Source organism: Carcharodon carcharias, chromosome 8 (genome assembly GCF_017639515.1).
Source record: "Carcharodon carcharias isolate sCarCar2 chromosome 8, sCarCar2.pri, whole genome shotgun sequence".
Classification (NCBI taxonomy): domain Eukaryota; kingdom Metazoa; phylum Chordata; class Chondrichthyes; order Lamniformes; family Lamnidae; genus Carcharodon; species Carcharodon carcharias.
In genome coordinates this window covers 64,000,390-64,111,469 of record NC_054474.1, presented here as the reverse complement: position 1 = coordinate 64,111,469, position 111,080 = coordinate 64,000,390, and the positions used below count along the sequence as shown (strand labels likewise).

The following is a 111,080-nucleotide window of genomic DNA, read 5'->3' as shown; positions in this document are numbered from 1 at the left end:
GTATCTTACTCCAGGTAAGACTTTAAGTTATTGCTGCAGTGAAATATTTGGAATTATCACCATAGACGTGAAAGGTGTAAATAGTACTGAGCGGTTTTCTGCCCAACAGCACAGTTATATAGTTTTATAGTATTATACAGCACCTCCCCCAATAGCAATGGCCTCAGCAGAGCAGGAGGAAAGGGTGTAAGGGTGTAATGGGTGCACAAAGGGCAAAGGCAATCAGAGCTTGTAAAATCTATAATCTACACAATGGACCAATTGTAATTGAGTCAGCCATCTGGGGTTGGCAGAGGACCGGGATGCTATGACTGAAATGTGCCATGAAATGAAATAATGAAGGACTGTGACTTAGATGAAAAATATATTAATTTCACTCAGTTGGGCTGTTTAATTGTATATGGGGCAGACCTTCCAAGGAGGTTCTTCCAATCATCCACTGCAATTATGGCGATAGACGTTTACACACTAGTGCCCTGTGCCCCACCCTGTACTTTATTATCAACATCATTAGCTACATTTGTGTAGTATGCTTAATTGTATTGGTACACAGCATAAACATTGACATGGACCTGTTAGGCCAAATGGCCTATTTCTGTGCTGTACATTCTCGAAATATTACATGCTGATTAGAAAAACCACATCCTGCCAGTAAACGCTAAAAAAAATCATGTTCTTTTTCAGTTCATGTCAAAGATCTAATTTCCCATCATTCTGTTTTTATTCAGTTTTCTTTTAACAAATAATCAAAAGTTTTAAGACCAATCTTTTAGGGTGGAATTGTCCCAAATTTGCATAAGGTAAGGTAGTGGGCAGGCAAAATGACGCTTCACTTGTCAACGACAATGGCGGGTTTTCACATCGTATCGTCCCAAACCTGCCATATTACTTATGCATTCCCTTGAAACAAGCTGTTTCCATGGTGGACGGGCTCCCAATCACCCACCATCACTCCACCGCTGTACCACGGTGGCCACCATGTTTAAAAGGCAGCTGCCAGCACACTGCTCATGGCAACCAGCTAACCACCGCTGCCCGGGAGATGTGGCCAGCAAAGGAAAATGGTCTGCAGCCCCCCGCTTCGCTGACAGGTCCCTCAAGCGACTGCTAAGTGCCGCGGAGGCCCACGGGGGTGTCCTGTACCCCGCTCTGGCCACAGGATGGGCAGCAACATGACCAATCCAGTTTGGGAGGCAGTGGCAGTGGTGATCAGTGCCAATGCCCCTCAGAAGAGGACAGCCACCCAGTGCCACAAGAGAATGAATGATCTCCTCCGTTCCACCAGGGTAAGTCACTCTTTTCATCACTCTCAGCTCACACACTCACAAACCCAACCACAGGGATCTCACTCACTGCCAATGCATTCACTCTTTCCCACACAATGTCATTGTCCTCATCCTGTCCATGGGACCACTCACCACCTACACAGGCCAGGCATTCTCATCATCTGGGCGAAGAAGGTGTCCTGCTTACACTTTCTCCATTTCTATCCATGCAGGACAAGCTGGCACACAATGCGATGGAGAGATCACAGACCGGTGGCAGACTTCCCAAAATCAAGTTCCTCATGGACTTTCTAAACAGAGCCAACCAGCTTGCTGCCCACGATCTGAACTGGTCCTATGCTGACGGATGTCGGCACTGCTGTACCAAGTGAGGATCCAACAGTGCACCATTTATGCGACAACCATGCTGTGAGTGATGTGTCCTGTATCACAGGCCACTGCTATGCACTAATTATCTCCCCTTGCTTCCACAGGCACGTCTGCCAAACAGCCAATGGAATCCATGACCCAGAGCTTTCAATCAAGCTCCAAAGAAACCTCTGAAGAGGAATCTGAAGGCACCCTCCCTGAAGTCCCATCACAGCACTCACCCACACCCTCCACCTGCACAGAGATACACACCTCGGTTGGACCTAGCTTTAGAGTAGCCTCGGGATCACAATCTGGTGAGCATATCACTCTGTCTGATCCACAGCAGGCTGCAGCAGGGAATTCCTAGGTGTCTGGTACTTGGAGGACTGATGGAAGCCAGAAAATTGCTGAGTCCTAGTCAGATAATGAGCCTCTGGACTCGGTCACATCACAGTTGCTGAAGCTGCAAAGGCAAGCTCGGGAACATCAGGAAGGAATGTCCGCTGCACTCCTCGGATTGCAAGGCACGATGGAGAAGACCAATCGTCTTTAGGCTGAGGTGATAGCACCAGCATGCCAATGCACTGAGGTCAACACCGATAGGATGGCTGCCGCCATGGAGACCTTGGTCCGGGACATCACTCCTGCACTGCTGGGCAGCTCAACTCCATCGCTGATGCCATAGTTGGATCCAACAGTGTGTACATGAGAGGGATACCAGGCAGCTTGATCTCACTCCGGCTACCCGTGCTCCTCAAGGAGTCAATCAGCCTGTGTCCCCCAGGCACCCATAGGGTGGAGGATCAGCAGGTGCACACTCCAGGCCCATCCATCCAGGTGACTCAGTGTCTGGCCAATCCAACTCCCTTCTTCCTGTGAACTCAGTAGCTCCAGTTTCAGAGGCCAAGGAGAGTGCCACTACCACACAGCAGGACCCTGAAAGCAGGCCAGGGCCCTCCAAGTCTCGGCCCTCCAGAGGATGCCTACAAAAGTCATCACAGACAGGGTGTCACAGTCAGCAGACTTCCCCACCTCTGCTCTGGATGTCTGGGGAGCAACAAGACTTAATGGCAAGGTTAGGAAAGTTAAGGAGAATTAGTTGCACAGTCTGCACACAGGTGTTAATCAGTTGAACATACTGTTCACTATTGTCAATAAACTCCCAAGAATGTCACCCTGCCTGTGGCTCCTTGTTCTGATGAGCAGTGTTCTTGCCACTCAGATGTGAAACCTTTCTGCACAAGATAAAGGGCAGGTGTCTCAGTCCAGGGCCTCTTCCCTGTGCTTTGTGCAGCCTTCAGGCCAAAGTGATGATCCAGCCTCACACTCCATGGAAACATTACTAATGCCTGCACTTCAGCAATGCTGGTCATTGCTGCCAGAATGTAGTGGGCAGGCGCCACAGAGTTCTCTCATTCTCTCGATGCGCTCTCAGCACCTTTAAGAAGGGGCTGTCCCCATATCTTCAGCATCTGTGATCACTGATGCTGTGCTCCAGCTCCTGAAGGTCTCAAGTGCTGAAGGCAGGTACAGCATCAGATCTTCTAAAGTTTCATGGCTGTGTCTCTATGATGTGACCCTGATCACAGAGCGCAAGTGAGCTGTCCTCAGCCAGACAGGAGTCAGACATTCTCAGCAGCAATTTGAAGATCTATGGAGTGCCCTCACTGCATGTCGTCATCATCCTGCTGCAATTGAGCAACTATTAGGGCTTCCACTGCACCTTCAAGACAGGACCATTCTCACAGAGGCTATGTATGCTGCCATAAGCCAGACTGGAGTCAAACGTTCACAGATGCAATGTGAGGATCTATTGGGGTCTCCTCACTGCATGTCGTCATTATCCTTCACAAATCTGGCAGCTATGAGGGCCTCCCAAGCACACCTGCCTCATCTAGCCAGTGCAAAAGCTTCATCCCCATCATAGTCACTCCGAGTACCTCCTCAGCCTCATCCCCATCAGCACTGTCCTCATCAGAGGAGACGTGCAGCTCCTCCATGTCCTCCTCAACTAGCTCATTTCCCCATTGGAGCACCAGGTTGTAAAGGGCACAGCAGACGACAATGATGATGGGTGACACCCTCCGTGGAGTGTATTGCAGGGCTTCAGCAGACCGGTCCAGGCACTGGAACCACATCTTCAGCATCCCGATGGTCTGCTCCACCGAGTTGTAAGCTTCAGCATGAGCTTCATTATAGCATCGCTCTGCTGCAGTCTGAGGCTGCCGCACAGGTGTCATCAGCCACGGCCTCTGCAGTAGCCCTTGTCCCCGAGGAGCCATCCCTGCAGCTTCTGGGACCTTGGAAGACTCCAGGAATCTGTGACCGACTGAGGATGTGGTCATCATGCACAGTCGCTGGAAACCGTGCGCACACCTGCAGGATGCGTTTCTGCTGGTCGCATACCAGCTGCACATTCAGTGAGTGGAAGCCCTTGCGGTTGATGTAATCCACCATGTGTACCAATGGAGACCTGAGCACCACATGAGTGCAGTCAATCACACACTGCACCTGTGGGAATCCCAACATCTGGAAGAATCCAATGGCCCTTGCATCCTGGCTGCCCTGGTCCTGGGTGAAATGCACAAAGTTGTGTGCCAAAGAGAAGATGGCATCCATGACCTCATGGATGCAGTTGTGGGTGGAGGATTGTGAAACCCCACAGAGGTCACCTGTGGGAGTCCTTAAAGGAGCCACTGGCATAGAAATTGAGCACCATGGTCACTTTCACAGCCACTGGCAGTGGATGCCCTCCATGTGCCCTTGGTGCCAAGTCCTGCAGTAAGTGGGAGATGTAAGCGAACAGGTCTCTAGACATGCGCAATTGTCGTCGACACTGGTTCTCAGTGATCTGCAGGAATGACAGGTGGTGTCTATAGACACTAGGTGTCGCTAGGCGCCAACCAGCCACGGCTCGCTGTCACTCCTGAGCAGTGTATGCAGGAGCTCCTACTGTCCTTTCTTCATGAGATTGCTGCTCCTGCCTTTACACGGTCAGGAGCTTCAGTCACTCTCTCCTCCATCTGCTTCTCTCTCTATCAGGCATACAGCTAGGTCACCAGGCTCCATGTCCCTAATGTGGTCCTCCTGTGGCATGAAAGAGAGAGAGAGACGTGGTTAGTTTGGGTTTAAGTAGCACCTTTCCAGGTCTTGTGTGATGGCCCTTTAATGCTTCCTGGAGAGTGCTGGTCGCCCTTCAGGTGGCCAGAGATGAGTGCGCTGCATGGCTGCCCTGTCAACCTGTGACATGGGGGACACTGGTCCAAACCAGGATGCTGAGATTGCAAGGGGCTGTGAGCGCCTGCAGCAGTGACTGCTTCATGGCCAGCGTTGGTGAGGAGATTGTACAATGTGTGCAGTCCAACTGCTCCATGATCCAATAAAGTGGTGGCGGACTCGTAGTCTGTGCTAGGGTGGGGTAAGGTCTGGTGCACTTGGTGGCATATTGGTACCTCGCATTGCTTGTGTGGGCTGGCAGTCTAGGAGCCCAGCCCCAATCATATCACTGTGGCTGTGCCTGAAATGTCTCAGTTGCAGAGGGATGGTCAGTTTATACAGGTGTCCCTATTGCGTGGCCACTTTCCTCGCCTATCCTGCTGCCCACCTTGATTTCTTGTGCATGGGATCCAATGCCAGGGCAACAGATGCCCCTGGACACTCCCACCCCCTACAATAGTTGTCTCTGAGGCAGGGCGGCATTCACCCTGGCCCACCCATGTCCCTGAAGCCTGAAAAGCAACAGGCGACCCTGGCGAGCTATGCAGAATGATGCTGCTTACTCACCTCAGTTCCAAGTTCCTCCAAAGTGAAGGCCACCAAGTGCACGTCGCCTGTGTGCTGTTGTGAAACATGTTGACGTGCTTTCCTGCCAATGTGGACGGTGGGGTGGGTAGGGGTCCAAGAGCCTGGCGGGATGGCCTTTTAATGATATACTGACGTATTACAATGAGCTCCCCAGTGACCGTTGGCTGGAAACGGTGGGCTGAGCAGACGACTGCTGTGACCTGCCTTCCTGCTGTCATGAAACCAATCACGCCATATTGCCTGCGCTCACCACCTATCAAGCCTGCTTCCCGCGGGCACGGAAAATTCCTCCCTTAGTCTCCCTTAAAATAGATACTAAAAGTCCATACTGAAAAGTCCAAACTCCTTTACAGTATTTCTTGCATAATTAATTTATTGCTGACGGTGTACCTTGGTTGCAAGCAAATGCTATAAGTTACACTTTCCAGCTCCCCCATTTACTTTCCCACCTAGCGCAGCTTTCCATAAGATGCCAATTAGGAAATGGAGGCACATTTTTGCATATTCATGTGTTGTAATAATCATTAAAACCCTTCATTTCAGTCTGGTAGCTCTATTAGTCATTTTTAGATAGCTGATAATCATATCCTGCCAGATATTTAGTGGGCTGCAAGCGGAGCCACTGAATCTGGCAGTAATTTACAAGGTTCACACAAAGATGTAAGTCTGCTGTATTTGCCACTATGGCTGCAAACAGGTATTGGAAAAACATTTTTATGCACAAGTACCAGCATAGAGCACATCAGATATTGGAAATAACTTCAACACGCAAGCAGTAAACTGGCAGAGCAGTTTTTAAATTATAACCCACCCAACTGTCAAAAAATCAGCTGAGTTCTATTATAGATACCAGTTTAATCACCCATGATTGAGCCTATTCTTGAGACTGGTATTGTAGGAATCCTTTCCAAAACTAGTTACACAGCATACCGTGGAACCAGTCATTTTATCTGGTAATCTGTTTCTGTACAATAGCCTTCAATGTGTGTGAGGAACATGGGAAAAGGAGTCAGCCAATTAACTCCATGAGTGTGTGCCACCATTCATTTAACTCATGGCTGATCTGTATCTTATCTTCATTTACACATCTTGGTTCCATATCTCTTAACATTCTTACCTGACAAAAATTCCATATTCCAGAATTCCAGATTTCCACTATCCTTTGTGTTGAGAAATGACACCTGACATTATTCCAGAATCGTCTAACTCCAATTTTAAACTTATGACCCCTTGTTCTGTATTCCCACACGAGAGCAAATAGTTTCTCTCTAGCTACTCTATCAAATCCTTCAGTTATCTTAAACACTTCAGTTAGCTCAACCCTTATTCTTCCATTCACATGGGAACACAAGTCTACTCAATGCCACAAAGGGGAGTGAAGAATATGGGCGAAGCGACATTTGACAGGAAGACCTCTTATGGGATTAGGTCTAACATTCAAACTCTGTTGATTTGATAGCCCACGTTTTAATAAGCTTGGTTTGGATTTGGAGGATGAATGAAGTGGAGTGATTACACTCTTTCCCACCTCATGTGCATAACTACTTCTTCTGGAAACATAACCTCCCTGCCACTATCATGGAAGCACAAGGAAATCTTGTAGTGAGAGGGTAGAGACTGAATATAGTGTTCCCCTCCTCTTTTTTCTCTGCTCTGTTTCGAGGAATTCAGCATTCCTAGGGCAAAAAAAAGGAAAATTGGCTCCATAGTTTATTAATTTGCTAACAATTCATTTAATTATAATATTATTTTCCTACAGTTCTAAAATACTTTAGATTTTCATATCACATCTATAAGTTTTAGCTAATTGAAATGAAGTTGAAAGCTTTTGAAATGATAACCTACCCTGTACTATGTTGTTCTGATGCATTTCTAATTCTTATAAAGATAATGGTAATTTTTCACTATTAATTGTTTTAAGTGTTAAATAACTTTGACCCATTAGGATTTCATATTTATATTCTAATGAAAACTTTTCAAAATGTATACTTCATAATTTAGAGTAACTTTATCAAAGATCTAAAAACATTGAATAATGTTCTACTCATTGTGGTAATTTAAAACTTAATACATGAATTGACAGATTAAGGTACGTTCAGATTTGATGCTTAATTTTGTTTCCTTCTGCAATAATAAATAAAGTTTAGACTTAATAACATAACAGTTGTGGACTATTTATTGATGTCTATTCTGTTACAGGGTGAGGTGAATTGAATTATTATTACTGTTCCCCTTTTCAATTTCTAATTAGTTTGTTTCCAATAGTATCTTTTCCCTTGTTGAAACAGGCTGTGGTGTGTTTCCCAAACCCCGGTTTATGAGGTCCAATGTTAAAAACAACTCCACAACAAATTCTTTAAGGTGAAACAAATCCAGGATTTATTAACACATTCAAAACCCGAGGAATGAATGGCGACACATGAGCACATGAAAATACGAATTAGGAACAGGAATAGGCCCCTTGAGCATGCTACACCATTCAATAAGAACATGGCTGATCAAATTTTAGCCTCAACTTCACATTCCTGCCTACTCCTGATAACCTTTCACCCCCTTGCTTATCAAGAATCTATCTACATCTGCCTTAAAGATATTCAAAGACTCTGCCTCAACCACATTTTGAGGAAGAGAATTCCAATGTCTCACAGCCCTCTGAGAGAAAAGTTTTTCTCTGTCTTAAATGGGTGACTCCTTATTTTTAAACAGTGGCCCATAGTTCTAGATTCTCCCACATCCTTTCCACAGCCACCTTGTCAAGTCCCCTCAGGATCTTATATATTTCAATCAAGTTGCCTCTTAGTCTTCTAAATTCCAGCGGATACAAGTCTAGCCTGTCCAGCCTTTCCTCATAAGACAACTTACCCATTCCAGGTATTAACCTAGTGAACCATTTCTGAAATGCTTCCAATTACATCCTTCCTTAAACAAGGAGACCAATATTATTCACAATACACCAGATGTAGTCTCACCAATGCCCCGTATAACTGAAGCATAACCTCCCTTCTCTTGTATTCAATTACCCTTGAAATAAATGATAACATTCTATTATCTATGCTAATTAATTGCTGCACCTGCATACTGGCCTTTTGTGATTGAAGACATGACTCAAAAACTGTATGATTAGAGCAATTCAAAGAACTCAAGCCTTGGTCATGTGACAAGGTGATTTCAGGTTGAGCCATGCAGGACTCTTTTTAAACCCTATTGTATTTTGAGCAGATAATTGTGGCACCATTAACACAATGTTGGAGATGAGGAGTCATAATAGCTCTGCCTTTGTCCAAAGCTGGGTGATGCAGACGTCTTGACAACTCATCCTTTGTGTTGGCTTGGCTGAAATGTCCACACAATGTAAGGGGTGTCACATTCCATCAAGTTGATAAGTTAGCCTTTGCCCATTTTTAAAAACAGAATTTAACCAACAGAGTATGGAAGGGAAACAATTTTTTAAGATTCTTTTTCTTCATGCCTTTTTGACTGATAATTAGCTTAAAATCATTTTGCGGATTGTCACCTTCTTTGGGAAGGTAACACTGAGCTGTGCCATAGCTATTAAAGATTCTCATGGACAAAGCTTATCTTTGTCATCGGCATCATCAGTCCCTCAAAATAAAGGTAACATCAGCCGGGCTTCAAGCTTTGTGTCTCCTCAGATGAGTTAGCAAGCCAATCCTTTAACCACAGGTCTTTGTACAAGAGAACAAGGGTTGCCCTGAGGTACAGAGGTTCTCAAGCCAGGCTTCTGTTCTCACTCCTTCCACTTCTGTCACTTCTCTGCAACAGAGTTTATGTGGTCAGTTTTGGACTGTGTTGCAGCTTGTTGGATGAGGCAATGCCACATGGCAAGTATTACGGACAGGAGGGGTATTAATTTAAACAGTCTGGTTTCTCTTCTCATTACCCATTCGTAAACAGAAAGGTGTTTTTTTTTTACTTTTCATTTCCCCTTTCCCTAGCCCTTGAGTTTTGAAGTTATCCAATCATCTATTAATAATAACAAAGACAAACTTGAGATAAAATAAAATAAGATGGGTAGTTTATTTTACACACACACACAAAACACAGGAAGGGGTTTCACAACATCGGCTCTTTTTACACTCATACAATAAAAGAAGTATAAGGGAAAGAAACGGATACAGGACAACACCATGATAAAAATAAATATTATAGTGCTACGTGAGTCCAGATTCTAGAATTGTAAGTCCAGTGGGTGTATTCCTTCAGAGGTTAGCAGGCTGAAACTATTGCAGAAGCAAGGGCTTCCATAATGGGAGAAGGCCTGTAGAGATGAATTAATCTTGAAGGCACAGATACAGAAATTCCAATATTCCAGTAGTTCACAGTATAGATGAGGGCCAAGCACTTCATCTGGAGACAGCTCCTTCTGCTGTGACTTGTTAGATGATAAAATGGTAGATTGCTTGTGTTCAGTTCCACACAGAATTATTGCAGGCCCTAGCAGCTTGGGGCAGGTCATGTGACATACTCCCCCTTCTTCTCCTGGGTGTTGGACAAAGGATATACTTTCCCAGGTCTGGAATCTTGAGGTGTTTAGTAGATGAGTCAGGGACCCTATTGTCCTTTGCAGACATATCGACTCCATTGGCCGGAGCTCTGCCTAAGAAAGGTAATGGGGGTTAGTGCATTTCGTTGGAATTTGATTGTCAGCAATTACAGAGGGCATTAGCACCTCTCATTAAAGATAACAAGGTCCCTGCTAGTTTCTGAAGGTTAAAAATTCCTCTGGTATGAGTCATGACTATTCAGGGTAAGTCAGGTTGACGTAGATATATATTTTCCTTCCTGTCTTCTGGCTGGGACACAAGGTTTGCACGAATGTCAATTTGTCCCATTTTCAATGAGGCTTCAGAGTGCCTTTAAGATGTTATTTCAGTCTTCCTTAAGATTGGATGCCATCCTTTAGTTGTGAAAAGAGGATCTGCTTCGGAAGCCTATTATTTGGCATGCTGAGCATGAGCTCATCATAGTCTTTTCAATAACACTATTTTAAAAGAGTTTAAAAGTATATTTTTACTCTGGTGTTGTACCCCACACCCGTAGCCAGGACTTGTAGTGTTCTTCAACACCAATCTCACTGCAAACTGTTGGGTCAGCTAATTTAAATATCCATTGGTAATTCAGTAGCATTAGTCCTACGTAAATGAAAAAAGTGCATTGTGTGGCTTAGAATTAGGAGCACAGTCTTCAGATCGAAACAATTGAAGGCTGCAGCAGAAGGTTGGCAGAGCAGCAGGTACGTATGAAAATATTTAGCACAGTGAGTTGCCTGTCAGAGTGCTGGAATGGATGGCTCACGTGTGATTTCAAGCACTTCCAGACACCATGGGAAGCAGTATCAATTTGAGTGCCATTTATTAATGAAAATGGTTATGTATATCATGGTTTATTGTGCACTTCAACTGATGATTAAGACTTGCACCATCATGTAGGGACAATAAAGTCTGATGCACTATGGAGGTAACCATCACTTTTGGAGCGAATATTAAATAGGCAGTTACAGATTAGTCACCTTCTAAATGCATTGCCAGTTTTCTGTTTGCACTGTCGGACACTTCAATCAATGCCATCTATTACCCACTGGACTTTGGAGCAGCAAATTATCTTGGCTGACTCTCTCCTATTTCCTCTTTGATGAAGTGCATTTTTCTCATGCAGAGCTCCTCATTAAGCTCTTCAAGGGTTCTGCACAACCTGCAAATTCTTCAGCAAACAAAGGAATGTGCATTGGGAATTCCATACCTAGGCCTTGGAATTTCTTATTGTGGGTCTGGATAGATATGTCCTGATGGTCTCACAGTTACTCAGACACTCAGATACAAGTCCAGATTTATTTATATGAAAATCTCCAGAACTTTTCCCAAGATCCAGTTATCTACAGACAAAGTGCCTTTCCAAATGCATCTTGGAATCATTCATTGTTTCCATTGTCACTACCCTTGTGTAAAAAAAAGTTCTTCCTTACATCCTCCCTGTATCTCTTGCACAAAATCTTAAATCTGTGTTCCCTAGTCCTTGTACCATCAACTAATGGGAACTGCTTTTCTTTGCCTACCTTATCTAAAGCTGTCATAATCTTATACAAATCTCTCCCTAATTCCCTTTGCTCCAAGAAGAACAGCTGTTCCAACCTTACTCTTGTGGCTAAATTCCCTCGTCCTTGGAACCATTCTGGTAAATCTCCACTGCACCCTCTCAATTACCTTCACATACTTCCTAAAGTGTGGTGACTATCCATCTGGTTCACCTAAGGTCCTTTAGGGAAGGAAATCTGCTGACCTTACCTGGTCTGGCCTACATGTGACTCCAGAACCACAGCAATGTGGTTGACTATTAAAAGGCCCTCTAAGCAAGGGCAATTGGGGATGGGCAATAAATGCTGGCCCAGCCAGCGATGCCCACATCCCATGAATGAATAGGATAAAAAAAACTAGAACTGAACACAATACTCTAGTTGTGGCCTAATCAGAGCTTTATAAAGATCCAGCTTAACTTCCCTGCTTTTGTACTCAAAGCCTCTATTTATGAAGACCAAGATTTCATATGCTTTGCTAACTACTCTCCCAGCCTATCCTACCACCTTCAAAGGCCTATGTACATGAGTACTTAGGTTCCCCTTTAGAACTGTGCTATTAAGTCTATATTGCCTGCCCCTGTCATTTCTGCCAAAATGCATCACCTCATACTTGACTGCATTATACTTCACCTGCCCATTCTGTTGGCTGTTGTCATCGATTGATATCATCGAGCAGAATTTTCCATTCTGGAGACTAAGTGCAATGGCAGGTGGGGAATTCAATGTGATTCCCACTGAGCAGCGGCTCGAATTAACCCAGGCGATCTTCTGTTTTTCAGCTTATTAATTATGCATTAGCGAGGGTATTGTCATAACTCATGGTGGGATGGACAGGGATTCATCTGCCCTGCCATTACCTTCTGGGGTCAAAGGTCATGGTGCCATATTTAAATGGCACTCATACAGGCATTCACTCACTGCAGGCCAGTGGGCTGTTTCATTCTGTTTCTCAATGATGCCCAAAAGAACCAAACCCTACGTGCCACAGTTCAATGAGGCCTCCCTGGGGATTCTCCTCCAAGCTACGCAGGAAAGGTGATGGGTCCTCTTTCCTTGAGATGGGAGCAGGAAGTCTTCCCATCTGACCATGCTGGCTTGGGAGGAGGCCTTCAGGGATGTCAGTGCATATAGTCAACAGAAATGGACCGCCCTGCAGTGCAGGAAAAGAATGAATGATCTGATGCACTCCACGAGGGTAAGTAGAACTTCTTCTCACTTCAAGCTCACACTCTCATAAGGGCATCAGTCAGCCTAAGGGTTACAATCCACAGGGATTTCACACACTATCAGCAGATTGGGCATCAGCACTAAATGTCTACCAGCCACTTTAAGATCATCATCTCATGTAAGATCCTGCGTAAATGATGTCTTAATCCCTTACTGGAGAATGCTTAGCACATACAACAGACATGCATGCTTCTGAACTGCTCCTTCATCCATAGTGCTCACAGTCAATCCATCTGTCTTTATACAGCACAAGATTGCCCATAACAGAAGGGAGAGAGTAAAGACTGCAGGGGCACCCAATAGTTGAGAACACTCTTCACTGATGAGGAACAGACAGAAGAGCTCGCTGGAAAGGATAGAAATCATTTTTGCGCAGAAGACAAGATTGACCTCCCTCAACAAGCCAGTGAGGGTCCATCCAGTATACATTAGGCACATCCAGACAATGAGTGCGAGCGACCTATAATGCTGGACCCTGTCTAGTCAATCACTAATTATCACTTCTCCATATTCCAGCCACCTGCAAGAAAAAATTTAGGCCATCATCAAGCAAGCACCTCAGCCCCAGTCCCCAGACCAGATCAGATGAGGATGCTGCACACCTCACTGATGAAGACCCTCCACCAGCGCAGATACACGCACCTCAGTGGGACCTAGTTCTAGAATAGGCTTGGGTTCACAATCTGGTGATCACCTCACCAACATGGGTCCACAGCAGGCGGAGGCAGTGACAGCCAAGGTCTCTGACACTCAGAGGATGGCTGGAGACCAGATCCCTACTGAGTCTGAGTCCGATGATGAGGCTATGGAATCAGCCCTGAGAGAAATATTGCACATGCAGAGACGGGCAGGGGAACATCAGGCTCTAGTCTTAGATGCGTTCCAGCAGTGGCTCGGTGAGAGGAGGACAGGGCATCTCAACCTCCCTCCAGGTGCCCTTCTCCTCAAGGAGTAAGAAGGGGTGCCCTCAGGCACCCAAAAGGAGGAGATACACCAACCAGACACCCCAGGGGCATCCACCCAGGACACGCCAAGGGTTTCTTGCCCCTCCAAATCCCTTCTGCCTGTGATCCCGATATAGTAATTATGGTTTTATTTAGTGTGCAGTATATTTTTAAGAGTAATACTTGTTAGGAAAGATCACATGATCTAGAGTAACTAATAGGAGAGTAGCACAGGTTATCTCCGCAGTCAATGGAGAGATAGAGTTGGAGTTGAAAGCATGCATGTAGTTGCTGCTGAGTATGTAGTAAATAAACTTAATGTTTTCACTTAATATGTTGTCTGCAGTTCAACTCTATTACAAATAGTTAACTCAGCTACCCCACAACAAACTGGTGATTAGGATAAAACAGGATTGAACAGAAGAAACCAAGTTAGAAAGAAGTCAGCACTGTATACCTCACCCAGTGATTGTAAGTAGCAAGCTTCGTTAGATTTGAAGAAGTTATCTTCTCTCAAAATGTCACAGTTTGGGAGAATTGATCCTTTTGAACCAGCCACAGATGATTGGTCTCAATACACAGAACGCCTCATGTTCTTTTTTCAAGTGAACGAGATTACAGGGGAAGAGAAGAGGCAAGCAATCCTCATGAGTACCTGTGGGAGTAAAACCTATGGTTTTATTTGAAGTTTGACAGCACTCAGTACCCCAGGTTTGAAGAATTTAGATGAATTGGTGGATCTTGTTAAGGGTCACTTTCAACCCAAACTTTCATCACAATGCAGAGGTTCAGGTTTAATTCATGAAATAAAGCCCCAGATGAGACAATTGCATGCTACATGGCAAATTTGAAGCAGCTAACGGAACATTGTAAGTTCGGTATGACTGAATGACATGCCAGAGATTGTTTAGTGTGTGGTGTAAAAGAAAACACTATTCAGAAAAGATTATTGTCCGAAGTGCATCTGGATTTCAAGAAGGCACTAGAGATAGCGCTGGCCTTGGAAAGTGCAGTAAGAGATTCACAAGCAATACAGGTGCACAAAATGGCACCATCCTCCACTTCAGGTAGGAAAACTTAGCCAAAAGTGGCACGAAAAAGTGAGATTCTGCTGAGAAGCAGGAAACAGCCCCTGCTAGCCGAAGAATAAAGTAAAATAACTTAGCAGCAAAATCAAAGAATAATTTTATTAGAGGTGGAAGCAATCAGCCTTTTAGCGATTGACAATTAAAAAAAATTGAATGCTACTATTGTCATAAAAATGGACATATGATGAGGCAGTCAGGGAAAGACTCAACAGGCTTGTAAACAAAAGAAGAAACCCAATGAAATCTACAATGTAGAAGAGCCTGAAATAACAAATTCTGACATTTATTTATTGTTCAAGCTGAAAGTTAGAAAGACAGAGCCAATATTTGTAACAGTGAAAGTAAATGGCAAACCTATTAAAATGGAAGTAGACACGGGACCTTCCACTACTGTAACAGGGGAGCATACCTTCAGATATTTGAATTATGGTGAACATCAATTAAGCTTAGAACAAACAGCTTCAAAGCTAAAAACACATAGAGATGAAGACATTCAAGTAAAAGGCATAAGCGTGGTAACTGTCCATTATGAAAGCCAATCGACAAAGCTACTAGTGTTGGTATTGAGAGGCAGAGGACCAGGCCTTCTAGGGTGAAATTAGCTAAGGGAAATCAACCTTGACTGGCCACTGAGATTCTCAAAGGAAGCTGGAAGCATGCCTGCTTTGAAAAAGGAGTGTAAAAGGACTCAACAACCTGAAAAAATGCAGCCTGCCTTATGCCAAAGCCTGGAAGAACAGCAGAAGAAACTCAGAGACCCTGCTTGATGACAGAGTTCAAGAGCAGGTGAGCAACATTCGCATGGGGAAAAAAAACTTGTTAAAAGACCTTCACACACTACAAGATTGCCTCAGGTCAAAGTTGGTACCTCTGGAAAATTATGAAGAGAAACAGAAAGAATTCAGCCCTCCTCTGAACAAACTGAGAATTAGTTGGCAGAGAAGACACAACAATGCTCAATTTTCCAAGAAGCAGACAGATAATGAAATTTTGGGAAACTCAGTCACTGATCTCAGACAAGTTGAACTTGTCTGGCCAATAGTGAAGTCAAAAAGAAGGTTGAGATTAAAGTCTTCACCAGAAAGAAGAAGGCAGGTAGAAAGAAGATACAGAAATACTAATAGGGCTTTAATTCTGGCAGCAAACGAATATTCTTTCCATCAATTCGCAAACGCCAATGCCCTTAGTAGTTTGCCCTTACAAGAAAATGGTGAGCACGTCCTAGTTCCACAGGAGCTTGTTTTACTATTAAATTTCTTAGATTCCATGCCCGTATGTGTTTGACAGATCAGAGACTGAACAAGTCGGGACCCAATCCTATCTCAAGTATGAGAACAAGTGCTACATGGTTGGTCACAGGAGCCTGTGTCTGACAAAATGAAACTGTACTTCAACAGAAGACATGAAATAACTATCCAGGATGGCATCCTATTGTGGGATGCATGAGTGATAGTTGATCCAAAGGGAAGAGAGCCACTTTCAATTGATCTACATAGTGCCCTTCCAGGAATTTCCCAAATGAAGGCCGTAGTATGCAGCTATCTATCACAACCAGGAATGGATGGCAAAATAGAGAGTTTAGTAAAGCACTATGTGCAATGTCAGCAACTGCAAAAGTTGCCAGTGACAGCTCCATTACACCCATGGGAGTGACCAGGTAGACCCTGGGTGCGGTTACACTTTGACAACGTTGGACCTTTCCTGGGAACAATGTTTCTGCTCATTGTCGATGCCCTTTGAAAATGGCTGGACATATATGAGGTGAAGTCGCCAATGTTGGGCGCTACAATTGAGAAACTACAACAAAGTTTTGCCATTACAGCCTACCAGGAGTAGTCATTTCAGATAATGGCACAGCATTTACGAGTGCTGAGTTTCAACAGTTTGTCAGCCTCAATGGTATCACTCATGTGAAAACTGCACCGTACCACCCTTCCTCAAATGGACTGGCCGACAGGGTGGTTCAAATGTTCAAGACAGGCATGGAAAAGCTAACTGGCCATTCCTTGGCAACCAAACTAGCATGCTTTCTTTTCATTATTGGACCACACAACAACAGGTGCTGCCACTTCTGCACGGTTATTGTTGAAACTCCTTCTCAGGATGAGATTGAGCTTAATAATGCCAAATTTAGAGTGGAAAGTGGAAAGGAGTCAGGGAATCCAACAAACCATGGCATAGTCGTGAGAGGAAATTTACCGTGAGAGAGCCAGTATATGTGAAAAACGTCAGGAAAGGACCAAAATGTTTACCGGGTGAAATAAGTGCAGTGAGTGGACCTCTATCTTACCATGTGGAGCTGGAAGGCCAGATCATCCGTAAACATGTGGACCATTTAAGGAAGAGAGAAACATGTCTTCAAGATTTGGTTCCACCAGTGATCATGACCTGGTCTGCATTTCCTGTTGAGGATACTCAACCCAGGACTGACACGTCTGATGTTCCTGTAAGAGTTAAGGATACAGAACCGCAAGTTCCCACTGAAGCACCTGATGTTCAGGCAACTCTGGAAAAGGAGATTCCTGACAAAAAATCTGAAGTTGTGGAGCTGCAACGGTCCACACATACTAAGAAACCACCTGAGAGACTGAACTTGTAAATTCCTAACCCAGTCTAAATATTATGTTGTCTTGAAAAATATGTACATGTAAATACAATATGTATAGCAGAGTTAAAGGGGGAGGAATGTAGTAATAATGGTTTCATTTAGTGTGTAGTGTACCTTTCAGAATAATACTTGTTAGGAGAGATCACATGATCTGTAGTAACCAATAGGAGAGTAGAACGGGCTACTTCCACAGTCAGAGTAGAGATAGAGTTGGAGTTGAAAGCATACATGGGGCTGAATTTTCTGGTTGGTAGGGGGCGCAGAGTGGGAGTGGGTGCAGGTGGGCACGGTCCGCGCCACCATCTTACACGGGTGGGCCAATTAAGGCCCATCCAGCATAATGTTTGACTCCTGAGGATAGCAGGAGTGGGCGGGCGGTGGCAGGAGTGCACTGTCCGCTGTGTCCAATGGTGACCCGGCGACCTGTTTATATGAAGCGTTGGCAGCCTTTGCAATGCTGCTCACAATGTCAAATGGAAGGCCACAGCAGAGGGCTTCTGGTGACTAGGCCAGTCCAGAGGGTAGGCCAGCGGAGCAGGCCAGGATGGAAGATAGAGTAAGGGGACAGGCCAGGCCAGAGGGTAGGGCGGGGGACTAGTGTGCCTCTTGTTTCTCAGATGACTGACTTGCTGCCCTCCTCGAGGGCAGCATGGTGGGAGGTACTGGTTCCACAAGACAGGAGGAGGAGGACCCCCACATGACCAAACGTGCCTGGGAGGAGGTGGCGGAGGTGGTGAGCTCCCACGACATGGTGCGGCGCACCTGGACCCAGTGTTGCAAGCGCTTCAACGACTTGTTGTGCTGAGGAAGGGTGAGTACCATGTCGGCATTGGTCATTTAACCCAGCAGGTCGGCTTACCCCCCTGCTGCTCCCCCCACTCCTCCTCCCCCGCCCCAAGTCTGAATGTAGTGAATGCAATGAATCATCGGTGGCATTTGTCCTTTGCTGGGTGGGCCAGCAGATATTGCCCATGCCGAGGTCACCCTAAGAGGGTGATGAGGAGATGTGTTTTGCCCCCACAGCATGCGGTACACTGAAACCCACATGACTGGTTTGGGGGCAACCTGGAGGAGCTGCACCTAGGCGCAGTGCTGGAACTCCAGGACATGTCAATGTCAGGGTGATGACATGCTGGGAGGGGAGCTTCAAGGTGGCGTGGCAATGAACCATCTGCTACTCTCTGTGCTCCACGTGCTTGCGCCTCCTTGCTATGGAAGGATATACCATGTGGTGCCTAATGTGATGTAGGCAGCATGTGTTCAAGGTGGGGGGCGTGGGTGGTGGAGAACAGGCCTAGCAGCTTTGTGTGAGTGTTCAGCAGCAGCGGGGTGAGGAGGCACTGGAGCCCTGATATCTCCCACTCTGGTTGGGGTGGGCCGTGCGCGGAGAGAGTCCATGTGGAATTTGCACTAATCAATGTTTGTCTCTCATTTTCAGGAGAAGAATGCTCATAATGCAGCAGAGCATGCGAGGATTGACAGCAGCCAGGCGCAGGTCGCCATTCTTAGCCTGTTCGAGCAGGAGGCCCTGGATCTGGAGAGGCACCATGTGCCAAGGTCCACTGGTGTCGATGAGGCTGGGGTGCCATGGCCAGGTATTTATGCCCAATAGCAAGGTCAGCATTGTTCTCCCAACAGCCATGGCACTGCTGAATGTTAATTGATTTAATTTTGGAACATGGCTTGACCATTGGTTATGGAAGGATGAGCGCATAATGATCCGGGGGGACAGGGGTGCACTTTGTCATTGTCTCCACATTAACTGATCCACTGTCCTTGTTCTTCCTTTCAGCATCAGCAGAGCAAGGTTGGGAGCAGCAGAGGCCCCCACTCACACCTGAGGCACCTGAAGTCTCACCAGCATCACACCATCACTACAAGGCAGGCACCAGTGCAGATACTAGCACCTCAGTGGGAATTCGAACATCGGCTAGTGTCCCAGGGCACAGTGGCGCAGGCACTTCACATTCTCTGGAGAAGCTGGCAGAGACAGAGAGTGCTCATGGCACCAGCAGTTGGAGGACTGCAGGGGACCAGACCACATGCTCAGTCGGTGCCTGATGATGTGCCTGTGGAGTCGTCCACAACACAGCAGGTGCAGGAAGCGCAGGGTATGCGGGAGCATCTGGTGGAGATACATGAGGCTATGTTTGGCTTAGTCTCCGTGGTGGAGAAGTCTATGAGGACAATCGCCGAAGCAATGAGCTACATATCCGAGCACCATGTGTCCTCCACGGAGGGAACGGCGGCTCTCATGGAGAGGCTCCTCCAGGAGACCAATCAGGGCTTCCTGGGGATGCGCTCTGACCAGCAAGCCCTCACATCAGCATTGACCTCAGCTGGTCAGTGCCAGTGTGGGAGATGGTGTGGGCATCAAGTTTCTCAGCTCGTTGCCCATCCATCCACGATGAGCAGGGAGGTCAGAAGCGACCTCACGTCGGTGCAGCAGCTGCCTGTCGTCTCTGCGGGCACCTCTCAGGGCGCTCCAGATGAGGGCAGCAGCTCCTCCACCCCTCTCTCAGTGACTGTAGCATCAAGTGAGGCTGCGACGACTGAGGAGATGCCAGCTGTGGAACTTGCAGCTCCCTCCCAGGTGGGGCCAGCACATGCTCCACAGGCCAGAGGACAACCGCCAAGGTCATCTAGGCCAACAGGACAGCAGAGTCAGCAGGCTGTCTCAGATGCCACTCCCAGCGATGGGGCAACACCAAGACGTAGCACCCGGAAACGAAAACATACGGCACCTTAGGCCCACCACGGGTTTATCACTGGTGCTTTTGTGTTGGCTCGAGATGAGGTCCTCACGATTTGTTTTGATTTGTAACACTATCATCTTTTTTTTGGAATAAGTTGGTTTGCTTGACATATTAAATTCAGATGTGTCACCATGGCTGAGGGTGCTTCTTTTCTTCTGCATGTGTATAGTTTCCAAAAATGTAATGAGTGCTTTGATGGACATTCAGCTTTATTAACAAGGACCTTAGTTAATGTTCCTATCCAGGCAGATTTTGCACTTAGGTATCGAGTATGGAGCCTACAGCCCAGGCTTGTCCTGGAGGTCCATATGTGATGTGATAGCTGAAGGTGCATTGGACTAAAGACTCCCGGGTGTCCCTGCCTCCCTGGACTGTGCCCGGGTCAGTGTCTACCCTTTCAGCATTTCCCTGTGAGTGGTCATCCTCAGACTCACTGCTGGACTCATCGTGTGCAGACGCAGCCACTGCGTCAACATCTTCATCGTCCGGTGCAAGATTGTGCAGAGCGCAGCATGCAACTACTAGCACTGAGGCACAATCTGGCGGGTAGTGGAGTGCGCCCCCTGAGCGGTCCAGGCATCGGAAGTGCATCTTGAGAAGACCAATGGCTTTGTCCATCACAGCCCTTATGGAGGCGTGGCTCCTATTGTACCGCTGCTCAGCTTCTGATATTGGATGGCGGAGAGGTGTCATGAGCCACCTTCTGAGGGGATAGCCCTTGTCACCCAGCAGCCACCCATCCAGCCGGGCTGGAGCACTGAAGAGCCCCGGCACTTGGGAGTGTCTGAGGGTGTAGGTGTTGTGGGAGTTGCCTGGGTACCTTGCGCAGACTTGCAGAATCAGCATCCTGTGATCACACACTATCTGCACGTTCATGGAGTGGAAGCCCTTCCTGTTGATGAAGGCACCGGGCTCACCTGTTGGTGCCTTGATGGCCACATGTGTGCAGTCTATAGCACCCTGGACACGGGGGAAGCTAGCAATGGTCACGAAGCCTCTGGTTCGCTGTGCTTGACTTGCCTGGTCCCAATGGAAGTGGATGAAGGTCAATGCATGCCTGAACAGAGCATCTGTAACCTGCTTGACACAAGTGTGCACAGCTGATTGGGAGACACCGCAAAGATCACCCACTGACCCCTGGAAGGAGCCAGAGGGCAGCTGTGACCTTCAGAACCACTGGCATGGGGTGTCCACCCTCACAGTTAGTGGAGATCTCAGGCCCTATCATCTGACAGATATAGTTGACTGTTTCCCTTGACAGTTGGAGCCTCCTTCGGTACTGCACCTCAGACATATTGAGGTAGCTGCTTCGCTGCCTGTATACCCTGGCGGCAGGATAGTGATGTCTTCTGCGGCCCCTTCTATCTTGGACTGCCTCTTGGTCCTGCACCCCTTGTGCCTGCACCTGTCCTCCCTAAGGTGGCTCCCCTGGAGGCTGAACGTGCACTCCTGGCCTCCTCCCCCTTCTAATCTTCACTTCCTCCTCAGAGGAGCTGCTTGCACTGGACAGTTCAGCTCCCATTCCCAGGCTAAGGGAAGGTTTCCTGAAACCTGCAGGCCCAGCAAAGATTCCTCACTGCAGAGTGCTGAGCTGAAGGTTAAGAATCCAGAAAAAGCAGCTGGTATGTGTTTTGAAGTATTGCAGATCACATTGGCAAATTTCAAAAACTTTCAAAAATAAATATTTGACAGAGCACACTCGTGACCCCAGTGAGCCCTCTTATCCCGCCCGTGGATGAGGTTAATACAAATGCGCCCATGCGCTAACCCAAAGATCGCACGGGCACTGAAAAATCAGCATCGATTGGTGAGTCAAGGGCCTTAAGCGGCCCATTAATTAATGGCGGGCAAACATCAGACATCATTGTGCGCCCGCCCAGTGAAATATTGCGATGGCACGTGGTGACGTCGGGATGCTCACTTGATGTCACCCCATGTCACTTTACGTGCGCATGTGTGGGGCCCGCCCCCGCACACCAACGGGAAAATTCTGCCCATGTAGTTGCTGCTGAGTATACTTTAAGAAGTTGTCTGCAGTTCAACTCTATTACAAATAAGCAACACGACCACCTTATAACACCCAACAACTCCAGCAGATCAGGCCAAGGAGGGTGCACCTGCCCCAGAGCAGGAGGCCCTTAGCAGGCTGGAACCCTCCAGTCCTTGGGCTACCAGAGGACACCCGCCAAAGTCAACTCAGACTACGGGGCATAGCAGTCAGCAGGCTGTCTCCACTGCTGCTGCACATTTTGGGGCTGCACCTAGAGGTAGTGGTAGGCTTAGAAAAATTAAGAAGTTTTGAATGCACAATGGTGGCACAGGTGTTCAATCAATTTATATATTCCTTACTATTGTAAATATATTTTGTATTTATCCACCTCCAAGCCTCAGGCATTGAATGGCTAATCATTGTGATGCAAGGTCCTGCATTCATTCAAGGGCCCAATATGTAACCCCCTCAATTAGCTGCTATCTGGATCCTCAGTTGAATTAACTCTCAATCTCACCACAGGGATTAGCCTTTAGTTCCACATCTACAACGTTAACAAAGGTACATCATATATGAAAACGCTGGCTGGAGAATACACGTGACCCTTGGATCTCAGGCAGACTTTATTTGGCCTCAGGAGAATTGCTCATCAAGGTTAGTGAGCAGCTGCTACACTGAAGTCTGTAGTTTGTGGATGTAACAAGTATTGTGAATGTCAGAATCTTTTCTCCCAAGTGTATTTTGCAATGATGTTTGTTTTATGACAGTGAGATATTGGGAAAAGTAGTATACGCTATCAAGCGGTATAACCTTTAACCTCTCCCTGCAGTGTGTTATCATCTCTGCATTTAGGGCTGAACGTTATTCCTTTATTAGTTCCCACTCTCCCCATGCATGATGCTGAGCAATGGAAGTTGGTTTCACTTGGTGACATTTGAAATATCTGATTAACGGGAATGAGGCGTATGCTGTCATAGGTGTGTTCTCCTCCTGATCAAGCGGTCAACTTATCTATTAGGATCTTACTTGGCTCCTGAATGGCTGCTTTTGTAATGGCACAACTCGATAGGGAATTCGTTGCATAACTGTGCATTCATTGACTTGGTCTTTGTGGAATGTACATTGTTGGAGATTGTAATGCTATGAAAGCAATTTTTTGGCACATCTCCCGAGTGCTCGGCAGGATCTCTGAGGGATTTTTTTCTAGCTTGTTTTTCAAATTGCATCATTCTTCATTGAATGTAAAAATGGCGCTGCTGACTTTTGTATGGTGAGGCGAGGTTCCAGCCTCTCCTTTTAACCCCCCAATTTCCTTCCATCCTCCTCCCAACTCACTTCCTCTAATTCCCCTTGCTCCGATCACTATCCAGCCTCCTCCTGTTACCCTTGACCCCATCATTGTCCATACGGATATTCCTGTTCTCCCCTCTTGAACCCTTTAACGTTGATGTCCCCTGCCATATGTTGACCTGGCCCCTCCTCTTCTCGAGGCCACATGTATCTATACTCTCAGGGAAACCCCATGAGACTTTTCAGCTACCGACTTACAAGGCAGAACTTTATGTCCTATGGGCGGGCATGCGCCTGACCCGATCAGGAGTAAAATAGTGCGCGATGACATTGGGCGAGTGTCCTGATGTCAGTTCGCACTCACGTAATATCTCGGTCAGCGGACGCGCACGGGAGTGGGCAGCACGCCCACCGACAATTAAGAGGTCAGTTAAGACCATTAAGCTAGCAATTGATTTGTATTTTTCCCTGCCTGTCCAACCTAATGGTTGGCGACTGGGTAAATAGCCCAAGCGGCCTTTGCATTCTTTAGGAAACCTCATCCACGGGCCGGATGAGGCTTCCAATGGTAGTAAAAAGAAACATTTTAAACACCATTTTTAATATGTCCCTATCCATGTGACTGAGTCACATGTGGAAACATGTTTCCCTTATTTTTAAAATCTTTATTTTTATTGTAAAATTCTTCAGTTCCCTGAGGCAGTTCTGTGCCTTCAGGGGGCTTTCAGTGAGCGCACCCCTGCACATGTGCAGGCTTCAGTGCTCACGATCCTCCTGCCCCCACCTAGCAGCGCTGAGGTTCTCAGCATGTGTTTCACACGGGCTGACCAGCCAGCCTGAAATCGCGGTCGGGGCCCGATCGCTGGCTGAGGTCCATTTCATGGCCACTCCCGGGCTCACCTGCCGCGCCCACCCGATGAAGAGAAAATCCTGCCCGTAGGATCCAGATGCCTCCCCTGAATGTGACTCTCACAATACCCTGACTCGAACCCACAGGACCAAATACCTTATGTGAATAACACACCCTTGACACCATACTGTGCATGAGCATCACTGCCCAGAGAGCCCTTCCACTGCCCAACACCAGGGCCAAGACATGCCATGCAGAGTCCCCTAACATGGCCCATACAGCTCCAGAGCAGTCAATGACTCTTCCTTGGACAGTCTTATAACTCATGCCCCAGGACAGTCTTTCACTACTCCACTCTGCTCCTTGACCACCCCCTTGTCCTGCCTCTGTCTCCCTCCTCCCCTCTCATTTCCACCCCCAGTCCTGCCTCTATATCCCCACTCTGCCCGTCGTGTTCTCCCCAAGTCCTGCCTCTGTCTCCCCCTCCCCTCTCATGTTCCCCTTCCCAATCCTGCCTCCATCTCACCCCTCCCCTCTTGTGTTACCCCCAGTCCTGATTCAGTCTCCTCCCACCCCTCCCCAGTTCTGCCTGCATTTCCCTCCTCCCCACGGGCCATGCTGCCCCTGCCCAGCCTTGGCATACCTGGTGATTCAGGCACCCGATATCGCATGGCAACACTCCTAAAGGTAGTTGAAAGCAATGTCAATTGACCTCAAGTTGTGGATGAACTGCAACTGCCAGGTGCACACCACTCACATACAGTCAAGGAACAGACCATTCTAACTATCCACTGGCAAGGCATTTAATTTGGAGAGGGAATGTAATTCTGGTGACTGTTGGTGAGAGCTGTGCCGGATACCATTTTGGTGTTGGCATTAGCACACACAGCGAGTGGTTGCCCAAAGTAAGTAGCGTAAGCAGAATGCAAAACTGATTTTTGTTTTTATTATTCATCCATGGGATGTGGCGAGGCCAGCATTTATTGCCCATCCCCAGTTGCCCTTGAGAAGCTGGTGGTGAACTGCCTTCTTGAACCACTCCAATTCATGTGGTGTAGGTACACCCACAGTACTTTTGAGGAATTTGACCCAGCGGCAGTGAAGGAACTGATTTGACACAAGTGTTGCTCTTTTACTGTTGATTAAAGGAGGTCACTGAGTTCCATCTGAGGCACCACTCCAGTGTGCAATCAACACAGATATGGTCATGAAGGTCAGGCTATCCATGAAATGTGAGGGCAGACCATTGGCATGCTGAAACCATGCCTGTGCTGCCCAGACTGGGATTATCTTGCTCACTTTTAGACAGTTGCCGTCAATAACATCACTAACAATGTGCGCTTCTCTGATTGGCAGGTTGGTAAAATTCATGGTTACAGGATCACCAGTGAAACAAAAGATGATTGAGAAGAGGTATGATATATGAAGTAATAGGAAGTACAGAGGGAGTTGACATGGGCAGGCCGGAAGCTTGGGAGGTTTTAAGAAGCATATTAAAGGAAGGGAGAGAGAGAGATAAACAGGTCTATGGAGGAAATTCCAGAGATTAGGGCCTGGACAACACGACTATCATTAGGGGAGTGTTGCAAATCAGGGATGCACAAGTTGGAGGACTGGAGGAAGTTACAGAGACAGGAAGAGCGCAAGGTCATGGATGGATTTCAAACAAGAATGAGAATTTTAAAGTTGAAACGTTGTTGAGCCAATGTAAATCAGTGAAGAGAGAGGTAATTTGTGAACAGAAGTTAATGTAAGTTAGGACCCAGGCAGCAGAGCTTTACATAAGTTCAAGTTAACTTCACTAAGTATTCAAATTAACTCCCCTTGTACAACTAGAGGGCTGACAAGAAATTCCTGTCCCCAACACTGCCAGAAATGCGTGTGGGGCACCAAGTGAGAGGCAATCTATTGTTAAAAAAAATTCTGCCTCATTTTCAAATCAGTGATAGTTAATGCTAAGTGGACTTAACCTCTAGACAAAGAATGAATATCATAGTGGCATCTTCTCTACAAGATTAGGGTTCTGATGCATGGATGCATCGAATAATTGAAGATTTACTTTACAATGAGTGCTAAGCGCACAAGTCTTACATACCCAGCACCAGCACTCCTGGGCTTCAACACAAAATTTGCTCCCCACTCCCCAAAATGAAAACATTACCTCCAGATAAAGGAACTACCATAATTACTTAGGCCAAAGAAGATAATGAGCCATTAGATACATATTTGGAAAATCTATATTATATATATAAAACTCATGGTAGGCCATAAAATTAAAAAGAATGCACGTGTGAGACGACTGCTGTAGTGCTCGCTTTATATCCTCCATTTTGTCGGCTACACAGGGATGCATGAAACCTGACTAATGGGCTGTGCTGGCCTCTAGTGGTGATTTTTAAAATACATACAAGTGAGCTGCTTTTAAAATAGTCACAGTGACTGTGTACAGCGAGTATTATCTAGTTGGAGGAAGTGAGATATGATTGCTTGATACGTTTCATTCACAAACGCCAAGTGAGAATGATAGTAACATAAACCTTAAAACAAAATAGATTCTTACCAATAAGAAGAGCAGACTCACCACCATCTTCTCAAGGGCAATTAGTGATGGACAATAAATGCTGGACTTACCCTCACATCACAAGAACAAATAAAGAAACAAAGGCAACATTTTGGCAATTGCTTTTGAGGAGTGGGAGCAACTCAATCAATATGAGGAATAAGCCTCGCAAATTATTCACAGTGGACATTATGAGAAGATTAACAGTACATCTCCAGTCCAGGTAGCTAAGCAGATAACTTGGTTAAATCGGCTACAGTCTAGAATTTTCCAGCAGCAGTTGCAGTTCAAAATATTGTCAGTCACATGCTACAGCACATAACCACTAGCAGAGTTTTATTAAATTAACAAGTTACAGGAGAGACATTAGGAAGCATCTTGTAAAAACTGCACAGGTGATACACTTTCCTGAACACTGGAGCTAATAATTCATAAAGCCTGACCCTGGAGTAACAATCCATGCGTGCAAGCAGTTGAAAAGAAATGTTTATATCTAATAAATGCCCTGCAGCTGCATGAGAAATAAAACAGCTGAGATTTTTTTTTTATTGGACATTAGTCTTTGTGATTCCGCATTGCCTGCTATTATCTTACTAATTATACAGATTTTGTAGTGAAGCTGTCTCTTCGCTTTCTCATAAACAAAACGTCCAGGTACTCTTCATCTAGTGAATCTTCCATCACATAAGGCATTTCACCTCCTTCCTCTTCAAACTCTGCTTTAATGAGAAAAGGTTCAACGTTGAAGCAGTTGTATAAATATTTTTTTCCAATACAAGGTGAAGCTTAACAATGCAACAGGAAAAACTTTGCAGTTATGTTCAGTATTTTTTTTTGAAAAAGAGAGAGCTCTGCCTAGTTTGTCTGCACTGTAGTTACCCCTATCAAATTCTACAATGGAGGTCAAGACATTCAACTTTAGGTACTTTAGAATGCACCAAACCTGATATCTTGCAATCTGCCGGCTTTCTCTTTCTTTTCAAATCAAATATGAGGAAAACTTGCTCATCTAAGAAAAAGTAATAATTTGTGGAACAAGGAAAGTGGTTGAGCAAAGGCTTCCACAGGCCAGGTGAAAACTATTCTATGCATTTAGAAAAGTCCAGTAAATTGCATGACCAATAAAAGACTTCATTGTGTAAAACAAAAAAATCATTACATTCCCTACCATGAGACTTCAATTTGAAAATATTAGGGATTTTCTTTATTTATACTTGCATACTTTGAAATTTAACAAAAAACTAGGAAATTTAAAAGCTAACATGGGAAGTTATAAACACTTATGAAGGAGTATCATCAGCTGTTAGTGGAACCATGCATTTACAGCAAAATGTGAAGAAGACAAAATTAAAAGGATTGAGCTGCTAGAAGTGGAAAAGAGAGTTTAACTTTTATGTTTATAGCTCAAAAAGTTGTTCAAATATGCACTAAAAAAAACGAATGAATACAATAAATGGGGAACTTAGCTCATGGTTCAATTGAACATAGAACCAAAGAGGAAAAATCTAATTTGAATTTATTTATTCTGCTTCCTGTAACAAGCAGACAAGAGAATGGTTCTGGACAAAGTGGTCCATGGGGAAAAAAGGGTTGGGCTTAAATTTTCCCAGCCATGTGGCGGCGGGCTTGGAGGCAAAGGGGGTGGTGCCAGGAAAATAGATGGGAGCCATGTCGGCACAGCCTCCCTGAAGCATTCTTGCCCCTGGGGAAGTTTCCTGGGACAGTCTTGGAAATGGATCGTCTGCCTGCTGAACAGAGGCAGTCAGCAAATTTGTCTATTTGAGGCCACAATTAGGAGTGATTTAGAGGGCTTGCGGACAATTTGTCAGCGGCGGTGCAGCACCTGTGCCACGTACAGAGGATGCCATCTCCTTGGAGGTAGCCTCTCCATGGCAGGCTGGGCAGCCATTGGAGTCGGAGGCTCCATTTCCACAAGGAGACAGAGGGAGGCGTGTGGGGGAAGTGGTTGTGGATTTAGGATAATGTAAACTGGCAGCAAAAGGCGCACCTGCAAGTCCAAAGGTTGCCACTAGCGGGGTTGCCCCTCCGATTAGAGGGGCCTGCCTGATTGGCCCCTATGAACTTTTAATTTAAATTTGCGCTTCTGAGGTGCTTCCATTTTGAGGCCCCCTTCACCGTCCTAACTCCATTAGCAGTGTCCACCTCTCCCGCTGAGGTTGCCGAAGCTGTAGAACTGCCGGCCCTCTGATTGAGCTGGCAGCATCTGGGGCCCACCTGCCATTCTTATTAGGACAGCAAGCGCAGAAGGTGATCAATTAAGAGGCAACCTCCAAGAAACTAGCTCGGCTGGCCTGGCTTCTGGCAAATGTGGGCTCGGGACCCCCAAGGTCGGGGTCCCGAAGCCTACGGGGAAGTCCTGCCCACTGGTTCAGGCCTGACGGAACAAATGGCCTGTGTCTGTGTAGTAAAAGCTAATAATTCCATCACAAAATATTGGATTGTTTAATGGGGTGGAATAAAGGTTAACTGTGGAATTGCTTGAAGGAAAACATCAATGCAAATATCACAGAGTGATTTTCATGACTGTGTATGTGAGATCAGTCTAGCCTAATTTGACACAATATCACAGTCTGAATCATCAACAACACTGATCTTAAGTCATAGCACAATGTAATAATATTTCTGTTTGAATCTATAGTATTAAATATATAATATCACTGTAAAATCAATGATTATATATTGATTAGAATGTATCGCCAATGATTTTTGAAGCATTTGAGACAAAAAGAGCTAAATCATAAGATAGCTTTGATGAGAAAAGGTATTTGGGCCATCTTAGTTCAAAATGCAGAAACAGTGTGTAGTCCCTCTATTCGCACAGCCAATTGCTTCTTAACCAAATCCAAGGTTTTTATAGCCATGAACTTGCTCGGAACTCCACACTACTCTTTGCGTGAAGAACTTCCTGACAGTGACATACATTTGCCTTTTGTTAAGTTCAGCTTGCCTGATGGCTGCAATTTAACTTTAGGTAGAGTTTGCACAAGAATGATTTCTGTACTTTTACTATTTTAAAATCTCCCTAACGTCGCCTGTTGGTCACTTCTTTCCAGGACTAAGCACTCAGGTTTTTCTGACCCTGTGAAAACACTGAAGGATATTGGGTTTTACAACAATCCGACAGTCTCACAGACATTTGCCCCAACACCGCTAAGGTACCGCAGCAACATGGGCCTGAATCTTACGTTTGCTGGGCGCGCGCGATCAGCAGGCCCAGAAGCGGATGCAAAATGCGTTTCCACCTGCGATCGGCTCCGGAACGTAATTTCATGCTGGTTGGGCAATTAATGCCGAGTCAGCATGAAACGTGCGCTGAGAAAGCCTCAGTGCTGCCGAGGGGGGCAGGAAGAGGCAGGAGTTGACAAAAGTGAGGGTGCTGGTGGGCGTTTCTAGCGACCTCCCTGAAGGCAGACAGCTGCTGCGGAGCTGCCTCAGGAAGCTGCAGACCTGTTCAGGTTAAATGACAAGAAAAAACTGCACCAAACTGTGTCTATGTAGCACATTCAAGCACCTGACAGCAGAACTCAAAAACATTAGTCCTCAGATATCAGGTTTTACTATATTTCACCCCGGATATTTCATCCCGCCCTGGAATGAGGCTTCAGTGAAAATGTAAGGGCCACCTGGCCAATTGGCCCGTCCGCCAACCATAAAAGTGGACGGGCCATGTAAAATCGATCTCAATTGCTTCCTTAACAGGCTTAGTTACCCATTAATTGTCAGTAGGCGTGCTTCCAACTGCTGTGCGCGCCCACCAAGCAAAATATCGCATGAGTGCACGATGACGTTGGGATGCACACCTGACGACTTCTCACATGACTTCACACACTGTTGGGTTGGGTGCACACCCACACAACCAGCATAAAATTGTGGCCTTAGCCTGTTTGACTGTTGGAATATGAGTTTGCAACCAGGATTTCACACATTTTTGTTTCCCAGTTTTAGCTGCATCAGCAAGGGGAAGTTGCAAGTAGCTCAGGTGATTTTCCACTGCAAAAGTGGAAAGACAGACATAACCTTCCTCTGCCTGCTGTGTCTCACACCCACCTTGTAGGATTTGGCTTCACATAGTGCTGATTGTCTACACTCAGCCATGAGAATGAGTATCACCCTCACAAAAGGAAGCACCTTGTCGATGTGAACCCATTGGAATCTGAATAAACTATAGTTTACATTTCTCTTTTGGATATACATCTGTAACTTGATTTCAGTGGGAACTCAAATGGAACATAGAACTATTCAGCTTTTCAGGAATACCTGCATAATACAAAAGATTATCTGTAGTGGAGATGGTTGATTCACTGTCTTCACCTCTCCTGTGTTTAAAAATAAAAAACAGTTTGTAGTTAAAATTAAGTATTTAAATAATGATTGCTTTATGTAAATAATTATCTAAGCATTTTTCTTGTTTTAATGAAAGCTAACTTTAACAGATGATGAACTGATTGAACCTTATTGTTTTTTGGGAAAAGGAACCTGACATTTGCAATAATTAATTAAATAGTGTTTGTCATAAAGCCTGGTTTTACTGTTTTTGTGTGTAATCTTCACCAGCAATGTGGTGGGGCTTTCACCTGCACAACCATAGTATCTATAATGACATTTGCATAACACATGCAAGCTCCTGGTGTTGGCACTGCCTGTCCTTGGGAAATGACCATTTTAGGAATGGGAACTAATATGATTCCTGCAGCGTATAAAGAGCTGCAACAGGTTAACAGGGCCACAACGCAAGCCTTGTGTTGGATGAACCAAAAATGTTTCATCATCTAAAAATGTAAGGCACAGACGATGTTGAAATACTGCTCCAGCAGGAGTTGCTCAGGAGTAAGGATTCACTGGAATAGACCATTGGAGCAAAGGCCACAAGAAAAGCAACAGAAGACAAATAGAAGGAAGTAGCCAGGGCAATCAGTGCCAATATGACTAATTCAGCTCCCCCCGATTGTTTAAATGTTTATTATCAATGACTCTGGGATTGTGCGATGACATTTAGAATTCACCTGGATTTCACCTTCATTTACATCCTTACTCACCTTCACCCTATAAAAAGTCTTATATGGCATTCAGTTAATTGTGTGCCCCTTTCATAATATCCAATATGGGCTGAATGTTGACCCCAGAAACTTACTGCATGTCATCTCTAGCTCTACATGTGGAGGAAGCACGGCACATCCTGGGAGGAAGGCTGTCGAGATTGTTTCAGATGGGGAGGTATGGGAGATGTGTCAGCTGTGGGGTTATCATGTCTTTTTCTTATGATCATAAATGTTACAGCAGATTGATAATGCAATATCCTTTCCTGTTGACTTAGTTCATGTATTTTGATACAGTATACTTTTAAGAGGGTGGTCTACATTATACATGGTTTGTGTTGTGTTGTGGTCCTGTTAACCTGTTGCAGCTCTTTATAAGCTGCAGGAATCATATTAGTTCCCATCCCTAAAATGGTGGTATACATTACTAGAAGGGAAATGATGTATTTATTGTGTATTCCAAATTTAGTTTCACTTTTTTGTTAAGCAGCAGAAGACAGCTCCTAATGCCTCCAAGCTTTACAACAATGTAAGACTGTCCTCATAGGCCTGGTCTTAATAAAAGAACCTACAATGTGTTGACCCAATCCCTTATGAGTGATTGGTACCTTGTGTCCTTTACAACAAATAAGCTCAAAGACTTATATTGTTATAAGAACATGACATAGTTGATCAAGGGGGCATGTGGGTACAGTTAGTGACCACTTCATCCCTGAGAATACCTGCTTTGCCCTGGCATGTTGTTGCTGATTATGCATGGGAAAATGTAAAAACTAAGTTACTGAAGCATGTATCAATGATTTGGGGCAGAATCTAGTGTAGGCGATAGGGGTCTCACCCACTGGCTAAAGAACCAGTGAGAGACACTTGTCACTCTTTTTCTGAAAGGCCCGCTATAGTTATTGTCAGTCAGGAACTTAAATGGGTAGCAAAGGGCCTTCCCCAAGATCAAGGGCCTTGGGGGGGCACAAGCCCCACTTCCAATAGCCGCTGGCCAATCAGTGGACCCTCTCCTTCCCTATGCTGGATCCCTTGATCAGGAACTGAGTGCCTTTGAACAAGGGACTATCCAGCCACTGACCCCCCACCCCCCCACCCCCCAATCCCCGGAAGCCCGGAAGCAACACCAACAAGGCTTGCTTTTCATGCTTCCCGCATGGCGCGGCCCCCACCTGCCACTGAGTGAATGCCAGCAGCAGTGGGGTGAGGTCCTTAAGTGGGCATTAATTGAGACAATGGTAGGAAGGTGAAGGAGGCCCACATGCCACTCTCCAACCCAATTAAACCAAATTGGCAACGGGTGAGGGCATCAAATTCCTCCCTTGATTAATGCACCTGTGAATAGGTGACCTACTACCATTTGTGATGTGGTATAAAAGTCCCGGGACAGTGGCAGTGAGGTGCATGTGGTGAGGGTAAGCTGTGGGTTGGGCTGCAGTATGCTGTAATGACCTTTTTGTAAACTGCAGCCTCAGTGGCACTGGTCCTGGATAACTGAATGTAAAAGCATCTCAATCTGTTTATTCTAGTATGGAATACCAGTGTGTGTTTGCTGCATCTAACTCTTCCTTCCAAATAAAACTAAAATACAGGGAATTCCCAATGGGAAACCCACTATTCCATCTATGCAATGGGGAGGAGTTTGGAAAATGGTAGACCTAGAACAAAAGTCATTTTTATAAGTGTTAAAGCAGTTAACAACAGCAAAAAAAAAAATAAATTTATAATCAAAATTTTTATAAATCCTTAAAAAATATTTGCTGAGTTCTTTAAATTCACTTCTACCTTTTCCCTGGTGCCCAGCAACCTGTAAAATGCATTTTGCAAGGTTGACAAAATGATTGGAAAATTGAAGCAGTGATTTAAAATGGATTGCATTGTATCATCACACCATTATTGCCTCATTGATTGAGCCTGCCCATATATGGGCAATTTCTTTAATTGTCAACTAGAAATGACAATGGGAAATGGGTAGAAATTCATTATAACAGATCTTTGCAAAGGCCCCAACAGCAAATACTGTTTAAAAATTGGGCTAAATGACTGAGGAAAAACCCAGCCTAAATATTTTAAGCAAGTGTGCAAATGAATGCATTACTTGTACAAAATAAAATGGCATATTCTCCACGCGTTCACATTATTTCTTTGGTTTCCTAGTGCAATACATGTTCAGCATATTCATACCACTTTCTTTCCTCATTCCACTTGGATTCTGTTCTGAGACTGCCAGGAGCCCTAAGGTGAAGATCTATAGTCACAAACTGCACATTCACTAAATTATTTCTATTATGAAATCCTAGTTACATTAACTCATTTTCTTAACAGGGAAGTTTCATATTCTGCATTGAGTGGTTCACTCTCCCATCTCTCCAAAGTCTCTCTAGTATCCATAAGGCACAATTACGGAATACGCTCCACTTGTTTTGATGGGTATAACTGCGACTGCCGTCAAGAAGCCTGACACTATACACAATAAAGCAGGTGGTCCTGAGGAGGTGGTAGTAGGCTTCTTTCTGGAACCACTTCAGTAAGTAAAGCAGTCCATTTGATTGGCATCTCACCCACCAGTTTAAAAGTCCATCTCATCCACCGCTGACAAATTGTGGCGGCAGCATGCTTTATCCACAAAATTTTCCAAAGCTTTTTAGGCAACAACTCCCAAACCTATGAATTCCACCACACAGAAGAACAGGAGCAGCAGATGCATGGAAATAGCAACTCTTGTAAATTCCTCTTTAAGTCACACCGATTTCTGACTTGGATCTATTTCACCATTTGTCATTGTCACTGGTTCAAAATCCTGAACTCACTATTTACCAGCATTATGGGAACAGATTCACTAAAAAGACTGAAGTGGTTCCAGAAAGAAGCCTACTACCACCTCCTCAGGACCACCAGGAATATGGATTAAATGTCAACCTTGCTGTCAATTTGTCCAGATTGCAGAATCAATATTAAAAGATAATCTAACCATCACCACTGACATTCAGTGGCATTGCCATCATTAAATCCCCCACTATCAACATTCTTGGGGGCTACCATTGACCAGAAACTGAACTGGACTAGCCATATAAGTACTGTGGCTACAAGAGCAGGTCAGAGGCTAGGAGTCCTGTGGCGAGTAACTCAACTCCTGATTCCCCAAAGCCTGACCTCCATCTACAAGACACAAGTCAGGAGTGTGATGGAATACTGTCCACTTGCCTGGATAAGTGCAGCTACAATAACACTCAAGATGCTTGACACCATCCAGAACAAAGCAGCCTTCTTGATTGGCACCTCATCCACAAAAATTTACTCCCTCTACAACTAACGCACAGTAGCAGCAGTATGTACCTTCTACAAGATGCACTGCAAGAACTTGCCAAGGCTCCTTAGACAGCACATTCCAAACCCATGACCGCTATCATCTAGAAGGACAAGGGCAACAGACACTTGGGAAAATCAGCACCTGGAAGTTCCCCTCCAAGCCACTCACCATCCTGAATTGGAAATATATCGCCGTTCCTCCATTGTTGCTAAGTCAAAATCCTGCAACTCCCTTCCTGACAGCACTGTGGGTGTACCTACACCACATGGACTGCAGTGCTTCCAGAAGGCAGCTCACCACCAGAAACTGAACTAGACTAGCCATATAAATATTGTGGCTACAAGAGCAGGTCAGAGGCTAGGAATCCTGCGGCAAGTAACTCACCTCCTGCTTCCCAAAAGCCTGACCTTCATCTACAAGGCACAAGTCAGGAATGTGATGGAATACTGTACACTTGACTGTCCAAGAGCAACTAGGGATGGGCAATAAATGCTGCCTAGTGAGTGATGCCCACATCCCATGAATGAATAAAAACAAACCATGCATCAAATAGAAATAAATCTGTGAAATCAAGGAGACAATACAGCTTCAATTCAATCAGAGCATGGTTAATTGTCTGATCAGCGTTGGAAGCATTTTTATTCCATGGCCAGGGTTTTCTGTTTGATGTATGGGGGTGGGCCCTGCATGCTGATGCACAAAATGACACGTGGTGACATCAGGTGTGTGTCCTGACTTCACCGCGCATCATTCCAATCTTTTGTTCGGCAGGCGTGCACCAGAGTCAGCTGCGTGCCCGCCGAACTATCAAAGGCCTATTAAGGCCATTACTAAACTAATCAACCGGTTTGACAGGGCTGCCCATCCAACCTTAAGGTTGGCAGGCAGGAGAAGAGCCCAGGCGGCATTTGCATTTTTCGTGAAACCTCATCCAAATGTGGGATGAGGTTTCATGAAGGGGTTATTAAATTAATAACTATTTATTAAACATTTGATAAATATATCCCAGCTCATGTGACACTGTCACATGAGGGGACATGTGTAAATGATTCGTTTTTTATTGTGAAGTTTCAAATAAAACTTTATCTCCCTGAGGCAACTCTGTGCCTCAGGGAGATTTCTGCACTCTTTCATGTGCATGCGCAAAAGAGCACAGGCTCCGACTCTCCTTCTTCCCCCCCTCCCCCACAGGAAGCAATGAGTGCTACCGGGCGTGCGTCATGCTGGGTGGGCTTTAATTGGCCTGCCCACTTAAAATGACGGCACGCAGCCGATCAGCTCTGCACACGCTCCCAGCCGGCCCACCCGATGGAGAGAAAATTCTCCCCCATGTGTTACAGTCACAAACATGGATGAGAACTTCTTCAGTCATCTCCTTGCTTACAACTCTCTAGACACTAATAAAAGATAACACAAACTAGCCTTTATTGAACAAGAATCTAGTGGATCAAAACTGTATTAATATTACTCTTTATTCTTTGCACTGAGATATTTGCGAATGAAGTACTTGGACTATGAATTACTGTTTGTCAGTAACAAAACTATTTTTACAACCATTTTATTTTTTACTTACAAGTTTTCTGTTAAAATATCCTCTTCGTCATAGTCATCTAATCGAAACCTCTCCTGCATTGCTTCTTGTGATGCAGCTTTCATAAAAAGATTTTTAAAAGGTTCACATAGACATCTTTAAACAGTCTAATGATACAGGAATTGAATTTTTCTACAATGTTAAAATTGCATTAAAAACAGAACAATTTTAATCATTGAGGCAAGTGAACTCAGAAAAGTTCATATGCGCTTGCTGTTATGAAAATTATCAGTGTGGCTCCAACATACATGTGTGCAAGATCTGCTTCTGAAACATGGTTAATGTGTGTAATTTTCTTACCGATGTTAGCATGTAGATACAATAACTTCAAGAAGCAAATGTTGAACTCTGAGGAAACATTTGTTGTGGATATTTAAAAGAGTCCTAGCGGATTGATCTTGTCATTTGTTTATTCACATTTAGTCAATTGATAAAGATCAGTCCTTCATGAGGAGGAAAGACTGAGTGACACAACGAAGGGTTAACATGTTTTTTTGTCACACCTGGGTCTTCCAGCTCAAGTCCTGCTTTCTGAGTTACAGAATTGTGAACTCAAACCCAAATTCAGGGCTTGACCATGTAGCCTAAGGGCAGAATAATGCCGTCGGTGAGTGGGAGCAGGCCCGACATGTTAAATGACGCGTGATGACGTCGGGCGTGTGTCCCAACATCATCGTGCGTCATTTCGATATTTCATTCAGCGGGCGCGTGCTGGAGGTGACTGTGCACCCGCCGAACTGTCAACGGTCTATTAAGGCCATTAAAAAGGCATTAAAGTTGTTAACAACGCTGCCCGTACAACCTTAAGGTTGACAGGCAGGCGAAGAGCCCAAGCGGCCTTCGCGTTTTTCAGGAAACCCCATCCATGGGCAGGATGAAGTTTCCTGAAAGTTTAATTAAATAAATTCTGCAAATTTCACATACATGTTCCAGCTCATGTGACACTGTCACATGGGGGACATGCTTAAATAATTTTTTACTTTATTTATTAAAACATTTTATTACAACTTAATTTCCCTGAGGCAACTAGCTCTGTGCCTCAGGGAGATTGCTGCCCTCTTTTGCTTGCATGCACGATAGAGTGCAGGTCCTGACTCTTCCTCCTCCCCCTGCCCGCACAGGTAGCGCTGAGTGCTACCTGCTGTGCATTACACTGGGCAGGCCTTATTTGGCACCCACTCCCGCCCAGCAACCCCCCCCCCCGGGAAAAGTTCTCCCCTAAGACTGACAGTTCAGTGACGCATTGGGAGCTGCGGTCTTGTTGGACAAGTGTCATTCTGATGAGATCTAAAACTTAGGTTCTGCCAGCCTATTTGAGTGGGTCTAAAAGATTCCATGTTGTTACAAAGAGAAAGAGTTTTCCTTGTTTCCTGTGCAACATAGATCTGTCAACCAACATTAAATGATTATTTATCTCATCTTGCTAACTGTGAAACATCACTGTGCAAGCTAACTGACTAATTTTCAACTAATATAGGTGCCCGAACTCCAAATGACAATTCTTTGGTAATGATGCACTTTGGTATATGAGGACATGAAAAGCACTATATAATGCAAACTAATTTTTTTTTATCCGAAATGAGTTTGTACATTCTCCACCTAGCTACAAGTCAAAGTGGATGTTCAACATGAAACTCTGGATAACTTGGCTAATCTCAGCCTTACATGAATAGACTCAGTCTGTAAGGCTCCAAAGAGCAGTGATGTGGTCTGTGGAAAAAAAAAATTCATACATTTGGAAAGTTCTTTTGATTTGAAATTTAAGAACATGGAGTAGAAATTAGACCTTGTTGCACCTATTTTTGGAACTAGTGGTCTCGTGGCCACTTAAACCATGTATGCAAATAACTAATGCCTATTTTAAATCCCCTCTGGAAAACTCCATACTACCTTGACTGCCCCTCCAATCCTTGTTTTGCACCTCCATTCATTTCCTGGAACTTACCATTGGGCCTCTGCCCGTGAGATTTACTTCAAACAGGCGAGCTGCCTGTGGAGGCTCAGTGGTGTTGACAGCTCACCCAGATAATATTATTGAGACTTGATGCCTACTTTTGAATCAGCCTCAAACCTCCCAGTTCAGATGTGCATTGAAGCTGCATTTCTGTTTTTGTACTTTAAACCAGGTACAGATTAATTTCTACATCGTGGTTCAATAGAAATGACAGAACTTTAGAGTACATTAACTCGCTTGTGTGATGTGGAACTATTTGATGTAAAAATAATGTTCATATTATAGCCATTCTAATGAACATTTGGCAGAACCATACTTAAATAAAGTGTTGTGGTTTCTGAGCTAGAAGTTCCTAAACAAAAGAGAATGAACATTTATCCAGCAAGTTCAACATGATTTTCTATTCATAGGATCATAGAAAGTTTACAGTACAGAAAGAGGCCCCTTGGCTCATCATGTCAGCACCAGCCAAAAAAACGAGCCACCCAGCCTAATCCCACTTTCCAGCATTTGGTCCGTAGCCCTGCAGATTACAGGACTTCAGGTGCATATCCAGACACCTTTCAAATGAGTTGCGGATTTCTGCCTCTACTACCCTTTCAAGCAGTGAGCTCCAGGCCCCTACAACCCTCTAGGTGAAAACGTTTTTGTCCATTTTCTTGTCTTAAAATTGTTTATTTGCTTTAGAAGTAGGTCAAGGTGAGCTCTTTGGTGCACATAGCTCTTCCATAAAACAAATGATAAATAAAAATAACACAAAGTCAAGAATTGATGGTTAGGCTTTCTTAAGGAAAGAAAGACTTATATTGCACATTTATCACGTTAGATACATCTGGATGAATTTGTTTTGTGTGATTAGTTTTCCATTATCTAGTTCACATTTTTTAGTTGAAGCAAATGGAGGAAAGTTCTAGTAAAAGTCATGAACAATAAATAATCATTAAAGAGGCAGAATATGTGAAAACATTTTAGTCAATATTTTTCCATCACTAATCCCAGTGTTATCCCTCAATATTATAGCACATTTGAGCTGGGATTAAATACCACCTGTTCTCAAAAGCAGACTTCACTCTGGTTGCAGAATCTATATTGGAACAGCACTGATAATTTTCTCAATACAGTATCTTCCTGAAAACATGAAAAAAGGGGGCACTACCCACCCAACAGAATATACTAACCGAGATGTGATAATGGAGATATTTAGGTTTAGCAGACAAGTACTAACTTGTCAAGACTGCTGTCAGGTTCTGGGTCTCCAAACTGCTATTCCCCTTCTTGATTGTGGGAGGGTCTAGGGTGACAGCTGATTGCTATCATTCTGGGATTTATTGTCCAATATCTGAATTTGATCGGTAATGTGTGGAGAGATATCATAGCTCACATTTTGTCGATAATGATACACCCAGCTTATTTTAAATTTTACACAGCCTCTCCCTGCTGGGAGCTGTGGGACAATAAATTGGGCAAATCTAATTTGACTGTGAAAATTTAAGTACAGGTACTTGAAAACAGTTCAGATAGCTGGCCCCTCACCACAGCTATTTTCCTTCTCTATTGGAAGTGTGCACCCCAGACCAAGAAGGAAACCCACCAATAACTTGCCAAATAATCTAAATTAGGCTGATTTCCTAAGTTCACCATGGCCAGCAGTGTGTCAGCCACTATTTAAACTTACTGTTATATTTCCACCAAAATGAAAAATCCTGGCTTCTTTCTGCACTGTCCTTTGGTGCCCAGGTGACACTGGACTCTTAAAAAATATATAATGGGTAGGTACAATATCTTACAGCATCATTTCATTCTCCAGGGCAGATGTATATCACTAGCTCACCCTAAACTATTGCCAGAGTCCTTGTTTTTATTTGTTTTTTAATGATAGCTATCACGGAACTGCCTCAACACTGAACACAAAATCTTACCACAATAAAACCACAGCACGAGAAAATGGACAATGTGAGAAATAAATTTTAATATGCTGGCATATGTTTGAAAAGAAAATGAACCAGAAAATGTAATTCTTTTATCACATGCTGGCCTTGTATTGCTTCTCTGCAAACCTTACTCTCCCCCTTGGTATGGTGCTGATTGTGGCACTGCTAGTGGAGGGATTAGCTGTACGCATATCTTCTGAAGAAATGGAAGGATTCATTAGAGAAGGAATTTCTCTGCCACTAGCTGCTGAATTTCCACCTTGACTTTGATTACATTCCATTTTTGAATGGGTCAGACTAATTCCTGTCATGATCTGACTAGAGGCGCAAGCTTGATCCAACACCTCCTCAGTGACAAGGGTAACCAAAGAACTAATATCATCACTAATTTGACTCAAACTCCTTAGCATTGTTATGTGCATTTGTTGCAGATTTGTATCTACTTGTTTGAGGCCAACATAAATAGCACCCCATATACTGGACATATCTATCTCAAGAGAATTCTGGATCTCAGTAAGGCCAACCTTCAGAGCACTAAGTTGGTCTGCCATTCCATCCTGCAAGGCATCCTGCAAGTCTGCAAACATGGTGGCTTGCATGTCCGCTGTACCATACTGCTCTGTGGCTTGCAGCTTTGCCATGTTAAGCTGCTCAGCTGCAGGCACATCAGTAAAATTAGCATGCAGATGAGCTTCAAGATCAGCCATGGCAGCTTGTAGGTCCCCACTGATTGCATTCTTAGCCTCTTGTAGCCCCAAGAACAGAGCCTTAATATTCAGATCAAGCAGATCATGTGGCACTACAACTTGCATCTGATGACACCTACGTAGCCTTGTGGATGGTCTAGAAACTGTTTCCTCCACCAGCTGTGCTACAACTGCTTGTTCTGAGGTGACTAGCTGCATTGATCGCTCTTGTGGTGAAGGTGACTGTGATGTTTCTTGAGCCCCTCTGGTGGTTATCTTGATGCTTGATCTGGCTGGCCTCTCCAGCACCAATTGGACTGGCACATCTGCTCGGATAGAAAGAAACATGCATGAAACTACCATTCACCCAGCAGCAGACGAAGCTGTTGCCTCCAAGCTTGAAAACAGCATCATCTAAAATGGATTTGATGGTAATAAGAGGGATAAATGAAGCAACCTGTTATCATTAATAACAGGAAGCAGCAAAAATTGTTGTTCAAGGTGAAAAGAAGAACATGGTAATGATGAAATCGCAGGTCTGATTATGATAAGGGCATAAAATGAAAAGTTCAGTGATAGCCCCCTGTCAAGTTAGACAGAGGAAAAACATTTTGAACAAGATTTGATAAAACATAGCTGTGGAGGTATATATACAGCGGAAGCAAAGTGGATGGAAATTAATAACATTAGGAGAACATAATAGTTATTGCAACTACACTGACCACCAAATCAAGTTAAATAGATAAATAAAATGCCGTTTAACTATTGAAGAGCAGTTGCAAAGCGTTGGAATATGAGCACTGTGAAATGGACAGGACAAAGATAGTTGGAAGGGTGGGGTGAAAGCAAAAACAATTCCAAAAAGATATAGGATTCAATAAAATAACTACTTTAAACAATGTACATATGATATAATAGATTCAATGCTTAGCAATCTTCCACCAGCACGGTTCAGTCACCTGGAGGTGAATAAATTTCTGCTGTATAAAGTTAGATTTTATACTGTTTTGAAGAGTAATCTCAAAATTAAAAGAAAAAGACAGAGGAACATGGCTGTAAGAGAAGTAGAATTAGAAAATAAAACAGAATGACAGTCGGCTTTTAAGGATATGAAAAGACTACTCATATGAGAATGAATGGAGAAATATGTAGGAATAAGGATAGTCTGAGATAATCATGTTCACCATAGGTTAAATTACAATAAAATTTAGTATTTATGCGAAACAGTTTCCAACTTTTCACCAACACTAAATGTGTCTAATATTAATCGAGAGTGAAGCCACAATCTGCCCCTGGAATAAAGTAGAATGAGATTTCATCCTTCTCCAGGGAAATGCACTTCAATTAAGATCTGGATTTAGGTCAGGCCCTAACCCTGGATTCACACCATGTTTACAGTACCCTATAAAATGTGCAGTGTGAATGTATCCCATAAGGCCTGACACTCCTGGAGTAGGCTTTGGAGCAATGGGGGAAATGTTGGTTATGCTGGATATCTCACAAGGGTTAAATGATGGACAATTATTTCTCATGCATTTGATAATTTTTAGGAATCACGGAATACTTTGTAGGATATTTACTCAAAATTAAAAATTAAGCACAGTCCTTAGCAGAAAAAAATTTCAAATAGCCTGTGAAAGACGTTGGGCTGGATTTCTGGCCCCGACACCGGTGGACATTGTCTTGGGAAAATTTGGATAACTGTTATGTCTCTCCAAATTTTCCTGTCCTGCCTGCAGCGATGCCTGCCAGTGTGAGGGCCAGAAAATCCTGGCCATTGACTTATTTTCAAATTACATGTTTTTATCCAATGCTTTCTCATATTCCTAAGAAGGGATTGCAGGATAAGTTGAAATACTTTTTCTGCAGTAATGATATTATAAGATATAAATACAGCTACTTCTCCTCCTTTAGGTACCAAGTCCTAAGAGGGTGTTCGTGACCATGGATTTCTATTGGATTGGTCTAAGATCATGCTTGGCAAAGTGCTGCAGTGGCTTGCCATTACCTTCTGCAGTGTGGCTGACCAGGGAACTCTCCTGCTCTTACCGCCTGCTAACAAGCACATTGGAAAGATTTACAGGCTGATAATCAACCTATGCGGCCATTTTATGAATGCACCTTCCATGGCCTTCTAAGTCTTGGAGCAGGACTTGAGCCCAGACCTTCTGGCGCAAAGATGGGGATGTTACCATTGTGCTGCAAGACCTCCTGTATAGCTACTAATGTACTAAAATGCTGGCATCACAGAAAAAAAATTAAACAAAAGAAATGGTTGTTCTAATATGTACAAAATGTTTAATCAAGATTGAAATATTAAGCTCATAGGAATAGCATTGTGGTAAGGATAAGATAATTTTAAAAGGTTTAGCACAATAACAGAAGTTATGGCAGGAGCACTTTTATAGCAAACTCGGTGCAAAAATGTAAAAGTTACAATTACTATTGGTCAATACTGAATAGAAAATAGATACATGCCAAATTGTTTAAAAGACGTAGCAATGACTCAATCAAAGATTTTAGTTTTCTATTCATAAAACAGAACAGGACAATGATAAAAAACATTTCATAAAGGTGAAAAATGACTGAATTTGATACAAAATGTAAAGCAAATTACTAGGCTGGAAGTTATATTCGGTTTCTAGAAGTATACCAGGTTGAATGGTAACCTAAAAGACATGGTTGCCAGCATGGTTTTCTGCATGGCCATTCTATTGCTGATCTTCTTCCCTCAGTTATGTATTCCAGAACACTGCTCCTAACCCTTTGATGATTATTCTCTCCTTACTTTAGATATCGCTTAAGCCTTTGACAAAGTCTGCCAATTTGTAGAAAAACAAGCTAACTGACTGTCCACCAAAGTCATGTTCATGGCTATCTAGCTTTACTCGCATCTCAGTCTAGCTTCAGATAGTGGTTAATCCTTAAACCCTGTGTGTATTAACTTCGGAGTTTGCCAGGGATCTGTCTTCACTCCCAATCTTCTTTATCATATCTGTTGCTTCCCCCATTTATCATCCAACTTTATGTACTCTTGATATTTCCACTCTAATTCATCAACTTCAATCAGGTAATAGCATTCAATGCACAATCTTAATTCTTCTCACAACACAACAATTGCTTCATTGAATCTTGGTTCTTCCTCAACCCTTTTTAATGGGCAATAAACATTATTTTTATTCAGTTCTTTGAAGACTGCCAAAGCTTGTCTTTAATTGGGCTTTGTGGATCAGCCATGGACTAAGCTCCATTTGCAGTGCTTTCTTGTCCATAGGCATTCTTGCTTTACCATGCCTCTGAACTCACATGGAACTCCTGCCTTCAGGAAGCTCAAAATTTTCTTTTCATGCCAAACACTTATTTTCTCCTGATTAGAGAAGTATTTAGTTTGTTCACTATTATCAGTAAAATTGTAAGCAAAAATACACATATATATACAATATATGCAAGAGCCAATTCCCTTGCGGTAATGTTAAAGATTTTAAGACTCAGCATTGTATTTTTTCTCCCAGGGATGTATTTTCTTATGTTCCTTTAAGAAGTCTTGAAAAATATCTAATGCTGTATTATTATTTTACCTTGTACAGCTGTCTCCCTTGTATTGCTCTCATGTCTTTAAGGTTTGCAACCTTGAACAAGAGTGCTGGGAGCTGGGTGAGTGAGGGAGTTAGGTGAGGAGGGGAAGGAGGTGCTCCTTTGCTTTTTCTAATTTTTCCACCTGTAGGAATTGGTTCTTATTCCACTGCAGGGAAAGGAGCTAGCTGTTTGGTGAGTATCTGGTAAGTGGTTAAGGTCTATTCTATTCCTAACATTTAAAATAGTATTCAAATTGGTGGTACAGTTAATAAAATACAGCAGATAAGAAAATAATTGAATAAAATAACGACGTAGTTAATTTAAACACATGAAAGATGGTAGGGCAGATGATGTTTCATGGCCGCAGCATGTGAGAGTTGTTGGATGTCATTGTAATCACATCTTTAGTAAATGTTTGCAGCTTGAGGTGTTTTGGCTCAGTGTCATTGAGCTGGAGGCTGAGCTGCAGATACTGCATTGCACCAGGGCGGAGGAAGGTTACCTGGACACTTTGTACAGGAGGCAGTCACACTCCTTAGGATGGGGTCTTCTGATCTGGTCAGTGGTTAGGGACAGGAGGGTGTGATTGCGAGTGAGGCAGGTAAGGGGACCCAGAGGACATGAGTGCAGCCTTTGCAATTGTCCAACAGGTTTCAGGTACTTTCAGCTTGTTTGGATGAGCGTGGAGGCTGCAGGGTGGAAGAGCTGACTGGCCAGGGTATCATGATACAGGAAACCATTCAAGTCAGGGGAGCAAAAAGGACTGTAGTGGTAATAGGGGATAGTATAATAAGGGGGATTTGCACAGTTCTCTGCAGCAAAGAGCAAGAGTCCAGAAGGCTGTGTTGTCTGCCCAGTGCCAGGGTTCAGGACATCTGCTCAGGGCCAGGGAGAGCTTGGAATGGAAGGGGGAGGATCCAGTTATTGTGGTCCATGTAGGACCAATGACATAGGCAGGACAAGGAAATAGGCTCTGCATGGTGAGTATGTGGAGATGGTACCAAATTAAGAAGCAGAGACTCAAAGGTAATAATCTCTGGATTATTACTTGAACCATGTGCAAATTGGCATAGGACAAATAAGATTAGAGAAATTAATGAGTGGTTCAAAGAATGGTGTGGTAGAAATGAGTTCCGGTTCATGGGTTCACCACTACTGGGGAAAGTGGGGGCTATACCACTGGTACTGTCTATACCTGAACAATGCCAGGACCAGTGTTCTAGTGAACAGCATATCTAGGGAAATAGAAAGGATTTTAAACTAAATAGTGGGGGCAAGGGATCAAGTTTGGGAGGATGCAGTAAATCAAAGAGTAGAGACAAGGAAAGAGAGAAAGGTACTAAAATGGGAAAATGATAAACAGACCGTGACAGGAAAGAATATAGAATACAACGTAAGAGTAAATTAGCAGATAAGGCTACAGGTTACAAAGTTAATAAAAAGGACAAAACTAAAGTCTCTGTATCTGAATGGATGTAGCATTCAAAACAAAACAGATGAACTGATAGCTCAAACAGAAAGAAATAAATTCAGTCTGATAGCCATTAGAGAGACATAGCTGCAGGATGATATAGGTTGGGACCTGAATATTGAAGCATTCATGAAATTTAGGAAGGACAGGAAGCTAGAAAAAGGTGGAGGGATGGCTCTATTAATTAACGATGGTATTAGCACAATAGACAGGGATGACCTAAGTTCAGGAAACGAGAATGTAGAAATGGTTTGGGTAGAGATGAGAATGAAAAAGACAAGAAGTCACTTGTGGGAGTGGTGAACAGGCTCCCTAACGCTACTCACATGGTAGGATGGAGTATAAAGGGAGAAATAATGGGAACTTGTCAGGAATGCATGGCAATAATCATGAGGGAGTTTAATCTACATATGAAATGGAATAATCAGATTGGCAAAGATAGCCTAGATGAGGAGTTCATAGAATATTTTTGAAATAGTTTCTTAGAAGAGCACATTCTGGAGCCAACCAAAGAACCAGCTATACTAGACCTAGTATTGTGCAACGAGATAGGATTAATTAATGACCTCACAGTGAAGGCACCAACCCCTACCTCCCCCCTCCCCCCCACCCCCTTCCCTCGCAGGTAGCAAAGATCATAATACGATTGAATTTTACATTCAGTTTGAGGGAGAGGAGTGGGTCCAAGACTACTATTTTAAACTTAAATAAGAGCAATTATGAGGGCATGAAAGCAGAGTTAACTAAAGTGAACTGACATATTAGGTTAAGGGATTGGTCAATAGCGATGCAGTTACAGCCTTCAAAGAGATATTCCAGAATACGCAGAATAGATACATCCCAAAAAGAAAGAAGAATTCCAAGGGGAGAATCCACCATTTATGGTTAACTAAAAAAGTTAAAAGTAGTATCAAATTTAAAGAGAAAGCATTTAATTTTGCAAGATGGCTGGCAGGTCAGAAGCTTGGACAGAATATAAAAATCTGCAGAGAGTGACTAAAAGATTCACAAGGAGGGAAAATATAGAGTATGAGAGGAAGCTAGCTAGAAATATAATAACAGTAAGGATTTCTATATTTAAAAGAGAAAAGAACTAATAAATTGAGCATTGATCCTGAAGAAAGTGAGTCTTGAAAATAAGGAGATAGCAGATGAATTGGACAAGTATTTTGTCTCAGAAATATCGGTAAATCAGAAAATGGAAGGAAGGAAGGAATTCAAGAAAATTACCATTACCAGGGAAGTGGTACTGGGCAAATTTCAAGAGCTGTGGGCTGACAAGTCCCCGGATCCTGATGGACTTCATCCTAGGGTCTCATCTTAGGATGGCTAGTGAGATAGTTGATGCATTGCTTCTAATTTTCCAAATTTCTCCAGATTCAGGGAAGGTCCCATTAGATTGGAAAATAGCAAATGTAACTCCTTTATTCAGAAAGAGAGACAGAAAGTGAGACAGAAAGCAGGAATCTACAGAAGTTAGCTTAACATATGTCATAGAGAAAATGTTAGAAGCTATTATTAAAGATGTTATAAAAGGGCACTTAGATAAATTCAAAGCATTCAGGCAGAGTCAACATAGTTTTGTGAAAGGGAAATCATGTTTAAACAATGTATTGGAGTTCTTTGAAGAAGTAGCATGTGTTGTGGATAAAGGGGAACCAGTGGATGCACAGTACATAGATTCCAGAAGACATTTGATAAGGTGCCACTCAAAGGTTATTTGTGGAAAATAGAAACTTGTGGTGTGGGGTAACATATTGGCATGGATAGAAGATTGGCTAGCTAACAGGAAACAGAGAGTAGGCATAAATGGGTCATTTACTGGTTGGCAAGATGAAACAAGTGGTTTGCCACAGGGATCAGTGTTGGGGCCTCAACTTTTTACAATTTATATAAATGACTTGGATGAAGGACCAAAAGTATAGTTGCTAAATTTGCTAATAATACAAAAAAGGGTTGGAAAGAAAGTTGTAACAAGGATTTAAGGAAGCTACAAAGGGATATTAATAGGTTAAGTGAGTCGGCAAAGATCTGGCAAATGGAGTATAATGTGGGAAGATGTGAAATTGTCCATTTTGGCAGGAAGAATGAAAAAGAAGCATATTATCTAAATGGTGAGAGATTGTAGAGCTCTGAGGTGCTGAGTGATCTGGGTGTCCTAGTGCATGAATCACAAAAGGTTAGTATGCAGATACAGCAAGTAATTAGGAAAGCTAATAGAATATTATTGTTTGTTGCAAAGGGGAATCGAATACAAGAGTAGGGAGGTTATGTTTCAGTTATACAGGGTCTTATTGAGACCACATCTGGAGTACTGTGTTGGTCTCCTTATTTAAGGAAAGGTGTAAACAGGTACTAGCATTCGGATCTGGATGACTTGCCTGGAAGTATGTTGGAGGCAGGTTCAATCGATGCATTCAAGAGGGCATTAGATGATTATTTAAATAGGAACAATGTGCAGGGTTATGGGCAAAAGACAGGAGAATGACACTGAGTCATAATGCTCATTCGGGGAGCCAGTGCAGACATGATGGGCCGAATGGCCTCCTTCAGCACTGTAACAATTCTGTGATTCTGTAAATACATTGGGAGCAGCTTAAAGAAGGTTTACTAGACCAATACCAGGAATAGGAGGGTTGTCTTATGAGGAAAGATTGGATAGGCTAGGCTTATGTCCACTGGAGTTTAGAAGACTAAGAGGTGACTTCTTGTTTGATCATGATGGGTCTTGACAAGGTGTGTGTGAAAAGGATGCTTCCTCCTGTGGGAAAATCTAGAACTCGGGCTCACGGTTTAAAAATAAGGGGTCGCCAATTTAAACAGAGAAAAGGAGAATTTTTTTTCTCTAAGAGGGTTGTGTATGTTTGGAACTCGCTTCCTCAAAAAGTGGTGGAAGCAGTGTCTTTGAATGTTTTTAAGGCAGAAGTAGCTAGATTCTTGATAAGCAAGGGGATGAAAGGTTATCGGGGGTGGGTGGGAAAGTGGAGTCAAGGTTACAATGAGATCAGCCATGATCTTAATGAATGGCAGAGCAGGTTCGAGGGGCCGAGTGGCTACTAATTTGTATGGTCGTATGTTTCATTTTGTAAACCTTAAACAACTTAATTTTTAGTCACACTTCACTATTACTGCTAAATCTGAATCTAAACATCTTGGAGTGGTTTTCAATACAGGCTTGGGAACCCAACACCCAGAATATTTCTGGATCCCAAAACCTCCTCACGTCAGTGACATGACGCAATTTTTAAACGCGAAGTACCTAATTGGCCTGGAGGTGAGCTCAGCACCCAATTAGTTACATCAGGATTGGCCTGGAGATGGGACAAAGAAATGGAGGGCCCTTTGAAAAGAAAAGCAGCAGCATATACTAGGCTTGATGTTTGCTGAGGAGATGGTGTAGGAGGGCTCACAGAGTCCAGTAGGCATCCATGGGCAGCACCCAGGTTCTCTGACATCTCTCAAGGTGTCAACTGAAGCAGTCACTGAGACACAAGAGATATTGGGTGGAATCGTCCCAGATTTGCACTAAGTGTGGTAGCGGGCAGGAGAAACGACATTTTACCCGCCGGCCGCAATGGCGGCTTGTCACGCAGCATCATCCCAATCCTGCCGCATTAATTATGCATTCCCAGGAAGCACACCGTTTCCACGGCAGGCAGGCTCTCATTCACCTGCCACGCTGTCGTCTCACCGCTTCATCACACCGGCACCATATTTAAAGTCCAGCCATGCGCACACCTCTCAGGGCTTCCAGCCCATGACCGCTGCAAAGAAGACATGGCCCTGAAAGGCAAAAAGACTGCAGTCCCTGCCCCCCGCCCCCCCACCCCACCCCAGTTTAATGACAAGTCCGTCGGGTGCCATTTGGATGCAGTGGAGGCCCGCTGTGATGTCCTCTACCCCCTCCCTGGCTGCAGGAGGGGCAGCGACATTACCAATCCAGCATAGGGAGCTGAGTGGTCAGCGCCAGTGCCCTGCAGCAAAAGGACAGACATCCAGTGCAATAATAGGATGAATGGTCTCCTCCATTCTGCCAGGGTAAGTCACCTTTCTCATCACTATCAACTCACACATTCACAAACCCATCACATATCCACAGGGATCTCACACTTCAAGTGGCCATTTGCATCACTAGATATCAGCCACCCTCACATATGGGAACAGTTGAGAAGGGGCATCACTGAGGAGCACAACAGCTCTTGTCAATGCCATGTTGGAATAGGTGAGGGAGGCCAGCTTACTCTGAAATCATTCTCTCCTCATCCTTGAGGAAAAGAGAGCTCACAATGGTTGCAGAATGTCTTGAATGGGTGATGGTGTGGCAGACTTGATCAGACACCGACAGAGCAGGCAGCACTGGCCATAGAGAGGGTGCCATCACGGCAGGATGTCGGCAGTGGTTAGACTGGAGGCAGTGAAGACCAGGGTTATTTGCTGCATCTTCAGATGAAGGGCATGGAGGAAGCCCATGCATGCCATGGCTCTTCAACTGCTTTCATCTATTGGGTTGGTTGTGCAGAGGCACCTGCTCAGTAGGCCGTGTTCTCATTCCCAACTTCTTGTGCTTCCCACAGGACCTGAATTACAGGGGGTGCAGTGTGTCCCAGTACGCTCATTACCCACCTCTTCAGCAGGGGGTTGACCTCACAGAGCCTGGATTATTACATCAATCCTCTGCAGCATCTATAGACACACAGATCTCAGTTGGGCCTAAAGCAGGTTGAGCATACATCACAACTAAACAAGAGGAGGAGAGTGAGCAGAGTCAGCTCAGATCGGTCAATTCCCCCTCAGAGGATGGAGAGCACATAGCCATGCTTTGCTGGGCAAAGGTAGTGCATCTCGGGCATCGTACACAAGGAGGGCCAATCTGGAACATCAGATGCAGATGAGTCCCTGAATGTCGGAGAACCCTGAGACATTGTGGAGCCATGGGCAGATAATGGAAGAGTTCCTGCAATGCATGTGCACCAGTCATGAGTTTTGAGGTTTTGAGTGCACGAGTTCCTCCATTGAGAGGGTGGCCATCTTCATGGGGAGCTATATGCAGCACCACTTTGAGTCAATGCAGGGGCAGCACGCTGAAATGCATAGAAAGAGTGAGACTCTTTGGCAGCGACCGCTCTGTGACACCGATGACACAGAGATGCTTGGAGTGAACGCCAGCTACATTCCAGATGTTGGCCTCATCAAGCATGCATAGGCGCCATGAAAGAGCTGAGGCAGCTGATGAGACAGGTGTGGAGGCAACCCCTCAGAGGCACCTGCGTCATTTCCCGCCTCCTCAGCTCCTCTGACGCAGGAACTATCCCTGTTGCAAGGCCCTATGACAGAAGCTGCCCCTGCAATGATGCAGATGCAACAGCCTGTGTATGTGACCCCACAGGCACCTCCATGACAAAGACGAAGCCACAGGCATCTCAGCTGGATGCAGATACAATGAAGCAGCCTGTCTGAACCTCATTCTCAGCTACAGCATTGTGTAGAGGTGGGTGTGAATGCAAGGCACCACACCATTAGTTACTACACAAGATTAAGAGAACATGGTGAGGGGGGTAACATATTAGCATTGATAAAGCATTGGTTAGCTAACAGGAAGCAAAGAGCAGGGATAAATGGGTCTTTTTCAGGTTGGCATGCTGCAACTAGTGGAGTACCACAGGGATCGGTGCTCGGGTCTCAATTATTTACAATCTGCTCCAATGTATTGGATGAAGGGACCGAATGTATAATAGCTAAATTTGCCAATGACACAAAGATAGGTAGGAAAGTAAGTTGTCAAGAGGAGGTAGAGATTCTGCAAAGAGATATAGACAGGTTAAATGGGTGGACGAATGTGAACTTGTCTGCTTTGGCAGAAAGAATAGAAAAGCAGTATACTATTTAAATGGAGAGAGATTGCCAAGCTCAGTGGTACTGAGGGATTTGAGTGTCCTGTAACATGAATTACAAATAGTTAGTGTGCAGGTGCAGCAAGTGATTAGAAAGGCAAAAGAAATGTTGACCTTTGTTGTGAGGGAATGGAATATAAAAGTAGGGAAGTTTTAATGCAGCTGTACAGCGCATTGATGAGATGACATCTGGAATACTGTGTACAGTTTTGGTTTCCTTATTTGAAAAAAGATATAATTGCATAAGAAGCAGTTCAGAGAAGCTTCACTCGACTCATTCCTGGGATGAGGGGCTTATCCAATGAAAAGAGGTTGAACAGGTTGGACCTATACTCATTGGAGTTTAGGATAATGAGAGGTGATCTTGCTGAAACATAAGATCCTGAGGAGACATTTTCTTACTAATTCATGGGATGTGGGCATCGCTGGCCATACCAGCATTTATTGTCCATCCCTAATTGCCCTTGAGAAGATGATGGTGGGCTGCCTTCTTGAACTGCTGCAACCCATGTGGTGTAGGTACACCCACAGTGCTGTACTTGAGAGTTCCAGGATTTTCTCCCAGCAACAGTGAAGGAACGGTGATATATTTCCAAGTCAGGATGGTGAGTGCCTTGGAGGGGAACTTCCAGATGGTGGTATTCCCATGTGCCTGCTGCCCCTGTCCTTCTAGATGGTAGTGGTCGTGGGTTTGGAAGATGCTGTCTAAGGAGGCTTGGTGAATTCCTGCAGTGCTTTATGTAGATGGTTCACACTGCTGCGTCTGTTCATCGGTGTTGGAGGGAGTGAATGTTTGTGGATGAGGTGTCAATCAAGTGGACTGCTTTGTCCTGGATGGTGTCAAATCTCTTGAGTGTTGTGGGAGACCAAACGCAGATTGGATGACCGCTTTGCAGAACACTTTCGGTCTGTCAGCAAGCATTACCCAGACCTCCCTGTCACTTGCCATTTCAACACTCCACCTTGCTCTAATGCCCACATGTCTGTCCTTGGCTTGCTGCATTGTTCCAGTGAAGCTGAACGCAAACTGGAGGAACAGCACCTCATCTTCTGACTAGGCACTTTACAGCCTTCCGGACTGAATATTGAGTTCAACAATTTTAGATCATGAACGCTCTCCTCCATCCCCACCCACTTTCTGATTCCCCCCCTTTTTTTTCAATAATTTATATAGATTTTTCTTTTCCCACCTATTTCCATTATTTTTAAATGGAAAATTGTTTTATCTCTACCTTTTTAGCCTTTTTCGATTCCTTCACCCCACCTCACCCCCACTAGGGCTTTCTGTACCTTGCTTGTCCTGCTTTCTACTCTTAATTAGCACATCCCTCAGATAATATCACCACCTTCAACACCTCTTTGTCCTTTTGTCTGTGACATCTTTTGGTTATCTTCACCTATCACTGACCCTCTATCTAGCTCTACCACCACCCCGCTCCTTAAACCAGCTTATATTTCACCTCTTTTCTATTTTTACTTAGTTCTGTTGAAGGGTCATTCCGACTCGAAACGTTAACTGTGCCCCTCTCCGCAAATGCTGCCAGACCTGCTGAGTTTTTCCAGGTATTTTTGTTTTGGATTTCCAGCATCCGCAGTTTTTTGCTTTTATTTAAGATATCAATGGTCTACTCAATGCAGGTCCATGTTAGTAGATGTCTCTGGTTGTAGCACCTCTCTGTCTCTGTGTCTGGGTACCAGACAGGCATCAGAAGCCACCTCTTCTGCCTGGCAACCAAGCATAAACCTGCAGGATGCGCTTCCTGTGCTCACAGACCAGCCTGACATTCAATGACTGAAAACCTTTTCTGTTCAGAAATCTGGCTGGCTGGTCTGTCGCTACCTTAACGGCCACATGGGCGTGATCAATGACCCCCTGGACCTATTTTTCTTTCATATTTCTTTAGGAGGAGATGCTGTCATCGCAGTTTTAATGTAAAGTCCCCTAACCAGTCCAATGCCCTGCACGCGTAACTTCAGGGTGTCACGCTCAAACTTGAGTTAGGGGCAAGATGTTATTTAATGTTCCATAGTTTGGTCAGTCGCAGCCAGGTAAGGTTTTGAGGTGGTACTTGTACATCAGAAAGCCACATCGGCTATGTGCAGTGCATACTCTATTGAGGGTTATCCACATGCTCTGGGGCAGATTGAAGCCTGGATTGTTGAGATGCTGGGTCAGAGACAATGTGTTTATTTGGAAAAGTGTTTTTTGCCCAAACTTTCCTCCAGGTTTCATCAGTGTTATGGAGTTGGAGATGTTCAATCTGTGGCCAGAGGGGCTTTTGTAGAGTCAAGTAGAAAGTTGGGGGGTCGTGAAGGTCTTTATGGATGGGGAGGTCCAAGTTGCTGCTGATCTAAGCTATTTCTCTGCATGCTGCTGCATCCCATCGAATGGAGAATATTTGAGAGGACTGGTAACTATTGAACTGGAGATGATCTCAGGTTTCAAGAGATAATACTCATTACTGAGTGAAGTTGTGTGTCATTGAGTTTGGTGTGGCAACTTGAGGCCTGTCAAGTTTTTGTAATGATATAAAGGCACCAATCACTCATAAGGGATAGGGTAAACATGTTTAGGCTCATTTATTGAGACTAAGCATATGAGCACATTTGTACAAAGGTAGAAATCTTTAAGACATCAGCAGCAAGGCTGTGTTTGCTGTGTTCTGCTCATAGACCAAGGTGAAACTGAGACTGGATCACACGACACACTTCCCTTCTAGTGATGGCATGCTGCTATCTCTTAAAGGCATATTACAACAAGGTCCATAAGGGTGCACAGTACTCAGCTGTCAAAAAGACCAGAGTTATAGCAAATATATGACTGATGGTGGTTTTTGCATCCCATCTCCTGCTCATGAGTTTGCAGATGATGTTCACTCATGTCTTAGTAACAGTCATTCCAAGGTGATGGTGATAAATTAGCGAGCGGTCAAAGTCACTCCAAAATAGGTGGGAGTCAAGTCATGTCTTACTTTTTCTCCACAGAGGGTGACATTTAGAGACTGGCTTGGTTGGTTGCAGTCTCCACTTGTAGAAATATTCAGCCATTTTTGACGGGTCAGAGTTTAGCATGGCTTCCATTTCCTGGAAAGATTTTGCCTGAGTTGTCAAGGCAATATCCTTGGCGTAAATAAATTTTCATGATGATGAGGTGGGCATGATGCTTCTGTATATGTTAAAAAGTGTCAGTGCCAGGATGCTGCCCTGTGGGAGGACATTGTTGAGTGTTCTTGGTGCGCTGACCTTGTCTCATAGGCAGACCTTCATCCTTCAGTTGCTTAGAAATGTCCACAGCAGCCGGAGTAGTTTGGCACATGTCAGCAACAGACAGTTTGGGCATCAATCCATGTTCCCACACAGTATCGTAAGCTGAGGAAAGATCTATGAAAGTGGCTCCAGTCTTGAGCTTGCGATGAAAACCAGCCTCAATGTTTGTAGTGATAGCAAGCACTCATTTTCAGCAACTGCATTGGGGCGTTAAGCCAGCCTAATCTTGAGGGAGAACTGTGTTGGTAAAAGGACTCATTCTTAAAAGAATGAGCCACTCCAGGAACTTATAGGTTGTACAGAGCAGTGAAATTGGCCTGTAGCTTCCAGGGTCATCTGCTGGCTTTTCTGGTTTTGACAGGATTATTTCCATTGCCTCACTCCAGATTTGGGGAATGTGGCAGTTCTCCATCACAGTTGAGAAGAATGCCAGTAGCCATTATTGACCCTCTGGGCCTGAGGTAATCCATCAATGACGGCAAAGGCCAGTGCCCTCTGTGCCTGAGCTGGCTCATCTGTATCAAAATCAATGTAGACCTGCCTGATGACGTGATGAGCTGCCAACTGCTAGATGCCAAAAAGTCTGCAGCTGATCCCTGTGAAAAACCCAGAAGTGCAAAATTCATCAATTGACCTTGATGGCTGCAGGTAGGGAACTGCCTTGGGGACTTCAAGGCATCAGATAAACATCGAGCAGACTGCAAATGTCTGAGGCCATCTGCTTGGAAAGGCACAATCTCCTATGGCACTGGCATTCTGTCATTTGAAAGTAACTAACTTTTGGGTGGTACTTTTGTGTTTTTGGTAGCACCTTCTTCCCTTTGCAGCCCCTCTCTGTGCTCTGTTAACTTCCTCCCAACAAAGAGGAAGCCTCTGCTAAAGGACCTGCTTGCTACTTTGTCCAATTTCAGAGCAGACTGCTCTCATCTCAGCTTCCTGATCTGGTACTCATTCATTCTCAAGGGCTTCCCCAACCAACTTCTGCAGCCCAAGTGATGCCAGCAGCTTCATGTCTCTCTCAAGAGTCCCATCATTCACTGTTCACAAATACAAACCTCTCAGTACCAGCAATGTTACTCTGTGCCACAGATTGAGCAGCTGAGCATTATCCCCCATTTCGTAAATATATTAATCACTGCATCCTTTAGCCCTTATGGAACCCTGATGTGTTCAAGACAGCTGCAGCCTAATGTATCCCAGTGTGTGTCCCCCGTACCTCCCGATTGAAACCTCGGAGGCCTATTAATGAGCTCATCTAGAACTCAACAACCAGCCCATTGGTAGGTGGGGGTTCCGGCCTCCCCACCCCACTTCTGCCCTCCCTTTGAAAATCATAGTGCGTAGCAGAGGTGTCGGGATCCAGTGACACTCTCTGGGAACAGGATTTTCAACGTGCACCCGTTATAGACCCTGCCAACACTTCAGAATCCAGCTGCTTATCTCAAAATGATCACTGCAGCCCATATATTCCATGCCTATGCATATTGGAATCACACACCGGGACTACCGGCCAGAATTTCCATGTTCTGAATTTAGCTATCCAATGCTCTTTGGGACATATTTATAGTAACAAGAATAGTTGTCAAGGGTGGTTCATGCAAACAATGCAGAGTACCGGAGATTTCAATTCTCATTGTGCGCAATACATAGCACTAACAAATCCCCATATTTCTAAACCGCAGCCTTTGCGCATGACTAACGGCCAATCTTAACACTCTGACCACAAACCTAACATCCTGATCCTAACACCTTAATCCTACACAGGGTATCAATAGAGTGGTGCAGGGTGGTTGCAGTGGTGATCATCACTTTTAAAAGTATTACATATGGGTCATTATACACAATCGTTTTATTCATTCATATATAAATAGGTCCCTCAATAAATTCCCTGAGCTTTCCATCTTCACTCTTATAGCACTGCTTGCCTGTAAAAATCTGGTACATTTGGTAGTGTGCTTGAAAAATTTGATTCTTAAAGTTGAAACTAATACAGCTCATTGTTTGACTTGCAGGCTGTAACTTATTAATCATGACTTTGACATTATTTTCTTCTACTGTTTTCTACTGCATTTTTGCATTATGGATACTGTTTGGTGCTAGCAGTAACAACAATCTACTACTGATCGAGAAACAAAATACTGCATCTGCTGGAAATCTTCTGAAGAAGTGTCATATTGGGCTCAAGTGTTGACTGTTTTTCCCTTCATTGATGCTGCCTGACTGGCTGAGTTTTTACAGCATCTTCTATTTTATCTATGAATTTACCTGTTTCCCATCACATGCCACATTAATATGACATGCCTGACAATAAATCTAGTCTGTACATTCCAAAGGAATCACAATCAGTTTATTTCTCTTAAGTTCTTTGCCTGTTCTTTAAACGCATGCATCCCCAGTTATTGCCTTTGGTGAAAGATTAGGCTGTGTGCGATCTAGCGTGTAGTTTTATGTTCATTCTAAATGCTACTTCAAGCAGAGAATTTTTGAGTTTGCTCTGCAACCACTTCAGCCCCTACCTTCAATTCCTCAAGAAGGATTGCCAGATTGGCATCTCTGAGACTAATGGCCTCATAGGTGCTTCATGTGATTTGTGCTTTGTGGAGACCAGGTCCTTGGTTACCAGTAAGAAGTGTGTAAGCCCATCATCATCGCTCTCCCAGCCCAATTTTTTAAGCTTTCAAGGCCAAAATGAGAACCTCTTGTAAATTGGGGTCCAGATCTCTATAATTGGATGTTGGTAACCAACTGTACCTGCAACCTTGGGCCAGAATTTTACGCACTACCCAGGGACGGACTGGGAGGTGGGATGCATTAAATCAGATGGGATGGTGAGGGATGCAGCATCTATCGCCTTTCCATCTCTGCTGGAATCCTGGAATCAGGTCCCATCTGTTTCTTTTCTCCCCCACCTTGTGGAGGTTTGTCCCAGACCAGATCAGCAAAATCCAGCCCTTCGTATCCTCCTCACAACTTGCTTTCCAACTATCATCAGCAAATTTGGTGAGGGTGTTTAATTGTTAATACAGAAGTAATTGCAAAGGAAGGCAATAGCCTTCAAATTGCTGACCCTATGGCATAAGATCTCAATGCTGGTGTGCGTGGAACTAGAATCTGAGGTGCAGAGATCCCTTACACCTGGGACACGATTTTCCAACACAGTGAAAATGTACTGTTCCTGCATGAAATGAGGATCCATAATGGTCCGCAAATCACATTCTGTACACATTATCAGGGTCTCCCGCATGGCTGTCTCTCTGTCAAATGGTTTAACATTAAAGTTTAGATAATAGAAAATCAGGCTCCCTCCAGCAACAAACTTACAAGACTTAAACACCATTTATACTCACAGGTATTGTTTGGCTACAAGAATGATGGTATGAAGTTGGTTTCCATAATGCCATGGAAGTTGATGCTACATAAGCCCTGTGTCCTCCTGGAGGTGTCTGCTGCTCATCCAGTTGTTTCTAACATTTCCTGCCCTCTTAAGAAGGGCGACCCCTGCAGGTGACTGAAGCTTGTTAAGTAGCATTTATCCTGATGTCACACAGGCTTGGTTGGTGTAACACCAGACTTCCTCATCTGGCCATGCTGATCTAGTGGATGAATTTGCAAGTCACTCTGCAAAAGAGATTTGTTAAGCTGCAAGATAGACCATGCAGCAGATGGGAAAATGAAATTGAGGCAAAAGAGAAGCCACAATTTTATTGAAAGGCGGGGAAGGTTCGAGAGGCCATATGGACTACTTCTGCTGCTATTTCTTATGTTCTTATTTGAAGGGACAGGTATCTAATTTGAAATTAAGGTTATTTTGGAAAAAAAACTGCCAATGCAATATGTCCAGAAGTACTCTGGTATGTTATTTGAGGTGTTCTGGTGAGTTCCTGGATTTGACATGGCATTCCACTGCATCCTCACAGGAAGGGCAGAGAAATAGGTGACCTGTCCACATAAAGGCTTTAGCACATATGGGCATTGCAATTGTAGTGCCTCTGGATCAACAGCATGACAGGGAGATGGAGCAGAGGCTGTGGAGAAAGCAAACTCCTCAAGATGCCTTCTGCCAACTAGCAGCCAGGCTCGTCCATCCCCCTTTACAGTGGCAGGAAGCTGTCTGGCAGGCCAGCCAACGCACCCAGCAGCACTCTCTTGTATGCTGCCCTTTTGAGGTCCGCATCTGTTTCCTCTGCAGCAGAACACACCTGTGAGCTCGACCTCCAGTGAGCTGGCAAATAAGCATCTTTATTCATGGTCTGGCTGAAGCCCACTCATCCCTGATGACTCTCCATGGGTTGAAACCAAGTCTACAGTAACCTCCAAGGTACATGCAATGCTAGCATCTGAACTGGTGGATGTGAGAACCAGTTTAAATATTGGAGCTCCTTCATTAGTACTGTGTTGTTTCTCTATCTTCCTTTGTGTAACTGGGCAGGCAGCAGTTCTTGGGTGTCTGAAAGCAGAAAATCAGAAGGGTTAAATTGGTGTCGAGGAAGTTATGGAGAGTGGAAATCGAGGTCCATGACCTGACCACAAGCAGCTCACTCATTGTGCTAGATATCAGGATGAGAGTGAGCTGGAGTTGATAAGGAACACAAGGCAGGGACACCTTCAGTGTTCTCAGTGATACTGGCTAACATGGGCTTTGTCACAGCAGCCTAATGATGTTGAGCCACCTCCCCTATATGGCTCAAAAGATGCAGACGTCCTTGTCCCCATGATTTCTATTCTGCTCCCTTCTAATGGGTGTCACTGTATCCTACAAGAGATAAGGCAGAATGCTAGAGATTGTGTGGAACCGTGTTTGGGTGATATGCCTGCCATAGCTGAAGACCTGGCGGTATGTAGACCCAGTGAGAGGTGGGTGTGTGAGGATGAGATGCAATATGCTTTATGTGCCATGGAGTGCTGATGGTGTTGCAATATCACTTTAAGAGAATATGCAAATGATGTACACGTGTCATCAAGGAACCAGGATGTGAATGCAGCTGGAGTTGTAGCTGTTGCTGTGAGTAATGGTGGTTGCTGAATCCCTGTTGAGCTATCCTGTAACTACATATTAGTTGTAGTCTTCAAATAAATTGAACTTACTTATAGTTTACCAGTCCGGTCTGAACGATTGTTGTGTTTGCATACAAAGAAGCCAGAAACACAACATGGTGGCAGCAATTGAATTTTGAAGACCAGAGAAGGAGCTACAGACAATTTTTGATGCAACACAGAGGCTATATGTGCATTGAAACCCCAGGAGGCAGTACTACAGACATTACTTTGCAGAACAGTGAATACCTGATTTGTGGGATAACCAGATCGATAATGAATGGGTTTCGGTTCAGAGTTGCTCTGTGCTGCCAGATTTAAATCAGGCTGAAAAGCTGCAGGAAAAGTCCTGAACTGCAGCCAAAAAAAAAGGGGGAGGAGAATAAAACAAACAGCAGCTGCATTGCTGAATCTCTCCTGGAGTTGCAAGCTTGAAAATCTCCTATATGTCAGGAGCGTCTATAAAAGACAGAGAACACCAGGAAGGTGATCACCAAATTCTCCAGCATGAATTGGAAGGCCACTGATGTCATATCCAAATTTAGGCTTTGTAAAGAAAGAATGGAATATTACTTTGTAGATTTATCTACCCAAAACTGGATAAGCAAGAATAAAGTTAAGAATAAAGATAGCCAATGTAAATGAGTGGTTGCATAGAGCAACACCTCAGGCCTGTCTGAGTAGGATCAGAAAGATCCTGTTAGGCTATGGAATATGCTATAGGAGCAGCTCTGTGTAAAGGTAAACTTCAGAATTCACCAATTGGAGCTGATGGCTTACAGACAACAGCCACAAAAAATGATTAATAAATTTGTCAGTGGGTACTGTGATTAGGACAAGGTCTGTGATTTTTTGGAAGCTGAGTTGCTTGAATGGATAATGGAGCTAGTCGTAGCTTCAACATTGATCAAAGCCTTCTAAAAAGACCTTTTGGAGAAAAAGGAGGGTCATGTTGTTTACACATTGTTATAAGATGGCAGAAAATATGAAGCCATTGTGGCTGGACAACAAATTTACAAGTATTGGGTGCAGCTACCAGTATGGCGCAGGGCATTGAAAGCAAGCCAACCATGTGGGAAGTGCAATCACCTGCACCCACCGTGAAGCTGTGCTGTGTTCCAAGACCTTTGCAGGTTTTGTGGTGTAAGAGGACATTGGGCTCACCAATGCAGGAAACCTGGTTCCAGAGGATACAATAAGATAAAACCAAACAAAAGTATGTGCAGCATACTGTGTGCCAGAGGCCTACATAAATGCAAGCACATACACGAGGTTAACAGCAAGACAGACCAGGGTGAAGATTATTAATGGAGAAATCTTAAGCAGAAAGGAAAGAGGCTTTCCACATTGTGAATGTGACATTATGTGTGGATGAAGTCAAACATTTAGAGGCTTTTGCTACCATCAGGGTCATATGCCCAAAGAAAAGTGGCAGACACATGCTCACAGCCAAAGTCGACACAGGAGCTAGTGTGAACATCTCACCAGTTGGAATCCTGAAGGATCTGTATCTGGACCATTGGGAGTCAATGGTGCAACCTATGAAAGCAAACTAACAGCATACAATGGGTCATCCATTCATTGCATTGGTACATTAACATTGAAATGCAGCTACTGCAAGTCTGCATGTAAACCATAAGTATTCTGCTCGGCAGACACGAGCAGATCAGCAGCAGTAGGGTTACCAGCATGTATGGAACTCAACATTGTGACCATACACAATGCTGAACTTTGCAAGATAATTATGTTTTAAAATATTACTTTGTTATTTTAAATCAAAGTAAAACAGAAAATTCTGGAAAGGAATGTATGACTAGAATTCCTGATAAACACCTCAGTTCTAAGAATGCCCATGTGATCTCAGATTGCCATGGGGAGAAAAATTCAAATTAGTGTCGGATGGCAGATTTAGCACTTCTCACAATAGCTCACAGAACAAGAAAAAAATCCGACTGGGATGCAGTCAGGAAAAGAATTGGAACTTTCCTAGGAACATGTCTTCAATGACCTGTAGGAAATGTAGAGCAAAAATAGAACTCTGTATGGGGAATATAGTTTTACCAGAGCCAACCAAACCATTTAAAGGGATTGGATACAGGAATCTCTGGAATTCTGGATTGTCAGACTGTCATGGTCTGAGGGGGAGGTGTGTTCATTGAGGTGTGCCTTGCTGTTGGTAATTGTGCCTGGGAAAAGACAGAGTGGAATGATTGTTGAAGGACACTGGTGGGGTCGGGAGAGATGAGCCACTGCTGGTGAGTCAGGAGTGACTTTGAGACTGTCTCTTTAATGCCATGTAATAGCCAGAAGCATGTGTAGAGCAACAGTGCTTCATAAGGCATATTTCAGTTGCATTAGTTAGTTCATGTGAAATGTTACTTTTTCATTAGTTTAATACATCAGTTGCCTGTTAATTGATGTTTGAACTATGTTAATTTTAGTTTGTTGTTACAATAGAAGTCCTTAAATGTGAAATCTTGTCCTTTGGTTATTTCCATGGGAGCTGTGGGGGTTCCTTTCTTTTGAAAAGTTATTGGTCTCTATGGTGATTTTAACACATGATAAAACTGACAGCAACTTCTGCCATCTGCAAATATGTGGAAATCTGGAAGTTGTTGTTCATGATATTCTGCTATCTTACAGGATCTGCTATTCCATTCTTCATCGGAATTTGCACAATGTAATGGTATAAAATTTGGATAACTATGACTAGTCTTACACTAACACAGATGCAAAAGTTAGAGCTAATGTAAACAGCAATAACTGCTCTTAATAGCATAATGAATGATAATTACTGCTGAATAATCTCTTTAGAATAGGAAATTAATTTTACAAGTGTGGAGTCATGTTCCCTCCAAAGAAAAATAATGTTGCAGATTTAAGAGATGAAACAGAATTTACGTTTTAATTATTTTTGTATCTCTCCCTTAATCCCATATGCATGTCCAAATCTTCACTTCACATACAACAACTTAACAAACATTTCCTATTTTTTTCTTGCATTTCAGTCTTGTGCGTCTCAGTGAGATTATTCAGTCTGATTGGTTGAGGAGTCTCTGTGCTGCTTGGCCTATTCAGAGATGACACAGTTCCTTGTGGAGATCACCGCACTGGATAAGATGCCCAACTACTATAAATCTCCACTGACAAACCCACAAAAATCTTCTTGGCAACTATACATAAGGTGAATGACACAGCCGTTGCTTTGCCAGTCAAAGCTAGATACGGGCCAAAGTGTTGGATGAACCTGTGCGAGATGTATGAAAATCAGCATGGTGGAGAAGCTAAATTCGGATGGTGGTCAAAATCACCGAGAATGAGGAATTTCATAGTACAGAGACTGAAATGCAGGAAGAATGAAAAAAGATTTGCTGAGGAAGACATGGAGTTGCAGGGAGGGGGTAGTAGATGTGAAAGATTTTGCATGATAATAAGGTTGGCAAGAGGTGGACGAAGTACTTAAATGTGCAGAAGATACCAAAAACAAACCAGTGGGATTTTGAGATGAGCATATCCCACCACTATGGATTGATAGCATGCGCTTTCAAGAGTTTACAAAGCAATATTAACAAGTGAATTAAGGAAGATATTATGAGTATTGCTTTCAAGTTATATCTGCAATATAGGAAAATTAAGAACAAAACAATGTCACACTTACTCTGAAGAAGTGTTGCCTCTCTCATTAAGACACACTTTCGAGCCATTCAGCCATGACAAATAAGATTTTTTTCTGGGTTTTGTGATGTCTCTGCTGTGATGTTGATCATTGTTTATCTATTACAGTTTTAATTTATGACAATACTTCAACACTGCAATCACATTTGCTACAAATCTGTGAATTGTTGCAACTATGTGAACTACCTAATGTACAATCATGATCAGTGTCATCTTGTGCCTTTATATAGCTGACCATTTAACTCTTGTACTGATGAAAATATCTACTTTTGACAAATTGCTTGAGCCTTGCAGCTTCAGTAAAATGTGCTAACTTTTGTCACTTTACTTTGATTATTATTGTCTATTTACTGACAATAATATGCAATGATACATTCATTCACAGGCATCAGGCAGTTCATCTATGGTAAATTCTAATAATGGGCAGGATGGTCTGGCCCCACCCACCACCAGGATCATCCAGTCCTGCCTAAAGTCAATATGCTTTTGGCTGGGCAGCCAAATCTCCCGTGCCAGGTCCCACCGCAATGAGATCGGAAAATCCCAGCCAATCTCTGCCAATACTTGATTGTGTGTCAACATAGAATGGATAATAAATTTAAGATGCTGTCAATAGATTACATGGGATTCATACCAGGGTAGTAAATTTCCACAAAACAACTGATGTGCCTTTAATAAGCAAAAGATAGAACCCAATAACTATGAGGACCATCACTGGCTTCAAAAAAATAAATTATGATACTTTGAATAAATTACAATTTACGATCAATCACAAAACATATACAGGTTGTTGCCTCAAATTCTATGATAATCTATTTAGTTTATAAATAAGTACCTTTGGAAAATAGAGAAGTGTATTGAGTTCTTCTGATGTCCCCACTTCCTACAGGTTTCCTATGGTCAATAACCAAATCTTGATTAGTACTTAAGATGTTCAAGCACATTTTACAATACCCATGATAGAATTGACTGGCACAAAAACTGACATTGTAAATTGTGCCAACATACACCACCCATATGCAATTGACCAAAAAACACTGTTGGCTGTCTCAGGGAGAGGCCGTGAGCCTAACCACCTTCACCTACTTCATTAATAACCTTCCTTCCATCATAAGCATCCAGATTGGGGCTGAACACTGATGATTACACAGTGTTCACCTCCATTCACAACTCCTTTGATAATGAAGCAGCCCACAGCAGCCAAAAACAGTACCTGAATAGTATCCAAAGCTGGATATTATTATTCAATGTCAAGTTAATATTTGCACCACATAAGAGGTGCATAATGATCATGTTGAACAAGATAAGTCCCAGCCATTTTCCATTGCTCATTAATGACATAACAAAGTTCAAGTCAACATCCGGTGGTCACTATTGGTCAGAATTGGACAAAAGATACAGGAGGGTTGTGAGGAAGAACTTTTTGCGCAGTGAGTGGTAATGATCAGCTGGAACCTGTTGACTATGAGGGTGGTGGAAGCAGGATGATCAATGATTACAAAAGGAAGTTGGATAGGTATGTGAGGAAATAAACTTGCAGAGCTACAAGCATAGAGTGGGGAAACGGTACTGACTGGATTGTTCTGCAGAGAGCCAGCATAGAGAGGATGGGCTAAATGGCTTTCTGATGTGCTGTAATGGTTCTATCACCCCATGGACCAGTCATATCAACATGCAGCTATAAGGGAAGAACAGAGGTTTAGTGGACTGTGATAATATGCTCATTTCCTTGGCCTTAATGTGCTGGGCAGCCTGTCACTGAGGTGGGGCAGGTTTGGAGGCAATAGAGAGTGAGTAGAGCGACGACTGTATCCAATGTTTCCTCGACCATGTGTGGCCTGTGTGAGCCTTTAACCCCACTGGAAGCTCCTGACCAAAGGGAGGCACCAGGACTTGGTTTCAAAAGCAGCTGTTTCATTTAAATCATGTCTCTCCACCAGATACAGAAGCAGATGAGGAAGAGACTAGTGCTCCTGTGACATTGGAAAGCTCAGAGGATGCACCACCTCTGAAAACACTGTGTTACTTCATTCCACCACAACCTCCACCAGAGCAGAATGTAGAACATGTAGAACAATTGGTACAAGCTAGTGAGTATTGCACAGACATACAGGAGAAGGTAACAGAGGCAGTGACAGCTGCTGTCACTTCCCCTTGGAGGAGTGAGGAGAGGTCCAGTGATGGTCATCTTCATGAGATGGTGAACCTCAGGTGTCATCAACAAATTGGCAGAAAACTCATCAGCAAGGTGAAATGTTTGAACATCTGTCGGAGTTTCCAGAGGCAGAATAGTCCCAAATACAAATGATGTGTGAGTCCATCTGTGCCAGGAGTAGCTCCATTTCTCTGGCATGTAACCACAAGGTGTTCTGCATTGAGAGAGTGGTGACCTTCATAAACATAGCACTGAGTGGATGCAGCGGGTCCACACAGACCTCCATAGCAAGGTCTCATCCATTAGATCTATGGAGCAATGGGTGGATGGGATTGTCCCACCATACATCTTCCCATTTCCAGGATCTGAACCACTCCAGGCAACCACAGGAGTGCATCTGGAAGGGCAGAGGAGGGACAAACTGAAAGCAAGGGGGACTCTTTTAAAGGTGCCTCAATAGGTGAAGGCAAATCCTCAGCTCCTTTGAAAGTGACACCAATGCTGCATGTTGGCCTGATGACTGAGATAGCCACTGCACAGATACAGGTAATCACAAATGCGCTGAATGCCAGTAGCGCTCAGGCACTCAGAGGATGCAGACCATGGCCATCTAAAGCACCCACTGCCAGCGATCTGTCTGCCATTGGTTCTTCCCAATGCTACCATCTGGTGAGAAGGTTGGCAGCAGGAATCCATCAGGGAGATAGCTCAATGCAGGCCCATGTCATTTTACCAGCGCCCACCCTTCTCCAACCCCGGCCTCCGTTCTCGCCTCCATGGAGCCAGTAAAATTCTAGATCTGTTCATATTACAAATAACAATGTTAAATTTGGGGGAGCAGGACACAATGACACACTTTGGCCATGGCTATATAGTAGGAACACAGAGACTGTTGGTTATACAGGAAACCATATACCCATGTTTTTAGAATCCACCTGTATATAATGTCAATAATGTATGGGTCCAAAAAGCACAAAGGTTGCCCTTAATAATCTCCCAGGGTGTTTCATTGCCTTACACATATATTGCAGATCATTTCATTATAATTTGCTTAATAAATATTACAATAACCAAAGTTTCCAATTGTGCAAAGGAATCTTGCACTCACAGAACTGATGGTAAATGCAGAAATAAACTGGAAAGTCACTGGAGCTTTTATGCATAATTAATGCTATTCAGTGTGCATACTATAAATTACCAATTAAAATGAGCATGTGTTCCTTTCCTGCTCCTCCAGAATTTAATGTTATTAAATTCAGCATTCCAACTCGTCCTAAAACACTGTCGTTGAGTAGTAGGCTAATTAACCAGCTTTCAGTGCCATAGCGATGAAGAATTACTAACATCTCCCTTTTCTACTTACAGTGATTCAGGCAAATTTTCTTCTTCATTCTCATCTTCCATTGCAAACCTTTCTTCTACCACTTCGTCATTTGACTGAACTAAAAAATGTTTTAAAATTCACATATAAAACAATGATCTAGGTTATTCCTATGTACAGTATTACAAATCACAGGTATTACATAGTTGGTTCATATACAGTAAAAAAATCGCCTGGAAATAAAATAACCATGGTTTAAGAGACATATTTCTAGCTTTCATGGAATATAAGAATGTATACTGTGCTGCAATTCACAGCAAAACAGAATTATACATTTTCTACTTTAAAAGTATTATGAATCCCAGGGCATCTTTGGATACATCTTATCAATTATACTTATTACCATCAACAACCTTTATTAGTTACAACTCAACTAATTAATAATCCACTTTACAATTTGTTTTTGGTCAAGTACAGGGGAGATTTTGGGCTGGGTTTTCAGCCCCTGCTGGGGATGGGATTGGAAGCAGACGGGAGCTCAGACTAGTCCCACCCGCTGGTGTGATGGTTCCCAGGCTCCATCCATCCTGCCTTTGAGCCATTTTTGCCAAAGTGGAATGTGGGTGGTGGAGTGGTTTGGGGGGTGGTGTGGGGAGGTGGTGTTGGATGGGGAGCAGCATAAATATCCAACTGCATGCAATGGGTAACTGACACAGCTCATTAGAAGCCACAAGGTAAATAAAAGGGGATTGCCTAAGACTTTCCAGTCAGTCTCCAGGGCCCCACAGGCAGTAAGCACCAGTTTAAGTGTTTGAACACGGTCACCAGGCAATAGGCCAGGGGTCAGCATTTCAGATAGGCTTTGAGGCCCTCCCTCCCTGCCTGGGTGCAGGAGGAGCCCATCGGCTGCCTCATAGAGGGGTTCTCAGGTTCTCCTCTATATTGGTGGCCTGCCTGGATGCAAGATCCATTTTTCAGTATTGATTTTAAAAAGTTGAGGCACCCTCTCCCTTTCTTATCCTCTTGTAATCTACTGCTCCTTTGATGCTGGAAAGCCTCTGATTGGCCCTCCAGTTTCGAGAGCCCACTCACTGCCCTTAATTGGACACCAAGCCTGTCTCCTGACCAATTGTGGAGGCAGCCCCATGAAAATCACAAAGAGTGATTGTTTCCACTTGGAGGTAGGTTCAGGGTTCGGAGAATGACCCAACCTCCATTTCCCACCCATTGGGGTAAGTACTTCCTTTCCCCCCCTCGACAAGCCCATTGCTTTCATTCCCATATTCTATCTTCCTATTTCTTTCAAACATTTAAAATCTTGCAATGTGACGGTCATGTACATTTTCAAATTAATTGTAGTTACATTGCCACTTACAACTCAATATTCCACATCTTTTCTCTCATTTCCTAATGTCAGTGAAAAAAACTTGAGGGAGATAGAGTTTCTGTTTAAAATACCCTATTCACAAAACATACACTTGGATCTCTTCAACATGTTTACAATTTTCCATCCCAGTTTAATTTTACAGGTTATTTTCACACTTAAGAGATTAACATTTTGAATTTTCTCACCTTCAGCAAACAGTTTCAGTGCTGTTGGCCATGCAAACAGTCTGGAGCAGCTCCATTGATTTCAGTGGGAGCCAGCTCTTCAGGCTGGCCTGATGATCATTAAGAATTCCCTGATTAGGGGAAAGTGATTGCTGGTTCAGCTGCTCATTTAGCCTTTGATGGCTTTTATCACAGTTGGTCCCCAGACCAGGATGACTATTGGCTATTAATGAAACAAATGGAGTTGCTCTATGGTGCTTGTAGGTCATTCCCCAAAATACATATGAATAGAACCAGCTTAAGGTGGAGACCCATTGAGAAGAAATTTGTTTTTGTTTCGCCTGTTTTTTAGTGGATTTTTATGATAGGGGTCTAATTTCAGTCATGGTTTTTCATGCTTGACCTAAGAATCGTGCAAAAAAGTGAAAAGGTGACGACAACATTTTGAACACTCAATTGGAAGGCAGCAGACCTCTTAACTGAGTTTACATGGTTCTGACAAAACATTGGGCTGTGTTTTCCAGACCTCAATATTTCCAAACCAGATATACAGAAATAAAAGTAAAATTGCTGTTGGCAAAGAAGGCTTCCACAGACTGAACACAAGAGGTTTGCCTGATGACTATCTTAAAAATCCTGAAAAAATGTGGTCAACACTCAAAGAGTGTTTCTCACGTGTCGGTGCAGACTCGATAGACCAAAGGGCCTCTTCTGCACCGTGTGATTCTGTGATTCCGTGATTCTGTGATCACTACAAATGAAGCTCAATTTCAGAATACACCACCTGGAATTCATGTCTTTCAAACATCAACCAACAAAGACCATTGATCAATTCACAACAAAAACAGAAATAACTGGAAAAACTCAGTAGGTCTGGCAGCATCGGCGGAGAAGAGCAAAGTTGACATTTCGAGTCCTCATGACCCTTCAGCAGAACTAAGTAGAAATAGGAAAGGGGTGAAATATAAGCTGGTTTGGCGGGGTGGGGGGGGAGGTGGTGAAGAAGGGGGGGTGTTGTTGGGATAAGCAAGCAGTGATAGGAGGAGATAACCAAAAAGATGTCACAGACAAAAATACAAAGAGTTGTTGAAGGTGGTGATATTATCTAAAAGAATGTGCTAATTAAGATTGGAGAGCAGGACAACAAGGTAGCCCTAGTGGGGGTGGGGTGAAATAAACCATGGGTGGAATACATTTAAAAATAATAAATAGGTGGGAAAAGAAAAATCTATATAAATTATTGGAAAAAACAAAAGGGAGAGGGAAGAAATGGAAAGGGGGTGGGGATGGAGGAGGGAGTTCAAGATCTAAAGTTGTTGAACTCAATATTCAGTCCACAAGGCTGTAAAGTGCCGAGTCGGAAGATGAGGTGCTGTTCCTCCAGTTTGCGTTGAGCTTCACTGGAACAATGCAGCAAGCCAAGACAGACATGTGGGCAAGAGAGCAGGGTGGAGTGTTAAAATGGCAAGCGACAATTCACATGTAGATGCAGGGAAAAGGGGTGTGATTGTAACTTTATGGCAGCAGAGTTGTAAAGAGACTGTCATATTTTTTCCTGATATTACTGTGGAACACTTTAAAGCAGGCTTATGGTTGTGTAGGGGCAGGATCTTCCCCCATCAGGGGGGGGATTGTGCAGGAGTGAGCGCGAGCGGGCGGGTTCCTGATCGGCGCTGCGCCGCCATTTTACATAGGCAGGCCAATTAAGGCCCGCCCAGCGTGACGACCTCCAGGGAGTGCTATCCTGTCCTGTGAGCGTGCAGGGGGTTCCCTGAGCCGGGATTGCGCTCTTTCATACATGCGCTTGAAAGAGCGCATGGATCTCCCTGAGGCAAAGTGCTGCCTCAGGGAGATTGGTTCAGGTTTGAAAGGTTCAATAAAGAAGGGGAAAGAAATTACTGACATGCCCACTCATGTGCCGCTGTCACATGAGCTGGTACATGCCAATTTCTTTTATTTAGCATTTTATAAAAGTTTTAATACCCTCATGAAACCTCATCCCACCTTGGATGAGGCTTCATGTTTTTTCAGAAGGCCACCTGGGCTCCCAGCCTGCCCGCCAACCTTAAGGTTGGACAGGCAGGTCCATCAATCATGTTATTTACTTTTTTAATGGCCTCAATAGGCCTTTGATAGTTCGGCGGGCGCGCAGCCGATTCAGCTGTGCGTCTGCCGAACTGAAAATCAACATGACGCGGGGTGATGTCGGGACACACTGCCAACATCGCCCCGTGTCATTTTATGCACCACCCCCACTCACCAAACAGAAGATTCTGCCCTATGTGTATGTTTCTGTGTGTGTGAATAATTTAAGTAAGCTGCAGACTGTTAGACTGCAAGGTTTGAACCATCAAAGGGGTTAAGTGTAAAAAAGCAGGTATTTTAAATGCTAATGGACAAGCTAAGTAAAATGAAATTTGCATTTTTAGATAAGGGGAGAGGTTGTTGGCTTTTCAAACGGACATGATAAGATGTTTACAACTGGCAAGATAAATAAGGCAAAGTTATTATATTTATTTTTTTCCAAAAGTGCTGGCCATAATGACAACATCATAAATTTTTAAATAAAAGCAAAATACTGTGGATGCTGGAAATCTGAAACAAAAACAGAAAATGCTGGAAAAACTCAACAGTTCTAACAGTGTCTGTGGAGAGAAAGACAGAGTTAACACTTTGAGTCTGTATGACTCTTCTGCAGTGCTCTGAAGAAGAGTCAAATGGAATCAATATGTTAACCGTGTCTTTCTCCCCACAGATGCTGTTTGACCTGCTGAGTTTTTCCAGCATTTTCTAATAAATTTTTATGTCCTGGCAAAAAAGTAACATCCAAAGACTAGTTGAAACAGTGGAATTTACAGATTAAAAAAAAAGAGTAAATATAGGGGAGAATTTTCTCCCCGTTGTGGGGGGGCTGGGCGGGAACAGGCATGGGCAGGCGCGCAGCGGATTGCTGCCTGCAGTCAGCTGCGCGCCGCCATTTTATGTGGGTGGGCCAATTAAGGCATCAACAGAAATATCAAATACAACATCCAATTTATGGCACCAGGAATCTAGCAGAAATCATCAGCATATGCCTAGAACTAAGATCATATCAAGCACGAACAACAACTGGTATGACAATTGAACAAAACAGGTCCCAAATTAGAACAAAACGACAACCAGACACAAGGAGCAGTCCTAAATCAACTAGAACACAGTCTAAAATGTAACACAAACAAAGCCTCTCTGACCAGCATTAGGAACATATACAGCAGCCTTCAGCAAAGATCGCCATAACTCAGTGTGGACAGATGAGCAAACCACCAATACGTTTCAGAGACTTGTTAATTTATTGCTCTGTGTTAAAGTACATTCAGACACAATCTGCAGAATTTTCCTGTTGGCGATTTGGGGGCGGGCCCCGCTCGCCGAGGGGAAAATGACACCGGATGATGTCGGGAGGAATCCCTGACGTCATCCCGGTCCATTTAAATCTTTAGGAAGGCGGGCGGACAGCGAAATCATCTGTCCGCCCGCCGACCTGTCAATGGCCAATTGAGGCCATTGGCAGGGTAATTAAGATAATTAAAGACCCTGCCCATCCAACCTTAAGGCTGACGGGCAGGCCAGGAGACCCAGTGGGCTTCTGATAATACGTGAAACCTCATCGACCAGCAGGTTGAGGTTTCATGTCCGTTTTTAAAAAGTTTAATAAAGTTTATGTCCTTTTTATTAACAGGTCCCATCTCATGTGACATTGTCACATGAGGGGGACATGTTAATAATTTTTACATTTTTCTATTTTTAATGACTTTTACACTGTCAGTGATCTCCGAGACACCACTTAGTCTCTTTTGCGTGCATGCGCGAAAGTGCACTTTGACAGTTGGGGATTTCCTCCCCCCCCCCCGCCACCACCTCACAGGAAGCGCATAGCGTTTCCTGTCGGGCAGGCTGCTGGCTGGGCCTTAATTGGCCCACCCACTCAAAATAGCAGTGAGCTGTTTTGGTGCGGAGTTCGGCTGCCCACCTGCCGCCGAGCCGATGGGGTCCGCCTGCTCACCAAGGGCAAAATTCTGCGCAATGTTATTTTGTTTTGCTGTCATGTAAATAGTTTGATTCTTTAAAGGTAAACGATTAGTTAGAAAAAGGGGGATGTTGGATCTGCTGTGTATGCACGTTTAAAGGTACGTATCTTAAACTGCTGTCAATCATTACATATCTCGACAGGATGTAACGTATTAGTCCCATGATTTGTTAGATAGCCTGTGAGCAGCAGTGGTTGAGGTCAGACATGTGGCTCGCAACCTCCCTGTGAACATTATCTGTATGTAGTTTTACCTTCAAATAAAGAACCCAAGTTATTGTTTCACCAATCCTTGTGTAGGATTGGTAAGTTTATGTCAAAGAAAAGTAGAACATAATATCTTCCTGTGCCAGCACCAAAAACAGGTGTTAGGCACATTGAAATGCAAATCAAGATCTTAGTCAGTTTTAGAATCCCCCACTCAAAATTCCTCATCACTGGGGGGAATTTTGAGCCACACATGCTCCACTCAGCTTTTCCATATCTGCAGTACCTAAATGGCCATCTTTGAATGAACCATCCTGAGGCCATTAGGAAAAGGGTAGGTTAACTTTGTTGTAATTTCATATTTGTGTAGCTAGAAGGAGCAGGAGTGTGCCACTTGGCCTGAGAAAAGATCTGTGGGCCATTGCCAGCCCAGGCTTGCCTGTCTCCTGTTCAGCTCCTGTCCATTCTGAATCAAGGATTTATCTGTGAGCTGACTTGGCATTGCAGTTGGATGAATTTCTCAAGGCTCTAACTATGAGCTGCACTTGGATTGTCATCTGCAGGTCGCCAATTTTTTGGAGCCTAGGCCAAAATCCAATTTTCAGTCAGCTTTGGGCTGACATTTTCAGGTAGGACACCCATTTTGCCCCAAATTCCAGCACTACTTAAATTTCTCCCCCTAATTGTCAGCTTCTGTGGCAATTAAAATAATAAAATCAATACTATTTCCTAGAAAATGCTTTGAGTAAAACCAATTATTTTGAACATTAAGGGCAGAATTTTCTGGATGGGGTGGGCGGGGTAAGTGGGAGTGGGCGCAGGCCCGATCGCTGCCATTTTACACGGTCAAGCCAATTAAGTGACTGTACTTCATGACTCCCGTGCACAGCGGGAGTGGGTGAGCAGCAGCCGTCATGCTCAGCCCGCCGGGTGCAATGGCGACCCAGCGGCCGGTATAAAGGAAGACCTGGAGGCCTTGGAAAGGCTGTTCGCAATGGCTGGGTGAAGGGCTTGGTAGAGGGGCAATGGAGGTTATGCAAACCTGGAGCGTAGGCCATCAGGGCAGGCCAGGCTGGAGGGTAGGGCCGGCGGCCAGTGTGCCCCTCGTTTTTCCGATGATTGCCTTGCTGCCCCCCTCGAGGAGGTGGCAGCAGGGCGGGAAGTGCTGGTCCCCCAGGATGGGAGGAGGAGGCCCCTCCACATGACCAAATGTGCCTGGGAGGAGGTGGCGGAGGTGGTGAGCTCCCGCAACATGGTGCAGAGCACCTGGATCCAGTGTCGCAAGCACTTCAATGACTTGTTGCGATCTTGAAGGCAAGGACAATGTTGGCATTGGTCACATAACCCAGCAGGTTGGCTTACCCCCCTGTTGCCCCCTCCACCCCCAAGTCTGAGTGTAGTGACCGTATTGAATCATTGACCGCATGTGTCCTTTACTGGGTGGGCCAGCAGATATTGCCCATGCCAAGGTCACCCTGACAGGGTGGTGAAGAGATGGGTTCTGCACCCGCAGCATATGGTACACTGTGACCCACACTACTGCTTTGGGGGCAACCTGGAGGAGCTGCACCTAGACGCAGTGCTGGAACTGCAGGACATGTCCAAGTCAGGGTGATGACATGCTGGGAGGGGAGCTTCAAGGTGGCGTGGCATCGATTGATCTGCTGCCCTCTGCACTCCACATGCTTGCGCCTCCTTGCTATGGAAGGATATACCGTGTGGTGCCTAATGTGATGTAGGCAGCATGTGTCCAAGGCTGGGGTGTGTGGTGGAGAACAGGCCTAGCATCTTTGTGTGAGTGTTCGGCAGCAGCAGGGTGAGGAGGCACTGGAGCCCTGCAATGTCCCACTCTGGTTGGGGTGGGCCGTCCTTGAAGAGAATCCTTATGGAATTTGCACAAATCAATGCTCTTCTCTTATTTTCAGGAGAAGAATGCTCATAATGTGGCAGAGCATGTGAGGACTGACAGCAGTCAGGTGCAGTTAGCCACTCTCAGCCAGTTCAAGCAGGAGGCCTTGGATCTGGAGGGGCACCATGCGCCCAGGTCCACCGGTGTCGGTGAGGCTAGGGTGCCACAGTCAAGTATGTATGCCCAGCAGTGAGGTCAGTATTGTTCTTCCAACAGGCATAGCAGTGCTGAATGTTCTGTGATTTAATTTTGCAACATGGCTTGACCATTGCTTATGGAGGGATGAGCACAATGACCAGCGGACAGGGATGCACACTGTCATTGTCTCCACGTTAACTGATCCAATGTCCTTGTTCTTCCTTTCAGCATCAGCAGAGCAGGGCCAGGAGGAGGAACAGCTGGGGCCCTCTCTCACACCTGAGGGGCCTGAAGTCTCACCAGTGTCACACCATCTCTGCCAGGCAGGCAGCAGCGCAGATACTAGCACCTCGTTGGGAGTTAGAACATTGGCTACTGACCTGGGGCGCAGCGGTGAGGCCATGTCACTGTCGCTGGAGGAGCTGGCAAAGACAGAGAGTGCCCATGGCGCCAGCAGTCGGAGGACTGCAGGGGACCAGGCACATGCTGAGTCAGTGCCTGATGATGTGCCTCTGGAGTCATCCACAACACAGCAACTGTGGGAAATGCGACCAGGTGTGCAGGAGCATCTGGGAGAGATACATGCGACTATGCTAGGCTTGGTGTCTGTGGTGAAGGAGTCTACGCGGACTATCGCTGAATCAATGAGCCATATGTCCGAGCGCCATGTGATATCCATGAAGAGAGTGGCGACTGTCATGGAAAGCGTCCTCCAGGAGACCCATCAGGGCTTCCTGGGAATGCGCTCTGACCAGCAAGCCCTTACAATCGGCATTGACTTCAGCTGTTCAGTGCCAGTGTGGGAGATGGTCTGGGCATCAAGTTTCCCAGCTCAGTGCCCACCTATCCACAGTGAGCAGGGAGGTCTGAAATAACCTCATGTTGGTGCAACAACTGCCTGTCAACTCTGTGGGCACCCCTCAGGGCGTTCCAGATATGGGCGGCAGCTCATCCTCTCCTCTCCCAGTGACCTTAGTATCTGATGAGGCTGCGATGACTGGGGAGATGCCAGCTGTGGAACTGGCAGCTCCCTTCCCAGGTGGGGGCCAACACAGGCTTCACAGGCCAAGGGTCGACTGCTAAGGTCATCAAGGCCAACAGGACAGCAGAGTCAGCAGGCTTTCTCAGACATAGCACCCGGAAACGTAAACATAAGGCACCTTAGGCACACGACGGGTTTATCACTGGTGCTTTTGTGTTGGCCCGAGATGAGGTCTTTATGAGTTGCTTTGAACTGGAACATGCTTGTCATTTTGTTTCATTAAGTTTCTTTGCCTGTGATATTAAATTCAGACATGTGACCATGGCTGAAGCTGCCTCTTTTCTTCCGCACGTGTATAGTTTCCAAAAATGTTAGGAGTGCTTTGTGGTACATTCAGCTTTATTAACAAGGAAGGTTTGGCACTTAGATATCAAGTATGGAGCCTGCAGCCCAGGCTTGTCTGGGAGGTCAATATGTGGTATACTAGCTGAAGGTTCATTGGATTAAAGCCTCCTGGGTGTCCCTGCCTCCCTGGAGTACACCCGGGTCAGCATCTTAACCCTCAGCATTTCCCTGTGCATGCTCATCCTCGGATTCACTGCTGGACTCATCGTGTGCAGCCGCAGCCACTGCATTGGTGTCTTCAACGTCCACTGCATCCCCCCTTTCCAGCACAAGATTGTGGAGAGCGCTACATGCAACCACTCCCACCGAGACACGACCTGGGGGATACTGGAGTTCACCCCCTGACCGGTCCAGGCATTGGAAGCCCAACTTGAGAAGACCGATGGTTCTCTCCACCACAACCCTTGTGGAGGCGTGGCTCCTATTGTACTGCTGCTCAACTTCTGTTCTTGGATGGCGGAGAAGGGTCGTGAGCCACCTTCTGAGGGGATAGCCCTTGTCACCCAGCAGCCACCCATCCAGCCGGGCTGGAGAACTGAAGAGCCCCGGCACCTGGGAGTGTCTGAGGATGCAGGCATCATGGGAGCTGCTTGGGTACCTTGCACAGACTTGCAGAACTGCATCCTGTGATCACATACTATCTGCACGTTCAAGGAGTGGAAGCTCTTCCGGTTGACGATGGCACCGGGTTCACCTGCTGGCGCCTTGACGGCCAGATGTGTGCAGTCTATTGCACCCTGGACATGGGGGAAGCCAACAATGGCCGCGAAGCCTCTGGCTTGCTGTGTCTGGTTTGCCTGGTCGCAGAGGAAGTGGATGAAGGTCAATGCACGTCTGAACAGAATGTCTGGAACCTGCTTGACACAAGTGTGCACAGCTGATTGGGAGACACAGCAAAGATCAACCACTGACCCCTGGAAGGAACCAGAGGCATAGAAGTTGAGGGCAGCTGTGACCTTTAGAGCCACTGACATGGGGTGTCCCTATCATTTGACAGATATAGTTAACTGTCTCCCTTGAGAGATGGAGCCTCCTTCAGCACTGCACCTTAAACATATTGAGGTAGCTGCTTCGCCGCCTGTATACCCTGGCAGCAGGATAATGGCATCTTCTGCGGCCCCTTCCGCCTTGGACTACCTCTTGGCCCTGTGGCCTTTGTGCCTGCGCCTCTCCTCCCAAAGGTGGCTCCCCTGGAGCCTTAACGAGCACTCCTGACCTCCTCTCCCTTCTAGCCTTCCCTGCCTCCTCAGAGGAGCTGCTTCCAGTGGAGAGTTCAGCTCCCATTCCCAGGCTATGGGAAAGCTTCCAGAAACCTGTAAGTCCAAAAAGATTCCTCACTGCAGAGTGGTGACCTGAGAGTTAAGAGTCCAGAAAAAGCAGCTGGTATGTGTTTTGAAGTATTGCAGATCAGACAGGCCAGTTTCAAAAATTTGAAAAATCAATACTTGAGGGAGCACACTCGTGACCCCAGTGAGCCCTCTTATCCCACCCGTGGATGAGGTTTATACCTCATTGCCTGCCCATTGTGTCCATGTGCTGACCTGAAGATTACATGGGCACCGAAAAATCGGCATCAATTGGTGAGTCAAGGGCCTTAATTGGCCTGTTAATTAATGGCATGCATGTGTCAGACATCATTGGGCGCCCCACCCAACGAAATAACACGTGGTTATGTCAGGGCACTCGCCCAACGTCACTGCACATCATATTACACCCAGACGTGCAGGGCCCACCCCCTGACACCAACGGGAAAATTCTACCTTAAATACTTCCCTTGGCCTTCCTTTCCCCTTTAACATTATTATTGTTGGTTGCTTTGAATCATAAGTTGAATTTTTCTCATAATAATTACTTTTCCTGAGGTAATTTTTCTTACAGGGTACTTTCCTTCATATAATGCTTCTCCTTGTACTTAAATTTAATACCTTTTCCAACGTAATTGTTCTGCTCTTACCTTTCCTCTTTAGACTGCTGAATGCTTACTCCCTATCTCAGGGGTCACATTACATTAAAATTCTTTATCAAATTCTTCATTCCACCCCGTCAAATGATTTTACAGCCTCCATAAGACATGCAATTGATGTTATTCTACAAATACACTGCATTTCACATATCTAATATTGCAATTCCCGTACAATAAATACTTACTTTTTAGTAGCAAAATTTGATATCCAGTTCCCTAGAATTTCTATCTGTCTTGGTGTTCCCTATTTCTTTGTCATCCTCCACAAGAATGGCAACTCATCATCCTGTAAAGCCTCAACTCCACTATTTTATAACCAATAAATTATTTCTGTTATTTTCCCTCACCTATATTATTTTTCAGACGATTGAAATGTCTTGTCGGCTATAGAAGTTTCATTCCTCCCTACTCTAACATGTCTATCTATTGATTTAGCAATAAATGTTTACCTTTTCCTCATTCTTTAAATGGACATTCATTAACTTACCTATTTCTCTGAGTTAAATGCACAAAAACATATTTGTGTTGGATTGATTTTCGCTACTTGCATCTTTTTGTTTTACATTTTGATTCAGTATTGCTTGCTGAAAATCAATTAATGTATCTGTGTGCAGCTTTTTTGGCTCCTTTATATCACATTTTTTATATGAGTTCTCTTTATTTTATTTTTTTCTAAATCTCTCTATACAAATTCCTTATGTGCCTGTCCAATTCATATTGATTATACCTATATAAGAGACTATAAATTACATTTATTAAAGTATATTTTTATTTCGCACATACATAAAAAACATTCCCAAATTCTGAAATAAAATCGATTGCCTTGACAAACTTCAACAAACCAGAGGCAACTACTTACCAGGGTGGTCAAAAATTATCATGTTTAACATCTCAAAGATTTGCTTAGTCTCCTGTTTGATGGTTGATATCGTAGTCTCATCGAGTTTCTTCCAGGACACCTTCAGTTTTTCTACTTCTGTATTGTTGTTAGAAATTCTGAAATTGTTTTGCAGCAATTAAATAAAACCAAATATTTTCAATTAACATCACTTTTTCCTCAATCTCAAAAGTGCATTCTGTTTTGCTGTGTGCAATATTATCAAGCAAATTTCGAATATGTTTTTAAAAATCATGTAATTTAATTTTTATATAAATTCCCAAAGAGAAGTGATATTATTTTTCTATTTATTCACAAAGTCACCTAATTAATATAGATTATGTTGCCTCATTGTGCATCAATTATACATAATTAATCTAATTAATATAGATTATGGTGCCTCACTGCATCAATTATACATAATGTTATTGTGACAAAAATGATGCACGATTGTTCCATCCCTTCTCTTTACCCACACAGAGAAAGGGTGTGGGAATGATCAAATATGCCAGTTAGAAAATGAACATTATAAAGCTTACTTAATAAAAGATTGTTTCACTGAACAACTTGTCGATCGGCTGCAAAACAAAATGTTTAGCATTTGACATAAAAATCAAATCCAGTCAGTCACGTACAGATCTTTGTTTTTTATGCACTGATGAAATTCAGATTCATTACTGAATCAACTAGATAATCTGACAAATGGAAACAGAAAATACTGGAAATACTCAGTAGGTCAGACAGCATTTGTGTAGAGAGAAATAGAGTTAATGGGCAGAATTTTGCCCTTGGTGGGCGTGTGGTCCCCACCGGCTTGGTGGCGGGCAGACAGACGAAACCCGCCACTGAAACGGGGCCCGCCGCCATTTTGTGTGGGCGGGCCAATTAAGGCGCACCCAGTGGGCTGCCCAATGGGAAGCACTATGTTCTTCCTATGCAGTGAGGGAGGGAATCCCCAGCTGTCAAAGTGCGCTCTTTCGCGCATGCGCGCATAAGAGCGCACTGCTCCCTGAGACAAAGTGCTGTCTCAGGGAGATTACTGACAGTGCACAAAAGTTAAAAAATAGAGAATTAAAAATATTATTAACATGTCCTCCTCATGTGACAATGTCACACGAGATGGGACATGTTAATAAATATCACATTACATTTATTATTTATTTTTAAAAAGGAACATGAAACCTCATCCAGCCAGTGGATGAGGTTTCATGTATTATCAGAAGCCCGCTGGGGCTCCTGGCCTGCCCGCCAGCCTTAAGGTTGGACGGGCAGGGCCTTTAATTACTTTAATTACCCTGTCAACAGCCTCAATTGACCATTGACAGGTCGGCAGGCAGACAGCTGATTTCGCTGTCTGCCCGCCTTCCTGAAAATGTAAAGGGACCGGATGACATCGGGGGTTCCTCCTGACATCATCCCACATCATTTTCCCATTGGTGAGTGGGCCCCACCCCCAAATTGCCGACAGGAAAATTCTGGCCAACATTTCAGTTTGATGACCTTTCATCAAAATCGGGTAAAGTAAGAAATGTAATAGGTTTAAGCAAGTAAAAGGGGTGGAGGGTGGAAAAAGAACAAAATGGAAGGTCGATGATAGAATAGAAGATGGGACACATTAAATGACATTAGAGCCTGTGGTGCAGAGCCAAAGAGAGTGCTAATCGAACAAGTAAAGAAACTAAACATTTATCCGGAAGAGATGTGAATGGCAGTAGAATATGCAGCTGCTGTCTGAAAACAAAAACATGTGATAAATATGATTAAGACCAAAATATGCAAATAATTAAAAATAAACAAAATAAGGGCAGAGATTCTCCCACCATTTCTGCCACCTTCAAGTTGATCACAATCTTTCCCTTATGTTCTTTTTCCAACCTCCTCCATTTTACTTACTTAAAACCTGTTACATTTCTAATTGTTCCCAGTTCTGACAGAAGGGCATCTACCTGAATTGTTGGCCAGAATTTAATGTTTGTCGGGCGGGCACGCACCTGACCCAACCAAGTGTAAAATGAAGCACAATGACATTGTGCAAGCGTCCCGAAGTCATCGCGCACTCGCGCGATATTTCAGTCGGCAGGTGCACTTCGCCTGACAACAATTAAAAGGCTGATTAAGGTCATTAAAGTTATAATTGTAAGAAATTTTTCACTGCTCGTCCAACCTTACGGCTGGTGGGCAGGCGAAAAGGCCAAGCGGCCTTTGCAACTAACAGCAAATAAAAATTAAATAAAAATGTAAACATTTCATTAAGAACATGTCCCTGCACATGTAACAGAATCACATGAGGGGGGCTGTTTTTTAACAATTTAAAATCCTTTATTTTTATTTCTTAAAATTTTCATCTCCCGGAGGCAGCTCTGTGCCTCAGAGAGCTTTTCCAGTGGGCACCCGTGCGCATGCGTGAAGTTGCTCGCTCACCCCCCCACCCCCACACAGGCAGCACTGAGCCCTGCCACGCATGTTTCACGTTGGGCGGGCCTTAATTGGTCCACCAGAGTGAAATCACGGTTCACGGTCTGGCCCCAATCGTGGACGGTGGTTGGCTTCCCATCCTCCCCCGGTGAGCCCGCCCGACAAGGAAAAAATCCTGACGGTTAACTCGGTTTCTGTCTCCACAGATGCTGGCTAATCTGCTGAGTATTTCCAGCATTTGCTTCACCATGGACGTCCAATCCCTCCACATCTCCATCCCCCACCAGGATGGTCTGAGGGCTCTTCTTCCTTGAACAGAGGCCCGAACAATTCCCATCCACCACCACTCTCCTCCGTCTGGCTGAATTTGTTCTCACGCTGAACAATTTCTTCTTTAACTCGTCTCACTTCCTCCAAATAAAAGGTGTGGCTATGGGTACCTGCATGGGCCCCAGTTATGCCTGTCTCTTTATGGGGTATGTGGAACATTCCTTGTTCCAGTCCTACTCAGGCCCCCTCCCACAACTTTCTCCGGTACATCAATGATTGTTTCAGTGCAGCTTCATTCTCTCATCTGGACTTGGAAAAATTTATTAATGTTTCTTCCAATTTCCACCCTTCCATCACTTTCACGTGGTCCATCACTGACACTTCCCTTCCCTTCCTTGACCTCTCTGTCTCAGTTTCCGGTGATAGACTGTCCACCAATATTCATTACAAGCCTACCGACTCCCACAGCTACCTCAACTACAGCTCCTCACACCCCGCTTCCTGTAAGGACTCCATCCCATTCTCTCAGTTCCTTCGCCTCCGTTACAGTTGTTCTGATGATGCCATTTTCAAAAACAGTTCCTCTGACATGTCGTCCTTCTTCCTTAGCTGAGGTTTTCCACCCATGGTGGTTCACAGGGCCCTCAACCGTGTCTGACCCATCTCCTGTGCATCCGCCCTCACACCTTCCTCTCCCTCCCAGAACCATGATAGGGTCCTCCTTTTCCTCACTTATCACCCCAGCAACCTCTGCATTCAAAGAATCATTCTCCGCCATTTCCGTCAACTCCAGCATGATGCCACCACCAAACACATCTTCCCTTCACCCCCTGCCGTCGGCATTCCATGGAGGCCGTTCTCTCCGGGACACCCTGGTCCACTCCTCCATCACCCCCTACACCTCAACCCCCTCCCAAGGCACCTTCCCATGCAACTGCAGAAGGTGCAACACCTGCCCCTCTACTTCCTCCCTCCTCACCATTCAAGGGCCCAAATACTCCTTTCAAGTGAAGCAGCTCTTCACTTGAACTTCCCTCAATTTGGTCTACTGCATTCGCTGCTCCCAATAGAGTCTCATCTACAATGAAGAGACCAAACGCAGACCGGGTGACCATTTTGAGGAACACCTTTGGTCTGTCCGCAAGCATGACCCAGGCTTTCCTATCACTTACCATTTCAACACACCACCCTGCTCTCATGCCCACATGTCCATCCTTGGCCTGCTGCAATGTTCCAGTGAAGCTCAACGCAAACTGGAGGAACAGCACCTCATCTTCTGACTAGGCACTTTACAGCCTTCCAGACATAACAATTGAGTTCCACAACTTCAGATCATGAACTCTCTCCTCCATCTTCATCCTTTTTTGATCCCCTTTTTCAATATTTATTTTAAAATTTTTTTATTTTTTTTCTCACCTATTTCTATTATAATTTTTTAAAATTTATTTTCATTCATTGTTTTATCCCCACCTTTTAGCCTATTTTTCCCACAATGTCCCCACCCCCACCCCACCCCCACCAGGGCCATCTGTCACTTGCTCACCCTGTTTTCTACTCTTAATGTCAACATTAGCACCTCCTTTAGCCAGTATCACCACCATCAACACCCCTTCGACCTTTTGTTTATGACATCTTTGGCAATCTCTCCTTTGCCTCCACCTATCACTGGCCTTCTATCCAGCTTCACCTGACCCACCCTCCTTAAACAGTATATATTTCACCACATTTCTACGTCTCTTTAGTTCTGAAGAAGAGTCATACAGACTCGAAACTGTAACTCTGTCTTTCTCCCTACAGATGCTGTCAGGCCTGCTGAGTTTTTCCAGCAATTTTTGTTTCTGTTCCAGCATTTTCTGTTTCTATTTCTGATTTCATTCATTTGCAGTATTTTGGTTTTGGAATAATCTGACAATCTAGTTTTCAAGGTCTTCGCTACATGTACTTTTTGCACTAATGGAGCCCCAACCATAGATTACTCCTGCTCTCCTTGCCCCATAAAAATAATTTATCATTCATCAGCCCTTTTCGTTGTGCTTTCTAATATTAGCTAAAATCCTACCTTTCATAAGTAGATTTGAAATCCTGGAAAAGACATCAAAATGATTAAATGTAGTTAAAGCACACATTATAGATTACTCACTATTATACAACAATGGAATTTAAGAAGTTGAGGACTTCATAACTAAATTTATCTATTGGATGTACATTAATATTGTTTTGAAAATTCATGTTCCTACTATCTTTTAGCAGTGAATATATTATGATGCATACGTGAAAATGTCAATCACTGTTGTTACCTCAGCAGGATCGAGATTAAAAAATTAATGGGGCAGCATCTTCGGGTCGGTGAGCGGGGGCAGAACCCGCTCGCCAACACGTAAAATGATGAACGAGGATAGGCAGGATGAGGTTTCGTGCAGTGTTTAAAAATTGAATAAAATTTTTTTAAAAATTAATTGACATGTCCCAACTTACTTATATTAATCTCCCTGAGGCACCTCTGTGCGCATGCACAAAAGAGCGCAGGCCCTGACACAGGGAATCCCCCCCCCACTTCCCACCGCCCACACTGGAAGCGCTCAGCGCTTCTAGACATACGTCATGCCAATTAAGGCCCGCCCACATAAAATAGCGGCACGGACCTGATCGGGGGCACCAATTGGGTTTGCGCCCACCCCGCACAACCCCCACAATGGGGGAAAAGTTCTCCCCATGATTTCAGAACAACGGTATTGCGAAAATCTAGTTAATTGTTTATGGGCAGAATCTCACAGGTGGGCGCGTGCCTGACCTGATTGGGTGTAAAATCGCATGAGGCGACATCAGTCAGGCGTCCTGATGTCATTGCGTACTCACGTGATATTTCGCTTGGCACACGCAGAAGTCGGAAGCGCACCTGCTGACAATTAAGAGGGCAATTAAGCCCATCAATGCTGCAATTGTCTCCGAATTTTCATGGTCCTTCCAAACTTATGGTTGACAGATAGACAAATCAGCCAGGTAGACTTTGCATTTTTCATCAAATCTCATCCAAGGGCAGGATGAAATTTCCGTTATGAAATAAAATAAAAATAAATATCTGTGGACTGCATTTTTATCAGGTATATTTTCAGGTGCTTGATTGTGATGCATGGACAATTTTGGCAGCTTTTTAAACCTTTATTTAATCATTTGAAGGTCTGCAGCTCCTTGAGGCAGCTGTCTGCCTTCAGGAAACTCTCTGGTAGTGCTCACCTGTGCCTGCGGTGATGTCATCGCCCCTCCTTTTCTCGCCTCTACCCCAGCAGCACTGAGCTTTTCAGCATGCATTTCATGCTGGCTGGCCAATTAACAGAAATCACGGTTGGGGGCTGATCGCATTCGGCGGTCCTTTTCCCAACCGGTCCTGAGCCTGTCAATCGAGCGCGCCCACCAAGGGTAAAATTCAGGCCAATATGTTTTATAATAAAACTTAGTTTTAGGAATTAAAGTTTTAACTGCAGGTAAATGGGGGCATCTGGTGGAGAAACTGAGTGAAGCCTTGGTTAGAAGGTTCTTTTGTTTAATTTATCTGTGTGTGTTTGCTGACAGAAGCAGGCAGTTCAGTTTGGGTTTCGTGAGGGAAAAACAGCTGGCAGAAAGTAGTTAGCTTGAATCGTCAGCGTGGAAAGAGCTGTACAGAAGCAATGGAAGCAGACTGGGCGCAGTCTATGTATGCCCAAAGTCCGGGCAAGGAGCTGAAGAGTCCACAGTCATGAAGCCTTTAAAGAAAATTGGAGGATTGCTTAGCGAAGAACTACTGGAAAGATCCCCATGACATTTGTACTTTGGAGGATAACAGGAATACTAAGGAGAATTAAAATGAATTCTGGCGGACTGTTGCAACCCGTTGGATTGGTTCCAGGAAAAGAAAATGAACCTCCAAGATTTTGTAAGATAAGGAACTCCTGTGGGGGGGAAGTAAACAATAGAACTATATTACTGCATATTTAGTTATAAACTATAGTGTTAAGTTAATTGTGCTTACTTTGTTTAATTTTCTTGGATATACAATAAAGCTTGTTTTGTTTAAAACCATGAAATCATATGGCATAGTTCTTTCGGTTAATTGCTGGGTGTTTGGATTTCTTTAAATGTTAAGGGTCCCTAACATAATCATACCAGTGAAAATGTCAATCACTATTACTGCAATAGGACTACCCAGACTAAAAATGAATGATTTCAGAGCTACACCATGTGAACCAGTTTCTTTCTTTTCTCTTGGACAATGTATCCTCTGAAGAAAACATACAACCCCTTTTCTTTTTAAATCACCAATATCCTCATTGGTTCTATCTGTTTCCCAGAAGCTGAAGAAAGCAGAATGTCCCTCAGTGCTATTACCTAGCCATCAGCAAGAAAGGCTGTACAAGCACACAAAAACACCAGACCGGAAAAGACCAGCTGGCTAATGCCTCATATAGTTGTGACACGTTATGCATCAGATCATGAGATTCCCTATCCTCCAGTGGCATGCTGGCTCCTGGGAGAGGCAAACAGAAGACCAAAGCAAAAACCCAAGGCCAACTGAGAAATCTGGAAATTTCCTCTATGATCTCTTTTGGAAATCCAACTTTTGTCCAGGAGGGAAACTCATCACTGGTTCGAGTCATACCTCATACAAAGGATGATAGTTGTGATTGTTGGAGGCCAATCATCTCAGTCTCAGGACATCACTGCAGGAGTTCCTCAGGGTAGTGTCCTAGGCCCAATTATCTTCGGCTGCTTCATCAACGACCTTCCTTCCATCATAAGGTCAGAAGTAGGGATGCTTACTGATCATTGCACAGTGATCAGTACCATTCACAAGTCCTCAGACATTGAAACTGCCATGTCCATATGCAGCAAGACATGGGCAACAAAGTGGTAAATAACATTTGTGCCACCAAAGTGCCAGGCAATGACCATCTCCAACAAGAGAGAATCTAACCATCTCCCATTGGTATTCAGTGGCATTACCATTGCTGAATCCCCTACTATCAATATCCTGTGCTTACTATTGATTAGAAACTTAACTGAACAGCCATATAAATACTGTAGCTACAAGAGCAGGTAAGAGGCTAGGAATTTTGTGGTAAGTAACTCACTTCCTGACCTCTCAAAACCTGTCCACTGTCTACAAGGCACAAGTCAGGAGTGTGACAGAATACTGCCCACTTGCCTAGATGGAGTTCAGCTCCAACAACACTCAAGAAGCTCAGTATCATCCAGGGCAAAGCAGTCTTCTTGATCGGCACACCATCACCATATTAAACATTCAACCCCTCCACCACTGACGCACAGTGGCAGTAGTGTGCAACATTTACCAGATGCACTGCAGCAACTCACCAAGGTTCCTTCAACAGCACCTTCCAAATTTATAACCTCTACCACTTTGAAGGGGAAGTGCAGAAGATCATGGGAACGCCACCACCTGCAGGTTCCCTTCCAAGCCACTCTCACCATCCTGATTTGGAATTATATCACCGTTCCTTCACTGACACTGGGTCAGAATCCTGGAACTCCCTCCCTAAAAGCAATTTGGGTGTACCTACACCAGGTTGAATGCAATGGTTCAAGAAGGTAGCTCACCTGTCAAGGGCAGTTAGGAATGGCAACAAATGCTGGCCATGCCAGTGACATTCACAATCATGAAAGACTAAAGAAGAGGTTAACCATGATTTGTATTCATTAGTACCTTTTTCTTATTTTACAATGTGATCATTGCCCCACTAGGAAGCAGTCTAATCCTCTCTTGAAGTAAATCAACAGATGAGAGAGTCCTAGTGGTGACTTTACATGTGATTTTCCTCCCTAGGAATGTCTCAATTTCGTGCCTCTTCCCAGCAGTGCAACTGAGGTCAAGAACTCAGCTTAGCATGGGAGATACAACGACCCTGTTCACCCACAACAAGCCTCCTGCCCCCTCCCCCAACAGCTCAACGTACCTCTGTGTGGGGACACTCTCAGACTCCACAGATTATTGCTGTAACACAAAGTGCTCATTTACCTACTTTATAGCCAGAAACTTACCGGCTTATCAGGCAGGCTGGAGGAAGCGGGCAGGGGCGGGTGCGGAGCCAATCACCATCCGCAATCGGCTGCGTGCTGCCATTTAACGTGGGCTGGCCAATTAAGGCCTGTCCAGTGTGATGCATGGCCGGTCAGCGCTACCTTTGCGGATGGGGGGAGGAGGGAGAGTCGGGTCCTGCGCACGAAATATCCCTGAGGCACGGAACGGCCTCAGGGAGATTAAGTTGATAGCACCAATTTTTAATAAATGATCTGAAAAATTATTTAAAGGTGCCCCCTCGTGACAGTGTCACTTGAGCTGGGGCATGTTTGTTCATCTCGCAAATTTTATTAAACTTTCAGGAAACCTCATCCCGCCCATGGGCAGCCCTGAGAATCAGCTTAATTAGTTTCCTGATGGCCTTAACAGGCCTTTGACAGTTCAGTGGGCATGCAGCTGCCTCCAGTGTGCACCAGCCGAACGAAATATCTAAATGATGAGAGGCGACGTCGGGACACACGCCCAACGTCATCGCGTGTCATTTTGTGTGTCAACGTGTTGGACCCCCACACGCACGCTGGTGGCAATATTCTGGCCTATATCTATAAAATTATTGTCAGGCTCTAATTTTTAACCTTGAACATATTGAGAGTTTTTGGCTGTGTCATTTGAAAACCGTGTCATTTACAAGAGAGAATCTAACCTTTTACAAATCTGAAATAAGCTATTACAGTATCGTTTGAATACATGGAAGATGTCACATACTGTCAGGAATGTTTTAAATTGTGAAACCAAATAAATAGCAGGATGCTGCCACAACTGAAACATGTAAATAAGGAGAAAAGGTAAATTTGGCAGCGGCAATTAGGTGAGACAAAAATTGGGTTTTGAAAGCCTGAGGGTTGTAGAAGGAAGTAAAAACTGAGGAATGCAAAGAGCATACACTTCATGTAGTCGTCACTGTTTCCACATGAATTGTATCTCAATTCCTAGCATTCTTGGTTAAGCAACTTGAGTAAAATTCTGCTTGAGAGAATATTGCTAAGTAAGTATAGACATTGAAAAACTATTCAAACAGCATAGTAAATGCACTTTATGATTACAACTTTTTTTTTAAATGAGTAAAGTTGAGTCTATTACCTTAATAAAGAACAATGGATCTTTTTGATTTTTCAGGTCTTGTACTTCCTGAATAAGATGAGTAATAACTTCTCTTTTAATTTCTAATTCTTGTATTTTCTTTAAGACTTTTGAAAGATTTATATTTTTTTCTGTTATAACTGTGTCTAAAATTTGCTTTTCTTGTTTGGTCAACAGCATTCTAATTTCTTGGAACAAGTCTGAAATTTGTTTTCTTAAAACAGCACTATCTTTCTGTAATGAAAGAAAAATAATTCTAATTAAAGAGTAAGGATAAATTAACTGGTTCTCGCATTAGGAGTAATGTAACTTAATGGATGGTGATACCTACATTGTAACATTTCCTCAAATCCTAGACTGAACAACCATCAAACCCCAAAGAAGAAACATCTTTTTATATGTCAGCATGCTCTAAATATATTTACTAAAAATCTTTTTTGTGCATAAAATTAGATGAAATTACACTTCAAATAGGCTAACGCTAATCCATTCATACTTTCTGCTGTTGGCATGTAGGAATATAGAAACATAGGGCAGGTTTTTCCGGTCAGTGAGCAGGGGCGGGGCCTGCTCGCTGATGTATAAAATGATGCGGGGCTACGTCGAGCGTGACTCTCGATGTAACCCTGTGTCATTTAGATTTTCAGTTCAGCGGGCGCGCAGCAGATTCGGCTGCGCGTCCACCAAACTGTCAACGGCCTATTAAGGCCATTAAAAAGCTAATTAACATGATTGATGGATCTGCCCGTCCAACCTTAAGGTTGGCGGGCAGGCTGGGAGCCCAGGCAGGCTTCAGAAAAAACATGAAACCTCACGGACGGGATGAGGTTTCGTGAGGGTATTTAAATTTTTATTAAATGTTTAAATAAAAGTTATGGACACGTCCCAACTCATGTGACAGTTTCACATGAGGGGACAAGGCAGGGAAATTTTTTAATCACCTTTATTGAAAGTTTTAAATCGGAGCCGATCTCCCTGAGGCAGCACTTTGCTTCAGGGTGACCTGTGTGCTCTTTAGAACACGTGCACAAAGGAGCACACTCCCGGCTCAGGGAATCCCCAACCCCCACACACAGAGAGCGCATAGCGCTCCCTGACAGACATCACACTGGGCAGGCCTTAATTGGCCTGCCCACGTAAAATGGCGGTGCACCCACGACTGGGGGCGCCGATCGGAAGCCCAACCGCCCACGCCCGCTCCTGCACATCCGCCCCACCCCCAACAGAGGGAAAATGTTGCTGATAAGGATACGAGTAGTTTATTTAGCATGTCCTGCTATTCAGTGAGATGATCTGTGACCTAATTCCACATCCCTGCCTTTGTCCCAAATCTCTTAATACCTTTGGTTAAAAGAAATCTATTAATTTCAGATTTAAATTAACAATTGACCCAGCATCAACTGCCATTTCTGAAAGAAGGTTCCAAACCTTTATCAATTAACACTCGTCAAAGGCTTGACTGTAATTTTTAGTGTATGTGCCTTTATCATTGATCCCTCTACCAGCAGAAATAGTTTCTCTCTCTCTACTCCACCTGTTCATTGAGGACTTGAAAACTTTGATCAAATCACCTTTGAAGCTTCAAAATTTCAAGGATTACAGCCCCAGTCGTTGTTACCCTTCCATGTAATTTAACTCTTGGAGCCCAGGTTTCATTCTGGTAAATCTATGGTGCACTCCCTTCTCAGCCAGTATATTCTTTCTAAAGTGTGGTGCCCAGAACAACTCACAGTACCCATGGTGTGGTCTAACAAGGGCATTGTATAACTGAAGCATGATTTCTTCCCCCTTGTATTCTAAACCTCTGGATATAAAGGTCCATATTCCATTAGCCTTTTTGATCGTTTTTTACCTGTTCATGACATTTTAATGATCTATATATGCAAGGGCTGCATTTTCCGGTCAGTGAGCGGGGGCGGGACCAGCTTGCCAGTGCGTAAAATGATGCAGGGTGATGTCGCGTGGGCGTCCCGATGTCACCGCACGTCATCCCGATCTTTAGTTCAGCGGGCGTACACCGGAGTCGGCTGCATGCCTGCAGAACTGTCAACAGCCACTTAAGGCCTTTAAGAAAGTAGTTAAACCAACTAATGGACCTGCCCGTCCAACCTTAACGTTGGCGGGCAGGTGAAGAGCCCAGGCGGCCTTCAGAAAAAACATGAAACTTCATCCACAGGCGGGATGAGGTTTCATGAGGGATTTAAAATGTGGATTAAAATTTTAAATAAATTTTTAAATAATTGACATGTCCCTGCTCATGTGAGTGTCTTTGCCTCAGGGAGATGAGTTCGCTCTTTTATGCGCACATGTGAAAGATCACACTCTCAGTTGAGGGAATCCCCCCCCCACCCCCCGCACAGAAGTGCACAGCACTTCTGGGTGGATGTCATGGTGGGCGGGCCTTAATTGGCCGGCCCACGTAAAATGGTGGCGCCAATCGGGAATCCACCCGCCCGCTCCCGCACAACCCCCCCCTTCCCCACCCCCCCCCGCCACCCCACCAACAGGAGGAAATGCTGCCCCAGATCTCTTTGGACCGCCACCACTTGCAGCTTTCACCATTTCAAAAGTACACTGATCTATCCTTTTTTAAGTCTAAGGTGGATGTCCTCACACTTGCCTTATTGAAATCCATTTGCTACAATTTTGATCATTCACTTACTGTTTCATAATTTTATGCTTCTATCTGCATTGCTTACAAAACAATATTATCCTTGTGGCATCAGAAAGCTTGGTGTGTGTCTCTACTCCACTATCTAAGTTGCTAATAGTTGTGGCGAATAGTTGAGGCCCCAACATGGATTTCATTGGACACCCTATTTACATCCCACTAATTAGGGTAACGACACGTTGGCCGGAATTTTCGGCTAGGCTAGCGGGAGCTGGGGCCAAGGCGTAAAATGACAGATGGTGACATTGGGCAGGCGTCCCGACGTCACTGCATGTCATTTAGATTTTCAGTTTGGTGGGCGCGCAGCCAAACTGTCAAAGGCCTATTCAGGCCATTTAAATATTAATTAAAGTAATAAACGGGCAGGCAAAGAGTCCAGGCGGTCTTCGCATTTTTCATGGAACCTCATCCACGGGTGAGATGAGGTTTCATGAAGGGTTTAATAAATTAAATACATTTTTTCATTAGTGTTTATTGACATGTCCCAGCTCGTGTGACACTGTTACATGAGGGCACATGTCTTAAAATTTTTCTTTTCTTTATTTAAATTTTAAAAACTTAAATTAATCTCCCTAAGGAACCTCTATGCCTCAGGGAGATTTCTGTGCTCTTTTGTGGGCATGCGTGAAAGAGCGTAGGCCCCGACACAGGGAATTCCACCGCATCCCCCCCCCGCCTCGCCCACACAGGGAGTGCTTAGCGCTTCCAGGCGCACGTCACGCTGGGCGGACTTTAATTGGTCCACCCACATGAAATGGCGGCACGTACGTGATCAGGTCCCTGTCCACTCCCACCTGCCCCTGCACAATGCCTCCAACCCCCCCCCACCCCCCCGCCCCCCTCACACCCCACCCCCGACGGGGAGAGAATTCTCCCCATTATCTTTATGTTCTTTCGCCTTCCACTGAGCCAATTTCCTAACCCAGTCAATAATTTTCCTTCCTTTAAAGTTCATATCCATAATCCATAAAGATTTTCCTATCCTTTATTTCAGTCACCTCTTCAAAAAAGATCAATTAGTTTCACCAGGCATGACCTACCCTTTACAAATCCACGCTGACTTGGGGAATCAACTCAAAATTTTTAGGTGTTCAGTTAATCTGTTCTTAACTGTAGACCAGTAACTTCTTGGCACTAGATGTTAGACTAGCTGATCTATAATTCTCTAGTTTCCCTCTCCCACTTTCTTAAATAATGAATTTGGGGGAAGGAGGGCATAGGACAGGTTGAGGACTCGGAAGGGTAGTGAGCAGACAGGGGTACAGTATTAATGTAACAGGAGAGATGGTGAATTGTAATGAAGAGAGCCTGCCCCTGTGGTGAGTTTGGTGGTGGGGGAGGGGGGGGCATCAGGGTGTCGACCTCACCAGCTTGCCACCGCCATGCAATTAAGCTTATGGCAGAAAGGCCCCTGGACAGCCTTCCCACCCTGTCACCAATTTAAGTGGCTACTTGATTGATGCCCATTTAAGGGTCTTATCTCACCGTGTCACTTGTTCAAAGGCAGTCAGTGCCTAAACGAGGGACCCAGCATCAGGAAGGGGATCCCATTGAGTCAGACCCTGCCCTTGCTGCCAACACCCCTTCCCCACCATTCCCCCAAGACTCCCACCTGGCCATCACTCACCTGTGGCCTGGAATCCAGTAATGATACATGGCACTGGAGTGGGGGGGGGGTGTGTCATACCAGCACCAGCCACCATCTCGCTCCCCCGGCGCTGTCATTCAATAGAGCAGTCAGCCTCTGATTGGCCAGCTGTTCTCAGCAGTGGGGGAGTTCCACACCTAGGGAACGCCTGCCGCTAGCCTATCAAGTGCCTGAGTGGAACAAGGCGTGATGGGCCTTCTGGAAAAGAGCTGATGTGAGGCTCTCACTGGCTCTCCAGCCATCCAGAGGCTCCTGTCTGCAAGATTATACTCGTAATATGTAGTTGGGAACAATATGTAAATAAATTGTATACTCCTCACCCATTTAGAATAACTAAAAATGACTATTTTAGCTCTTTGTCTTTCTTTTCTTTCATGGGATTTAAATTATACATGGTTCCTTTCTGGTATGTCAAAGCTAGGAGTATGTGTTTTTAAGCAAGTTAGTAAGACTACTGTACATAGGCAGTCAAGTGACACTGAATAGTACTTGCCCACCGCCTCGCCTGAACTATATCAAAATTCAGATGGATATTCTCAGGATAGGCATATTATCACAGATACCTTTAAGTTCATTTCTGTTCCTTGCAATTCCTTTGTAGCTTCTTCTAAAGTTGCTCTGCAACTCTGCAGCTTCTCCAGTTTTTCAGAAAGGCTGGCCTGTGAAGATAAGATCACTGCACTTTTTATAGTAACACCTATTAGAATATATTAACATTGTGTATATTTAATTATCTTCTTAATTAATGAAATATTTTTAATTTAAAATATTTAGTGCAATACTTTCTTACCTTTGTCTCATTGTGTATGTCTTTTAAAATGCGAATGTCATGGTTCTTGTGTGGACCAGCAACATAACATGTCACACAAATACAGGAGTGGTCGTCTAAGCAGTAATATTCAATTAGTTTCTCATGATCTGAACATTTTCTGTCTTCCAGTGAACTTGCAGGCTCAATCAATAAGTGATTTTTCTGAGCTGTTTTTTCAGAGTGTTTTCTCAAGTGATGTTCACATAAAGATGCTTCACAGTTCATGCATGTTTTCACCGCGGGGAGGGGATTATCCAAACAGAAATCACAGAAGATTTTAGGTGGTTCTTCATTCATCTGTGTGGCTTCAAAACGTTCTATTATGTTACTCAGTTTCAAATTTTTGTGCAGCACAGGCTTTTGAGCATATTCAGCTCGGCACTCTGGGCATGAGTAGCCAGGTCCCGTGTCTTTTTTGTCCCAGTTCTTTTCAATGCAACTACGACAGAAATTGTGCCCACAGGACAATGAAACTGGTTCTGTGTAAATATTCCAGCAAATTGAACAATTTAATTCTTCTTTCAAATTACCAACAGCCGAAGTAGAAGCCATTTTCACCTCTCAGAAACAGCACAAGTAGCTGGAAAAGATTTGTTATATGGTTAACTATCAGAAAGAACTTACATTTATTGAATACTTATCACAACTTCAGAATGCTCCAAAAGCACTTCACTGCCTCTGAAGTACCTTTGAAGTGTAGTCACTGTTGTAATGAAGGGTAATACAGCAATTAATTTGCATACAGCAAGCTTCCATAAACACTTTGAGATAAATTAACAATTAAATTGTTTTTGTGCACACATGAGGAGATAAATTTTCAGCAATACACCAAGATACCTCTCCTGCTGTTCTTAGACTAGAATCATCGGGTTTCTTATTCCCACTTGAGAGGGTAGAGGGTGGTTCATCTTGAAGATGGCATCTCTGATTTCAGTGCTTCCTCAGTACTTCACTGGAGTCTCAGCTGAGATTATGTGCTCCAATCTTTAAATAGGGTTTGAAGCTACAATGAGACAGAGACAAGGGAACATCCATAGAGCCTAAAATGACATAGGATCCAGATCTTCCCTTCCCGGCGGGAGGTCATACCCCGGAGATGCACTGGGGGACCCCCTGGAAGTTCGCAAGCTAGGGCTGCACAGGAATTGCCCAGGAAGTTTAAGTTTAAACTCCCAATAGATAATTACACTGCACCTGGAACCATCGAAACTTTGATTTAAATCAGAGACTAATAATGGTTCCTACTGTCTTAGCAAAATAGGAAAAGTGAGGATTAAAACCACTTCTAGCTCCTGGGGCAGGATTTTTCAGTCAACGTATGGGGGTGGGCCCGACATGCCGACACATAAAATGACCCGTGATGATGTCAAGCATGTGTCCCGATGTCATCGCGCTGTCTTGTGATGTTTCGATTGGTTGGCACGCGCCAGAGTCAGCTGCATACCCACCAATATGTAAATGGCCTATTAAGGCCATTAACGAAGTGATTAAGAGTAATAGTTAACACTGCCCCTCCAACCTTAAGATTGCAGGCAGGCAAAAAGGGCAATCGGCCTTCGTGTTTCTAAGTTCCTAAAGTTTTTATCAATTAAATTAAAAGATTTTCCTAAATATAAAAACATGTCCCATCTCATGTGACACGAGGCGACATGTTTAACTAAATTTTTAATCCATTTATTCATGAATTACAATAGCAATTCCGTCTCTCTGAGGCAGCTCCGTGCCTCAGGGAGATCGAAGTGCTCTTTCATGAGCGTGTGCGAAACAGTGCTGGCTCCGACTCTGTCTCCTACCCTCCCCCCCCCGCACAGGTAGCATTGAGTACTATGGTTCGCATCTTATGCTGGGCAGGCCTTAATTGGCCTGTCTGTGTAAAATGGTGGCATGGAGCTGATCACGGGCGGCGATCGGCTCTGCGACTGCCCCATCTGTTCCCACTGAGCCCACCGCCGCCTGAAAAATTCAGGCCCTGGGTACCTATGGTACTGAACCCACCCCAGAATCCCCACTGGACCCCCCTGACTACCCACCCACAACTGCGACTCCCCCCTGACTCCTGACTAGCCCCCAGTCTCCTCCACCACCCCCCTGACTACCCATAACCCTACCACCCTTGATCGGCTGCCCCCCCAACTACCCGCCCCACACCCACCAATCCCTGCTATCACCCATCCTACCCATCTATTTTCTCTTCTGAGAAAGTGGATAGGACAGCTAGTGCCACAAAAAGGGGGTGTGGCTTCACTTCCGCCGACTCTCCTGCCATGTACTGAAGGACTCCCGGAGCAGCTGAACTGCACATTTCTCACCAGGCCCGGGTCAGAAGTTTGGGCAAGAAATGTGCAGCTCCGTACTTGAGTAAGTAAAAGGGTGTGGAGTGGCAATTTGACAGTGATCGTCATTACATGGAAGTTCTGGTCCATAATTTCGTAAAAGATATATGCACTTCACACATGCTGCTATGTCTGGTTTTCTTAGCTATGAATGCTAGATTATACGAAATGTAAAATGTTAACTCTCCAAAATAAACTCTACATGTTATTGGAATGAGTTTCAGCAAACCCTCAAATGGAAAGAGCAGAAAAATCTGGATGTTCTCTAACACTAATAAATAAATTAGGCTTGGGATAATTAGTCAGTGGGGCAAATAAATACTCTGGACTGCAGCTTGGAACAATGGGATTGTAATAATAGAATACTATTTCATAAAGTAAACTGATTCCCCAATAAGGACCCATCAATATAGTGCTGAAAATGTGAGACAATTAGAATGCATTATGAATAAAATTGACAACCGAGTCATCCAGTCTGCTCCTAAACAACTCTCTCCAGAGGCCAAGGAGCATATTGGGCAAAATACTAACTGACAAATTGAAGAAGATGAGGGGTGGGAGAATGATTTTGTGTGAGGACGCAGTCGATAACCCAATTCAAGCTTGGACAGGTAGACAGTTTTCTCAACATGACCAGGCAGCAGTGCTTAAGGAGGGTTAGACTTTCATGGTAGGTTGATGCTGACATTTCCAGCCTCCTAGAGCAGGACCTCCTGCTAGGTGGACCAGGTGGGCACGCATTGCTGTCAAGGTCACAACAACCATGAATTTCTTCACCTTCAGCTTTTTCCAGGGACCTGGTGATCACTGCAGGATTTCGCAATCTGTTGCCCATATCTCCAAAGTGGTCATTGCCATGCTCCTGTACAGTGGTTTGGTCACTGAGGCAAGAGACAGCATGTGGGGCTCTGACTGGGGTGGGTGGTAGGGGAGCAAGGGGCTTTGCACAGAGTTCCGACTTCCATCTGACGGTTCTCCATTTTCCCTCTCATAGTCACCAGAACTCCCCTGTTAGCCAAGAGTGAAAAGAACTTTGCTACAATTTAGTGAGGTGCTAAATGGCCAAGGCAAGGCTTTACTCTGGCATATTTAAAATTATAGACTGGGTGTGCAGGCCACTGGTCAGGGCAAGCATGTACTTGGTTGTCTGCTATGTCCGATTCTCCTTGCAGATGGCCACTCTTGCCATGGAAATGGAAGGCCTGAGACGGGGATAAGGTAGGGGAGTGGGACTAGGCAGAATTCTCTTTCAGAGAGCCAGTGCAGACTTGATGGGCTGAATGGCCTCCTTCTGCACTGTGAAGATTCTGTGATTCTGAGATTCTATGATCATGACACTCATGGTGGTGTCAGACTGCTCCAATCTCTCTCAAGGTGTACAGCGCCTCTGGAAATGTTGACAGAACTGCACACATTTTCTGCTACTACCCTAGAATAGTCTTCTCTGTAGATGACCCTCAAGGCTTAGCAACTATGTCCAGCATTGTAGAGCTTAGAGGGTTCTGTGCCTTCTGATGGGGACTCGTCAGTGCTGTTTGTCTTCAGCATCTGTTCCTGCACAAGTGATGTGTGACTCAACAGATGACAACCTAGCTAACACCCTTGGAGGCCCCAACAATCTGCGCTGGTGGAGGAGGGTGGGAGGGCACGGGTCTTGTGATGGCATTTTCTCGTGCTTGCAGGAGTCTTGGGAACCGATCTAGAATGCAGATATCCTGACTGTTGTCAGAGCCCATTTAAGTTGGAATCCTCCTATTGACAGGTGCAAGTTGTCATCACACTTGCGCTCAGTGATTGGTTGATAAAGTCAGAAGCAGGATGCCACAGCATGCTGCCCACTTCTCTTAAAATAATGTTCCTGACCCACTGCCAGAAGCCCACCCCCCACAACACCACTCCAAACCGTCCACCCTCTTCTGCGAGCAAATCAGATTGATAAAACATCTTCTCATTGGTTCCTGCACAGGGACTAATGCGTGACCTAAAAATGAATTTTTCAAATGATGGGAATTTCTATCTTTTACAAAAAAGTAGAAAAATGGCAATAGTACACAAGAAAGGCAGCTATCACAAACTACAGAAGAACAATCCAAGTAGAATCTCACTGATGAGCCTGTGCGTGCTGGCTAAAAAAAGAATCTGGTATACCATTTCAACCTATGCTCTAGCTACATATAATTACATGGAATTTACAGCAGAAATAGATTATTCAGCACAAGTGAACTATGACAATGTTTATCCTCTGCTGGAGTCTCCTCCTACCTTATTTCATCTAACCCTATTTAACCTACCTTACACTATCTAAGAATGATAGGGCAATGGTCGAGAAAATGGTTTCCACTTGTGGGGAGACTGAAACCAAAAGTCACCAAAAAATCCAACAGGGAATTCAGGAGAAAATAATTTACCCAAAGAGTGGTAAGAATGTGGAACTCATTACCACAAGTTGAGTCAAAGAGCATAGATGCATTTAAGGGAGAGCTAAAGAGATGCAAGGGAAAAAGAAATAGAAGGATTATGCTGATGGAGTTAGAAGAAGGTGGGGAGAGGGAGCTCTTGTAAAACATTGACGGCAGCATAATTCAGCCTGATTTTCCTGCAGGCTCCATTGCTGTTATTAATCCAAAGGTGAGTTCTCCAAGTGCTGTCTCCAAGTGGTGGGGTGGAGTGGGGGAGAGAGGAGGGGAGGCAAAGGGGGGAATTGGGGAGGGATTACTTGTGCAAAATCCTGAAGCAATATTATCAGGTCAGGATCCTCAATTTCAGGTTGATTGGCTAATTACATTTTCCCTTGCGTGCTTCGCATCTCCAAGCTCTGCAATGAGTATGACTTTTTTTTACTTATTCATGGTATGTGGGTGTCACTGGCTAGGCCTGCATTCATTACCCTTGAGAAGGTGGTAGACCATTTCAGAGGGCATTTAAGAGTGAACTATGTTACTATGGACCTGGGGTCACATGTAGGCCAGACCAGGTAAGGACAACAGATTTCCTTCCCTAAAGGACATTAGTGAATCCGATGCGTTTTTTATGACAATTAACAATGGTTTTATGCTCATCATTAGACTTTTAATTCCAGATTTCTTTTAAATTCAAATTTCACCATTTGCCATGGTGGGATTTGAACCCAGGTCCCCTGAGCATTATCCAAGGTCTCTGAATTACTCGTCCAGTCACAATACCACTATGTGACTCGGTTTTGTTTGATAGTACCCCTGTGAAGGGCCTTGGATGTTCTACTACATTAAAGGTGCCATATAAATACAAATTGTTGTTGTTGTTGTTGTTGTTGTTATAACATGATGCTAAGTCAAATCTTTGACAGTGGCCACATGTGTCCTTTTCCATCAGCTGGCTGAAACATTCCGCCTCACCCAATAGAGCCAATGAAATGAAATTTTCCGAGGACCGTGTCATACTACAAAAATTCTGACACAATTTGGGTTCCTAGTTACTGTACCTTCACTTTACTCTTCTGCCCTTTGCTTCATGTTTGTCTCCAGATCAAAGGGAATGACGCCTGTGTCACCAACTAACAGAGAAGAAAAAGAGAAAGGTAAGGAAAAAGGCTCTTGCAACAATCACTTGCAACAGAATACAAAAGAAACAACTCAGTATAACAGACAGCGTATTGAATCCCACTAATTCCAGCTGACTGCTGTGTGTTGTAGAAAGGAACAAAGTCTGCAGCTGGCCACACATATGGTACTCTAGGTAGCAGCCCAGGATGTTTGATAAGACTTGCCAATTGTTACAGGCACAGGCCTGGGCCTACCAGAGAACAAGCCCTCCTGGTAACATGTACTTTGCCTTGAACTGCAGGTGATGTATTTCCTGCAGCAAGTACAATCTCCATACAACAATCGTATAGTACATATGCCAGTCATTAAGAGAGTCTGCAGATTCCACCTGGAACACTAGAAGCACCAGGCAGTACAAAGCCCTTTCCTTGAATACCGAAGAGCTCAGTCGGCCCACATATTTATTTCTGTAAATTAAACAAATGGGGGAAAAAAGCAGTTCCAGAAATACCTACTTTGGAATTTCATCCTAAACCGAGTGTGTGGATATGTTATTTAAAAATGCAGCATACGAATACAGGTTATTCAGTGGGGTCAGGTGCATTTATAAAATATATTCCTATGGTCACAATGGATTAAAGCACCCTCTATTAATGACAAATGGAAAATCTGTATTTTACAGGCTAATTACTAATAAGTGAAATTGTAGGATCAGGAGGCTTTAAAACAAGTAATTCCTAAGAATGTTTTTCTTTCGTTAACAGCAATTCAAAATTAACAGCAAATCATAATTTTCTTGCAGTAATGACTACTTAATGTGTCACAAGCCGTTAATGAGAATTACTGGCATAAATATGTAAAAATGTGTTAAATTAGCCATGCTGAATGCTAAGAGAAATGCAAGACTAGCTATCTAGATAGCGAAAAGAAAATAAAAAGCATGCCAAACAACAGACTGTATATTCCTTTTACTTTTTATGGACTCTAATATGGCCAATCTATAACCAATGAAGGCATAGGTCTAAATTTTCCTGGGCCGTGATGGTGCTGGAGCAGGAAAGAGGGAAGGACAGGAAAGTAGGGAGGTGTTGCATTGAGATGGTTCCCCAATGCATTCTTGCCAGCAGTAAAGATTTCCAATGGCAGTCTATCAAACAGGTCAGCTGGCCGCTCCATAGAGGTGGGCCGCAAATTCGCATAGCTGTGGCCCCAGTTAGGGGAGCCATGAAGATGTGCTATATGTCAAATAATGATTTTTAATCCATTGGCTTGAACTTGAATTGAAATTAAATGAATTGAACTTTTATAAACAGACTTTTTTAAAACACAGACTTAAGATCACAGCCAAAGATGGTTACTCTAATTTTCATTACTGGGCATTCCATATTCCAATTCACTGGAATGGAGACAGCAAATCTGCAAAGCCCACCAAAGACAATGACCTCTTGTGAAATGTGAAGAATCCACATCTCCTCTCCCATTAACAAGGCAATGCATTAAGGCAATCACTTGAGACATTCAACTGTTGGAGATGGACCATTAAAACTAATCACTTGGGCAATGGCGCCCTGGCTAAGGTAGCTTTCTAGACTTGAGCTAATCAAATTATCCTTGGAATAAATGGAAAATTACCTTATATGGATCCCCCTAGCAATTGGAGAAGGAAGGTCACAAGAAATGCCAATCCTTTATATGTCATAAGCAAATGTATGCTCAGCAGAACTGAGGGCAAGCAGCTGAGGCTCTGAGAGAAAAGACTCAAATTCAGTTTCTCCTGCCTCCACCTCTATCCAACCCACCTGGCAAGCTTTGAGTCCTGTTTGTAGACTTTAACCATCCAGGGATGCTCCTGTCGCAAACAGATACTTCTTAAAATAATTCAACCCAGCACTACAGTCTTGAGGACATCAACCAAATCAACCATCTACACATTTAAATTGGAAGCATCGAGACCACTGAATCCAGCGTGAAGCCAGCTAAGTCACCAAACCACAGACCGTATAATCCTTTTACTTTTTATGGATTCTAATGTGGCCAACATATCCTTCCCCACTCTAGTCTGTGTTTGTGTGTGTATGAACTTTGAGTATGTGTGTGTGTGCTCAGGGTTGGAGTTATTTTATTTAGGTTGGTTTAAGTTTAATAAGCTGACCTCTTTATTTGTTAAATGCAAGAAAACCTGTCTGATTGGTTCTTTTAAGATCACAATGCATAAACAGCAAAACATTCAGGGCAAAATTTTCTCCCTGCCGGGCGGGTGGGCCCAACCCAATCTCCGGCAGGCGGGGTGCCAATCCCTGCTGGAGAAGTGGACCCTGTCACCATTTTACGTGGGCGGGCCAATTAAGGCCTGCCCAGCGTGATGTCCGGTGGGAAGTGCTATGCACTTCCTGTGTGGGAGGGGGGAATTCCCCAAAAGCGAGAGAGCACTCTTTCGCACATGTGCACAAAAGAGCACACCTCTCCCTGAGGCCAAGTGCTGCCTCAGGGAGATCACTTACACTTTGAAAAATATGAAAATTAGAAGAAAAAAACCCTAACATGTCCTCCTCATGTGACAATGTTCATAATTTACATTATAAGTTTATTAAACTTTTTAAACCCCTACATGAAACCTCATCCTGCCGGTGGATGAGGTTTCATGTTTTTTCTATTGCCCGCCGGGGGTCCTGGCCTGTCCGCCAACCTTAAAGTTGGACGGGCAGGTCCTTTAATTGTATAGTTGATCCTGTCAATGACCTCAATTGGCCATTGACAGGTTGGCGGGCGGACAGCTGATTTTGCTGTGGGCTCCCCTTCCTGAAAATTTAAATGGGCCAGGATGACATCGGGGGTTCCACCCAACATCATTCCACATTGGGTTAAATACAGAAGATGGTGCATTAAACAGAAGCTAGAATGTGATTGACTATTAATGTCATGGCCTACTTTAAGAAAATATTCTGTTCCACTATGGAAAGTGCTAATCTGGCATACAGTTTAGCCCTTTGACATATGCCACTTTCTTGTTTCCAGAGAGAAGTGAATAAGAATCTCCTAAATCTGACTAATTTGAATTATTAAGTGCCTTTGATGATATTTTCACCTACAAATTCTCTGTGCCTGAAAGATGATAACCAGTTGAGCAGAATGTCTTCTAAAGTCTGATGTATTTCATATGAGAATAATTACTGTTGCAGAAGAAGGCATCAAAGGTAATTTGTATAGCTGTCAGTGGTGAAAGATTTTTTTATAGCTAAATAAGAATTTATATTTTTCATACCAAATGTCATCCCTGAAAGTGAACATAAATAGGCAGAATCTTTTGTACGCAATAGTTCATTGATAGACAGAAAACCAACATAAAAAGGATATTTGGAAAGCCTTTGCCATTCTTAGCTAGATATAATCTCTTATAATGCATGAATCAGATATAATATTGCTTCAAAAAGCTTCTTGGATAATATGAGCTAAATTGAAGGTTACTTTTTTAAACATTGTCAAAAATTACAACCATGAGGACTTCAGTTTGTTTTGTTAATTGAAGAAGCAAATACCTTATCCATCCTGTACCCTGGAAAGGGCTATTCGCTATGGATAGATCTTGCAACTTAACAATATTTTTTTCCACTGATGACTTCCTACAACAGTTCAAATGACTAGTTAAAAACTATCTGTTTCACTGTTAAATTACTATCACTGGACAGAAAGGGCAATGACGCCCCACGTAGATATCAGTGATCACTTTGGTTGCTATGCCAAATCGTAAGTGTCAACAATGCCCCTAATGCATCAAGACAACAAATCAGACAACCAATAAATGAAATAACAAATCAGGCAGTGAATCAATCAGATAACAAATCAGGTAAATGAAAGATGTAACACTTTGCACTAAAGCATGAACTTTGGCCTGAATGATTGCACAAGTCCCAGTTAATAAAAAGGACCCATTCTTACAGCAGCTCGAACATAAATGTATGTGATAAGACAATATAAAGGATATCTTAAAATAAGAATTTTTGCATATTTTGTGTGTGTGTTTGACTTAATTGAATTAAAGACAGCTGGTCTGAAGGCTTTGGTGTACCAGAAGAGAAGCTAGGTTTGAAATATTAAATAGATAAATATAGCCGAAGTTTTAGAATGTGAGGTGTAAAGAAAAAATTTGCATTTTTGGAAAAATTGAGCAATTTGAATTTCAAAAGAGGTTGTGAAATGTTACACTGCACCAGAAGAAGCCAAACTATGTTTATTTTTCCCAAAGCTTACTGATAAAATTGGTACTATGAAATATTTTTATTATTAGAAAAGTAGAGTTGAAAAAGACATATTGGGACAATGGGATTTACATTAAAAAGAGAGAAACCTGTATAAAGGAGATGAGGTTATGTATAAGAGGAAGGCAGTCTAAGATCTAACAAGTGTGAAAAGACTCCAGCCTCTAAGCCTCAAGTTGCTGTCGACACGAACTGAAGTAAAGAAAACTCACTTTGAATTTGACTGTTCAGGATATCATGTAACTTTGCCTGGGCATTTTAAAATCGATGTGTTTTCTGTTGCTTTAACAGAGGTGTAACTGGGAGTTAAGTTAGAGTAACTAGATTAAGTTAGTTAGATTAACTAGAGGAGCTAGGAGTTATTATAGTAGTAATTGGTAAACCTATGTATATACTTAAAATAACCTTTTTTATTAATAAAAGTTTGAATTAGTTTTGTAAGAAACCTGTAAGACTCGTTGGTCTTATTTCTACTGAATTCAAGGCACGCATCTTGAAATAAATACAAATGGTAAAATTGTTGTGGCAGTTGTTTCAAGGTTCCCTCTGGGAATTGAACAGCTCAGCATTTACCATCCCCTGTGGCATAACAGGCGGTTAGGGTACTAAATCAAGATTCTCTCCAGCAGTTTTGTTGGCTACTTAGCTAGAAATGAAAGATGCTATGCCATATTTCAAGCAGGGCAGGGAGTTCTCCCGGTATCCCTATAATCATTGCCCCTCAACCTAGACAACTAAAACAGATTAATTAATTATTCACCTTCACTGTTGTTTGTGGGATCTTGCTTTTGCAAAATGGCTGCCACAGCTGCAGCTGCCTAAACAGTAAATGTAAGATATTAATGAATGATTAATCCTAACTACTACAATAGGGAATATATTATTTAAATGTCTATTGATCAATCCATATAAGACTAAGAGTATTGGATCAAATTCGCCATATTAACTAGTATGAATACATAGGTATAAAATACATAGAATCATGGCCAGAATCTTCCTTTTGGGATGCAGGGGTGGGCCCTGCATGTCGACAGGCAAAATAACGTGCGGTGACGAGGGGCGTGCGTCCCGACGTCACCGCGCGTCATTCCGATATTCAGTTTGGCGGGTGCGCACCAGAGTCGGCTGTGCGCCTGCTGAACTGTCAAAGGCCTGCTAAGGCCTATAATTAACTAACTAAATTGATTGTCAGTGCTGGCTGTCCAACCTTAAGGTTGGCGGGCAGGCAAAGAGCCCAAGCTGCCTGTGCGGGTGGGGGGTTGGTGGGGGGGGGATGGGTAGTGTGAGCAGGGCAAGCACGAACTTCGCACATGCGCACGAGTGCCACTTGCAAATCTTCCTAAGGCACAGAGCTGCCTCAAGGAGATGAACAGATTTCAAAAAAATAATAAAGATTTCATGAGCAGGGACATATTATTAATTAAATTTTTTATTTTTTATTTAATTTTTATTTGCTTTAGGAAACCTCATCCCGCCCATGGATGAGGTTTCCTAAAAAGTGCAAAGGCCGCTTGGCCTTTTTGCCTGCCCGCCAACCGTAAGGTTGGATGGACAGTGAAAAATTTATTTTAATTAACTTTTTAGTGGCCTTTTAAAGTGGGTGCCCACTGACTGAAAAATCGCACGAGTGTGCGATAACATCAGGATGCTCACCCGGCTTCATCGCAGTCCTTTTACGCTGGGTTGGGTCGGGTGTGCGCCCGCCTGCCGAGCTAAACATTTTGCCTCATGTTTTATAAAGGTTCTTCATAACTTCCTTGCTATTGTACTCTGTATCTACTTATAAAGCCCCGGATCCCACATGCCTGTTTAACCCCGTTCACTGCCCTATCAGCTTGGTTGATTTGTGTACATATATCCCCAGGTCTCTATTCCTGCACCCACTTTAAAATTGTGCCTTTTACTTTATATTGCCTCTCCTCCTTCTATTTATCAAAATGAATCACTTCACACTTCTCTACATTAAATTTCATCTGTCAGCTGTCAGCCATTCCACTGGCCTATGTCCTCTTGAAGTTTGCCTCTATTAGTTGACTTGAAGCTAAGGCTTATAAGATATCCAAACTGACTTATCCATGAACTAACTTAGATATGCAGTATACAGGTATTTTAACAGTTGCCCATCTAGCTAATCACTGCAGACTTACACTTTGGGAAGAATTTTCCCGTCGGCGAGCTGAGGCCGGGGCCCACTCACCAACGCTGAAAATTATGCATGGTGACATCAGGCGAGCATCCCGTCGTCACTGCGCATCATTTAGATTGTCAGTTTGGTGGGTGCACAGCCGTGTTGGCTGCACTCCCGCCGAACTGTCAAAGGCCTATTAAGGCCATTAACAAAGTAATTAAAGCTATTAAGAATGCTGCCCAACCAACCTTAAGGTTGGCGGGCAGGTGAAGAGCCCAGGCAGCCTTTGCATTTTTCATTAAATCTCATCCACAGGCGGGATGAGGTTTCATGTTTCATGAAGGGTTTATGAATTACATAAAATTTTTTGAAAAAATTAATAGACATGTCCCAGCTCACGTGACAGTTTCACAAGAAAGGACATGTCCTTGAAATTTTTTTTTACCTTTATTTTTCAAAACTTGAAACTAATCTCCCTGAGGCACCTCTCTGCCTCAGGGAAATTTCCGCACTCTTCCACCCACATGCGCAAAAGAGTGTAGGCCCCGACTCAGGGAATTTCCCTCCACCTGCACAGGGAGCACACAGCATTTCCAGATGTGCATCACACTGGGCAGGCCTTAATTGGCCCGCCCACATGAAATGGTGGCATACACCTGATCGGGGGTGCTGATCGGGTTTCCCGCTCACTCCCGCCCGCCCCCACACAACCCCCCCAACAGGGGGAAATGTACGCCCTATAGACTGAATTGAATTAATTCACTTTTTCTTGCCAAAGTCACTAAGGGTGAATTCAAACACAGAAGCGCACTAATTAATACTACCTCATTTGGCATATCCATATTAGAGCAACAAGTACCATTACTAGGTTCAATATTGAGAATTATAATAGGTACTTTAGACATTATGAACTGACAAGTGTTGTCTGTTTGTTCAGGCACAAACAAAAGGTAATTAATTGTATTGCATTTCCTCAGCAGTAACTGGATTCTCTTGATAATGGTGTAGCAGGGCTACATTCAATGTTCCAAATGAGTGGTAAAGTTATATTTACAATCTAGATTCTATGCATCACTAGTAAATAATCTTGTTAAATATGTGGGTTACCTATCTGTGACATGGGCCAGGATTTTCCATTCGTCAGGTGGGCTTGGCGGGAGCTGGCAGTGATGGTCATGGAGCCAGCTGCCGCCCATGATCGGCTCCACACCGGGATTTCACGCGGGCAGGCCAATTAAGGCCCGCCCTGGGTGGATTGCAAGTGGGGGGGAGGAGGGAGAGCATGCGCACAAAAGAGCACTTCACCCTCCCTGAGGCACAAAGCACTTTTTGAATAAATTAATAAAGAGCAGAAAAACTAAATGAAACATGTCCCCTCATGTGATTGTGTCACATGAGATGGGACATGGTTTTAAGTTCAAATGAAATTTTTATTTAATTTGTAATAACTTCAGGAAACCTCATCCCGCTCGTGGATAAGGTTTCCTGAAAAACGTAAAGTCCACTAGGCCTTTTCACGTGCCTACCAACCGTAAGGTTGCGGGCAGCATAAAATTCAGGTTAATTACCTGGTTAATGCCCTTAATAGGCCTTTCAATTATTGGTGGGTGCCTACCGAACGAAATATCATGCGACTTCACGATGATGTCGGGACGCATGCCCAATGTCATCATGCGTCATTTTACGTTCCGGCATGTCAGGTGCACGGCTGCACGGCGAATGTAAAATTCTGCCCATATGAACAAACATAATATTGATCCTTCCAGATCAATTGTGGAATTATTTGCTTGACTTCCTTCGAGATGCTCAGCTTCACCTTTGGGGTAAGTTGCCTTATTTCCTCAGTTTTCTTCCTTGTTCTTGATTGCATGGATGCAGTTAACTCTGCTATTATATGGCTAACTTATTTTCATACTTGAGTGATTAAATAACCGACTCGACAAGTTTGCTTTCCTTCTTTCTTTTCTCTTCCAATCTTATAGTTTCTTCTCGGGTTAAGTGAGCCACATCCAGGGTAGGATCTTCCCCATGGGTTTCTGAATCCCACCATCTTGGCCAAACAGCGCTCTGAATTCTGTACTGTGTTGGGAACAGTTACCTGGCTGTTATTTTCTCCAAATTGGCCAATTAATAGCCAGACAGCAGAGTCACCACCCAATTAAAGATTAGGTTCTCAAAGCTGGAGGGCCAATAGGAGGTCCTCCAGTCCTGAAAGAGCAGCAGGCTGCCTTTTCAGGTAAGTAAGAGAGAGAGAGAGAGACGGAGAGATATACCCCAAGCTGGAGGTGCCCTTTATCAAAGTCTTCGCCTCTACCACTGAAGGTGGATGGATGGCAGTAATGTTTTCACCCCTATTTGTTAATGTATTTATAATACATCTCACAAACTAATGGACAGATTGCAATCAAACTTGGCACACAGATTAGGTATGGCCCATGGAAAAACTGATTAGTTTTTGCAAAGATGCAGATCGGGATCTGTTAACAATAGGAGATAGGGCAAATTGACTAATATTTTAGAATGTTTTGGTTGTTTTACTTAGAATGTTGTAGATTGTCTCAGCTGTTATGGTAGAATTTTTCACAGCTGTTAAAATGTGAGCAGAGTTTTCAGAGTGGTTTGTTGAATGTGGATTAGCCGGAATCCTCCTCAGTGAGATGGAAGCTCTTAACAAAAAGATTTATTTTTTTCAGATTTGTAGTTGCAGCACATCAACCAAGCAGGGGACCACCTCAAGGAAGAGCTACATAATTGTAATAATAAAAACAGAAAATGCTGGAAAAACTCAGCAGATCTGACAGCATCTATGGACAGAGAAACAAAGTTAATGTTTCGAGTCCATATGACCCTTCCTCAAAGCTAAAGAGAAGTGGAACTTTGACGAAATTTATATTGTTTAAAGGGGTTGGACCAGGTGAAGCTGGATAGAAGACCAGCAATAGGTAGGGGGGCTAAGGAGAGATTGACAAAGATGTCAGGGACGAAAAGACAAAGGGAATGTTAATGGTAGTGGTAAGGGCTAAAGGAGGTTGCTTCCAGGCATATACACTGTTCCCCAGTGCCTCCAGGAACGTAGAGACCAAATGGAAAATTCCAATCAGCCTCCTTAATAGGCCCTTAACAAGCTGAATTGGCTACTCACCACTTGTGGGCACGATGCCTGCTGCACCCCTCCATCACACCTTCAGGAAAATGGCTCAGAGATGTGATGGAGCTGGGGAACTGACACTTTGGCTTGCGGTTTGAAATTCTGTGCCCACTACTCTTTGTACTGGGCCACATTGGGGTCTAAAGTTTTAGCTCCCTGATGCAGAATTCTACAGCTCTGTCGCAGCGGGGGCGGGGTCGTAAAACCTAGTGAGCTATTCAAAAGTTCCCATTGACTTCGGCAGGACCATTAGATCCCGCCAGTATAAAATTCCACCCTATATTGAAAGTTTCACGAAAAAAATCCCAAGTAGGTAGGCTTAAATACCAGTTACCAACCAAGGTAATAAATATTTTTAAATTCTGTTGCACGTTGTTTTTCAAGGTTTCATTCAAATAGACAGTTGTCACAGACCCTAAAAATTTCCACTACCCACCCCAGTCACACCCAATGAATAGCCAGCCCCTGCCTTCACTCCCTCAAGTTCAAGAGGAATGTTAGCGTATATTATGCACAGCTAGTTTAGCCATATATCACCAGATCACATGAAATACCATCACACTTGACTTTCCTGTGCCAAAAACCTCAACCACTCCAGGGTCATTGTGGAGAGCAAAGTCTTTTTCAAACACAGATTGAAAGATTCTGAGAGACGTGATAAGCCACGATACAAATACCAGTCCTTTTCTAAACACAGGATGATGTGCACTATGTTTGAAAACTAGTTGGAGAACTACCCACACAGCAGGCAACATATTTTTCTTACCTGGTACACACAAAGAATACACTCAGGAAAAGTAAGATTTTCCTCCACAGTCTTCCACTATGGAGCTTTCACAAGAGGTGCACAATGAGTTCAGCCTA

General features: G+C 44.0%; 1 protein-coding gene across 1 annotated transcript; it reads right to left on the bottom strand.

Moving 5' to 3' along the window:
- Window positions 1–27,445: 27,445 nt before the first annotated feature.
- On the bottom strand, window positions 27,446–108,264 carry LOC121281444. The gene is made up of 12 exons (XM_041194389.1): window positions 108,176–108,264; window positions 100,939–101,151; window positions 94,810–95,269; window positions 94,583–94,678; window positions 84,610–84,632; window positions 79,848–79,984; window positions 67,810–67,888; window positions 65,127–65,185; window positions 41,518–41,703; window positions 36,789–36,864; window positions 31,127–31,185; window positions 27,446–27,567 (listed from the first exon to the last, which is right to left on the bottom strand). Exons 1-12 carry the CDS (start codon window positions 108,262–108,264, stop codon window positions 27,446–27,448), a joined length of 1,599 nt encoding a protein of 532 aa, XP_041050323.1.
- Between the last annotated feature and the right edge of the window lie 2,816 nt (window positions 108,265–111,080).

Excerpts from the sequence above, each read along its gene's own strand:
- LOC121281444 (XM_041194389.1), bottom strand. The coding sequence starts at position 108,264 with ATGGGCGGCAGCTGGCTCCATGACCATCACTGCCAGCTCCCGCCAAGC. Across the intron at positions 67,889-79,847 it reads GATAATTTTTGACCACCCTG|TTCAGTCAAATGACGAAGTG; the intron begins GTAAGTAGTTGC and ends AACATTTTTTAG. Across the intron at positions 27,568-31,126 it reads TAATCTTTTGTATTATGCAG|CAGAGTTTGAAGAGGAAGGA; the intron begins GTATTCCTGAAA and ends TTCTCATTAAAG.